The sequence below is a fragment of the Callithrix jacchus genome, chromosome 9, assembly GCF_049354715.1.
Source record: "Callithrix jacchus isolate 240 chromosome 9, calJac240_pri, whole genome shotgun sequence".
In the NCBI taxonomy this organism is placed as follows: Eukaryota; Metazoa; Chordata; class Mammalia; order Primates; family Cebidae; genus Callithrix; species Callithrix jacchus.
The window spans coordinates 28,374,288-28,518,466 of NC_133510.1; the positions used below are offsets into that span (position 1 = coordinate 28,374,288).

General features: G+C 37.7%; 1 protein-coding gene and 1 pseudogene across 8 annotated transcripts; both read left to right on the forward strand.

Annotated features, from left to right (window-relative positions):
- The first annotated feature begins 1,280 nt into the window (after positions 1-1,280).
- SLC38A4 (solute carrier family 38 member 4) lies at positions 1,281-84,260 on the forward strand. Of its 8 annotated transcripts, none has more exons than XM_009003592.5 (16): positions 1,281-1,327; positions 53,044-53,274; positions 57,552-57,642; positions 58,145-58,260; positions 61,041-61,114; positions 61,582-61,674; positions 67,574-67,655; positions 67,746-67,828; positions 67,934-67,992; positions 68,850-69,125; positions 69,259-69,338; positions 70,633-70,733; positions 72,470-72,594; positions 78,218-78,362; positions 79,235-79,332; positions 81,939-84,260. In XM_009003592.5, exons 2-16 carry the CDS (start codon positions 53,156-53,158, stop codon positions 82,038-82,040), a joined length of 1,644 nt encoding a protein of 547 aa, XP_009001840.2. In that variant the 5' UTR covers positions 1,281-1,327; positions 53,044-53,155; the 3' UTR covers positions 82,041-84,260. The 8 variants fall into 8 exon arrangements, with proteins under 8 accessions (XP_009001840.2, XP_054094115.2, XP_078194978.1 ...); XM_054238140.2 differs by having other exon boundaries at positions 53,044-53,093; XM_078338852.1 differs by lacking the exon at positions 1,281-1,327 and adding an exon at positions 1,610-1,859 and having other exon boundaries at positions 53,044-53,093.
- Positions 79,414-80,670, forward strand: LOC103795191 (RNA-binding protein 42 pseudogene; annotated as a pseudogene).
- Positions 84,261-144,179: the final 59,919 nt, after the last annotated feature.

Here is a 144,179-nt window from a genome sequence, read left to right on the forward strand (position 1 = left end):
AGAGGTTTACCATATTTGCTTGAAGGCTAAGGAGAAAATCAATTTTTATAAAACAAATATTCTTATATTCTTTTTTTTTAGATTTTAAAATGGTAGCTCCAGGGAAAATGTGTTACATCATTCTTCTATTGAATCTGTATTGTCAGACGGTCCTAGTACAGTTTGATGTGGATGTGTGTGTGCATTAATGGAGTGTTTTTAGTGTTCCTGATTATTATGTATTATCCAGGTAAGTTTCTGCTGTTATCCTATTCTTTTTTTTTAAGCACTAAGCTGTTGCTGGTGTTAACAGTTATTGAGAGCTGTAAAATGAGAAGCTTCCAGGTGCTCATGGTGTGGATGAGCAGTGAAACTTGCCATTCTGAATAACGTTAGATTGAACGTGTGATAATTCAGAATGCAAATTGTGTTGCCTGGTGACTTAGATAAACTGTGGGGAAAAGGTCTCCATAGAATAGTTTTTTTCCCTAAAGAATGACAACTCACTACTAAATAAATTGAGGAATGTGAACATATTTGTTACACGGGCCTTCTTTGAAGCAAGAGTTTTGTTTAATACTGGAAAATAGGTTTAATATAAACAGTTTTCCTTTTAATGGTTGTAACTTTAACAAACAGAATTGAAGTTGCTGTGCTCTTTATTATTATAGCCTAATTCCTTCTTCATATATACTGAGGATTATGCTTGAGCTGGAATTCTAGAAAAAAATTATCACCAAAGACCCACCCTTAAGTACTAGCAAGTTATCCTGTTTCCTTCATGCATAAAGTGATGTTTACTGTGAATGACAGGTTTTTCACTTGTACTCCTTTCCCAAATGTTTCTTTTTCCTTATGTAAAGTTCAGATTTGTCACCTCCATAACAGGAGGAAGTTTAGTGAGTCACCTACCCTGAACACTCTTACAGATTTTAAAATAAATATCTACATGTACTTCAACTTATAGGACAGATCCAATAAATGCAATCTTGGTTCATGGGAGAATCCTAATCATAAAAAAATAACTTACACCAGGATCTTCTCTGTTATCCCGGACCCAGGAAAGAGGAAGCAGGGATTGGGCTTCCAGGCTTCACTCTGGAAGGACAGCTGGACATCTCGGCCGCACCTGGGTGGATGCTTTGGTTTACTTCTCAGGTTGCCGCCTGACGATTGGTGGCTGGCCTGGAAGGGAGGGTCCGCAGGAAACGCGACACTGGAGATGCTGCCCCTATCACATGATGGAAATTTCCACTCTTTAGAAAGGCGGAAAGAAAAGAAAGAAGGGTCCATCCCTTTCTGATACTTTCTCTGAATCCCAGTCTGGAAAGGGTGGTAAAAGAGACTGGTGAGTGAATTTTTTTTTTTTTTTTAATTTCTTGTTAGACTTAGAGACTTGTCAATGTCCAAACTTGCAGCTGGATCACAGCCTGGATAGGTACTTGTGTGTACGCACGGGGGACACGCGCACGTGTGTAGCCCGGTTTCTCAATCGTCTGGGGCTTATGTCTGGGGCTTTTCATGACTTGCTTATAGTTCCTAATTCTTATTTGTTTTCCAAAGATTCACGCTCTGGGTGAGTTATTGCACGCGGATGACTGTGTTGACTAGAAATAACGTAAACTAGGGCACACGGAGGGAAGAGACTGGGCGGGCTCACGTGTGACTTCTTTTTCAAGGAGAGGTGATTGTGCCAAGGTAGCCTATTCCCAGGGGGACTGGGGCGTGGGGTACCTCCGCCCCCCGCCCAGGGATTCCCTGGGCCCTTGGATTTCGAGTTGGTTGTATTGGGACTGCGTTCCGTGGCCTCGCCGCCTGCCTGGCTGAGAGGCCCGACTCCGCCAGGGGAGCTGGCTCCGCGACCGCCCAGGATCGTGCTGGTAAGGTGTTACCAGAGTCCCTGGAGCCGCGCCTGAGTCCTCAGGGAGGGGTCACTGGGTGCCACGCTTAAAATAGACCTGTCCTCTCTGACAACTGGGTCGCCCCAGACACCAGCATATTTCCCCTGGCTGGGGGACTCTGTCCTGGAGACCTCCCAAGGAGTCTCTTTCAAGGGAGAAGGCGAGAGCGGAGCAGGATGTGGACACCTGGTTTCTGGGAGGTGGGCGGGTCTGAAAACTGCGCCCGTGGTTCTGAGGGGTGCTTCCTGCGTGGTCGGATTGCCAGGCCTGCTGCGCGCGGGAGTGAAGGGCAGGGTGGGGCGGGGCAGATATGCGAGCGGAGACGCATAGTGGGGTCGCGGGAACCGAGAGTAGAGAAGCCCAGGGAGGAGGGGCAGAAGGCAGGAACTGAATAAAGATTAGACCTGATGGGGTGAGGACGGGAAGAAAAACTGAGAGAAGAGCGAATGAAGGAAGAAATAGAGACGAGGGAGGGAGATTCCCGACGAGGAAACCCCAAGAAGCGTGAGTCGGGAGCACACTTGAGTCCAGGAGAGGTGGTGAGCGCCACTCACCAACGGTGAGCCCAGGCAGCGCGCGGAGAGGGACTCTAAGTCTAGCGGTGGCACAGGTGGGCTCTGCGCTCTGGGCCAGCGCAGGATGCCGGCTGTGAGGAAAACGGCGAATCTCCCAGCTCCTCTTTGTGATCCATCAGGGAGAGGTGGGAGATTGCCCTTCCTTTGAGCGCCAGGACTGGACCTGGAGATGCTCACCGGACTGCTGACTTGGAGGAAAAGGGGTGAACTAAGCTGGGAAACTCCGGGTTACGTAGTCGCAGGTGTGCCAGGGCGTTGGCAAAGGAGTGCAGGAGGCAATGATGCGGGGACTTGTGAAAATTGGCTAGGCCCCGGAGATTCCCAGGCCGCGGTCCTTGGTTGAGCCTTTAGATACCTGGGCCCAGATTACGCTGGAGAAGGACAGGTCGGTGCTTGTCTATTTCTCAGAGCAAAAGCTGCATTTCTACCTGTCCCAGGGAGATCTTAAATGTATGGTGTGAAGGGACTAGGAGTGGCCCAGGGGCAGTAAGCTCATCCAGGCAGGGACTTCCTGCAGACTCTCTCTAACCCAGCACCGCATCCTCCAGGTTAAAGGACCTACTGCTTGGTTATCCACTTGGTTGGGTAGGGGGAGAAATAGGGGGAGGGGGGATGGCCAGGCAGCTTCTCACCTTAAGGGAAGCGGGGAGAGGTCAGGGATTTAATGCCCTGTTCCTGATTTCTAACTATCCTCTAGCCATCTTTTTTTTGCTTCTGGGCAGCTGTAACATAATCATTAGGGCTAAACTGTCTGCGAAGAGAGCATCCTATGTTTAGACCTCAATTTCCAGGGCCTAGCAGGGGGTTGGGGAAATCAGCCCATGTTTTTTTGTTGTTTCCACTGCAAACAAGTCTCTTAAAACGTCACTGAAATTGGTGAACTCTCTCCTTGTGCAAAACAATAAATGTATGTGTGTGTGTGAGAGAGAAAGAGAGAGAGAGAGAGAGAGAGAGAGAGAGAGAGAGAGAGAGAGAGAGAGAGGAAACCTCTCAAATTCCAAGAAATGAATCTATAGAAAATCTAAGTTTTGGGTAGAAATCTGTAAAAACAGAGACATTGCAAAGAATATCTGATCTCTCCAAATTTCTGAATACCAGTGTCCAGAGACAGGAGGCTTTTGATCAGGCCGATTTTTTCACAAAGCAACAAAAGGCTGGAAGATTGGTTATGTAGAGATAAGTAACTTTCTTTGGAGGCTGCTCTCAACTAGATTAATGATAATTCTGGCTTGCACACATGTAGGAACTTTTACATTATATGTTACTAAGTGCTTCCTTTATGTTAACATTTAAACTTCATAACAGTCTTATGAGATAGATTCTATTATTATACAAATTTATAGGTCAGAAAATGGAGATACACAGTGTGAAGAACACAGAATATTTTGGAAGTTCTGCATGGGCATTAAGTATTCCTAAATGAAAATGAATTCTCTTTCACTTTGTTCTTTATCATGAGTAGAGGTGGACAGGTGACTTTAAGGGACCTGGAGCTGACTACTTGTCTATTACAGACTAATCCTATCCCAAGCAAGCTAAAGACATGATTGTGCAGCTAAAGTCTCTGAATCTTTGCAGTCTTAGGACTGGATTTTTTCTACATAAGTGACATTTGAGATATGCATAGTGTATATATGTTCCATTTCAGTTTATCAGCACAAACATGTGCTGAGGACAGTCACAGTACACGTGACAGCTTGTGGACTTTGTGCTTAATGTTTTTCTTCTTACATGGCATTGCCTTTGTTCATTTCTGCAGTGTTTTCAAGCATTTGTGTATCAGTCTTTTTTTTTTTTGGAAACTTAACCTTCTATTTTTCTTTAACTTTTTACATATCCAAAACAAAGATTTCTATAAAATCAAAGGTTCAGTTACATATTTTTATACATCAAGACAATAATGTTTCAAAATAATTATACAGTTTAAAAATATGTGCTTCCATGTATCACTTGAAATTGTCTTGCAAGCCATTACTGCCCTGAAGATGTCCTGTAGGAAGGATAAGGGGTAGAAATAGGGGAGGGGCAAAAGAAAGGAAAGGTGCTTTAAGAGCCGGACTTTGTACTAAGCCCTTTATATAGGAATCTCATTTAATCTTCACATGATACTCTATCTGGTAGGTATTTGTTATCTCTGTTTTACAGACAGGAAATTGAAGAGGTTAAGGAAGGAGCCAAGAGTCATATTGCTAATAAGTGATAATGATGGTATTAGGATCAAATTTACCCCATGCAAAAGATCCTGCTTGTTGCAATAGAGACAGAAGTAAAATAAAGACAACCAGAGGGAAGTGAACAAAAATGTAATTAAACAAGGGTGTTAGAAATGTGTTGCATGACACAATATGGTGTGAGAGATGGGAGACATGGAAAAACAGAATCAGTTTCATGTCTCTTTTAGTTCTTTCTGCCACCGTGTATGTCATGACCTCATTTCACTCATTCATTCCGTAAATAATTATCAAGTGTTACTATCTTCCAAAAATTATATTAGGGAGTTTCTTTTATTCCTATCTTCCTAGCACCTAACATAGTGCTGGGCAAATACCAGGTACTCAAGAAATGTTTGTGGAACAATGAATAAGTCTAGTGGAGGAAAGAATAGATAAGCAAATATTTGCAATACAACATGGTAAAAAAACAGGGAGGAAAAACAGATTTGAACACTCTACCTGAGAACCTGGCTTAGGAAAGGGGTCAGAGAACATTTCAAGACCAGGTGGAACCTGAGCGAGGTTTTGAAGTAAAAATAAAAGTTAGCTAGGCAAAGAATTGGAGGATGTGAGAAAAGTACTGTCAATGAAGACACCAGAATGAGAAAGGATAAGAAGGGAGTCAGTTCAGGAATTTAAGAGTTCAGTACTCTTCATCAGTAGAGAATGCTTGGGAGGAGGCTGGGAGGGGTGTGTGGTCAGGGAGGTTCTTGTACATTCTCTCTGCAAGTCCCTTCGCTCAGTTCCTTACTTGAATTTTGAGTTACCTGTGCTAACAGAACAAAGTAATTGAATACAGGAATTAGCAATACATTTTATTATTATTTTACCATTTTATTATGGTCCCATAATAGAAAGCATATAGCTTTGTTGATTGCTTTTAATGTTAGGATTTAAAACCAGTGCTCAAATGGAAAGATAAGAAAACAAAGCCTTATCTTTCTGTTTAAGGGAAAACTAAATTATTTTTCTGGTTCTCAAGGGCATATTCTATTTTTGCATAGATAAGATTTACAAAAACATACAACAAAATCCAAACAAATGTTCTTCTATGCTTTTATGATGGGAGAAGTGGAGGGGATTTCTCTTCTGATTTTAGTTTTTAATGGCTTTGTTTTTCACTTTAGTATATTAGAGCAGAGTCAGGAAGTAAATATGTATAAAAAAAGGTGAGGTAGGGAATTGAACGACAGTAACACATGCCATCCTTGTATCTTTATGGTAGATGTTTATGCTAGTCAAGATCCTGGCTTTTCATAATATACTTTGAAAACTTTTGTTCTGTAAGGATCTATTATTCCAGGTGTTCATTCCAAGCTCAGAAGTCTGCATACCTCTTTACCATATCCAGGCTTATAAAATACTCTTGGTCACAATGTTATTAGGAAGGGGATTCAGTTACTTCTACCACCGAACCCACTATTTGAAATGTTCACAAATGAAATAAAATGTTTTTATAGCACAATTTCCTCTATCATAACTAAAATAAAGGAAAAAGGAGAGAAAATGGGGCAAAAGGACTAAATAACACTCATGCCAGACAGTCTAGCCCAGAGAATGTTATTCCCTGTATGATACAATTATTTCCTGGAGGCTATTTCTCTCTATTTTTCCGGATAAATCTAATGTGTACTCATCATTAAAGTTACTATCATCTCAGTACCCTTGTTTCCTCTCAATTGGGTCTCTTTTATTCATTGCTGTCACCCTGGTGCCTCACACAGTTCCTGGTATAAACAGACACTGGTTCATGTTTGTTGAATGAATGAATGAAGGAAGGAAAACCTGTTTCTTTCTCTGTTTTTTAACAGAAAATATTCTTTAAATAAATACTTTTTTCACTGACCTATTAAATGACTTTGCAAAAATGATTTTCTGCATTGTTTATACTCAACATAAATAACTTTAAATTGTTTACTTAATTTGCATGACTGCACATGATTAAGATTATAAGCTTGGTAGGCAAGGTAATGTGGACACGAGTGCTAATGCCTTTATAAAGCTGGGCTTCCTGGGCTCACATCTTGACTCTATCGTTCCAACTTCCTGGGTTCCAATTTTGGCTCTCCCACTTTTTACCTGAGTTACCTTGAGCAAGTTGGTCCACCTTATTGCTTCCTTCATCTGTGAAATGGGGAAAATAATAGTTCCTACCTCACAGGTATTTCAGGAGGATAGATGAGTGAATATTTACAAAGCATTTAGAATCATATCTGGCACTTTAAAAAATGGCAGCTATGGTATAGAATTATTGTGATGATGATACCGCATGGCACATAAATACTCAATAAAATATGATTGCTACTATAGATACTATTGCAAATCTTCATTTCTATAATCTGCTATGAGGATTTGGGGCCCTTAACAGCCTTTCCAATTTTTTTGGTCCAGCGAAAGTCTTATTGATTCTATCTTCCCTTTTACTCATAACCATTGCTACCCATCCTGTTTGTCCTGTCATTTTGCCTTGCGTCATTTGCTTATTTTACATGGCATACACCTAAGGGTTGGGACTTTGCTGTTTGTTTTGGCATAATTTAATAACACTGGGTACACTCGTGGTACTATAAAACTGTTAAAGAAGGAAAAAGAAAAAAGATGAAATTTACCAAGAGGCAACGCTGACTTAACGGCAGAATGGGTCGCTGTTCTGTTTGCAGTGTTGGTACTCCTGCAGGCCGCCAGCCTCTAGGGGCATGGCTGGGGGCGCTCTCCAGTGACCACAAGTCCTGGGCGGCCACTGGGGTGTGCGCAGCTCTGGGAGCATGAGCCGGGTGGTGGCGTGCACGGAGGACCGCGGGAGGCTGCTGCCTCGGGACACTCCACTCGCCCAGGTTTGCTTCCTGCTTTTGCGTGGCAACTTGATTAGACGGACCAGGAGAGTGGGTGAGACGAAAGTGGAAGGGGAAACAGAAAAAGGTGTGTTGCAAAGCACTGAAAAATGAGGCAGGTAGAAGGGATTCATTAAGAAGAGAGGCTGTGGCAGTCCTTGCTTTTAAGAAGCGTTTCGTGCATGCTAGCTGGTGCTATTCAGGTTATAGTCTTGTTTCTGGAACTTTTCCAAGTGGGAAAACTGTGTTTCATGGATGCAGGATATCAAACCGTATGACTAAACTGACCTCTGTTGTTAAAGTGATCTAACTAAAAGGATTTGCGTTTCCAACTTCGCTTTGTGAATGCCTGAAAAGCAATCAAAAGGTTGAGAACACTGTGAAATATAGCAATTTTATTGCAGTCCTGAGAATACAGTCATTACTGTTTTATTACGTCTTACTTTTTGAAGCAATTCTTTAGTAGTTCTTTAGTAACAAACAGTATGCTTTAAAAAAAAGTGTCTGATACCTTTCTGGCATGTCCCATTATGCTATATTTCGTTATTCTTTCTGTACAGAGGCATCTGCACTGATGGTTGACATACATACTAAAACTTTGTATTTTAAAGTAATTACAGATTCACATCCAGTTGCAAAGGTAGCACAGAAGGCTACCTAAACCTTTCACCTAGTTTCCTTCAGTAGTTACATCTAACATACTTTAGTACAATATTAAACCCAGGAAACTGACATTGGAATAATGTGCATACAGTTTCTATGTCATTTTGCCACATGTGTAGATTTGTGCAGTCTGACCCACTGTAGGTAAGGCAAGATGTAGAACTTCCACGTGTGTTTTGCATAAGATCTCGCTTGTTCCCATGAAAGTTATTGAGTAGATGGATAATTTGGTCCTTTTTCATGCTGAGTAGTATTCCAGTTGTTTGACTCTATCTAGCACTGCACTTTTCCCTTTATTTTTTAAATCAGTGAAACAGTGGAAATTGGAACTTCAGTGGGATTAAAGAGATATTTGAGGGCGCTTGGAGAGGTGAAAAGTATGAGGCCAAAAATGTGAATATTTTTAGTTTCAAAATGACATTTGTATGTGTTAGGGAAAAAGGATGTATACACTTTGTCTTCATTTAAAAATAGAAATCACTGGAGGATTGGAAAGAAGAAAAGGAAAGGGACAGAAAAAAGTATGTACTTAGACAATAAGGAAATTTAATAACTTTCGAAGGTTTTACAGCCATACGGTAATTTATTCTGTGATTTTACTGTAGTTAAGACATTGCAGTTTTTGAAATGAATCAAAACAATGCCTCTGCAATAGGAAATTCCCTGCCAGTCTATGCTCAGACACATACCGCAAACTCAGGGACAGAGGCATGGCTGGAAATGACAGAGAGTAGCTCTCGGGTTTGACAGGGGTCACCCAGAGCCCAAAACAGCATCTTTAGCCCAAGGGCAACTATCAAGGGCAGGATGTTCAGGCTCAGAGATGTCAATTACACTATGCTGACCTTCACCTTATCTGCTGCTAGCAGGAGGTCTCCCAGAGGCCCCTTCAAGTCGGGTTTTAAAATGAAATGTTATTCTTCATCTTCATGCTCACAGGCAAGAGAAGCCTGGAAACTGGAGGCTGCAACTAGCCAGAAATGCATAGTTTCTGAATAGTACCTGGAAGACTTAGGCTCAAACCCTCCCTTCACCCAGTACCCATTGGAGAACTCCGCCCACCTCCAAACAGAGGAGAGAACAAAATATCCACTACAATCTGAAAGCATTGGTAGTAAATATCCCTTTGAGGTTTTAGAATTTCACATTCTGGAATTTCAGCGACATATTGTCAATTCACAGAATAAAACAGTCTGCTGGAGCCCTGACTAGACTTGAGTTCAACTGAATGCACTGCCCTCAGTCTCCGTTTTAATGATTTCTGTTACCAGAAGAATATTCCTTATGCTAAACCTTAGGAAAGGATGGAATATAGCTGGCATTGGTGGTTCCAAAGTCTCAACATGAAGAACCATCACAGCTAAAATAATTTATAACTCTTTTTATAGGCAGATCTGCTTTTCTGAGTCTTTTGTAATGGAATAGCATTATTTGTGCTGTCTTTATAATGTACTTTATTTTAACTAAACGTTAGATATCTCACATCACTGCAGGGTATTCTTTTGGGTCATATCTCCTGTGTGTACTCAGGGCAGATAATTTAATCCTATAATCTTGAGGGAGCCAACACTTCTCTGTAAGTCAGGAGACCAAACAAAAGACCCACTGAATTTTGTATACTACTCTTATATTGTTTACTTATTTGACTAATGACGGTCATTAGGAAGGTGTGATAAGAATTGTAAACATATTGACTGTGATTCTGAACATTGCAGGCATTGTTTTTTAAGGGGTGATGGGAGGGTTGTTTTCTAATTTTTTTAAACTTTTTCTTTGAATAGAAGTAATACAGTTTTTGAAAGAAAAATAAAATAGAAATGCCTTATGTGCATTGTATGATTATTCTTCAACTATATGTTAAACTGTATATGTTTCACAATTACTTTTAAACTACTTCATAATATTATTATGGTATCCACATTGAAGAATGAAGCCAAATATAATGCTTTTCATTATTCTTTATACCAAAATTCCTTAAAGTTCAAATTTTTTAACCCGGTAATCAAGAACAACCTCAGCCAAACACTATGCAAACATTCTATTTTAGCTGAAGTAGACCCTTGTTTGGTGTTACTGAGGTCAAACTTCTAATCCATGTCCCCTGCCCGGAATCCACTCTTCTCTCTCTTAAGTCACACCATTCTTCCTACACAAAACCTACTTTATTTGCCTCAGCTCTCCAGTTCAGTTCCTCATGTCTTGGAGACAGGGATCCTATTTTTATGAACCATATTCAACATAAAGTAGGTATCCAATGGTGATGGGCTGTCTTAGGAGCTAGGCTCAGAAGTTAGACAGTGGGTAGTGAGTTTTGGCTCAGCCATAATGTCAGGACCTTACCAACTCTAGTCTTTGGGTAAGTTGTCTCTCAATGCTAATTGTTGTCATAAGAAAGGATAGGGTCCCTTTATGACTATCAGGAAGAGAGAATATCCAGTTGCCCACCCACTGAGATTACACACAAATAGATGAAAATGAAGGAGTCTTCCCATCTTAGGTCTCATAAAAAGAGGTATGTTTTGCACAGATTTTATTTTTGGTAAGAGATTGTAACTTTATTCTATTCCTGTGATTGAACTTTAAATAATTACTCTTTGTTAAGTGATTGGAACCCAACATGTACATGTGTGTCCAAATAACACCCTCCCGAAGATGTAAAAAAAAAAAAACCCAATTAAGGGTTCGGTTGCATCAATGCATATTTGATTTCCATACACTTCATGATCTTATATGTAGAAGAATCCTAAAGACTCCACAATGAACTCTTGAGTCTAGTAAACAAATCAGTAAAGTTGCAGGATATAAAATCAACATACGAAATCAGTTACATTTCTATATGTTGATAATGAACTATTCTGAAAGGAAATTAACAAAACAATCACATTTATAGTAACATCAAAAAGAATAAAATACATAGGAATGAACATAATTAAAGAGGTAAACCTCTTATATACTGAAAACTATAAAAGGTCAATAAAAGAAAATAAAGCAGCAAATCAATGAAAACACATCTTGTGTTCATGGAATGGAAGACTTAACATCATTAAAATGCCCATACTATCCATAATAAGCTACACATTCAATGCTGTCCTCATCAAAATCCCAATGGCATTTTTTTTTTAAATTTTTTATTGGATTTTAGGTTTTGGGGTACTTGAGCAGAGCATGCAAGACAGTTGCGTAGGTACACACATGGCAGTGTGCTATGCTTTTCTTCTCCCCTTCACCCACATTTGGCATTTCTCCCCAGGCTATCCCTCCCCACCTCCCCCTCCCACTGGCCCTCCCCTTTTCCCCCCAATAGACCCCAGTGTTTAGTACTCCCCTTTCTGTGTCCATGTGTTCTCATTTTTCATCACCCACCTATGAGTGAGAATATGCAGTGTTTCATTTCCTGTTCTTGTGTAAGTTTGCTGAGGATGATGTTCTCCAGATTCATCCATGTCCCTACAAACGACACAAACTCATCATTTCTGATTGCTGCATAATATTCCATGGTGTATATGTGCCACATTTTTCCAATCCAGTCTATTATCAATGGGCATTTGGGTTGATTCCAGGTCTTTGCTATTGTAAACAGTGCTGCAATGAACATTCGTGTACATGTGTCCTTATAGTAGAACGATTTACAGACTTTTGGATATATACCCAGTAATGGGATTGCTGGGTCAAATGGATTTCTATTTCTAGGGCCTTGAGGAATCGCCACACTGTCTTCCACAATGGTTGAACTAATTTACACTCCCACCAACAGTGTAGAAGTGTTCCTTTTTCTCCACATCCTCTCCAGCATCTGTTGTCTCCAGATTTTTTAATGATCGCCATTCTAACTGGCGTGAGATGGTATCTCAATGTGGTTTTGATTTGCATCTCTCTGATGATCAGTGACGATGAGCATTTTTTCATATGATTGTTGGCCTCATATATGTCTTCTTTCGTAAAGTATCTGTTCATATCCTTTGCCCACTTTTGAATGGGCTTGTTTGTTTTTTTCCTGTAAATCTGTTTGAGTTCTTTGTAAATTCTGGATATCAGCCCTTTGTCAGATGGGTAGACTGCGAAAATTTTTTCCCATTCTGTTGGTTGCCGATCCACTCTAGTGACTGTTTCTTTTGCCGTGCAGAAGCTGTGGAGTTTCATTAGGTCCCATTTGTCTATTTTGGCTTTTGTTGCCAATGCTTTTGGTGTTTTGTTCATGAAGTCCTTGCCTACTCCTATGTCCTGGATAGTTTTGCCTAGATTTCCTTCTAGGGTTTTTATGGTGCCAGGTCTTATGTTTAAGTCTTTAATCCATCTGGAGTTAATTTTAATGTAAGGTGTCAGGAAGGGGTCCAGTTTCTGCTTTCTGCACATGACTAGCCAGTTTTCCCAACACCATTTGTTAAACATGGAATCCTTTCCCCATTGCTTGTTTTTGTCAGGTTTATCAAAGATTGTATAGTTGTATGTATGTTGTGTTGCCTCCGGTGCCTCTGTTTTGTTCAATTGGTCTATATCTCTGTTTTGGTACCAGTACCTTGCTGTTTTGATTACTGTAGCCTTGTAGTATAGTTTGAAATCCAGTAGTGTGATGCCCCCTGCTGTGTTCTTTTTGCTTAGAATTGACTTGGCTATGCGGGCTCTCTTTTGGTTCCATATGAAGTTCATGGTGGTTTTTTCCAGTTCTGTGAAGAAAGTCAATAGTAGCTTGATGGGGATAGCGTTGATTCTGTAAATAACTTTGGGCAGTATAGCCATTTTCACGATATTAATACTTCCTAACCATGAACATGGAATGTTTCTCCATCTGTTTGTGTCCTCTCTGATTTCATTGAGCAGTGGTTTGTAGTTCTCCTTGAAGAGGTCCCTTACGTTCCTTGTGAGTTGTATTCCAAGGTATTTTATTCTTTTTGTAGCAATTGTGAATGGCAGTTTGTTCTTGATTTGGCTTTCTTTAAGTCTGTTATTGGTGTAGACGAATGCTTGTGATTTTTGCACATTGATTTTATATCCTGAGACTCTGCTGAAGTTGCTTATCAGTTTCAGGAGTTCTTGGGCTGAGGTGATGGGGTCTTCTAGGTATACTATCATGTCGTCTGCAAATAGAGACAATTTGGCTTCCACCTTTCATGTTTGAATACCCTTTATTTCTATTTCTTGCCTGATTGCTCTGGCTAGAACTTCCAGTACTATATTGAATAGGAGTGGTGAAAGAGGGCATCCTTGTCTAGTGCCAGATTTCAAAGGGAATGCTTCCAGTTTTTGCCCATTCAGTATGATATTGGCTGTTGGTTTGTCATAAATAGCTTTTATTACTTTGAGATACGTTCCATCGATACCGAGTTTATTGAGGGTTTTTAGCATAAAGGCTGTTGAATTTTGTCAAATGCCTTCTCTGCGTCAATTGAGATAATCATGTGGTTTTTCTTTTTGGTTCTGTTTATGTGGTGAATTATGTTGATAGACTTGCGTATGTTGAACCAGCCTTGCATCCCCGGGATGAATCCTACTTGATCGTGATGAATAAGTTTTTTGATTTGCTGTTGCAATGGGCTTGCCAATATTTTATTGAAGATTTTTGCATTTATGTTCATCATGGATATTGGCTGGAAGTTTTCTTTTCTCGTTGGGTCTCGGCCGGGTTTTGGTATCAGAATGATGTTGGTCTCAAAAAATGATTGGGGAAGGATTCCCTCTTTTTGGATTGTTTGAAATAGTTTTAGAAGGAATGGTACCAGCTCCTCCTTGTGTGTCTGGTAGAATTCGGCTGTGAACCCGTCTGGACCTGGGCTTTTTTAGTGTGGTAGGCTCTTAATTGCTGCCTCAACTTCAGACCTTGTTATTGGTCTATTCATAGTTTCAGCTTCCTCCTGGTTTAGGCTTGGGAGGACACAGGAGTCCAGGAATTTATCCATTTCTTCCAGGTTTACTAGTTTATGCGCATAGAGTTGTTTGTAATATTCTCTAATGATGGTCTGAATTTCTGTGGAATCTGTGGTGATTTTTCCTTTATCATTTTTTATTGCATCTATTTGGTTGTTCTCTCTTTTATTTTTAATCAATCTGGCTAGTGGTCTGTCTATTTTGTTGATCTTTTCAAAAAACCAGCTCTTGGATTTATTGATTTTTTGAAGGGTTTTTCGTGTCTCAATCTCCTTCAGCTCAGCTCTGATCTTAGTTATTTCTTGTCTTCTCCTGGGTTTTGAGTTTTTTTGATCTTGCTCCTCTAGCTCTTTCAATTTTGACGATAGGGTGTCAATTTTGGATCTCTTCATTCTCCTCATATGGGCACTTATTGCTATATACTTTCCTCTAGATACTGCTTTAAATGTGTCCCAGAGGTTCTGGCACGTTGTGTCTTCATTCTCATTGGTTTCGAAGAACTTCGTTATTTCTGTCTTCATTTCATTGTTTACCCAGTCAACATTCAAGAGCCAGTTGTTCAGTTTCCATGAAGCTGTGCGGTTCTGGGTGGGTTTCTGCATTCTGAGTTCTAACTTGATTGCACTATGGTCTGAGAGGCTGTTTGTTATGATTTCAGTTGTTTTGCATTTGTTGAGCAGTGCTTTACTTCCAATTATGTGGTCAATTTTAGAGTAGGTGTGATGTGGTGCTGAGAAGAATGTGTATTCTGTGGATTTGGGGTGGAGAGTTCTGTAAATGTCTATCAGGTTTGCTTGCTCCAGGTCTGAGTTCAAGCCCTGGATATCCTTGTTGATTTTCTGTCTGGTTGATCTATCTAGTATTGACAGTAGAGTGTTAAAGTCTCCCACTATTATTGTGTGGGAGTCTAAGTCCTTTTGTAAGTCCTTAAGAACTTGCCTCATGTATCTGGGTGCTCCTGCATTGGGTCCATATATGTTTAGGATCGTTAGCTCTTCTTGTTGTATCAATTTTTTTACCATTATGTAATGGCCTTCTTTGTCTCTTTTGATCTTTGTTGCTTTAAAGTCTATTTTATCAGAGATGAGAATTGCAACTCCTGCTTTTTTTTGCTTTCCGTTTTCTTGGTAAATCTTCTTCCATCCCTTTATTTTCAGCCTTTGCGTATCCTTGCATGTGAGATGGGTTTCCTGGATACAGCACACTGATGGGTTTTGGATTTTTATCCAATTTGCCAGTCTGTGTCTTTTGATTGGTGCATTTAGTCCATTTACATTTAGGGTTAATATTGTTATGTGTGAATTTGATACTGCCATTTTAATGCTAAGTGGCTGTTTTGCCTGTTAGTTGTTGTAGATTCTTCATTATGTTGATGCTCTTTAGCATTCAGTGTGATTTTGGAATGGCTGGTACTGGTTGATCCTTTCTATCTGTAGTGCCTCTTTTAGGAGCTCTTGTAAAGTGGGCCTGGTGGTGACAAAATCTCTGAGTACTTGCTTGTTCGCAAAGGATTTTATTTTTCCTTCACTTCTGAAGCTCAGTTTGGCTGGATATGAAATTCTGGATTGAAAGTTCTTTTCTTTAAGAATGTTGAATATTGGCCCCCACTCTCTTCTGGCTTGTAGTGTTTCTGCCGAGAGATCTGCTGTGAGTCTGATGGGCTTCCCTTTGTGGGTGACCCGACCTTTCTCTCTGGCTGCCCTTAGTATTCTCTCCTTTATTTCAACCCTGTTGAATCTAACAATTATGTGCCTTGGGGTTGCTCTTCTTGTGGAATATCTTTGTAGTGTTCTCTGTATTTCCTGCAATTGAGTGTTGGCCTGTCTTGCTAGGTGGGGGAAGTTTTCCTGGATGATGTCCTGAAGAGTATTTTCCAGCTTGGATTCATTCTCTTCGTCCCCTTCTGGTACACCTATCAAACGTAGGTTAGGTCTCTTCACATAGTCCCACATTTCTTGGAGACTTTGTTCATTCCTTTTTGCGCTTTTTTCTCTAATCTTGGTTTCTCGTTTTATTTCCTTGAGTTGGTCTTCGACTTCAGATATTCTTTCTTCTGCTTGGTCGATTCGGCTATTGAAACTTGTGCATGCTTCGCGAAGTTCTCATATTGTGTTTTTCAGCTCCTTTAATTCATTCATATTCCTCTCTAAGTTATCCATTCTTGTTATCATTTCCTCGAATCTTTTTTCAAATCTTTTTTCAAGGTTCTTAGTTTCTTTGCATTGATTTAATACATGATCTTTTAGCTCACAAAAGTTTCTCATTATCCATCTTCTGAAGTCTAATTCCGTCATTTCGTCACGGTCATTCTCCATCCAGCTTTGTTCCCTTGTTGGGGAGGAGTTTTGGTCCTTTCTAGGAGGCGAGGTGTTCTGGTTTCGGTTGTTTTCCTCCTTTTTGCGCTGGTTTCTTTCCATCTTTGTGGATTTTTCCGCTGGTCGTCTGCGTAGTTGCTGACTTTTCGATTGGGTCTCTGAGTGGACACCCAGAATGTTGATGATGAAGTATTTCTTTTGCTTGGTTTTCCTTCTACCAGTCTAGCCCCTTCGCTGTAGGACTGCTGAGGTTCACTCCAGACCCTGCTTGTCTGGGGTGCACCTCTAGCTGCTGTGGCACAGTGAGGGATGCTACCAGTTTCTTTTTCTGCTATTTTTGTCCCAGGATGATGCCTGCCTAATGTCAGTCTTTTGGATATAGAGGCGTCAGGGAGCTGCTTGAGGAGACAGTTTGTACTTTATAGGGGCTTAATTGCTTAGCTGTGAGCTCTGTCGTTCATTCAGGGCTGTTAGGCTGCTATGTTTGATTCTGCTGCAACAGAGCTCATTAAGAAAAACCCTTTTTTTTCTCAAATGCTCTGTGTTGAGGGGTTTGGGCTTTATTTTTGGATGTCCGTTGAGGTCCTGCCCATCTAGGACGCAGACTAGCCACTGTTTGCCTGCCGAGGCTCCGCCCTGCTGTCCTGAGGCTCACCCTGGCTCCACTGTTCTGCTGTGTTCTCCGCCATGCCCTGCCACGGAGTCTCTCTGTTGTAGCGGGTTGCCTCGGCAATGGCAGGCTGCGTCACCAGTGGGCGTGTATCTCAGTAGGGATGGGTTGCCTCGGCAACGGCTGGCTGCGTCAGCAATGGGCGTGTATCTCAGTTGGGGCGGGTTGCCTCGGTAATGGTGGACGCCCCTCCCCCACAGAGCGTCTCGGGCCATCTGCACAGGGCTTGTTTGAAATCGCGGTTTTGTTCGTCCCACTAGGCCACCCCTAACGCTCTGTCCCTGCAATCCCCTGGGCTGGCCTACTGTCCAAGTCTAGCTCAGTCTCAAGTCCAGCCCTCTCATGTCTCCGGTTGCCGGTTCAACAGGGCACCCGGACAAGCGTGCCCTGTGGGGAGCGCTGGCCAGGGCCGGCTGCCGCCACCCCGGCTGCCGGCTTCTCCAGGCGGAGGTTCTGCCTGGTGTCCCGCGTCTCCTCTTCACTTGGGAATTTCCCTGTTCCGTGGGCAACAAAGATCAGTCTGGAAATGCAGCTCAGACTCACCTCTCCGCGGCCACAACGAGAGCTCCAATCCTGGGTTGTTCTCACAGCGCCATCTTGAGTCCCCCCCCCCAATGGCATTTTTTTAAAAACAGGAAAAATAGTCCTAAAATTTACATGAAACCATGGAGACTCAAAATAGCCAAAGTGATTTTATGAAAAAACAAAGCTGGAGGCATCATACTTCCTGATTTCAAGATATATTACAAAGCTATAGTAATTGAAAAAAAATGTGGTGCCAAAAAACAAACAAAGCAACAAAAGCATTATGGTATTGGCATAAGGAGAATGATAGATCAAATGCCATAGAAAGCCCAGAGCTAAGCCCATGCATATATGGCCAACTGATCTTGAACAAGGGTCCCAAGAACACACAATAGGAAAAAATAGCCTCTTCAACAAAAAGTGTTGGGAAAATTGTATATCCACATACAAAAAAAAAAATTGGACCTTTATCTTAAATCATAAAAAAACTAAAAATGGACAAAAAACTTGAGTGTAAGACTTGAAACTGTGAAACTCCTAGAAAAAAACATAGGGAAAAACTTTTGATATTGGTCTTAGCAGTGATTTCTTGGATATGACACCAAAAGCACAGGTGGCAAAGCAAAAGTAGACACATGGTATTACATCATACTAAAAAGCTTCTGCACAGCAAAGGAAACAACCTTTTCCTTTGAAAAGGCAACCTATGGAATGAGAGAAAGTATTTGCAACCCATGTATCTGATGAATTCAATATCCTAAATATATAAGGAACACCTACATAACAAATAACATGATTTTTTAAAAAAAAATGATGAATAGACATTTATTCAAAAAGACATACAAATGGCCAACAGGTATATGAAAAGATGCTCAACATCAGTAATCATCAGGAAATGCAAATTAAAATCACAGTGAAATATCACCACACCCACATTAGGATGGCTATTATCAAAAAATCAAAAGATAACAAAGGTTAGCAAGCATTTGGAGAAAAGGGAACTCTTGTACACTGTTGGTTTGAATATAAATTAGTACAGGTAATAGGGAAAACAGTATAGAAATTCCTAAAAAACTTAAAAATCAAACTACTATATGTCCAACAATCCCACTTTCTGGATATATATCCAAAATAATTGAAATCAAAATCTCAGAGCAATACCTGCACTCCCATGTTTATTGCTGCACTATTCACAATAGCCAAGTTATGGAAACAACCCAAATGTCCATTGACAAATGAATAGATAAAGAAAATATGGTATATACATAAAATGAAAATTACTCAGCCTTCATTAGGAAATTCTGCTATCTGTGACAACATGAATGAATCTGGAGAAAAATATGCTAAGTGAAGAAAGTCAGTCACAGAAGGATGAATCCTGCATGAATCCACATTTATGAAGTAGCTAAAGTAGTCAAACTCAGAAGCAGAGAACAGAATGGTGGTTACCAGGGGCTGGAAGAAATGGAGAATGGAGAGTTGCTGTTCAATTAGCATAAAGTTTCAGTCATGCAAGATGAGTTAGTTCTAGAGATCTATTGCATAGCATAGTGCCCATTGTTAGGCACTAAAGTGTTGTTAATAGGGTAGATTTCTTTATATATATATATAAATATATATATACACATATATATATGTATATATATATAAATATATATATAATTGCATTTTAGGTTCTGAGGTACATGTAAAGAACAGGAAGAATTGTTGCATAGGTACATACATGGCAATGTGGTTTGCTGCCTCCATCCCCCACATCACCTCCCTACCCCACATTGTCCCTCCTCAAGTCCCTCCCCCACAGACCTCAGTGTGTGATGCTCCCCTCCCTGTGTCCATGTGTTCTCATTGTTCAACACCTGCCTATGAGTGAGCACATGTGGTGCTTGATTCTGCGTTCCTGTGTCAGTTTGCTGAGAATGGTGGTTTCCAGGTTCATCCATGTCCCTACAAAGGACACGAACTCTCAACGCTTTTATGACTGCATAGTATTCCATGTTGTATATGTGCCACATTTTCCCTGTCCAGTCTATCATCCCTGGGCATTTGGGTTGGTTCCAAGTCTTTGCTATTGTAATCAGTGCTGCAATGAACATACATGTGCACATGTCCTTATAATAGAACAATTTATAATCCTTTGGATATATACCCAGTAATGGGATTGCTGGGTCAAATGGAATTTCTATTTCTAGATCCTTGAGGAATCGCCACAATGTCTCCACAATGGTTGAAATAATTTACACTCCCACCAACAATGTAAAAGTGTTCCTATTTCTCTACAACCTCTCCAGCATCTGTTGTCTCCAGATTTTTTAATGATCACCATTCTAACTGGCAAGAGATGGTATCTCAATGTAGTTTTGATTTACATTTCTCTAATGACCAGTGATGATGAGAATTTTTCATATGTTTGTTGACCTGTTATATGTCTTCTTTTGAAAAGGGTTTGTTCATATCCTTTGCCTACTTTTGAATTTGTTTGTTTGTTTTTTTCTTATAAATCAGTTTTAGTTCTTTGTAGATTTTGGATATAAGTCCTTTGTCAGATGGGTAGATTGCAAAATTTTTCCCCATTTTGTTGCTTGCTGGTTCACTCTAATGATTGTTTCTTTTGCTGTGCAACAGCTCTGGAGTTTAATTAGATCCCATTTGTCTATTATGGCTTTGTTGCCAATGCTTTTGGTGTTTTAGTCATGAAGTCCTTGCCTATGCTTATGTCCTGAATGGTTTTGCCTAGGTTTTCTTCTAAGATTTTTATGATGTTAGCTCTATGTTTGTCTTTAATCCATCTGGAGTTAATTTTAATGTAAGATGTCAGGAGGGGGTTCAGTTTCTGCTGTCCACATATGGCTAGCCAGTTTTCCCAACACCATTTATTAAACAGGGAATCCTTTCCCCATTGCTTGTTTTTGTCAGGATTGTCAAAGATCAGATGGTTGAAGATGTGTGGCATGGCCTCCAAGGCTTCTGTTCTGTTCCATTGGTCTATATTTCCGTTTTGGTACCAGTACCATGCTGTTTTGATTACTGTAGTCTTATAGTATAGTTTGAAGTCAGGCAGCCTGATGCCTCCAGCTTTGTTCTTTTTGCTTACAATTGACTTGGCTATGTGGGCTCTCTTTTGGTTCCATATGAAGTTTAAAGTAGTTTTTTCCAGTTCTGTGAAGAATGTCATTGGTAGCTTGATGGGGATAGTGTTGAATTTATAAATTACTTTGGGCAGTATGGCCATTTTCACAATATTGATTCTTCCTAACCATGAGCATGGAATGTTTCTCCATCTGTTTGTATACTCTCTTACTTTGTTGAGCAATGATATGTAGTTCTTGAAGAGGACCTTTACATTCTTTGTTAGTTTTTTTCCTAGGTATTTTATTCACTTTGTAGCAATTGTGAATGGCAGTTTGTTCTTGATTTGGCTCTCTTTAAGTCTGTTATTGGTGTATGGGAATGCTTGTGATTTCTGCACATTGATTTTGTATCCTGAGACTTTGCTGAAGTTGATTATCAGTTGAAGGAGATTTTGGGCTAAGACAATAGGGTCTTCTAAATATATGGAAATTATATTGTCTGCAAACAGAGACAATTTGACTTCCTCCTTTCCTAATTGAATACCCTTTATTTATTTATTTATTTTTGCCTGATTGTTCTGGCTAGAACTTCCAATACTATATTGAATAGGAGTGGTGAGAGAGGACATCTTGTCTAGTGCCAGATTTCAAAGGGAATGCTTCCAGTTTTTGCCCATTCAGCATGATATTGGCTGTGGGTTTGTTGTAAATGTCTTTTATTATTTTGAGATATGTTCCATTGATACCTAGTTTATTGAGAGTTTTTAGCATAAAGGACTGTTGAATTTTGTTGAAGGCCTTCTCTGTATCTATTGAGGTAATCATGTGGTTTTTTTCTTTGGTTCTGTTTATGTGGTGAATTACTTTTATAGGCCTGAGTATGTTGAACCAGCCTTGTATCCCCAGGATGAAACCTACTTGATCATGATGGATAAGCTTTTTGATGTGCTGTCGCAATCAGTTTGCCAGTATTTTATTGAAGATTTTTGCATCTATGTTCATCATGAATATTGGCCTGTAGTTTTATTTTCTTGTTGAGTCTCTGCTGGGTTTTGGTATAAGCATGATATTGGTCTCATAGAAAGATTTGGGGAGGATTCCCTCTTTTGGATTGTTTGAAATAGTTTCAAAAGGAATGGTACTAGCTCCTCTTTGTGTGTCTGGTATATTTAGGCTGTGAACCCATCTGGACCTAGGCTTTTTTTTGGTTGGTAAGCTATTAATTCCTGCCTCAACTTCAGCCCTTGTTATTGATCTATTCAGGGTTTTGACTTCTTCCTGGTTTAGGCTTGGGAGGGTGCACGTGTCCAGGAATTTATCCATTTCTTCCAGGTTTGCTAGTTTATGTGCATTGAGTTGTTTGCAGTAAGCTCTGATGGTGGTTTGTATTTCTGTTGAATCTGTGGTGATATCCCCTTTATCCTTTTTTTATTGCATCTATTTTATTCTTCTCTCTTTTCCTTTTTATTAATCTGGCTAGTGGTCTATTTTGTTGATCTTTTCAAAAAACCAGCTCATGGATTTATTGATTTTTTGAAGGGTATTTTGTGTCTCTATCTCCTTCAGTTCTGCTCTGATCTTAGTTATTTCTTATTTTCTGCTAGCTGTTGAGAATTTTTGATCTTGCTCCTCTAGCTCTTTCAATTTTGACGATTTGCTGTTGATTTTAGATCTTTCCTGGCTTCTCATGTGGTCATTTATTGCTATAAAATTTCCTCTAGACTCTGCTTTAAATGAGTCTCAGAGATTCCTATACATTGTGTCTTCGTTCTTTTTGGTTTTGAAGAACATCTTTATTTCTGCCTTCATTTCATTCTTTATCCAGTCATCATTCAAGAGCCCCTTGTTCAGTTTGTATGAAGTTTGTGGTTCTGAGTTAATTTCTGAATTCTGAGTTCTAATTTGATTGCATTGTGGTCTGAGATACTGTTTTTCATGATTTGCATTCTTTTGCATTTGCTGAGGAGTGATTTACTTCCAATTATGTGGCCAATTTTAGAGTAGATGTGATGTGGTGCTGAAAAGAATGTATATTCTTTGGATTTGGGGTGGAGAGTTCTGTAAATGTCTATTAGGTTTGCTTGATCCAAGTGTGAGTTCAAGTCCTGGATATTCTTTTTAATTTTCTGTCTCATTGATCTGTCTAATATTGACAGTGGAGTGTTAAAGTCTCCCACTATTATTGTGTGGGAGTCTAAGTCTCTTCGTAGGTCATTAAGAACTTGCTTTATGTATCTGAGTGCTCCTGTGTTTCAGATTGTTAGCTCTTCTTGTTGCATTGATCCTTTTACCGTTCTTTGTTTCTTTTGATCTTTGTTGGTATAAAACCTATTTTATCAGAGACTAGGATTGCAACTCCTGTTTTGTTTTGTTTGTTTGTTTTTTAACTCTCCATTTGCTTGGTAGATCTTCCTTTATCCCTTTATTTTGAGCCTTTGTGTATCCTCGCATGTGACATGGGTTTCCTAAATACAGCACACCAATGGGTTTTGACTTTTTATTGAATTTGCCAGTCTGTGTCTTTTGATTGGGGCATTTAGCCCATTTACATTTAAGGTTAATATTGTTATGTGTGAATTTTTTCCTGCCATTTTGATGCTACCTGGTTGTTTTGCCCATTAGTTGAGTTTGGGCAGTTTCTTCATTGTGTCAATGCTCTTTACCATTTGGTACGTTTTTGGAGTTGCTGGTACTGGTTGTTCCTTTCGATGTTTAGTGCTTCTTTCTGGAGCTCTTGTAAAGCAGGCCTGATGGTGATGAAATCTCTGAGAAATTGCTTATTCATAAAGGATTCTATTTCTCCTTCACTTATGATGCTTAGTTTGGCTGGATATGAAATTCTAAGTTGAAAGTTCTTTTCTTTAAGATGTTGAATATTGGCCGCCACTGTCTCCTGGCTTGTAAGATTTCTGCTGAAAGATCCTCTGTGAGTCTGATGGGCTTCCCTCTGTGGATAACCAGACATTTCTCTCTGGCTGCCCTTAGCATGTTTTCCTTCATTTCAACCCTGGTGAATCTGACAATTATGTGCCTTGGGGTTGCTCTTCTTGAGGAATATCTTGTGGTATTCTCTGTGCTTCTTGGACTTGAATATTGGCCTGCCTTGCTAGGTTGGGGAGGTTCTTCTGGATAACATCCTGTAGAGTGTTTTCCAGCTTGGATTCATTCTCCATGTCATATTCAGGTAGACCAATCAAACATAGATTAGGTCTTTTCACATAATTGCATAGTTCTTGGAGGCTTTGTTCATTTCATTTTACTTTTTCCTGTAATGTTGCCTTCTCATTTTAGTTCATTGAGCTGATCTTCAATCTCTGATATCCTTTCTTCTGCTTGGTCGATTTGGCTATTGAAATGTGTATGTTCATGAACTTCTTGTGTTGTGTTTTTCAGCTCCATCAATTCATTTATATTCTTCTCTAAGCTGTTTATTCTCTTTAGCATTTCTTCAAAAATTTTTTCAAGGTTCTTAGTTTCTTTGCATTGGGTTAGAACATGATCTTTTAGCTCAGAGAAGTTTGTTATTACCTACCTTCTGAAGCCTGTTTTCTGTCAGTTCGTCAGACTCATTCTCCATTGCCTTGTTCCCTTGCTGGTGAGGAGTTGTGATCCCTTGAAGGAGGAGAAGCATTCTGGTTTTGGGTATTTTCATCCTTTTTGCACTGGTTTCTTCCCATCTTTGTGGATTTTTCTACCTGTGGTCTTTGTGGTTAGTGACTTTCAGATGGGGTCTCTGAGTGGACTTTTTTTTGTTGCTGATAAAGTTATTTCTTTCTGTTTCTTAGTTTTCCTTCTAACAGTCAGGACCCCCTGCTGTAGTACTGCTGGAGGGCCACTGTAGACCATGCTTGCCTGGGGATCACATTCAGTGGCTGCAGAACAGTAAGGGTTGATGCCAGTTTCTTCTTCTGTTATCTTTGCCCCAAAAGGATACCCGCCAGATGTTAGCCTGGGCTCTCCTTTATGTGGTGTCTCTGGTTATACGGGGTCAGGAAGCTGCTTAAAGAGACAGTCTGTCCCATATAGGAGCTCAAGTGCTGACCTGTGAGCTCCATTGTTCTGTTCAGAGCTGCCAGGCAGGTATGTTTAAGTCTGCTGCAGCAGTACTCCTAACTGCATTTTATTCCCCAGGTGCTCTGTCCCAGGAAGTTGGGGCTTATTTATAAGTTCCTGTCATTCTGCTGCCTTTTTTCAGAGATGCCCTCCCCAGTGGGGAGGTAGCCTAGTCACAGTCTGCCAGCAGAGCCTGAGCTACCATGGGCTCTGCCCAGCTGCTGTGTGAACTTCCTTGCTGTTTCATTTATAGAGGTATAATTAGAACTGCCTCGGTAATGGTGGTCTGCCTCAGTAATGGCAGACTGTCTCTGTAATGGCAGACTGCCTTGGTAATGGTGGATTGCCTTGGTAATGGCAGACTGCCTCAGTAATGGCAGACTGCCTCAGTAGTGGTGGACTGCCTCGGTAATGACGGACGCCCTTCCCCCCACAGAGCTGGATCATCTGGGTTCCAGCTGTGCTTATTGTGAAACTCTCAATTGAGAGCGTTTCAGATTGCTGGTCTTTGTAGGGGTGGGACTAGCTGAGCCAGATCACCTGGCTCCCTGTTTCAGCCCCTTTTTTTCAGTTGAATGGGTGACTATGTCTCTCAGGCATTCCAGTTGCCCGTTGAAACAGCATGCAGATTTGCATGAGTTTTTGTGCAGAGACCCACTGTGCCGGCTCTTTCCAGCCATGCTGGAGCCTTGTGGAGCTTTTCCACCTGGGAATCTCCTGGTCTGTGGGCAAAAGAATTCATTTGGAAATGTGGTGATCACTCACCCTCTGCATTTTCGCTGGGAGCTGCAATCCAGAGCTGTTCCTATTTGGCCATCTTGGATCTTCAATAGGGTAGATTTCATGTTAACTGTTCTTACCACAAACAAAACTAAACAAAAGGACACAAGAAAACTTTTGAAGTTGATGGATATATTCATTGCATTAGTTTCACAGATGTATATACATGTCCAAACTCATCAGTTGAATACATTATGTATGATTTGTTACATATCAATCATACCTCAATAAAGCTGTTAAATAAACACAGTGAGGTCCACTTTAAAATCAAAATTTTATTGCATATAATTTAACATTTCAATGTTTCAGAGTGCTTCAAATTCATCATAAATTTCATCTATAATGACAAAACTCAAAAGTGCTAGTTAATTAATACTTCTGGTTGGCTGAAGGAATTTATAGTATTTTCTTTCTGATTTTAAACTTTTGGGGAGACTATCAAGAAAATTCCGTGTAGTAGTTCTCAACTAGGAAATTTAAACAAATCTTATTAATTGGGAAATTTTTCAACACTCCCAAGTACAGAGAATAGTGTAATGAATCTCCAACTTCAGCTGGTTTCAACAATAATCAACACTCGTCTGTTGTAGTTTGTCTATACTCATATCTTTTCTCCTCTGCTACCTCACCACAATCATTACTAAATTATTTCCAAGCCAATCTAAGTCATCATATAATCTGATCCATGAATGATCAGTATGTATCTTAAAAAACTAAAATATCATATATCTTAAATGTAACCAACATTTGTTTTCTTATTTTAATTTTTAATTGGTATTTAGTAATTGTCACTGAGTGATATATTGATACATAAATACAATGTGCAATGACCGTATCTGGGAAATTAGCATATTCATCAAACCAACCTTTTTAATATTATCAATTTTCATGGAGTGTTCATTTATTTCTCACATTCTCTCTCCTCTCTCTCTCTCTCTCTCTCTCTCTCTCTCTCTCTGTCTCTTTCTCTCTCTCCCTCCCCCTTAGTTTGTTTGAACCAGAATCCAAACAGGGTTCTCACTCTCATTGGTGGTATATCTTTTAAGTCTCTTTCAATCCTTAGGGTCAATCACCTCTCATGTCTTTTTTCTACCTCTTGCAATTTATTTGATAGTGAAATTTAGTTATTTCTCCTACAGGATTACCCATATTCTGAATTGTGTTGATTTACAAGACTTTTGAAATGTCATTCTCCAACCCCAAAATTCTGCCTTCTTCAATCTAACCCTCATAAAATTGATTCTCTTTCTTTTTTAATTGCAACTTGTCATTTCTTCTTCTGTTGCCTTGGGGATCCTCCAGGCTATATCTTGCCTAATTTTGATCAATTCCAATTTAACACCAGTGATTTACCTAACATTTCCTGAAATGGAGTGTCCTTTCAATCAGGTTTCAAAATGTGTACTGGTCTACTCACCCACAGCCACTTGCTCAACTTTCTGTCACATTGCAAGATATAACCGGTAAGCACTAGTTGTTGTTTTGATTGTTAAAACTGTCTCACATGGCTACATTTTAAAAGTATTTTCCTATTACTGATACATGTAGAAATATTTATTATGTGATTATATATCTGAGATTTACCTTAAAATAATGGGAAGGGGGCACCGTGGTTTAGATGCAATGATTGGCCATGGTTGATGTTGGTTAATACCAGCTGAGGGTTCCTTATATTATTCCAGCTACTTATGTTTAAATTTTAAAATTTTCATGATAAAGAAGTAAAAATTAGTCATACTATATTACAAAAGCTAAGTAATTAGACATTTCATTTTGGGGGCCTAGATTATAAAACTTTTGCCAAAGATCAAGAAAAAATCATGTTTAAAGTACAATCTACTTTCTTTTCTCATTCTGCAAATGTGATTTGCCTTAAAAAAACAGCATGTAAATAATATTTAAACAAAATGGGGAACTGGTTTGGAATAAATGAAAATATGATTCATATAGAGGTGGTTCATAGGTTTTGTCTAAGCTGCTTCTCTTAAGATTCTAGTGTGGCAGAACTCATTGACATGCCCCTGTAACCTACCAGTGGTTTACGGAATAATCCCAGAAGATGAGTGACAGCAAGACCCAACATTGGATTATCTCAAAAGAAACAATTGCTAGCATGAATTATGAAGGTCACACTTACATGCTCTCCCTACTACAATGACAGATGAACATGCAGGTCTTATTCTCCCAAGGTGAAAGTCAAAAGAAAACCTTTACAAAAACCTATCATCTTCTAACTTTACTATTATTTCTCTTTATTCAACTCTTGAAAAAAGAGGATTTAACACTATGCTTACGCTATCCATCTATACTAGAAAATATTTTTAAAGGACATATAACCTTTATTAATAATAATTTTCCATTACTTTAGTAGTATATTTAAGTAATTTTACCAATAGGAATTAATTTTAACTGTAATCAGCTATGCAAAAATCATAATATGAGTTTGCTTCAATGTATCTTTTATGAAATTGCATGAATTTAACATCACATATGCAAATCCCAGTCAGTATGATTGAGAATAATTAGGAGAAAAAGAGTAAGACACATGGGCTCACTGATAGGGAATAAAAATGGAAGCACAATGAGAAGAGATCTTTTTGTCTAAAGGCTTATAAGACATAACAGATTCCTGGGGTTTCAGGTAAGGCCTTAGAATTGGGTTTTGATTTGAGGGGAGGGAGCAACAACAAGTGCAAGAAGGGTTGCCAATTTGTGCCTTGTGATATCGTTTGCATGCACCAGATTAAAAACCTCTGCTTTGAGAGGCAGAGGAACAAGCTTGAGAAATATCTGCTCATCTAGACCTAGTAGGTCTGGTCCCATCTGCATAAACCATATCTTCCCCTTAAGCTATTAAACTACTAAACCTGAAATTTTCCTGTCATAAACTTTTCAGGAATTTGATCCTCTCAACTAGGTAAGAGGCTATTCTATGTCAAGGTTTCCCAATGTCTTTGAGCTGTTACTTCCTACATAGTTACTTTTTAAATTTTTTGATCAGAATTGAAATTAAAAGCCTATTTGGTGCTTCTTTCTAATTCTCTCAGTAAGACTAATATATATGCATATATTTCTGAGTTTCTACCATTACAAATATATATTTTTTTCTTTTTTTTATTGCATTTTTGGTTTTGGGGTACATGTGCAGAGCATGCAATACAGTTGCATAGGTACACACAGGGCAGTGTGTTTTGTTTGCTTTCTCCCCTTCACCCACATTTGGTATTTCTCCCCTGGCAATCCCTCCCCACCTCCCCCTCCCACTAGCCCTCCCCTTTTCCCCCTATAGACCCCAGTGTTTAGTACTCCCCTCTCTGTGTCCATGTGTTCTCATTTTTCATCACCCGCCTATGAGTGAGAATATGCGGTGTTTCATTTTCTGTTCTTGTGTCAGTTTGAGGTACATAATGTTTTCTGGTTGTCTGTGTTTTAAAGTTTTTTGAGGTTCACTTTTCACAAATTATACTTCAAACATACAGAAAGTGTCAGGCAAAAGAAAATGAAGACATTATATTTATGTATTCTACTTTTTCTAAAATGACAGTCATGACCCCAAATTCTTACACATATGGTTTTGTTGGCTTTATTTTTTTTGCCAGAGTCACTATTATGCATTCAAATATTGCCCTTTAAGATTCCTTTTGTGAAGTAATAATAATAAGTAACTTAGAAATTTTCTAAGTAAAGGGCTTAGAAGTATTCTATGGTCTCATACTAAAATATTGTTGCTATATATATTTCTGTTTTGCAGAATATCTCATTGTTACCTATCACTAACATGTTTTTGTATGTTTCTTTAAAAGAAAAAGTTCTCCTTATCTTAGGAACACATATACACTTTGTGCAGATGTTGCTATGGCAAGTCCATATATTTTATTAAATGTCAGATCAGAGTTAACAGATGTTGCAGCAGTGCTGGAGGCATTAAGACCATGTCAGCATTTCTCTTCAAATATATACTTTTTCAGGGTTTTCTATGTGTGAAAGATTAATTCCTTAACAAGTTAACTAACACAAGGCAAGTAATGCTAATGCCCAAGTGGCTGGATATTTTAAGGGATCCACTAAAGAAAGCCATCTCTCCTGGGGACCTGTTAATATTAATAACAAAAGTTGGGAATCATTCCTGAAATGTTTGCCAGGAGGCCTAGGAATTAAGTTTGTCCTCTGATTTTTTGCCAAGAAATACCAAATTAAATTTTTGAATTGGAGTTTAGTTATTTAATATTTTATCATTATTCCAAATCCAAAATAATCTACTACTTATGAATAGATTCCCATGAAAATATTGTGTGCCTAGGCTATTTTATGTAGTCCACTGATTTAAAAATATACAGTCAAAATAGCAACAACTAATATTTGTTTAGCTCTTACTCTATCCCAGGCCATGTCCTAAGGTTGTGAATTATATCATTGAAGAAAAGTAAATAAACAAGACACATACCTTCTTTATTAAGTTACTGCTCTGTGCAAAAATAAAAAAGAAGAAAGAGAGGGATAGAAGAGAAGGAAAAGGGAGGAGTTGAATAATAAGCAAAAAGTGGTCTTAATTTACCAGTATACTCAAGAACTAAAAGGAAGGCCATCTCAATATGACTCATATTCTGTGTGTGTGTGTGTGTGTGTGTGTGTGTGTGTGTGTATCCTTTAGCTGTTTGTAATCCTTGAAAAGTCATTTTGCCCCCAAATCTGGTTAATACAGTATACTATTTCATATATATTTTGTACTCAATTATTCTCAAATAATTTTAGCAGCCATAACATAGAATAACTGTGATTACATGAGACAATCCAAAGGTTTGAAAGAAAACCTTTGTTTCTTAAGTATTTTAGCTGAAAACTGATGTGCCACAAAGCCATGGTATGTGATCTATTTCTGCACACTGAAATGAATAAAACTCCTCATTTCTAAATCTCAAAGAATAAGTGAAATTAGACCTAATAAAGTATTTGACACCACCACAACCTTTTAGTCTTTAACTCAAATTCTAAGCAACCTTAGCTAAGTTAACCTCAAATTAATGAGAAGTAGCATGTATGCATGCTTGCAAGACTGCCTTGAATTTAAGAGATGTAAAGATGAGAAATTCCCATCTATATTGTCCCAAGACAAGGATGTGGTCTTATTTGATCAAGAAACTGCCACAAAGAGAGCCAGTCATCCATTCTTGCTGCAAGCTAATACATGCACTGATTCACAATATTAAAAGGGTATTATATTTGATTCTACTGAATGTGATTAGACCAAAACTGAGTGGCTAGCTGTTTTGGCAATTAATACTAAAATGCTCAGCAACATCAAATTGTACCGTGCAAGCAAAATATAGGTCACGTACTTTGGCATTTGGAAAATGTGTTTTGGTACATCTTTGGGTCTTTATGTTTTATGAATGTCACAAAAAAGAATAACCCAAAGCAAAGTCAACCAACCCCCCAAAATCTTTCAGTACATGTGCTTGTTTAAACACTGGCTCTGATGACAGGTTCAGAGGTCAATATGTACCATGGAGCTGTTCAGCTTCACAGGCTGGTTAATATTAAACAAACACATATTGCAAACTCTGCCTTGTTACGACGTTTTCTGAGATTCCAGGGGTCAGGGTCAAAACCTCACATTTTCCACCTTTTCCACAGTGCTAATCAATAGTATAATAAGTCAAAAAATGGTCTAATACACAGTGGCAATACAGTTTCACAGCAAAACATGTTGAAGCTAATTTTTTTAAAAATTTTTTATTGCATTTTAGGTTTTGGGGTACATGTGCAGAATGTGCAAGACAGTTGCATAGGTACACAAATGGCAGTGTGTTTTGCTTCCTTTCTCCCCTTCACCCACATTTGTCATTTTTACCCAGGCTATCCCTCCCCAGCTCACCCCCCCAATGGCCCTCCCCTTTCCCCCCCAATAGACCCCAGTGTTTACTACTCCCTCCCTGTGTCCATGTGTTCTCATTTTTCATCACCTTCCTATGAGTGAGAATATGCGGTATTTCATTTTCTGTTCTTGTGTCAGTTTGCTGAGAATGATGTTCTCCAGATTCATCCATGTCCCTACAAACGACATGAACTCATCATTTCTGATTGCTGTATATGTGCCACATTTTCCCAATCCAGTCTATCATCAATGGGCATTTGGGTTGGTTCCAGGTCTTTGCTATTGTAAACAGTGCTGCAATGAACATTCATGTGCATGTGTCCTTATAGTAGAATGATTTATAGTCCTTTGGATATATACCCAGTAATGGGATTGCTGGGTCAAATGGAATTTCTATTTCTAAGGCCTTGAGGAATCGCCACACTGTCTTCCACAATGGTTGAAGCTAATTTAATTCCATAATCAATTTTGCTAATGTCACTTCACTTTTATAAACAAAGAACAATAGATTTCTTTGTTCTATGTATGTTTACAATGCTGTACATCCAGTACCTCATTTAACCCTCAGAATAACATTGTCTAAGTTTTTATTAGACCCAGTATTAAAGATAAAGCTGAGTTCCCAAATATTTGCATCACTTTACTTATTCAAAAAAGATTTGGTAAGTAGATAACATATTAGGTATTGAAGTTGGAGACAATTCTTTAAATATGTATGTATAACAAATACTCATAAATGTTCATTATGTGCCAGATGCTCTTCTCAATTCTCTACAAATACTAACTTACTTAACCCTCAAAACAGCAGTGTGAGGTAGGCACTATTATCTCCTTTTTGTAGATGAGGAAACTGAGGCATAGGATTGTCAAATAACTTGCCCAAAGTCAGACAGGATAAACGACATAAGTTGGATTTAAGTTGGGCAGTGGAGCTCCAGAATCTGTCCTATTTGACTCTGTGCTGTGCTGAGTAAGATACAGTGTCTGTGTTTGAGGATTTCAGAGTTTAGAAGGGCAGACATGTAAACAAACATGTTACAATGCAGCCCTTAAGCTCAACAGGGAGGCTTGCAAGAGGCACAGGCAGCACGAAGGAGGAAGGGGTTAACTTGACTTATTTAAAGTCTCTCAGCTCCTAGGTGGCAGAGTAGGGATTGGATACAAATCCTTGAGTTTGGACTCCAAAGTCAATGTGTTCTCCATTTCACTGGGCAGATCTGTATTTGATAAAAAGAGTTTGGAATTACAGTGAGAAAACAAAAACGAACTTAGAGGAATATAGCATTTGAAAAAGGATGAAAGCTGAGCTCATTTGAACAGAAAATGAAGGACTGTGCTTTATTTTATAGATATAAATAAAGGCATAGATAATAGGTATGAAGAGCTCTTCCTTCATTTACATATAATTAATAAATTATATGTAAATGATATATAATTAATAACATAATTTAATGACATATAATTAATAATATATAATTTAATAACATAATTAATAAATGAGCATACATATATATATATATCAACAGAACTCTTGTGAATATCAGCTCAACTGTAAAGCTCCTGGATTATCTTAAGGCTTATGGTCAGTCAGAATAAAACAGGGCCAATGTGAGGAAGCAGAAGGAAAGTCAAAAGACATGGAGACATTGATGTCAACTATTCTGGGTGTGTAATGATTATTCAAAGTTTACTCACTGATGGAATAATTGACTAATTGATTAAAAATAGAAAGGGATTTAAAAAAATACCGAAGACAGTTCATTCCAATTCACATTTGGTGAAAATTTTGATGAGAATTAGTGAATTTGAAACATTTAGAACTAGGATTTGATGTCAACATGTCATAATTTTATATCCAACATCTCTATTGGATGACCACTTTGATATTTCTTTGACCACTTTTTAAGTGTAGTTTCTACTTATTGATATTGCTAAGGTTTTTAATCCAAGCAATGACAGAGTTCCACGGGAGAAAGGAATTTGGCTAGTTTGAACTCTGGTCATTCTTATAATTTATTTTAGGTTTGTAAAATTCCTTGTTTTAATTTACTAAAATAAAAGAATATGTACATTTTATCTGCTGCCACCAATGGTTCAGGTTTCACCCTAGGAGCTAAACACTATTTTATAAATGATAAAAAACTCATAGAGTTCACCAATTCGTTGATAGCACAGCTAGTAATTAACAGATTAAGAATTTGAACTCAGGTCTTCTGAATCAAAGTCCAGCTCTGAGGGTTAGCAAAACAGAAGAGAACATGTTCAGACATTCAGATCAATAGGATGTCAGAAGACTTCTCATACAGATAAAAAAGGAATAAATAGACACAGTTTCAAGACAAAAATAGTGAAGCTCCTCTCAGGATTCCTCAGAAAAAGCTAATGCTAAAAATCTTAAGCAAACATCAAGGGAAATGGCATCAGCCTTTCCCTAAAAAGAAAGATGAAAGCAAAACTGCTTGAGTCAATATGATTGTCTTATTCACTTGTAAAAATCAGATCACCCATCCAAATAAACACGTATCAGTCTTTCAACTATTACTTATAACACTGTACTAGACCCTATTAAGAAATAATTAAAGAATACAGATGCTTGCAAATTAAGATAATAATTAGTATTACTAGAAAATTGCTCACATATAATTAACTTAAGCATCAATCTTCACTTATGTGGATTTTTAAATAATTAAGAAAAGTTTAAATATGTTCAAATTTAGAGTCTACCTTAAAAAATTATCTTCAAATATATAGGAAGGAAGAGTCAGGATTTCTATAGTTAAATATTCAACTCCTATAAGACTTGCAATGAGCTCTTTTTTGATGTAGTTTACATCATTTGAAGCAAAATACTTCATGAACCTTTTCTGTTCTTAGCCTAATACAACAATCCTGATGGTCGAAACACAAAGCAGAGGCCCAGGTCCACATAAACACTCTCCCTAGGAATGCAATGTAGGAAGGATTGCCTCATGCTACCTAGGTGGTTTTTACTGTTTGTAGTAACATTTATTATCACAATTTCTAGCAAATCACATTTTCTTCACATGTATAAAATCTTGCACTCCGTGTTGAATTGCTGAGCTGGACTTTTTAAATGAACTCATATAAATTAAGCATAACAAAGAAAAGACATGGTATCCAAAGCCCTCTGTGAACCCTGCAGTGACCTTTCCAGTGGTGTTTTCTGTTCTGCCAGAAACACCCAGCTGCCAGGAACTGTTTCTTGCCTCCTTGCCTTTGCTGTGCTATCTGCTCTGCCTGCAATCTGCTCCCCATCCCATTTCTCCTGCCATCTCCTATTTGTTCTTTTGGCTTTAGCCTAGCTGTTGCTTCCTCCAGAAAGTCTTCTTCGCCCCTTTCAAGCTGAGTTGGGTGCCACACTTTTCCCACCCTTCAGATGCCATGGGCATTTTGTGCATCCTGCTATATCATCACGACCTAGATAAGCAATGGATTCTCTTGAAAGACCAGGTCTTGAGAGAAGAGACTGTGTTTTGTTTTGTTTTTCTTAATTGTCTCTTTGCCTCAGTCCCTAGCACAAAATCTTGCATATGTAGGTGTTCAGTAATATTTGTTGAATGATTGAGATGATTCTTTATTCTGCCATAATATAAACTGATTATCTCACACAATGGTAAAAAAATATTATATGTCCATTTTTCTCAACAATATTTTGAGATCTATTGGAATATCTCTTGCAGATGGCGAAAAAATCCATTTCTTTTTCATTCTTCCAGAACAGACTGGAGATGTATAATTTTATCTAGACTCTAAATAGCTCATAAATGCCTATTCAGAATCAAAGATTTTTTTAAGGGAATTGATTGTTTGCTGGTTAAGTACTCAAAAATAGAGATCGGTTAGTGGCTAATGCCAGGATTTGATTAACAATTGTTGAAAAACCTAAAAACCTAAGAGAGGAACTGTTTGTTTTATTGTTTTTGTTTTTAATTATGTTTATTCTTTTTTTGATAATAAAAGTAATCCATATTTTTACAGGTTAGTTGGCAAATATAGATGAAATATAATAAACATTATCTATATTTCCATATTCTAGAAATAACCACAATTAACATTTGGATATACATGATTTCCCTTGCATATATTTTTATGCATTGTGTACATAGTTTTAAAAACAACATAAGGACCATATTATTATTATATTTTCTATCTCACCAGTTATAATTTATTTTAATGATACTTTTCCTATGTCCTTATTATTCTTTGAACACAACATTCGTAATTACTGCCTAATATTCGAGTAAGGCAGCTCTCTCTATAGCAACTAATGGGTCCTTGCACATAGCGTGAACATTTACTTTACTGTTTCACAGTTGGCTCTGAGCATAAGAAGGAACTACTGCATTTTAATATATGGCAGGACCCATCAACTGAATAATTATTAGAATGTCTCTTGCTGCAAACTCATACATAAAAAAATTTTAAAGAAAGATTTTGAATGCACAAATTGAATCAGTGTCTTTGAACACATGGGCACAGGAAGGGGACCATCATACACTGGGGTCAGTTGGAGGATAGGGGGCTAGGGGAGGGATAGCAGGGGGTGGGGAGATTGGGGAGGGATAACATCAGGAGAAACACCTAATGTAGGTGACAGGGGATGGAGGCAGCAAACCACCATGGCATGTGTATATCTATGCAACAATCCTGCATGACCTGTGCATGTACCCCAGAAATTAAAGTATACTAAAAATAAATAAATATTTAAAAAATAAATATTTTCACTTATTCAGTGTTTATATACTACCTATTATAGCGAGGCACAGTCTAATATTAATCAAGGTAAACAAAAAAAAAGATTATTTATAATTACTGCAAATCGGCAATCTAAACATACTTGAATCCCTCCCCAAACCTAAATATGCCATCTGCTCAAAGTCTGCCCTCTGCTGCTGTCCCTCTGAATGAAGTCAAAACATTTACTTTTCTGAATAGAAATTGCATTCTATTCTGAATTTACTTTTTCCTATATTTAAAGAAAGACTGGTGCTACCACTTATATAAGAGCCTTCCAGGAATTATAATTCCTAACTAAGCAACTCATAAAGTACAAAAAGCTCACTTAATGTTCCCATGCTGTGGGCACTGCAAACTCTCGTGGTGAGGAATGGGTGCACGAGGCAACAAGTGGGTCTGCAAAGGGCTCTGACTACACCATGGCCCTATCCTGGAGTTGCTTGGACCCCAGCAGTAGATCTAGCTCTGCATGCAGAAGCCTGCCCTCTTCTCTATCGAGGAGACCTGACTCGGAAATCCTCCGCATTCATTGAAAAGTGAATTAGGAAATGTCAATGACACTATTATTTATCTCTCTCTGCTCAGATTCCTTTGAAAGACACTTTCTAGTGGACATGCATTTCTTATTTCAACATTCTGGGTAGGATGGAAAAAAGGCCATTCTGAACATATCTTTGGTTAGTAGGGATATTGATTCTTTAAAGCAAACGTTAGCATTATCGCCTTTTAGGAGGGCCCCTTTGTTTTTAAAGTCTAGCCACACAGTATATTGTGTCACAGCATAAACTACCAAAAGCCCAAATTTAAGCAAGATGATAACAGGTTTACAAAGTCAAATCACTAATGAAATTACAAAATCAAAATGCATCAAAATTGTTCTGGTAGGGGTGGCAGGAATATGAAAGAGAGCCATGGAAATTCATGTCTGTAATCCAAGAAGAATGTAATATTTTAAACTATCAATTGCTATGAACTAGAAAGAGAGTCAATTCAGTCCAGCATTGCTATAATATGTACTGTGAATGAAGAACTTACGTTAACAAGGTAAGTCAGTTTTCAGGAAATATTGTTATAATTATACATCTCTTAGCAGTGCTGTTTCCTCAAGCAGGCATGTTGAAGGCTAGAAATTATTCTTTAAAGCAAACTTCTGAAAGCTCTAATTTAACATTTAGAATTTCATCACATTATTTAAGTTGTAATCACCCATAAGTCTTATAGACCTTGTTACATTATGTATCTGCTTAGGCAGAAGCCTGGAATGAACTTGTGATACTTTTCCAGTAATTATAAATAATCTCCTTTTTTGTTTACTGTATCATTTCAATGTGGGATCAATAAATAAAATGAACCAGAGTGATCTTTTTCAAAGGTGAAAGGCAGAGACAAAATGTAGACATCATGGGTGTCTAACCCGACTTTTTTTAAAATTTAATTTTCTTGTTTTGTCAGCTGAGGCTAAAAGCAATTTTCTATTTGGGTCTGTGGCAACCTCAATAAATTTGTCAACCTGAACCAAATTTGTTTGCTAATTTTGCAACATAGTAGTTGACTAATCAAACATTTCAAAAATGCTCCATTATATAACTGTAAAGGTGGTTTAGGTTGGGTTGAAGAGATGGGCATGCAATCAACTGTGCAATTTCCTCCAAGCTCGTGGGTCATTGCATTTCACTTGGTGGGGTTTCTTAGAATGGAAAATCAGAGCCTATCCCAGGGGTCTGGGCTGAAAAGTCCTTTGGGGCTTCTTATCTGGGAGAGTCTCAAATACAAATTTTTTGAAGATGTCATCAAATGAGGCTAATCATATAGTCATTTGTATTGCCTATGTGTTAAGATGTTATTTTGTTAAATAGAGGTATTGAAAATGCACTACAGTTTAGCAATACCATTTTGGATTAAAACAATTTAAAGATATATATGTATATGTGATGTCTTAAAAAAATAGAAGTGGCTTAAGCTTCCATGGAAATCTGGAAGGCTTTACCAAGGTGAATTAGAAAATTATTAATCTTTACTTCTCTGTTTGCAATTAATTTGATAAGTGGCTTTTGGGATATAACGTTCAATTATCTCTTATTTCTAATTTTTTAATTTGTAAGTTGAGGTTAATAATTACAGAACCATGTAAAGAGATACCTATAGTATATCTAAGCTTTCATTACTCTACAATGATACAAAAAATAGGGCAGCTCAGCTATAGAAGTGCTTGACTCCCCTTCATCATGGCATAGAATTCTGCTATTTGAATAATTTAGGAAAGTTTCTCTAACATTTTTCTATGGATTTTCTCTATTTTTTTGAAAATATCCATATTAAAAGTGAAATAAAATGAAGAATTTGAAGCAATGACATCAAAAAAGATCACAAATTCTCTTTAACACTGTAAGTCTGAAAACCAAAAGGCAGAGGGTAAATCTGTATTAAAAAGAAGTAATCAAAATATGGTTTCTTTCTGCAGTCCTGCTGGTACCTTCCACTTTTTAGGAATGACCTGGGAGGTCAGATAGACATTTACCTATGATGTGATAAAAAAAAAAAAAAAATTCGATTTTGACTTTATGAATCTATGATAAAACGTAACTTCTTGGAGAATAAGGCATCATAGATACAATGTCATATAGAAAAGTTAACAAGAAACAGAAGCAAGAAAAAAAGGGAGATGACCTAAAGAGAAATTGAAGTGAGAGCAAAGAAGAGCAATGACTACAGAAACAAATGCATTACAAAAGTATTAAAAAATAGATAATTTTGTTCTTACTCATTACTACTGCTACATGTCTTCTTCCGATTTGGCTATAACCAAATTCTATTTCCAAATACTATTTTCTACTATCACTAAAATTAGAAATTTGGGTACAGTCATGGTGAGAACAACAGGCTATCTCTCCCAGTGTCATTGCAAAATACCATGGTGATCTGACTAAAGGATTTTTTTAAATTATTGACTAATTTTAACTTGATCCCGCTGGAACTTTCTCTTAAAGGACATCGTTGGAGGTAGAAATTTTAAACAGAATGATTAATGATTTTAAGTAAGAAAATTTCTTATTCAGTGCACAGATATAAACTGAAAAACTGCATTTTGAGCCAAGAGTTTTGTATTTTCAATAGTTAACATTACATTGGGATGTACATTCTAAGACCTCTACTATTTGAAGATGATAGTCATAGATTGATGAAAGGGGTGGTGAAATGGTTGAATTATCACCATGCATTCTCTATGTAAGGAAAATGAAGATTTTATTGCTAGGTCTTGTTTTTCATAAAATGATCACTTAAAATTTATAGCATTGTGAGCTAGTAAAGTAATAAAAAGAAATAGTAATACAAGAAAAATAGTCAAATTATCATTGGCTCCAATTTAAATCTGTCTGTCTACCTTGCTTTCTGCCATCTTTCTCAGGTAGGCAGATATCACCAAACCCAAACTATCAGTCAACCTCCTTACTGTTCTCCCTATATCTACCTCCATGTCAACCTCCTCCCCACCATCTCTCCTACATTTTAACTGTGCTGATTTTCTCACTTTCTTCAGAAGCTTTCAAAAGATCTTTATCACTAAAACTCAGAGTTCCCTCAACTTAATACCTTTTGCAGTCTGTGCTATTCCATTCTGCTCTCCTATTTTGCTCCAGAAGATCTCTATTGCAGCCAGAATGATTCTCGCTGTTGCCAAAATATACTTTTGGCATTTTAATTTTTAGCATTTAATTTTAATCCAATATGCTAATTTACTGTAACTACTAAGTATACTTGAAGATCAGAATTACAAGGGTATCTTTCATATAGGATGTCTTTCCTTTTCCTTTCCACCTGCTAGAATCTCACATGGACTTTTAAGAGCTAGATCAAGGTCAGTGGGCTTCAGTGGGCTCCCTGAAATCTTGAATGTCCTCAGCCCCTGGGGACTCCTTATTTCCTGAAGTCCTGGAGCACGCTGCACAGTTCTGCTGACATTAATTGGGTTATAGTCTGGGAGTTAGGTCTCCCTTTATGTGGATGTATCTTACCCACAGCCCCTACATCTGCAGACACACAGACCAAAACTCATATATCTATTCACAGTGGCATTCATTTGAATTTCTTATGCGAAGGCCAAGTTTAAGTGTTTGTTATCTCATTCCCAGACTTGCTTCATTATTTACTACTTACATATTTTTCATTTTATCCATTTTTAAGGTCTACTCATATTCTGATGATTAAGTTTTTCTACAATGATACATGAACCAAGCCTGAGCCTAACTGAATCTGTTACATTCGCCATGAATTAAAATTCAAAACAGCACAAGTCTATTGCCAAATTTGCATGTGATTACATTGTGACATGATTTTAATAAGTATTCAGAGCATTAAATTATAATGCTTAAGTCTGTGTTTTGCTTATGAAAGAAAAATTGTGAGTTATTGTGAGTTTTTTCAAGAGCAGATCATATATTTCTTCATTAATTTTGACCACATATGAAAATGTCAAATGATCTAGGGAAAAAAATTATCAAACAATGAACCAGATATTTCATTATTTTAATTTATTAACTTTTGCCAAATTAGTTTTTATGTGTGTATATTTGACATTTGATTTTTAAGTCAGTGTTAGAAAATTTTAGTGATAGGAATTTTGCTATGTAGAGTAGGTTCAAATAAACAAGATTAAACTCTTCAATAGAAGTCTCTTATGTGTACTTTAAATTTTTGTCCAATGCTAATTTACTATAATTATTTACTACACTTAAATACCAGAATTACAATAAAGCCAAAGCTTACCATTTTAAGGAGAGTAAAACTCTAAGAATCTATACATTTATCTCCACCTATTTTACATATTATAATTTAATATCAAATTAACATATTGGAGTACATTCATTCTTGTTTAATTGACCCACTGTTAAATGAAATTTTACCAGAATAGAAGTATTTGATTTTCTAACAATTATTGCAATTTTTTTACATGGTTAATCTTATATTTATCTGGTAACTTTGCAAACAGAAAGAAATTATAAATTGGAAAGATCACTATTAAATGATGGAAATAGTAATTTTAAAAGGAATGTTTTTTAGATTTTCCTGCAATTAAAATTAGTACATTTGTTAATCTCATTGTTCCCCTAGACCATAATACTTCTCAACTGATAAAAGACAAAACTGTGGGTAACTCTAAAAAGTAGACAATGAGCTAAGAAACAAGTACAAGTAAGTTTACCATACTAAAGTTAATAGACCAACAGGCACATTTGGAAAGGAAAAAAGAAATAGTTAACCAGACATTTTGTTTAATGTTTAATGTCTTGAATCAACTTAAAATTTCTTACTAGAGGAGCAATGTTTAGTTTTCTTTTATAGAAATAGGTATTGACACATCTGTTGTAATCTACCATTGTTTCTGATTGGTTATTCGATTGCTCATTCATGTCATAAATATTTAAAAGGTAAAGAACCCGCAATTCTGGATTGGTTTGTGATTTGTTTTTCTCACCTCACTTTTATAATAGTGTCTAGTTGATGCATTTTAATAACAGAATAAATAAATGATTTGCCAACATATTTTAACTCTGCCTCTGACATGTGGAGAGCCAAGTAGATTTTTTTTTAATGGAGAAAATATCTACTTAAAAATTCTTTTAAAATGCCAAACAGCCTTTTGCTTACTCAGCACAATGCCTTTGGTGTAGGAGCAGAGACTGATATTGGTCTGTGATTTCCAACTTCATGGCATCTTGAGTAACAATACCAATTGGAAGTGTTTGTCATTCTGTAAAATTTTCTCTGAAAAGGTCAATTCCAAAGAAAATAACTCTTTCACTATGTAATCAATATTTTCTGGACATTTTGATTATAATGTTTCATTTAACAATCTGACCCCATAACTATTGTTATTATATTGTTTTACTTTGACTTCAATTCATAAGCCTTTTGAAAAATTAATATTTTTGGATTCATCAGTTAACCAACCTAGGAGAATCTTAATAGAGTATGACACCAACCAAGGTAAAACTTTCAGCAATTATTTTATTGTATAAAAGCCAAAATTCTAAAAGCAAATAGAAATTGTTGTAACTGATGTTTAATCCAAATGTACAACAGTAAACTGACTTAGCTTCTCTTTTTTTTCAAGAGCTGACGCAAGTTGGACAGAAGGAGGTGTTGGGGTGAGGTAGTGGTGTTGATTGGCTTGTCTCGTTCACTCCCACTGGTTTTTAAATCAATGTCTAGATCTCTAAAGGTTCATATAAGTCAAAGCTGTTACAGGGGTCTGCCATTCCAAGCAAGTCAGAAAAGCCTGCAAAGGACTGGATAAATAATTAAGGTACAGCTGTTTTTACATGAATATTTGCAGTGTTAAAATAATGCTTACTTTCTTATTTTTATTGTGTTGATTGTTTATTCATTACAAATTCAAATGTTTGAAAATACTACTTGGATAACTTTTTTCTCATTTTAGAAATGATCAATTCAATATAATGTCAAACACTGAAATTATTTACCCAGGCCCTGATTGCAGTTTTCTTTTGCAGATAATTTTAGGTTTAAGCATAAAATTGGGACAGTGGGTAATAAGAAAGGGAATGTTGCAAAAACAGCAGGTAAAATGTGTTTAGCTATTTATATCTCTTGGTTGATCATGGACTGTAATGAAGAATGGACATAATTTGTCTTAGGAGAAAATATAAACGTTTAGAAGTACGTTCTCAATTGTACACTATTAAAGATTTTTTTAAATCTTGAAAACAAACAAAAAACCCACAAAACTTTTGACTAATCAAAGAAGGAACATCACTTTAGTGCAGCAGATGTGAATGACTAAGAGTTTGGGCTGCACCATTATCAAATGAAAAAGAAAAAATGTTGTATCTTACCTTTTCTTCTTAATTTGACCATTTTAGTTAAGGAGTATTTTAAGAACAAAGTTACTAAAAGAAACTAGGGAAGTGAATAGAATATAAGCATAGTTTTATATTTTGAAAGAGCAGAGTCAATTATCTAAAAGTAGAGCTGTTCTCAAATTTATTAATCAGATAGGGGAGAATTCCCAATATATTTAAGTATCCCTGTACCTTGAGTATCTTACAGAGTATATGGGGATGGTTTTAGTTAAATGCCCAGGGTATAGTAAAACTAAGAGTTTTCTGTGACTCAGTGGAAGAATATTTGAATTGAATATATATCACATTCATGAACACTGGGCTAAAAAATGTTTTAGTTTTGACAAACAGAAGAAATTTGGGTGTGTTTTTAACAAAGATTGCCATTTATTCTATAGTTCAAGATCTTCCAGTTTTGATTTATATTTAGATAGTGTTCTGGGATTTTCTTGAAAGTATTTACATTTATACTCCTAAGAAGTATATAAGCAACATTAAGATCTGAAAACTGTAGCTTTAATGACTGAACTTTTGAGTTTTCTTTAAACATGTTATACAGTGTACTTTAAGGTTATTGAAGCTATTTTTTAATTATGTGAGTTACTTTAAATAAGGTGAAAATAATTATTTTTAAGAACAAAAAAAATACTTCTGGGAGTGGTCTAGTATCTATTAAATGAATGGAACCTACTGCATCCAGAATTCATGACAGATTAAGCATCATGCATTAAAATATGAATCATAAAGAGTTCATTATGTTAATATCCTGTAGGCTACATATCCCTATATATTCTGGAAACTACTGTTTGGGAAAATAGGAACTAAAATTTATGTGGCAATTTATGTTTAAGATGACTATGTTTTTTTCTAGGAGCAGAGCTAGAAAGTCTATAAACAAAATTGCATATTTAAATTTTATGACTAGTCCTTTATACCTCTTCAAATGGCTGCTTTAATGCTTGGGAAATTAATGGGAAAAGACCTCAGTATTTGGTTATTTTAACTTTTCTAGTTCTTCCTAGCTATTACCCATAAGCTGCATCTGAGTAGAGGGGAAAAAAAAGGAAATGCTAAAATATTAGCACTAGCAATAGGAAGTAGTCAATTAAGTACAGTTCTGCTGTTATTGTCAGTTTCTTGTTTAAAAGGTACCTCAGACTGGATGCTTTTATGAAAGCTAATTTCTGTAAGAACTCATGCTATAGAACAATAAGCGTACGCACTGATGAAATGTGACTGGAATGGCCTTGTTGGGGAAATTAAGATAATTTAATATAAAGGTAATATTAGATTGATTTTAGTGTGAAAGTTATATTCATTTATCAGTGTGAAAGTTATATTCATTTATCTGTGGTACAGGGTGGATGTAGATTTAAATAAGTTCCTTGGAGACAAGATGATTTGGCTTTTAGAAGTTGCATGACCCTTGCTCAACCAAAGGGTGAATACAGATAAAGCTATCTGCTACGTAAATCTAAATGTCCAGTGGATTTGTCAGTACTGGGTAGGCATGAAAGATGAGACAGATAGCAATGCTGGGAAATCTGTTCTGGCAATATTAACTGCCTTTTCACTTTCACTTATCAGGTAAAATAAATGTTTACAGTAACTAGGAAAGGTCAGAACTTTGCTTCTCGACTTAAGGACTGTTTTGCTTTCTAGGTGCAATGTCTTTCTTTGAAGTTGAACCATATAGGTAAAATATAAGAAATTTACTGTTTTGACACCCTTACACCCCAAGCTTCCTAGGCATCCATCCAAAGAACAGGACATTACAATGTTTAATAATTAGAATTTGGATATAAAGAATTAACTATTCAGAACACTTAGATATCTTTTAATAAATATGATGAAAATGAACTTATGCTAATATCATGGTATTCTAAATACTTGGTTTCAAGTTTTGACTTTGTATTTTCATGAAGAGTGAATTGAATTAAGAATGCAGTTGACCACTGCGCTAGAAAATCCAGTCTGTTTCTGCAAGACCTCTTTGTATCACAGAGAAACTTAACTTTAATGGGGAGAAAGGCTAGACTATAGAAAATTCTATTGAACTAAATTTGATTTTTTAAGAAGCATTTTGAACATTCTTTGTGCAACAAAGCTATTCTTTCTCCTGGCAATCAGAAGAGAACATTTTCATTTCATATTGAAGCATTATGCTATAAAACTGTAATCAAAATCATACCTTTATCTATTAATATAACATAGATCATGTCAAATTGCATTTATCTTAGTGGACTATATCACTAGGCACTGTGCTAGATGCTGGGAATATGTATAATCCACAAACCCAGCACTGTTCCTATTCTCATGAAGCTTCCTGCCTGAGACAGTTTAGTTGCCTATTGAATAGGCAACTAAAAGAATAAGTTAAAAGTGTGATAAATACTAAAAGAGAGAAGAGAGCATATAGTGTAATGTGGGGTCAGAGAAGGCCAGTCTGACCAATTGGCCTTTAAAGATTTTCAGTTTGTTTTAGTTAACACTGGGAGACACCTGGGCTAAGAATGTGGAGAGGAGCAGTCCAAACACAGAGAGTAGCACGTTAAGAGGTCCCGCAGTGACAGCAGGGAAATGAAAGAAGTCCAGCGTATTCAGTTAGTGTGACATGGTGGGATTCAGTATGAGAATAAAGAGCTTTATCTGGGTCAAAGTATATAGAGATTCCAGTGTATTAGGAAATTTGACTTTAGTCTAAAAGTGATGACAAAATCACAGTAGGGTCTTCAGCAGGGCAGTCATTTGGAATAACATAGTGGTGATGGAGATAGAAATGGATGAATTTTAAATAAATGTTGAAAGAAGGACTGATAGGACTTGGTGATATGTTGGACATGAGTAGGGGGTGAAGAATAGAGAACAGGACAGCCAAGTTCGCCCAGTGAGCGGTTGGGTGAATAAAGGTACCACATTCTGAGATGGCTAACAGCAGAATACTCTATGCCTATGATAATTTTTCATTTCAATTATAGTGTTTGCCAGCAATATTCTTTTCTATCCTCCCCATGCAATAATTCTTTGATTAATTCACTGTATATTTATTCCAAGTAAAGGGTAAAAATGTTAACTATATCATGCTATAAGAGTTTGCTCAAAATCTGTTTGTTTTAGTGGGCTGACTTCCTCAGGTGCAAGGAATCTGTTTTATTTATCTTCTGTGTCTTCCATAGTTTCTGATTAAATTTTAGCAATTATGATATAGTCTAAAGACTTTAAGGTATATACTTTTGCTGTAGACAGATGATTCAGAATATAGTTTCTCATAATGTGCTAATTCTTTTTGAATTGTGTATTTAACCATTGTTCCCTTAAAATAGATCAATAATATAATCTTCAGAGTTAAGATATAAGCTATGAAAGCATATCCCAACTTTTGTGAAAGCTCCCTTGGCCAAGGCAAAAATTGAATAAATTTTTTTTTTGAGATGGCATCTTCCTTTGTTGCCCAGGCTGGAATGCAGTGGTGCAGTCTCGACTCACTGCAACCTCTGCGCCCCTGGTTCAAGCCATTCTCCTGCCTCAGCCTCCCAAGTAGCTGGGAGTATAAGCATGAGCCACTATGCCCATCTAATTTTTCTATTTTCAGTAGAGACAAAGTTTTGCCATGTTGGCCAGGCTTGTCTCAAACTCCTGACCTCAAGAGATTGACCTTCCTCGGCCTCCCAAAGTGCTGGGATTACAGGTGTGAGCCACTGTGACCATCCCAATAAATATTGTATATATGCCCAAAATAGCATAAAATTAGGTCTTAATTTATTCATTTATGAAGGGGCACCTACCTTGCTCATAATGTTTATGAGAGTTTTGAGAACTTGTAAAGCCCTCTTTTGTATCTATGCATATGAAATACTATGTACATTTGCATGTAGATAAAGATATCAATTAGATTCTAATTACTGGAAGAAGGAAAAAGAATTTAAAATTTATTGAGGGCAAACTATATGCCAAACTTTGGCACCCATTATCCCATTTAAACTCTCACAACATTGCTTTGTGGCAAATAATATTACCTTCATTTCACAGAAGATGGAAAAGTCAGAAGATAGTTAATGTGGCCGGAATTTATACCCAGTTTTGCTTACTGCCAAAGCCATAGTTCTTGTTCCCTGATTAGGCTTTGTTTCTCTGCAGTAGAGATAGCAATACAAAGGTGGCATAGCATGGAGGCCACTCAACTTGGTGCCTCCATTACCTCATCTGTACAATGGGGAATAAGAAAAAAAATTGTACTCACCTCAGAGGGCCACTCTGAAGAATTGATAGATGTAAGGCCTTAAAACAGTAGCTGGCATGTGGTAAGTGCCATAGAGTGTTTGATGTATCCTTTATAAAACATTCCAGGATTAGCATGGCTTAATGCAAATGAAGTCAATGAGGTTTCTATTAATATACAAAGTAAAACAGACCTTAACTGAAGCTTCTGGACTGCAGGCATGTATACGTACAGCAGCAAAGATCTCAGCCCCACTTTTGCTTCCTCAGAGAAGCCTCCCTTGATCCCCCGGACTAAGTTGGATGCTATGAAAGACACTGCTATGGCCCTCTAGAGGGACTGGATAGATGAAGGATGGAGTGGAGGAGAGAGGGAAGCATGCCAGTCACTGGGACTCACATGTGCAAATGACCTGAGGTATAGAGAACATGGTGAATTTCTGGAATGGAAAGACTAGTGTAGCTAGAACACTAAGGTGAGGAGAGTGTGGAAGGAGATGAGACCAGAGAGGTGAATGGCCAAGGCAGAATCTTATCAGGCATGTTGAGAATTTTGGACTTTATCCTCAGAATAAAGGGAAGACATTAAAGGGTTTGAAGCAAATAAATGAAATGATCTGTGTCATTGCTGTTATGTCTCAAAGATCACTCTGACTATTGTGTAAATAATGAATGGTGGGGGCGGTTAGGGAAGGCAAGAGAGAATTCAAGATCAATTAGGAGATTTTTACAATAGACATGATGGTAGCTTGGACAAGAGTGAAGGTGAAAAGAAAAAGACTAACTTGAGAAATACTTCCGTTCATTGTAAAAGTAAACCAGCCTTACTAAAAAACTGGATGTGGAGGGTAAGAAAGAGACATTTGTAATAGAAGTGTCTTATGCTTTCGACTTAAATAACTGGACAAATGGTGACAACATTCTTTGGAAAGGAAACATTGGAAGAAGAGGGGCCTATCACGAGTTAGATTTTGGACACATTGAATTTAAACTGCCTTTGAGATATGTAGATGACATATAGGCCCCTGGACACATGGAACTCGAGTTCCCAGGAGAAGCCTAGACTATGTAACTTGAGGAGTCTTTGGTCCATGCATTCATCAGAGTTCTCCGGAGAAACAGAACCAACTGGAGATAAACGGATAGGCATATATAGATGTATGTAGATATAAGATGACATTTATTATGGGAATTGGCTTTCATGATTATGGAGCAAAGAGGTCTCAAAATACAGCATCTGAAAGCTGGAGAACCAGGAAAGCTGGTGGTGTAATTTAATCTGAGGCCGAAGGCTAAGAAACAGGATGCTGCTGGTATAAGTGTCAGAACTGCAAGGTCTGAGAACCAGGAGCTCCAGGGTCCAAAGGCAGGAGAAGGCAGGAGAAAATGGATGTCGTAGCTCAAGTAGAGAGAGTAAATTTGCCCATCTTCTGCCTTTTTGTTCTATTTGGAACCTGGAGTGATTGGAGGATGCTCACCTTCAGTGGTGAGAGTGGAACTTTTTTACTCAGTCTATTGATTCAAGTGGTAATCTTTTCCAGAAACGCCCTCACAGACACACTCCAAAATTAGGTTTTACTTGCTATCTTCCCATCCTTTACCCCAGCCACAATGACACATAGAATTACCTATCATGGCCAGGTGCTGTAGCTCACACCTGTAATCCCAGCACTTTGGGAGGCCAAGGCAGGTGGATCACAAGATCAGGAGATCGAGACCATTCTGGCCAACATGGTAAACCCCGTCTCTACTAAAAATACAAAAATTAGCCAGGCGTAGTGGTGAGCACCTATAGTCTCGGCTACTCGGGAGGCTAAGGCAGGAGAATTGCTTGAACCTGGGAGGCAGAGGTTGCAGTGAGTTGAGATCCTGCCACTGCACTCCAGCCTGGCGATAGATAGACTCTATCTCAAAAAAAAAAAAAAAATTAACCATCACATTATATGAAGTCTTAGAAGTGGATTGGAAGAAGGGGGCTTAGGATCTAGCTTTAGGGTAATCAAACAATAAAACTTCACACAAAATCATATTTTTAAAAGGACAAATCACAAAACTGTGAAAAGCAATAGTTGTGTCATCAACAAACAGAAAGTTTTGAAAATTCCTAGAAGGCAGAAAGATGAAAAATCTGAGAAAGAGAAAAGGAACCATGGTAAGTGTGCTTTTTCCATGGGGAGCCCTGCAGCAGCTTCAACTTAAGTCAACAGAGACAAAGAGGAGGCATAAATCATGGGCAACCAGTGATCAGGTATCCAGCGAGGAACCTCAGTTTAGACCTGGTGGTCTGTTTGGGATACCATTTTTGACTATAGGATAAAGCTGTGATCCAATCTTTAAGAAAAGTTTGAGGAAGGAGGCTTGGATAAGTATTAGGGCCTCTACTACAGACAAAGTGGTATCACAAGCAGGAATGAAAGCTCTACCAAAAAGAAGATACATTGAAATGCTTCACCCCCAGAGTAACCACTCCTGGAGTGGCAGCTCTGTCTGGAAGTTGGATGCTGGTCCCACAGACAAGCCACAGAAGAACCACTTGCACAGAACCTACAAGAGAGCAGCCCATCGGTGAAACGGGCCCACACAATTTCAGAGAAGCTCCGAGTACCAGCTGTCTAAGCTAATCAATGCACTCCATCATTCACAAATATGAACCGAAAACCTAGGATCACTTGAAACTAAGGAAAACAAGCAGCATGGAAGAGAAGGACCAAACAGAATAACTAACTTCAGAAGAAACATATAATTTAGGGAACAAAAGGAACTTCTGAAAACCTCACATCAATATTCCTTAGAAAGATCTGAGAAAATATTGTTCCCATAAAACAAAAAAAAAGTGATATGAAAAAAGAGAAAGAGGATAAGAGCAAATTATTAGAAATTAAGAGCAGGATTGAGAAAAATAGCTGACAAGTTGAAAAATAAAACAGATACAGCTGAAGATGAAATTTGTTATTTTGGATGTGACATTGAGGAAATGTTCCTAAACATTGAGCAATAAGTTGAACAGATCAAACATAAACAGAAAAGCTAAGCAATATGGATCAAGAGGTCTAATACCTGATTAACAAAAGTTTTAGAAGTAAACGAAGGGGAAGAAATAGCTTTTTAAAATAGAACATTTTTCTACTATTTTTAGAAGGAAGTGTGTCTTCTATTGAAGAAAGACACAAGCCTTTTGATTAAATGGGCCCTCTGCATGCTGAGTACGATGGATTTTAAAAGCGACTCACATCTAGATACATCATGATGAAATTTCAGATAAGGATAAGAATTCTAAAATCCTCAGAAAAACATCAATAAGTTATTTGCACAAAGAAATAAGAACCATACTCATCAATAGAAGCTAGAAGAGAGAAGTTTTTTCAATATTCTGAAGGAAAATGCTTCTGAATCTAGAATTCAAACAATCAACAAAGTTTGAAGGCAAAATAAAGACATTTTCCAACATGAAACAACTCAGAAATTCTGTTTACAGACATAGGCTCTCTGTGTGAAAAAGTCATTCAAGGCATTATTTTAGCATAATGCAAAATAAACTGAAGAAAGGTATAATGGTGTTCAAGAAACTAGCAGCTGGGCGAGACCCAGAGGTTGGAAGAGGAAGCCATTCAGAATGAAAAGAGCATAGAAAATTTGCTTTCAAAGTTTTGGTAATATAGAATTGTATTTCATTTATTATGTAGTCAAATATACCACTTTGTCTTTAGGGAATACTGTTTATACAATGATAATACTGTAATTGCTGCTTATTAGTTTTCCATGTTTAGAAACAAGCAAATTATGGCACATTTGTTTCACAGAACAATATGAAAATACTATGATTCTCAAATTGTGCAAGTATTTTATTAACTAAAATAATTAGGAGTGTAGAGGAAGGAAGGATAGAAAAAGTATGCTAACATCCTTATATTTTAATGGGTGACCAGTCTAAAATCAGTAAACCAAGTCAAAAAAGTGTTAGTGAATTATTTAGATCTAGAATGGCTAACTTTAAATGATGAGCTAAAAACAGAAACTGTCAATAGTGGTTGCTGCTGGGAAGTGAAACTGGTACTGTGTGAAGAGTGAGGAAACCTTTGTACTCATTTAGTGAGTTTCTATTCTCTTAACCATATGCATGTCTTACCTCTGTTCTCTCTTAGTTTTTAACTTCTCTTGATCTTTTATGTTATACACTTAGACTGCCTTATAGCAATAAGAGATTCATTTTTATTCCTCCTGCTTGAAACACTGTGTGCTATTTTTTTTTTTAATTCTGAGAACTGCTTTCTTTATTTCTGGACAATTATCTGCCATTGTCTCTTTATGTTTTGTCTCACCCTAGTCTCACATCTCTCTATATTGGAATGACAATTAGTGTGTATGTGTATTTGAACTTGTAATTCTTATTTTTCCCCATTCCTCTTAACTTCTTCTTTGTATTTTCCTTTCTTTTAATCTCTTTGTGCTGTAATCGGAGTGATTTCCACAGATCTGTCTTTCAATTTTATAACCCTTCCTTCAGCTGAGTTTTTTGTTTTTAATTTCAATGATTCTGTATTTTTCTTTTTTAAAGAATTCCTGTTTTTGGCTCTTTTTGCAATTAGCCTGTTATATTCTTTTATAATTTTTTATTCTATGAAAGTTATATTATTTTGAATGTTTTCTTTTACCGTTTATTATAGCAATGTAAAAGTCCCTTTTAAATTGCTTTGCTATTTGTAGTTCCTTAGATGTGGATTTTATCATTTCTTGTGCCTACTGGCACTCTTACTAGTGAGTTTCCATGTGTGTTTTATGTTTTACAATTTGAGGATGTGAATGTTTCTCAAGTGTGAGTTGCCTTCGAGAGCAGTACTGCCATGGCAATGGGTTGTAGAGGTATTCCCATGTAGTAGTTTCTGTTTGTCAGAGAAATTGCAGATTTTGTGACTTCTGGAGCAATTTTTATGTTAGTTTCTCTACTCAGGATTTCCTTATCAAATGGGTATTTCACATTTCAGGACCACACTTTTCAAGAGTGATAGTGTTTTTCCTAATATAATGGTTCAACAATAACTGAATGAATCTAATGGTAAGAATTTCTGAGGAAATTATATCAACAACATATAGTAGATTCAGGACATTTTTCAAAAACACAATGCCAGTCCACCCCTTTCCATTTTATAGTTGAGGAAAATGAGGTCCCCAAATGTTAAATGACTTATGCTAAGATCCAATGAATTAAAGGCAGAGCAGAGTCTAAAATCTAGATTTCTTTGTTATTAAAATACATTTTAATTTGACATAGATGTTGACTGATGCTGACCCAGAGGTAAATCTGAACTTTCTTTTGTTACTATTCTTAACTTTGGCTTCAGGATCCAAGTGCCTAGAAAGCGACTTCCTAAACTTGATCCTCACCTATGCTGCATATTATCAAGCATTTTGGTGCCGTTAATTCTTTCATGTCCAATTAAATTAAAGCAGCAATTTTCTTTCTAGTTATTGCCAGTAAAGACACTGGTAGATTCTGCCTTGGCAGACCTTCCTTTGTCAACAATTTACTTTTGTCTTCCTTTCTTTTAAAACATGCATTCCACTCACAAATACCAAAATTTTCTTGAAGACTGCTGCCATGTCTTAAGATTTCTTTTTTTTTTTCATAGTGACTAGTAAAACCTGCCATTTGCATTATACATAGGCACCCCATTACTATCTGCTGGTTTAGCAATTATTAGTAATTTCTTTCTTCTCTTCCATTTTTTTCTTTCTTGTATTGGGTAAAGGAACGTTTTGGGATTTGTTTATGTAAAGTTTTCAAGAGATTCTTCCCTTCTTTTCTTTTACAGTGAACATACAAAATGTAGATAATTCATGTTCACTTATTTTATTTAAATAAAATTATAATGATGTATGTTGTGTTCTGTTTGCAGAACAGAGTGTTCTGAACATCAACACAAAGTGGAAGAGCCTTAAGCTGAAGGTACAGTATATTATTTACACTGAAGGGGCTTGTGTGTGGACAAGAAAGTGCTGACAGCTCAAATGGATCCCATGGAACTGAGAAATGTCAACATCGAACCAGATGATGAGAGCAGCAGCGGAGAGAGTGTTCCAGATAGCTACATCGGGATAGGAAATTCAGAAAAGGCAGCAATGAGCAGGTATGGGGTTAAAGTTACCAGGTTCCATGGAAAAATAAGACATAATGTGGATGTGGAAAACAAGGATCTTGATGGGAAGAATTGGATATATTACAGGTAAATTTGAGATAACAATGACATTGATGTTAGCACATTAATTCCTTGGTCCTGAAATACAGTGATAATGTCAATCCATTTTGTAACTGTTTTAGAATTGAGGCTACAATGTCCTTGTCCCCATTAATAATGTGTAATAATTTTAATTATATTAGCCTGTTGCTCCTTTTACCTTTCTCAAATTCCTATTTCAATATTGCTACATCTCCTGGTTTCTGCAGGGATTCTTTTCTCTCTAAAAGTATCCTTTGAGCTACTCACTCACAACTATTATGGCTTCACTCAGTGAATATATGCTATATCCCCAGCCTGTTAAGTTTCTCTGCTGAATTTTAGATTATTATGTCCAACTGTCTACTACTCATCTCTGCTGGACCACTACTGTGTCTGAATTGCCTCATTTATAAAGTTAAACCTGTGATGTCTAATATTGAACTCCTGTCTTCCCCTTCAGAACCTGCTTCTCCTCTAGTAATCCCCTTCCTAGTGAAAATCACTGCTATCCTCCAGCAACTCACTCAAAAGCCCCTAGGTGTAAACTTTGACCCACATAGCCAATGGCCAGTTAATATCCAGTTGGTTTGACTTTATTAATGCTTCAAATCCACTACTTTTTTATATCCATTCTACTGCAGTCTTATCTTAGGCCTGCATTACATGTGAGACAGGGTGACAGCTCTGATTTGTCTTGCTGTCTTACAGTTTGCTTTCCTCTGTCTAGTCTTCTACACTCCCGCAAGAGTAATCTTACAACTGAAAATGGAATCAATTTCTGTCCTCAGATAAAGCCTTTCTGCACCTCTCCATTAGCCATAAGAGAAAGTAGATTACACATTGCTGGGCACGTAAGGTCATTTGTGATCTGTTCTTGACCTGCCTCTCCTGTACTGTCTTTTGCCCCCTCCCTATTTGTTACTTGTTGCCTTCACTCATTCTTCTCCAACTGCCTGGAATCAGTCACCTCCTCCCACTTTTCCCATGTTGACACCTTTCATCCTTCAAGAATTAGCTCAACTTCAGGTCTCCTATGCAGTTTTTTCCAAATTCCTCTACTCCCCCAGGTAGAAGTGACCATCCCTCCTTTATGCACCCTTTCCCTATGCAGATGTTAATTACACCACTACTACAGGTTAATGGTCTCTGTGGTCTTACCACCTACCACGTTGCCCTGTGCATAGTGCACAGTAGTTATTTGATAAGTCAATTGATTTTCCACAAAATGTTATATCAAACTGTACATGATTTAAGATGCTGAGAAAGGAATTTTTGACCAAATCTAGGCTTGAAATAGAGAATATTATGCTCGAACAAAGACTTCTCATTTTATTCACAACACCCAGGAAAGGCCATCAGGAGGAAGCACTGTTCTTCTTTCAAGTAGCTCAGTGCAATGAATGTTAGGGTTATTGGACTAGAGAGGCCACTGAGATGTCAATTATGGCATTTTCTAAATTAGGTAACCCATGAGGAAACACTAGGATTGTAGAAGACAGGACTTTGGAGTCTGCAGAGTAGTTGTCTGCCTTTAGAAAAGCTGCTTGTCCTCTTCGAGCTTCAGTGGAAAATGTAAAATGGCAAACCAACAGCTGCTTTTCAAGGATGAGATGAGTGCCCAGTATTTAGATGACATTCAATAATTTTTGTTACTTCTCCTTCACTGCATTACCCTTAGAAAATTGATTTGAACCTGAAGATGCTTGTTTCTGAGAGGAATGCAAACAAATATGAGCTCCGCAGAGGTTGACCAACTAAAGGGGACACCCACCCAAGAACTGTCATAGTGTCATTCCACTTGGTCCTCAAAAGCCAGAATGGAAAGAGCATCAATGCTTTCGTTAAACTTCATGCAATGTGTTCTGAACCACTCATAGTGACTTACCCTTTATCTCCTGGCTTAAACATAGGTCATCATTTTGCAGTTTTTAAAATCAGTTTAAAGAGATGGGTTTTATCTATGTGTGGTTTGGATGGAACCCTTAAATGTAAATTTTTCAGAAATTCAACATAATGTATTTATTTGTGATCATTACACTTGTGATTTTAATACATGCTGTGTTTGGTATCAAAATATTTAGCAGACTGGGGACATTTCTCATATATTTATACAGTCTTGGCATGTTTAATGACTACAACTCATCTCATGCCAAAATAAGAACATGCAAATGCCTCAAAGAAAGAAAATCTGTTTACTTTCAAATTCTAAATTTTAAAAACTATTCATGGAATACAGATTTTAAGTTTATTGATTAAAATAAATAATAGAGTGTTGGACATTCCAGATTTTAAATTCTAGGTGGCACTTTTGTGTTTATAGTTCTCAGGACCATTCTAAGCTTCATTTTATCTGTCATCTCAGTCTCCCACTGTAAACACTATGTACCAGTCTTCACATTAACTACAGACCATTAAGGGGTATATGGAAATGGAAGGAGGCAACAACTGTGGGCATTATGCTCTCCATGCGAAATGTGGCAGAAGGCTAGGAAATGTTCTTAACTTGTTTACACAGAGCTATTTATGCCTTGAGTTCTAGAAAAGCACATAAAACTTTGTGGTTTTGTCTGCTGTTTCTATCTATATCTTGTACTGTTTTCTATTCTCAAAAATTAACCCTGCCATCCTCTTTCCTTTCCAGATTATTTTCAGGATTCACCTGTTATTAAGAGCAGTTTGTACAGATCTCCTAGAATAAAATTCTTTTCTATCTTATTTCTAAGGATCACTTTATTTATTTATTATTGAGGCAGAATTTCACCCTTGTGGCCCATGCTGAAGTGCAATGGTGCAATCTCGGCTCACTGAAACCTCTGCCTCCCAGGTTCAAGTGATTCCCCTGCCTCAGCCTCATGAATAGCTGGGATTACAGGTGCCTGCCACCATGTCCAGCTAATTTTTTGTGTTTCTAGTAGAGACAGGTTTCATGATGCTGGCTGGTCTCAAACTCCTGACCTCAGGTGACCACCTGCCTTGGCCTCCCAAAGTGCTGGGATTACAGGCATGAGCCACTGTGCCCGCCCCCTAAGATTATATTAATAGAACACTCTTCAATTATTTTATCTTACTTTTTATGTAGGAAATACCCTAAAATTTTCAAACTGTCAATTTGAAAGCACCTTTAAGAAATATACATAGTTGATCATTTTATATAAAAACAACTAAAAAGTCTGTGACATTTTGCAGCATGCAAATGCAATGGCAGCAGCAGGCCTTATTAATTGAGCCTCTTGGAAATGTGGCTGGTCCTAGGTCTGTAGCCTCAAAGCCCCTGGCATATAACTGCATGAGCTGACCAGCACAGCTCTATGACCAAGTTGTGCAGGTTCCAGCCTGTGCCCAAGAAAACCACAATCACAATGCTCTATGGATAGTGCATCTTAAAATTTTCTTCCAACTCTTCTGACAGTTCATTAAATTGCTTTAATATTGTTCTTAGTTTCATTCGTTTCGTGTTAGTAATCCATGTACATTTTGACAGTAATTAAAACACACACACACATACAAAAACAACCAACACAACGCAGAGCTACCATTGAATTACTTTCCAATAGGAGATATATGTATAAACGATTGTGCCCGCCCCCCCAAAAAAAGAGAGAGGAAATACAAGCTACAGGGTCCTGCCTGGGACTGCTTGATGCCAGGGAGAATGGGGTCTGATGGATATGGGCCTGCTGCTTCACCTTTCTGAGTCACAGTTGCCTCATCATAGGGATATTTTGAGTATCACATGAGATTAGAAACACAGTACCTAGGCATTTAATCAGTACTTGTTGAATTAATACAATCATCTGAGTATGGTATGGTAGTAGATCAGAAAACTCTATCATCACCCTGTACTCTTTCTTTGAAAGGGCTCTAAATGGGAACACAGTTAGTTCTAGTTAGCCTCTTTGCTGCATAGCTAATGTGAGAAAGAAGAAATGTCCCATTAACAATTTTTAACTAAAAATAATATTTCCTTTCCTCATAACATCCTTCTTCCATCCCAAAGTATATTTGTAAATGGAGCTCAATTGTTGATCTGGAATGACCAGTAATGTGAAGGAAGAAAAGAAAAAAAATGGGGTATCTTATTTCCCCTCCTCTGGTTCAGTTACTTAGATCACCTGAAATGTACATATGATTCAGAGCATATATTTAGATGTTTTTACTTTCTTATTTGTGTGTGTGTGTGTGTTCAGTCAATTCGCTAATGAAGACGCTGAAAGTCAGAAATTCCTGACAAACGGATTTTTGGCGAAAAAGAAGCTGGCAGATTATGGTGATGAACATGTAAGTGAATCTATGTTTTCAGGCAATAAACGGGACTGAATGTGTCTGATCTACCTAGGTGTCTGTGGGAAAACAATGTGACTGAAATTTTCCAAGCCTTGATCAGCACATTCTCTGTTTATTCAGGCCCTTACTGGAATAAGGGCTTGTTTTTTCCTGTTCGCCATATGGCTGCATAAATCATTTATTAAATCTATGTGTTTTGGGGGGAAATCATTCTAACCCAAAGGTAATCTGCAATCATACATGTTTTTCCTTCTTTATGTGACTCCCCTTGTAATTTTTATTTTTACTGAGGCCTCTGCTGAAACCAAGCACTGCATTCCATTGAAGATTACATGCTTTTATTGATGTTGAGTAACGTCTTTACTCACTGTAATTTTATCTTAGTCTTCAATTTTGGACTGTAATCTGCAGAAAAGATAATGTGAGAATAAGGATAACCCCCAAAGGTTTGCCCTTTGGCAAATGCTTGCTTATAATACATCCCTTCTTCTTCAAGCATCCCGGAACCACTTCCTTTGGAATGTCTTCATTCAACCTGAGTAATGCCATCATGGGCAGTGGGATCCTGGGCTTGTCCTATGCCATGGCCAACACAGGGATCATACTTTTTATGTAAGTGAATGTGTATATCAACATTTGGTGAGGAAGTCTATGCCTACCTGGTGGCTCTTTCAATTGACAATCTGAGTTTGATCTTTGTAAACATAAACAATCTGAGAGAGTATTTGTGAATTCCTCTGGCTTTTAGATAGAATAGCAACCTGAGGAAAAAGTCAGAGGAGGCTAATCATGGTACTTGGTCACCCAACCATCCCTAATACAATGGCAGAAAGTTTATGTGCTCAACCAATCAAAGTGCTGGAGCAGCCTCACCAGAATTTCATTGTTCAGTAGATAGTTGAAATAATTTGGTGTTTAGCAGTCAAAAGGATCTTTCCCAGAAGCAATTTTGTCTCATTCTTAGGAAAGAAACAACCAAGCCTAAGAGCCCCGCATGCCCTGGCCCCACTTATGTCCCGTTCCCTGTGCCCCTGTGTGAAAGATACACTGGGCACAGTAAGTCTTGTCTCCATCCCATGAAGACGCCACATTCCCTCTCACCACCAGGCCTTTGTGCATTTTCTTGGAACCCTCTTCTCTGTCTTCTTCCCTAGTTCACTCCTTAAATGTCAGTTCAGCCTCGCCTGAGTGCTGCCTGCTCTGATCTCCATGACTGGGGCAAATCACCTTATCATACAGTCACCACAGTTTTAATGTTTTAATGTGATTTGTCTGATTCATTTGGTTAATTATCTGTCTCCCTTGCCAGACATAAGCTCTAGAAAGTTGAGTTCATGTCTGTTTTCACTTACCAATGTCTCTATCCCAAAACCTAGTGCAGTGCCTGGTACAGGAAATATTTGTTGAGTGACCAAACCCTATTCCTAAACCTATGCACTTTCACCAAACTTATACAAATGCTGCCTAAAACCGGCATCTGGTAGTTGACCTGTAGGGTGGATACAGCACTGTCTATGACAGACAACAATAGACATTTATGTGCATCATGTACAGCCTGGTATTTTCCAACATATACTTGGCAGCAGTGGAATTCTTCACAAGAATAAAGTCTGATGTTAGGCACCACTGTGGACGCAGATCCTAATCCCAAATGCAGTGCTAGAGAGTGAAATAACTGTCTAAGAATGCAACATTTATATCATAAATATGTACTATTTATGTTCTGAATATCACATGTGATTAGTAATTACACAGCTATTTGAGGGCTAAGGATCAGGACTATAAATCTTTATATTGTGTTAGTGCTTTGATTAAACTGTTTTATGTATAATATTCTTTAGCTGAATGGGTTTTATATCAACTTTACTTTTATATAAGCCATGTTTGAGATAAAGTAGGTTTTATAATAATCTGAATTTTAATAGCCATATATAGTCATATATTATATGTTTTTGTAATGTGCATTATCTCTAAGACAAAAAAGCTGCCTTCCTTTATCAATTATACATGCCATTAAAATTAGTTAGGAAGTTACAGATCACTGATGAATAGGCAACACTTACCCCAATCTTAGAGTCATAGATTATCTTCATGAGAAGAATATTCCATTTTTTCTAAAAAATGAGGGCCTCATTTCAGGCCTCTAAACATTTATCAGATTAATTTGGTCAGAACAATTAAATCACTAAACATCATGAAGTGCGTTTTGTGTGTCTAAATAGCACAGACTGGATTAAGCTTTCTCTCTTAATTTATAGCAAGTGACACAGTATTTCATTGGTTTTACTGTTAGTATTTTCTGCCAGAGAAAGTGCATGTTTAGAATATAGGGAATGCTCATTATTTTTCCAGGGAACAAAATTATATAATCTGAATTACATTATTCCTTAAAAACAGTTAAGTTCATAAGGCGTATGGAAAAACACGGTAATAAGTCATGGGTTAGACAGTTCTGGCAGACATACTTCATGGAAAATAAGAGCAAAATATAGTTACGGGGTCATAAAATTTATAATTCATGGTCTAAATGTATATTTGTAATATTGATTTCATTGGGAATTCCAAAAGAGTAGATCAATTGTGGGGAAAGTGTGTTTTTTTTTAAAAAAAATAAACAAGGATAAAGCTTTTTTTAATTTTTTAGTTACAGGTAAAAGTATTGTTCCTCCATTTATTATGTAGATACTTCCATCAACATTCTTATTTTTGTGCTCCAAGTCTTAGATTTGGAAAAATACCATTCAGCATAAACATAAAGAAACCATAAATGCATGCGGACATGGAGAGGATCCTAACAGCAGAAATGACTCTGAAAACAAAAACAAAGGAACTTTCCTGCCCCATCATTAGCTTTCTCTGCTTTCTCTATTATATATGCAACTGCTTGCCCCTCTAGCTTACATTTGTTATCTAATGCACAGGATCAGCAGTAAGGCAGCTCAGATTGCATGCTTTGGCTTTTGGATTCCTAGATTTCAGATTAAGGTTTAGTCAGGCTAATGAATAGCCCTTCAATTCTAAGTGCTGATGTGAATATCATGCAAATATGATGTGCATATTCCCATGTGCTAAGTAGATGTTGCATTTTCTAATTTTGCTGTACACTTAGCATCTAAGCTGTGAACCAAATTCTACAACTGGGTAACATTAAAAAAAAGTTAGGAACTTCAGGTAGTAGATTTGGGCATGTAAAACATAGCAAATTCTATTTCTATGACTTTAAAGGTTATGTGTAGAGTTCTGAAAAGAATTTCTCAACTTCCCCCAAACCAGCATACTTTTGGAAATTTGATGATTAAAAAGATTAAGGTGATCTTGTATTGTAACATCTAATATAATTACATCTTATTTATTATAGAAACTTTATTATCTACTCTTTCTTCCCTTTACAGAATCATGCTTCTTGCTGTGGCAATATTATCACTGTACTCAGTTCATCTTTTATTAAAAACAGCCAAGGAAGGAGGTATGCTACTGCTTGAGTCCAACACATTCTATTTTAATTCTCATAAAAGAGTATTTCAGTCTGTTGCTTCATAACCTTAGGATGATTGTTGTCAGTTTCACATTTCATTTTCTTCTGAGCCCAGTGACATGATCTCTCAATGTTTTTAGTTGTTTGGGCAAATGAGAGGCAGGAGTGAAAATCAACTGGCTCAGGTTCAAGACAAATAGGAAAAAAAGACATTTCTGATATATGATAGAAAGAACTGTTTTGACTTGCTACATGCAGCTAAAATAAAGCCATTGCTTTTTATTTGGAGAACATTTTAATATATTGCTTACTGGTTTTTGAGGTTGCATCATTTGCGCTTGTAATTTCTATATAAAGTTTATTTACATGTTTGAGACTTCAGTGTGGAGTTATATAATAAAAATATTTTAGTCACTAAAACAATATTTTTGGCAAAGCTGTTTTATCTTTTATTATAGGGTCTTTGATTTATGAAAACTTAGGAGAAAAGGCATTTGGATGGCCGGGAAAAATTGGAGCTTTTATTTCCATTACAATGCAGAATATTGGAGGTAAGGGGATATACTTATTAAAAACAGCCATAAGAAAACTTATGGCAATGAACAAGCACTTTAAATACAGATAAATTGCGCTTATAGTTCTTAAATTTTAAAACTATAGTTTCTTAAATAGATTTGTGTCCCTCTTTAATTAAAAACAGCAATATCTAAGAATGAAATAATATATAAAACCCTGCCAATTGAATTCTAGAATTAAAATATAAAATAAAAACTTTCTTGATTTTTAATGTTGTTATGGCATGAATTATTACTCTTAAAAATGGAAGAATTTGTGCTTATTTCTGTCATTGCCAAAACAGTTGATTGATGTTTTGTATGTGTGACTGAGTTTGTTTTGCAAAACTGAGAAGTGGGTTTCTGGGGGAACATAGCCAAATACTGTGTTCCTTGCACTGAGCCAGGGCAGTGTCTCTAGAAGTTTGCTAAGGCAAATATCTGGCTAGACATCAAATGCACTATACACCCAGGTTTGTTGATTCTACGGATTCTTATAATTCCCACTGAATTGTCATTTCCAGTGTAGGGCCTCAAAATATACATATTTTTAACAGTGTTCTTGGTGTGTTTGCCCACCAGCTTCATACTGGTTCTGTTGTGTCTTTGGCCCTCAGAAGGCCTCAAACCCATATATATTTCAGATGTCCCACTGGCTGCTTCCTGACACATGATCCCAACTGTCTCCCCACGTAGTGACACTTACTCCCTCACCTCCTACCCAGTCCCTAAACCTGCTACTCTATTTCTCTGATCTTTCGTTTCTCAGCGAATACCACCAGCAATAATCCAGTTTCTGAGGGTAGAAATCTGGATGTCGGTGTAAACATTTCCTTCTCCCCAACTCTGCATGTCCAGTTAAATGCCACATCCTCTTCATTTGATCTTTTGCTTATCTCTTGAATCTCTCCTCACCTTCCACCCTCATGACCACAGGCAATCACCATTTTTAGCTCAGACTATTGCAGCGGTCTTCTAACTGGTCTTCCTGCCTTGAGTTTCCCCTGCTCCCAGATACACTCTAATTTATTCTCCAGATAAACTCTCTCAAATTTAAGTCTGTTTCTGCTTTTGCCATGCATAAAATTCTTCAGTATGCCCTTATTATTTTCAAGGTAAAACGTAAACTCATTGGACTGACACAGAATCTTCATCTAATTCTTTTGCTTATCTTTCTTTTTTTTTTTTTTTTTAAATTTTTTATTGGATTATAGGTTTTGGGGTACATGAGCAGAGCATGCAAGACAGTTGCGTAGGTACACACATGGCAGTGTGCTTTGCTTTTCTTCTCCCCTTCACCCACATTTGGCATTTCTCCCCAGGCTATCCCTCCCCACCTCCCCCTCCCACTGGCCCTCCCCTTTTCCCCCCAATAGACCCCAGTGTTTAGTACTCCCCTTTCTGTGTCCATGTGTTCTCATTTTTCATCACCCACCTATGAGTGAGAATATGCGGTGTTTCATTTTCTGTTCTTGTGTCAGTTTGCTGAGGATGATGTTTTCCAGATTCATCCATGTCCCTACAAACGACACGAACTCATCATTTCTGATTGCTGCATAATATTCCATGGTGTATATGTGCCACATTTTTCCAATCCAGTCTATTATCAATGGGCATTTGGGTTGATTCCAGGTCTTTGCTATTGTAAACAGTGCTGCAATGAACATTCGTGTACATGTGTCCTTATAGTAGAACGATTTATAGTCTTTTGGATATATACCCAGTAATGGGATTGCTGGGTCAAATGGAATTTCTATTTCTAAGGCCTTGAGGAATCGCCACACTGTCTTCCACAATGGTTGAACTAATTTAAACTCCCACCAACAGTGTAAAAGTGTTCCTTTTTTTCCACATCCTCTCCAGCATCTGTTGTCTCCAGATTTTTTAATGATCGCCATTCTAACTGGCGTGAGATGGTATCTCAATGTGGTTTTGATTTGCATCTCTCTGATGACCAGTGACGATGAGCATTTTTTCATATGATTGTTGGCCTCATATATGTCTTCTTTCGTAAAGTATCTGTTCATATCCTTTGCCCACTTTTGAATGGGCTTGTTTGTTCATATGGAACCAAAAGAGAGCCCGCATAGCCAAGTCAATTCTAAGAAAAAAGAACACAGCGGGGGGTATCACACTACCGGATTTCAAACTATACTACAAGGCTACAGTAATCAAAACAGCATGGTACTGGTACCAAAACAGAGATATAGACCAATGGAACAAAACAGAGGCACCGGAGGCAACACAACATACGTACAACTATACAATCTTTGATAAACCTGACAAAAACAAGCAATGGGGCAAGGATTCCATGTTTAACAAATGGTGTTGGGAAAACTGGCTAGCCATGTGCAGAAAGCAGAAACTGGACCCCTTCCTGACACCTTACACTAAAATTTGCTTATCTTTCTAAGCCTTTCCTAGCAATTCCCATGTCTGTCTGTCTGTCTCTCTCTCTCTCTCTCTCTCTCTCTCTCTCTATCAATCTATCATCCTCAGCAAACTGACACAAGAACAGAAAATGAAACACCGCATATTCTCACTCATAGGTGGGTGATGAAAAATGAGAACACATGGACACAGAAAGGGGAGTACTAAACACTGGGGTCTATTGGGGGGAAAAGGGGAGGGCCAGTGGGAGGGGGAGGTGGGGAGGGATAGCCTGGGGAGAAATGCCAAGTGTGGGTGAAGGGGAGAAGGAAAGAAAAGCACACTGCCATGTGTGTTCCTACGCAACTGTCTTACACGCTCTGCTCATGTACCCCAAAACCTAAAATCCAATAAAAAATAAAAAAAAAAAATCTATCACCTATCTATCTATCAATCTATTTATCCATGATCTATACCCTACCTGTCCTGTGTCAAACCATAACAAACTATATTTAGTCCCCCAATAGTATTATTTTAATAGGTTTAAAAATCCTCCATGCCTTCTTTGCACATTTGCACAGGTTATTTTCTCTGTTTGAATGTCTCTCAAAGTCTTCAAACCCTAACACACAAACACACACACACACACACACATACACACACATATTTTCTATCTCTCTGCTCACCTGGTATATTGCTTCTCTAGACTGTTAAATACTAAAATAGTAGTTTCTCTGGGCTCTCATGGTCCTGTTGGTATGTGTCTGATATGTTACAGTTTCTAAAGGATATTTTACAACACTTGAGTAGAAATAAGCTTTTGGAGAGTGATGACCCTTAATTTGAGTCTGTTTCTGTCACTGTCTGTGACCTTGGGAAGATAACTTTACTCCTTTGTCTAATGTTTTCATGTATAAAAATGACCTTAGAAAGGCCATCATAAAAAGACCATTTATACATTTTTCAGGTCTAAAGATAACCTTACAAAGGCACTAAAAAAATTATAAAATAAATATATGCTGATTGTGAAAAACTAAAACACTGCAGAAATATATAAATTACCAAGAAAAGTTTGCATCAGTCACCCTCAGAAATAACTACTCATAGGTTTCCCCATGCCTAATTCAAAAATGCATTGAGTATTATTAATATTGGATCATCTTATGATACTGATTTTCAGCTTTCTTTTTAAATTTAATGCTTTGAAAATATTTGCATTTTTTAAATGATTTTTGAGTTTTCCATTATACAAATGTGGCATAATTGGTTTATAGTATCCTTATTGGATTGTTTCTAATTTTTCACTGCTATAAAAATGCTACAGTGAATAAATTTGTACAGAGATTTTGCAAACAGGCAACCCACTTTAGTAAATAAATTCACCAGAATTATTGAGGATTTTTGACTGCCCTGATAATGGATAGTTGGTAAGCAGATAAATAAAATTCAACTGAATCTTAATGATTTGTGTTTTTTTTTAATTTTTTACATGTTGACACTATAATCTTGGGTAGAATTTGGCGGTAATATCAGAATTATCTCATTCATTTTACTGGTTTAGTGCCACATGCATATAAGCCCCCAAAACCCAACAAATAGAACACTTTACATTTGTTTCAAACTCTCAACCTTACTAAGGTTTAAAGTATCAAGCATTTCATAGGATCACCTTATAATTGGTCTAATTAAACAACTGAAATAACCAGGCATAAGCATAGTTAGCCCTAAACTCAACAAGCTGAGTGGCAGCAACATCATCTGTGGTTCAGAGTACGGTCACTACTATGCTTCTAAATAATGGAATAAACCATAAAGTGGTCTCTCAGTCAAGCCACACACAAGTAAGAGGTGTGACCTTAAGCGAGTAAGATGAAATTTTATACCATCATCCCAGAAAAGTGCTCTTGTTTTGGTTACTTTATATAATTAGTTGATATCTGGCATAAGGGAAATGACTTGTGTTTCTGTATTTAACATCTCTACATTTAGAACATCTAATTTTCTCAATCCCCCAAAATTAACATTTATTACAGATATTTTCCCATTGACAGAGTAATGTCAGAATCATTCTGAGTTTTTGAAGACCAAACATGGTAACATCACTGACATCACTGAAAGTCAGCAATTAATAGCTCTAACATTGAATGGTACCTCACCAAGCTAATTAATCAGAAATATCTCCGGTGTTCATGCTATGTAAGATTTAGCTTTAGCCAAGGTCTATGCAAAGATTAACCAAGTAATGTGTACAGAAGATACATCCGGTATTGTAAAAATCCTTTCACTTTGATAGTATAGAAGAGGTGCCAGCCCTTCTGTTTTACATGTAGTCAGTCTGTCCTTTTCAAGTTGTGTGATCATGAATGTGTCAACTTAACATCTCAGAATTTTTGTATCTTCTTCTGTGGAATGAAAATAACAGCATATATCTTGTCATCTCACAGGATTTGTCAGATGATCAAATGAAGTAATGTGCAGAACTAAACAATGGGGGAATTATTATCACCATTGTTACTTTCATTTGAAGTAAAGAAAATATTTTTAAACTCAGTAGTTTAATTTACAATTTAAGTATGTGTTTTGAAGTGCCTGTTAGCAAAAATTCACTAGAAGCATGTGGCACACTTAGTTTTTATGTAAAATTTGTGAGTTTTATCTTTAACTGAATCTTTTGGCCATGTGTCAACAAACTAGTGTTATTCTTCACCAAAGGGATGAACTTGAAAAAGGTGTGATGTATGAATTTTTACAATTGTAGGCAAAATTGTAATGTTATGCATATGAATACATATTCATTTTTTCAGGGAGAGGGCTTGTAGATTTCATCAAGAAATCTTTCACAAGAGTAGATGATCACTCATATATCACTTACCTAGAGGCTCATGAAATTTTGCCACTTTCTATAGTTCCTTATTTGGCCAAAAGGAGAGTAAGATGCAGAGGGGGAAAAACAAAAAACTTCTCTGACAAAGAGGGGGAGAAGCTGTCATCTCTTGTATTCTTTTATCAATCCCTGAAGACTTTGCTTTCAACAATAAGTGATCTGAGACTATGTGCTTCTCAGCAGATCCCAGAGGACTAGATTGGTGCTCACTTGCAGAACGCCAGAGGGGAAGGATTGACTGCAGATCTGCCTTTTGATTCTGCTGGCTCTCAGCTGACCCATACCTTTTGTTGCAAGACCACCGCCCAAGTTACAGACACTAACACAGGCACACTGAGTATGGGCTATGATGATTTATAACTAATGAGGGCAGAACCTTAGAACTGCAGCTTCCCTGTAAACTTTGGGGCTGAATTCAACACAGAATCAGCCCTCATACTGTTAACAAAAGTCCACCTGCCAGAGCTAGAGGGTCAAATGTTTATCTTGGAAGATAACTTGAAAGCGGTGCCAAATACACAATGGCTTTTTTTTCCACTTGGGGGATTAGATGTTCATCTTACTTATCCCAAATGTCATGACTTACTTGCATGTGACTTCAGTGCTATGCACTTCATTAAGCTGTCACATTTTCCATTTTAGCAATGTCAAGCTACCTCTTTATCATTAAATATGAACTACCTGAAGTAATCAGAGCATTCATGGGACTTGAAGAAAATACTGGGTATGTCTTACGTTCCCTCTGTGACATCAAGTGACCCATTCTACTTGTTCTTTTCTGATTCTAATATCCTTGTCTCTCCTTCTCTTCTAGAGAATGGTACCTCAATGGCAACTACCTCGTCATATTTGTGTCTGTTGGAATTATTCTTCCACTTTCGCTCCTTAAAAATTTAGGTAAAGATATTTTCTAACTAAAAATATTTTTATTTCACATTTAAATAGGTAAGCTGATTGTAGATTCCAATATTCAGCTTCCAAAATTTTTCTTCTACTGTCTAGGTTATCTTGGCTATACCAGCGGATTTTCTCTTACCTGCATGGTGTTTTTTGTTAGTGTGGTAAGTGATATGATGACATGATCCTTGTAAGTTGGTTAGCATGAGCTTATTTTTGTGCCTAAATTAGTGTCCTCATTTTGTTCAAGCACTTCACTGATATGAAATAGTTCTTGTATCACAGGTGATTTTATTGTAGACTAATTTAGAACAGAAAAGGAGCAGCTATGATTTAAAGATAGATTTAAAGTATGATTTAAAGATAGCCACTACTAATGGTATGGTCTAGGCACACTGGGTATATATTGAGAAAAAAGGAACACTTCAAGCAGGAACATGACAATAATCCAGTACTTAGAATAATAGAGAAGAGTCCCAGAAAAGAAACAAGAAGGCTATAGCCGTATTCACATGAATCAGCCATTCTCTCCTACACATTCCACCCATTAAGAGAGGACAGGCACAGTGGAATTAAAGAAGAAAACCTCCTTTTCCAGGCCACTGACAGAAGAGGGAATTTCTTGCACTATCATGAATGCCAAAATTTATAAAGCATTTCCCCAAAGAGGTAAAGGAGAAGGAAAAAAGTTTTGATGGCCCATGTTACTATTAGTTTGAAGAAATAAAAGATATGAAATATAGCAAGGAAATGATCATCTTTCTCATGGAAAGGCATGAAAGAGGGTGGGAATGATTCATGCAAAATATTGTCCTGTTAACTCTAAGAGGCAGGGCTGCCAACCACAGTTCCAACTCTTCCCTTAGAACAGAGGCTAGAGGGAGTTTACTTTGTCCAGTCTAAAAGGAACCCAACGGAGTTCCCTCACCACCCACCCCATAAGCCACACATATGCATTCTTATTTCATTGTGTTTTCTCAAAAGGCTGATTTTTTTTTTCTTTTTTAATGACTGAGTCTAGGTGATTTACAAGAAATTCCAAATACCCTGCCCTCTGCCTGTTTTGGATCACAGTGTTGGAAATCTATCATTCAACAACACACTTCCAATGCATGTAGTAATGTTACCCAACAACTCTGAGAGTTCTGATGTGAACTTCATGATGGATTACACTCACCGCAATCCTTCAGGGCTGGATGAGAACCAGGCCAAGGGCTCTCTTCATGACAGTGGCGTAGAGTATGAAGCCCATAGTGATGACAAGTGTCAACCCAAATATTTTGTATTCAACTCCCGGGTAAGTGAGAGGTCCAGGCTTCTAATGAGCCCAGTTATGTGTTTTTCTGAGTTTTTATTCAAGTAACTGAGATAGTCTGAGATCACTATCTATATTGAAATGCTAAATACGTGGTGTTGTCTTTGTTTTTCAGACGGCCTATGCAATTCCTATCCTAGCATTTGCATTTGTATGCCACCCTGAGGTCCTTCCCATCTACAGTGAACTTAAAGAGTAAGGCAGCCATCATTTTAGCATTCTAATTTGCTTTGAAAATCTCCTCATATGTTCAAAGGTTCTTTAAGAGAAAACAGTTTATAGCTTCCTCTTCAGAGGAAGTATGTACTCCATCCACTCCTCAGTAACATGCTATAATCAGAAAGGTGGGAATCAGCCCACCACAGCACTATCTTATCTGCTTCTTTCTCTCCTTTCGCTCCACCTTAATGGTTCAGGGGAGGGATTCATCGCAGATAGACAAGGAGCCAATGGTTGTAATCACTGTGGCAGATGTTGGAAATTTAAATTTGAATTTTGTTGGGAAGAAGTGATGTCAACTGGACTAGAAATGGTAACACCCGTGAAGACCAAAACTTACCGTTCAGGCAGCCTTGATAGCCACTGATGTCATTTCCAGTCAGCATCTAACCCTCGTCTAGAACACATTCACCACAAGAGATGTACGAATATCTGTCCTTCGTTCTTTTATTTTTACAATGGAGTCACTGGCTAGAAAATCTTGTTTCTTCCAGCTGACAATGTATGATTCATTTGTATTCTTTTTTCTTTGAAGTTGCTGGGGAACAAAAGATATGAACTCATTATAGCTGTTTTCCTCTTTCCCTTAAGGGAGGGTATCATATAGTAATTCTCAACTTTTTAACCCAAACATCAGTAATCTCAGTCTTCATTCTAAGTAGCAAAACTTTCCTCATAAATTTTGATTTACCTCATAAAAAATTTCAGAACACTTTCAAGTATTTTGGTGTCTTTGATGTACTTTGAAAATCACGTGTAGCAGTTACTCCAGAAGCCTGACTATTGACCTTTGGTAGCCAGGTTCCTTTTAGAATGGTTTCCAGAAGCTTTTCAGGGAACAATGTCAGGCTTCCCAGTAGTCTGGACTCTTGGCATTAGTACTTTGCTGACTCTAGTAGGTTCTTTTCCTCAACTAAAGTCATCTCATTATGAAATGCAAAAGCTTTCTATGTTAGGAGCCTGTTTGAGCTTTATGTTAATTACATTCTTATTAAATGGGCAGGCTTACTGACCAACATGAAATACACTGTTCCTCTTCTAGGGAAATGGTTGTTTTTAAGACTGAAGGAGTAGTGTTTAAGAAAAATGGAAACAAATCCTCATTAGCACTCTAAGATAAATTTAAATCAGCTATAAGTTTATGTACTAGAAATGTGTCTTCACAATGAGCAATACATATATATATTTTATTATTCATTATTTTAATTTTAAAAGGTGATTAAAAATAAATAAGTTTAAAAACAAAGCTTGGTGTTCTTTCTTGTTCCAGTCGGTCCCAGAGAAAAATGCAAACAGTGTCAAATATTTCCATCACGGGGATGCTCGTCATGTACCTGCTTGCTGCCCTTTTTGGTTACCTAACCTTCTATGGTAGGTCACTCTGTGAAAGTCATTCTCTATATGCAAATCCTGGTTAGGCTGATCCTTGACCTGGGTAGGTATGATTTTTTTTTTTAATTGCCTTCTATAAGCATGATCTATAGATGAAACATATTCAATTAATATATTTTAGCTTTGTCACTTGACCTGAGGAAATGGGGCCTGAATCAGACTGGTTAACAAGTTACAACAATTTGTGAATTAACACATATTTTATAAAAAAATATCCCTTAAACGAAATTATTTTCCTTCAAGGATAGATGATATTTCTTTGGCTAGACTCATAGTCCAGCTCAAGCTAGAAGTGATGAGAATGCATCCACTTGCATGTAATAAAGCTCCTTTGATGGAATTATTAACTGCCAAGTAAATGGCAGTGAAACTGCAAAGTCCTCAAGTTTGAACTTGCCTCCTGTTTACCAGTCAAGTAAAATCTGGGAGCTTGGGACTTTAGGTAAAAGTTCTGACATATCCCATTTTATTATGTTATACCAAATTATTTCCTAAGAAAGAGGACATGACAGAATTTCCTTCAATCTGAGAAGACACTACCAAAAAAAGAGTGACTATGGCCACATTAGATTATGCCTGCAACATTTCCTATCTGGCATCTTAACAGTTCACAAAGGGAGTAGGATTGTACTCCTTCCATGAAGTACAGCCCCACAAACAGATTTCATGGAATCACATACTGACCTTGTAGCATATGTTTACATGAATCAGTATATCAATATAAATATATTTTTTGTATAAACCTCTTTTTAAAGTTTTTAACTTAAATTATTTTTTCTTACTGACTTGGTAAATTGAATTGAATGTATGACAGATTATGGATAAAAAGATTCAGGAGCAGGCCACCATTTGCTTAGGTTTTCTTTCTCTTTGACTAATATTTAACTATTAACCAAACACGTGCTTTAGATTGGGTCTTAACATTTTGCTGGTTGTGAAATAATGAATGTCAAGGTCAATGCTGCTTAGGTATTTTCACCCCTTTTTTTCTGATCTTGAGGCAAAAATCCAACTACATTCGATTCCATAAATATTTCCTTGTTATTTGTGTTGGAATCCTGAATAATAACTGTGTTTTCAAGTAGGGCAGCTTCTTCATCTTAGAGTAGTATCCCTTGGGAGACACTTTCAAATTTATACTAATTTGTCCTTGCATGTTACTTATACTTAGTTTAATGAGTTTCATAAGACAAGCAAAACTTGGAAAAGCTCAATAATATGTGTTTTAGTGTGGTGATGGAGTCATAGTGTTGAGCTTGAAAAAACTGTAGCAATCATTCATCCTAGAGTTTACACACTGGGTTTGTAACCTGCATCAGGAGTGACTGGACAGGTAGGGGAAAGGGAGGTGGTAGCCTGGGAAAGACAAGATCTGGGGCTTGGGCCTCCCATCCTCTTTAACAAGAGCACCTTGTTCTCCGTCTGATTTATAATTGCTTCTACACAGCAGAGATAGATTTATCGCAATGCAAATGAGCTTGAGAGCCTCCTTATTTTGTATTATAGTTCTTGCAACCTTATAAGCTTCAGGACCTCTTTGTTCTTTTGAATGAAGATTGCATAGCTAATGAGCTCAGAGGTAAGACCAGAGGTGCCTGGATTCCCAGACCTGGGTCTTTTCCACTGTTCTGTGTTCTCTCTATAAAATGTTGTCATAAGTGACAAGTGCTGATTTGACAACACCAAGTAGACTCATTCTCTTTCTCTTATTGTAGGAGAAGTTGAAGATGAATTACTTCATGCCTACAGCAAAGTGTATACATTTGACATCCCCCTTCTCATGGTTCGCCTGGCAGTCCTTGTGGCAGTAACTTTAACTGTGCCCATTGTCCTTTTTCCAGTAAGTGCATAAGGCTTTGATGAAAGAAACCTATTTGCCCCCATAAATTAGTATATGTGTTCTACCTTGATTTTGATTTAATTATAGTGTGACTTTGCAATTGCAATGCCTGAGGTTATTATTACTTTCCTATAGCATTTTGGAGCCACTTAAAATTGGCTATTTAATGTGTAGGTAGAGCAAGGAGTTTTAGGTGGTATTTTTATAGTGTAGAAAAAAAATCATGAAACATTTTAAAACTGAAATTTGGAAAATGGAGCTTGAGCTTCTGACTTGTGAAAAGTCAGAATATAAAAATATATAAAACTGAGTAGAGTTCATATAACTTCAGAATCTTGAAAGCCAAAACCATATTAACTTTCAAATCATACTGAATTTCATCACAGTTTTGAAGATATTTCATTTCTTTTTTGAGTTTGTTATGCTCATAATATCCAAAAGTTGCCTTATTTAACCTGATGCCTTGAAGGCTAATGAGAAGGGGATTCATCTTAAGTAAATTACATACCAGAAAAAAAGTTTTTCAAAAAAGTTATTCTATCTATCACATATTTCTCTGACACATGCCCTCTGCCAGACTCACATCAGGTCACCCCTCCTTGGCATTTGTTATTGGCATCAGTTTGTTCTGAGATCCCAGAGCAGAGCTTGTAGTGAAGATTTGGGCTGCATGAGTTAAAAACCACCACCTAAGGATAAACACAGGTCTTCACCCTCCTGCCAACTCTTCTTTCATAAACACTGAATTTACTCATTCATTTGAGGAGGCAAAAATAAGTGACATAGTAACCAGCACTGTCCTGGACATAATGTTCCATACAGGGCTGGCATATGAGAACTATTTCTATAATGGCACTGTGGTCACTTTAAATGCAACTTGTGTGCTGAAATATATTTTGGCACATTCCTTTTTCATGAGTGCATGAAATCAGATCTGTATTACTATGGTGGCTAATACTTTACTCTTAAATCATGTCTTGCTTCTAATATAACTGGAAGTATTTCAGATGACATACACATAGCTTTTGCCTAAAATCAGTTCCATCTTGGGTATAAGACAGAAGACAACTATAAACAGAAGGTATATGATAGGGGAAAATTGCCAGGCAAACAACTTCACTGAGAAAAGAATGTAAGGAGCCCTTGTTTTTATGTGTAGAAAAATTAGTCACTAAATTTTGGCACAGAGTAGGCATTCACATCATTGTAGAACTAAAGCATAAGAAATCTGTGATGTGCTTTTGTATTGCTTTATTCATACTCATATAGTGTTTTCAAGCTATGGTCTTAAGGGATTGCCAGACTTGGCCATCATTGCACAGACAGCTGGTAACAGTTCAACTAGTGCAGCTCATAGCCTAACACTGATGGCTGCAATTATTGTCATGGGACTTAAAAGTCATTTACTGATGAACATTTCACTTCAGCACTGAAAATCCAAATCTCCCCTTAGAAATTCTTACTCTATGTGAGAAATAAAGCACTGGTATAAATATGACCATCAGGAATAGCAATGGTGTGTAAACATTAGGTGCCATTAGAACCAAAGTTGACCATGAGAACCAGAGTTCAGAAAAATGACTAACTGCTACCCTTCATTATGTATTTCCACTCAACATTAGCATTTATAAAACATTTTTCACATTATCCTGTCCTCACTCTTGAAATGTTACGTTTAAGTAATCTGTGTAAGTGCTCCCCTGCCCCAAAGTTATAAATCCCTGGGGATTGGGGATGTGCACAGTGACTGGCACAGAGGGTAAGCCCAGTTGTGCTTGGGAAGAACAATGGTCTTCAAATGAATCTTGTCTTGTTTTGAAATGTATAGACTGCTGTTTCTTACAAAAGCATAGACACTCCTTCCCTTGGTGACATACATGTGCCATGAATTTAGTTATGTTGAGGATCTGGGCTAAATGAACCAAACCTCTTTATAGATGATGGATACATAGAGATGGTGACAGAGAGTGGTCTAATGTCCTTGAATGGATGTCAGTCAAGCTCTCTGAGGCTAAATTCATTTCTTTTTCTTTACCCAAATGCTAAAAGTTGTTATTGGTGCTTTTGCTTGTTTATTTCATATAACTTAGGGCTCAGATTTTCAATGCGTCAAATGCTGAGTCACAGCATGGATTTCCTGACAGTTTATTTCATCTAAGGAACTCGTGAACAATAAGAAGTTGATTTACTTGCCTTGATATCTCCACATATAAATAATAAAACAAAAAAACTAATCTGGATTAAAATCTATCAGCTTTAGATATAATTTTGTGTTCTCCTTCTTTCAGTGTGACAGCTGGGCTCTCTTTCTTAGGAGCCTGAGAAGATATGACTGGGGTTTGTTTTTCCTTTACTTCATTATTATCTTTCTTTTCTCCAATCAGTTTAGTTTTTTCCTTTTTAGTAAAAGGTGCATAATAACTGCTTGCAGTATTTGTTGAACAAATGAATAAATGAAACGAATGAAAGTAGTGTTTTCACTAGCAGCCCAATATTTCTTTCTCTCTTAGTAGTGGGTGGGGTATCTATTATGGAATGGCAGCTCCTTCCGGAGTACTGATCATACCATTTTCAGCTTGTGCTTCCCTTTATGCAGTAAAGTTCCCATATTTCCATAAAGAACAGGAAACCAAATAATCCTAATGGATATATTATGAACACACAGACTCAAATTTCACCTGCCATGCTTTTGAAAAATGATCCCTAGCTACTTGTATTCCATCTTATAGTTAAAATTATTCTTTTCACTTACGTTGCCTTCAGATCTTCTGTTTTGAAGTGTATGCAGATGTCAGCATAGAAATGCAGCATATATTGCTATGAACTGCAGTGGAGTAGTGATTGGTAGGTACTTCCAACATCCTTGCCCTAAGCCAACCGGAAAAGTGAAAGTGTAAGCTACATCTAAACAATCTGAGAATTAAAAAAAAAAAAAAAGAGTTAGAGCTATGACTCTCACTGTCTCCTGTGCCTTCACGTTTTTGACCTTCACATTGGGTCGCTGCATCAGAATACAGCATCCCCTCACAGGCTCCTGTTCAGGACTCTCCCTCTGGAAATAACAGATGTTGTCTCTAGAGCTCCCTAGAACCTAAACTGAATCATTCTGGGTCAGAGGCCCTGGTTGGTGCTGCAGACCTCCCTGACCCACAGCATCTGACCCACATTTCCAGGTTCCTAGCGGCTTGTGTCAATAAAGCAAAGGGCACATAGTTAAGTGGAAGAGCAGATGAGGCTCAGTGGGAATAAGCCAGTGGACTGTCCTGGCAAAGGTAAACAGAACTGCTGAGGGGCCTTTTGGTCCTAGGTTCCCTCCTCAGGGAAGCACTTTAACATGGAATGACAAGCAAGTTTGCTTCTGGATCTTTTCCACCACCACCACTAGCCTAGTACCTCCCTCCCTCATTGCTCTGTTGCCCTCTTCAGGAATGTATTGGAAACTGCCTTCAGTTCTGTTTGGGATTTTCTTATTCCCTGTTCACAAAGAGGCAGTAGCTTTCACGTTTACTCCAATCATTCTATCTATTATTCTCATAAACTTTCTGTGCTCTCATATCATTAGGCCAAATGTTAGTCTTTCTGAGAGCCAAGAGATCACTTTCATATTCAGAGGCCCTTGACATATAGGACTGCCTCTAACTCACTCTAACTCAGCTTATTGACTTGAATGCACCATTTTAACAAATGACTGAAAAACAAACTCTGAGTATTCTCTGAAAATGAACCTGTATTTCACACTTGTTTATTCTATCAGTTTAACACTGTGAAACAAATTAAGTTCTCAGCACTATGTATATAACATAAAAACTTTATTTTACGCCTACTAATTGGACCAGTTTGGACAATATTGAATAAACACTAATTGCAGATCATAACATAGAATTATAGGCTGATGAGGAAAACAGTATCACACCATTTGCTTTCCTCAGTTTACTTTGCAGAATGAGTTTCATAATGTTCACTAATCCAATATTTAAAATCCTTTACACAGTTATTCTTAAACTATTTCCAGAGACCATCTGGTTTGTCATTCTAGAAATGAAATTGCCATTTCAGCCTAAACAGATGGCTTTAATTTTTGGTGTAGTGGTATGAAAGGAATGTCACATGAGAAACTGCAAGCTATTTGGTTTGAATTTTTGTCATTCATACATGTTTCAAAATATATTTTACATTTTCTCTCTTTAAATGAGTTCCCATCTCTGCACCATTAAGTGACTTCAGAACTAAAATTTTAAAGAGAAAAATGAATCACAGCATTTCCAAAACTGTGAACTCATAGCTCAACTGAAGTATTTACTTATTGAAAAGCTGATAGAGTAATTCCACTAAGTCAAAAAAGTGTCCTCTAAAAGATTCGAAAGATAAGAGTGTTTTCAGCTTTGTTAAGGTGTACAAACACAAATGTCACTCCCTCCCTCTGCCCGCAGGGCACTTTATCCAGTTACAGCAGAGTAACTTGAGCAGCTGAGCCTCTCTTGACCCTTCCCCTACTTATTTCAACTGCTAAAATAGGGCTGAAATCTGTCAAGAACGCTGAAGGGAAGGAAAAGATTTCTACTATTCAATTTAATTTAAGCTTTTATTGAGTAACCGCTACTGTGTGCACAACACTAAGCTAGAAAGTCTGAGGAGTGTTAAGATTATTAGGTCCTGCTCCTTGCTGTTTGTAGACTTACAATCTATCAATGGGGAGAGGTAAAAAGGAGAGAAAGAGAAAGGAGCAAACACAAAAACATCAAAATTTTTAAATGCCGGATGGCAAAATGTTAAATAAAATGCAAACTTAAGGAAGACCTAGATTTATAAAAATTCCTTTCACAGTCTTGTGTAAATCAGTTCAGTGCTTGCCCTTAATGTCGAATCCAGTCTGATGAGACATGAATAGTGATCAACAAGGGTTTTACTGTGTTTCTGAATTATGTGTCTTACCTGTTATCTCTTTCTGATTGGGATTATTTTTAACAATAAATTCTGAAAACTAAGAAAGTGAACACATAAAATATTGTATTATAAAACACACCAAGAAAAAATGATACTTCAACTCAAATATCAAAAGTTAGCATCAAAACTGCACAGCAAGATGAATGTATAGTCATGTGTTGCTTAAAAATGTGGACATATCCTGAGAAATGCATCGTTAGGCAATTTTGTCATTGTGCAAACATCATAGAGTGTACTTGCAGTCTAAATGGTGGAGTCTACTATACACCAAGGCTATAGGGCATAGTCTATTACTCTTAGGCTCCAAACCTGTACAATATGTTACTGTACTGAATACTGTAGTTACCTATAACATAAATGCTAAGTATTTGTGTATCCAAACATAGAAGAGGTACTGTAAAAATACAGTATTACAACCTTAGGGTATCATTGTCTTATATGTGGTTTGTTGTTGACTAAAATGACTATACTTAATACCACTGAACTGTACACTTAAAACTGGTTAAGATGGTAAATTCTATGTTATGTATGTTTTTTCATAATAAAAAATTGAAAAAAAGCATCAAGATCTTTTGTGGGAAAAAAAAAAGAAAATGTTTTAGAGTGATGAGAATATTTGAAATAGTAGATAAAGTCAAAAAGAAAGAAATGATCTCACCTTTGAACTTTCTTGTTCCAGATTCGTACATCAGTGACTACACTGTTATTTCCCAAAAGACCCTTCAGCTGGATAAGACATTTCCTGATTGCAGCCATGCTTATTGCACTTAATAATGTTCTGGTCATCCTTGTGCCAACTATAAAATATATCTTTGGATTCATAGGTGAGTTTCAGAAAGGCTTTAATTTGGTCACCTCAAACTTATGCCTCCTTAAATGGTGGGCAGGGAACTAGTGCTGGGTCATCCAGATCCCCGTCTTTCTCAGGTTCACAGATTCCCTTTATCTCTTTGAGGCTCTGGTGGTTGAGCTGGTCACTTTCTCTTCCTCCTAAGTGACACTGGCAGCCACCTTATAGATTACTTACTCCAGCTGCTTTTTCTGACAGATGAGAAAACTGAGCCCCATAGAAGTCAAGTCATATCCCTTGGTGTGGACCCAGGATTTTGACATAGGTATTAGCTGTGTCATCAGGAAAAGAGAAAGATAGATTTTACCTACCAGAAGCTCTCTGAGGTCTATGAGTATCAGCTAAACATTAAAAGACATCTTCAGAGGAATAGAAGGTTGATTTTGTAAAGCGTATTATTAATATTTCCCATAACTGCATGATCTGTTTTCAATCTCATTGAGGGGTTACTTAAATTTTAAACACAGTCTAAAACTTTGTAAGAATCATGTATAGGCAACTTGAAAAGTAAGAGATGGATAGGGTGCATCATGAGTTCATCCACCTTATTATGTATTTATATTACTAATCTCCTGTAAATTTGTCTTAAATTCAGCCTTTTGCTGCTTATTATATGTTACATATACTTATGCAGCTTTGATGTTAGGTATATTTTAATTATCTCTATAAACATATCTTCTATGAATAAGCAACCAAGATGAGCTTATGTGACTTAAGTATGTGTTTTTAGTGCTAAGTATAGGATAGCTTTATATTTGGTTTATTTAAAGTGTGTGCTGACATATCCTTTGCTGGCTAAGACCTGCTGGGTGAGACATTGACCTTGCCCTGTGTTTGTCTTCTCAGGGGCTTCTTCTGCCACTATGCTGATTTTTATTCTTCCAGCAGTTTTTTATCTTAAACTTGTCAAGAAAGAACCTCTTAGGTCACCCCAAAAAATCGGGGTAAGTAAACCTTGCAATTCCCCCCATTATTAGTTGTTCTTCAACTACTTAGAATAAACCGGAAAATACACATAGTTTAGAAAAATGAATCAATGTATAAGAATCAAAAATCAAAAATGGGCTAGAACTCTCTGGTAGCAGAGAAAGGAGGTATATTTCTGAAACTGAAATGATTCTACTGAGATTCCTTCTCTTCAAATATCAAATATCCTGTGTTGAGTCTGTCATACATGTCAAATAGCTTTGGCCCTGGACATCAGAGTCACCTGGTCCAGAGGCTCGAGAAGCCACATTCCTGCCGCGAGCAGCAGCCAGCCCCAGCCCTATGGCCCTGCGGCCCCCTCACCAGGCCCTCGTGGGCCCCCCTCTGCCTGGGTCCCCTAGAGCTACCCATGATGCTGCCACCAATGGCTCGGGCTCCAGGGCCCCCAATGGGCTCCCTGGCTGTGCTGAGGCCCCCTCTGAAAGAGCCATCGGTACCCCAAGAGCTGGGCCTAAGTCTTGGGCTAGGCCTGAAAGAAAAGGAAGAGGCAGTGGTGGCAGTGGTGGCTGGACTGGAGAAGGCTAGTGCGGCTGTAGCCGTGGGGGCAGGAGGTGCCCCAGCTGGCCCCGCAGTCTTTGCGCCCAGCCTGCCGCTGGCCCTGCCCATGCCCATCTCGTTGAGGTCGTCCCAGGCCTCCTGTCCCCGCTGCGCATTCCTGAATTCCTGTCCCTGCGTCCACGGCCCAGGGCCCCTCGGCCAGAGCCACCCCCTGGGCTCATGGCTCTCGAGGTCCCAGAGCCCCTGGGTGAAGACATGAAGAAGGGGAAGCCAGAGAAACTGAATCGCTACATTCGCACAGCAGCCGGGAGCAGCTGGGAGGACTCCAGCCTGCTGGAGTGGGACGCAGATGACTTCCGGATCTTCTGTGGGGATCTGGGCAATTAGGTGAATGATGACATCTTGGCACGCGCCTTCAGCTGCTTCACATCCTTCCTTAAGGCCAAGGTGATCCGTGACAAGTGCACAGGCAAGACCAAGGGCTACGGCTTCGTGAGCTTCAAGGACCCCAGTGACTTACGTGCGCGCCAGGCGTGAGATGAATGGGAAGTATGTGGGTTCGCGCCCCATCAAGCTTCGCAAGAGCATGTGGAAGGACTGGAACCTGGACGTGGTCCTCAAGAAGCAGAAGGAAAAGAAGACGCTGGGCCTGAGATAGGGTTTGTGGTCAGGCACCTGCTCCCATCTAGCCTTCCTCAGTTCTCTTTGGAAAATCCCCAGCTAGCCACCCACCTCCCACCCCAAAACCAGTTTCAATAAATTTACGTTCATTTCCAAAAAAAAAAAAAAAAAAAAAGCTGATGTGTCTTTCCCACAGGCACATAAGCTTCATGTGCAAAGCAGTGCCCAACACCAAGCTGCTGTTGCACTATCCGTGGAAAATCATGCAGGGAGGAATTAGGCTCCCTAGAGGTGTTATGAAATAATTTTAATATTTCGATCATATTTCTTAGGTTTGCAAAGCTAAAGGAAAGATGTTGCTTTTGCTTTCCCCTCCATACTCTGTTGGGCCTGGTGTGGACTAAAATCCAGAACAGAACCATTCATTTTTCTGTTAACCTCTTTAAATATAAAATACAGTCTTATTAAATTAGGGAGTATGTATTTCTTTTCCATAAGACTGCTATAGAAACAAATGCTAGAAATAATTGTTTTTCTAATAAGAAAATGTTATTTACTGCTTAATAAAGTCATATTAAGGCTAGAAAAGAATATTGCTTACTGAATTACTCTGAGTTTTTACCTTGTAGTCATTTACCTTCGGGATATTTCAGGGACTTCAGGATAGTTTGGTATCAAAAGCTCCACCCATCAACTTTCCCCCAGATATTAACTCTGTGTATTCTATCTTGCCTAGACTTTTACAGCAATGTGAATTTGGCAAATTACGTGTCCTGTTTGTAATCTATTTTAAGTTTGACCAATTGTAAAATGAGTACAATTATCTCCTAGACCCTTTCTAGTGAAAAATTTTTAGTTGCTGCTTTCTTATACATAGAATTAGGAGGTTTAAGTATGTGATAAAATGTAAGGCCTCTTCTAGTGTTAAAATGCTGAAGTATTTTATATGTAGGTATGTACATATATCCTTATGTGTGTGTGCGTATATTATGTGTATGCACACACACATATATATACTTTTTGTTGCAACATCTATTAAGCTTTCAGTTTTGTTTGCTTTGTAAAATTAGAATCATATCATACATGTTATTCTTGTATGACCTTCTCTTTTTCAACTAAAAGATTGTAAGAATTCTCTAGGTTATTGAATCATTTTTTGTCCCTTGATTTTTAATAATCACAGGGTATTCCACCATCTTGATGTACCAAATCAATTAAGTATTACTGCATTGTTAAACCTTTAAGTTGTGTCTCTCCACTGTATTCCTCTTTTTTCTCCAACTAGGATTCTAAATTGACTGACTGGTTAGGCCTGGGCATCTGAGCTATTAACAATAATATGACTCAATATATAGATCAGATTGCCACATTATATAAACAACTAAAAAACAAATTGTACTAAGTATAGTTTCTGTGTTTCTAATAAAGTCTTTCTGAATTACAGGCTTTAACTTTCCTTGGGGTTGGAATCATCTTCATGATTGGAAGCATGGCGCTCATTATAATTGACTGGATTTATGATCCTCCAAATTCCAAGCATCACTAATCCAAGGAAAAATACTTTCTTTTTCTATTGGAAATGGTTGCACGTTATACTTCAAAAGACATTCAAATTATCTTCATTGGAATGTCATTCATAGGAAATAACAGTAAAATTCCAAAAACGTTTACCAGTAATATCATCAGGCACCTGCAGAAGAGAATAATCACTGTTTTTTTTTTTTCAAGGATGGCTGTGTATGAGTTTAAAATAAAATCTGTGGTGCACATTTCTACCCAGGTTTTACTAGAGCAGTGTGAGAGGATGAAGGTGTATTTTTGATGCTTTACAAGCAGAATCAGGGTAGCTGCATGTAACAGTCATCAGATAGTACTCTTTCCCCTGCTGTCTCCTTACCCTGCACCCCCTAAAAAAGTACCAAACATTTGTATTCTCAGAACATCAAACAAAAATGCCCTGGTGGCAAAACTATCACCATTTAATGCCTTCTCGCAGTCTTGCACCAGACACTCTGGTCTGTTTACTAACAGAGGCAAAACACGTCTTAGGAACTGTTCCTGTAAGGTACATGAATGGTCAGACTAGAGCATTTTATTGTCAACAGCGAAATAATATTTTGCCCATTCTGTTTGTGACATTGAGTCAGTGACTTCTTCCATGGATTTTTGGTAAATGCTAAAACATTTATATTTAAATGTTAAAACACTAAATATAGAGAGGGGCTTTATTTAAATCAAAGAGCAACAACAAAAATAACGCTTATAGCTAAACTGCCTGTTCTAGAAAGCATCCACTTTTTCATGTTATTCCGAAATCCTCTTGTCATACTTTTGTCATTGAACAATGCTCTCCCTCTCGTCTTCCATCTTCATTCAGAATTTTTAGAAGACCACAGTTCATGTGGAGATACACTACCCAGTATTGTTTGATACATTTTTATTTGATAAACATTCAGTGCAGGAAACTGTGATTTGCTATATGTTTATGTATATAATCTTATTCCGTAGTCATCAGAATGTTAATGTATGGTACATTTGATTTTTATTTTTTACATATGTAGTTTTCTTTCTTCACAGTCAAAGCATTTATATTATTGGTGGGGCAGGGAATCAAGCTGGTGGGCTCAAAAATCTATTCATATGTATCTGTCTACAAATGTCTGGGGATAATTTAAATTTGAAACCTAAGTTATAGACAGTTTGGTAATGCTCTTCTTCAATGTTTACAATAATAGGATAATCTACAAGAAAATAAGTTCCTTTTTGTAAATTATTATCAATACTAAAGTTGTTATTTTCATTTGGCATGTCTAAAATAGGATTTAGCTCAGTTTAGCTCACATAGGTGTTTGCTGACATTCATTGACCATTTAATACAATGTTGAGTGGTTCTCTGTAAAAGTATAAGTGCTAACACTACAAAGGAATGCATATGATCATTCTCACTCCCTTCTATAACAAACCTACAAAAAATGGATTTAAAAATTCCTACTCACAGCCTAAAATTTCTGGAGTTTGTTGCTGTTTTTTCAAATTATAGTAAGAACATTTGTTGTGTATTTTATATTTTAGTAAAGCCAATTATGAAATACAAGTATCATACATGCATGACACTACTAAATCACATTTCAATAGTTTTTCCGGACTGTGCCTAAGAAAATATATTGGTTTTATGCATTATTTTCTAGAGGCATAATGTTAAATGGTGCACTTTTTTATGGAAATTGAGCATTACTAGAAAATAACATAACTTTTGAGCTACCATTATTTGAAAAAAATCTGCCAAATAACATTTTTAATATATATTTACGTGTTCACTCATGTAAAGAGTATATAAAAATAGAAAGTGGAGAAAGGTATCTTCTGAATGTTAAAAATGTTTATTCTGAACATATTTACATGTAAATAGCAAAGATTAACACAAAATATTAGAAAACTATAAATGCAGTATATATTTTGAATGATTTACATTTAAAATTACTAATTTGAAAATATCAATGTGTGTAATTATACAAATATTCAAGAGCAATACTATAGTGCCAAATAATAAAGCACCATTTTTTCCTCATAACCAGAATTAAAATTTACATATGCTACAGAGCAGACATACATATGGTAGCTTGTGCCGATTAATTTAACCCCTTTGTAAACAGATGAAAATTCTATTTTCTTATTTCATTTATAAGATGACTCGATGTATTGGGAGGCTTCTTTTTTATTACAGAAAGTGTATATTGGTATATAATAAATGAAGTTTTCAAATGACTATGATGTTGTTTTTGTTCTATTGTTAAAGAATGTGTTATTGGTACATGAGACAAGATTTAAAATCCAAATATTGTCTTTCTTATATTGGTATATATTCTATTTTCATTGTTACCTAACATCTATAGCCATTATCATGAAAATAATTGCAATCTTATTTTGGCTATATATATATATATATAATCCTAAATTATTATGATGATTATAATTTTGGCATCACATGTATACCACCTAGAATGAATGTAGAAGAAATGAGTCTCTTTATGGTTAGTTAGAAAGAACCCATTGGAGATGGAAAATGAGAGAATAGAAAAAACATAAGAATAGTAAAATAAAGAGCAGGAAAAATATGGGGGCAGAGAAAACAAAATATGAATGCCAAGGATTGGTTATGAATGAACAATTAGGGGGATTGATGGGTCATAGGGTAAGAATATGCTTAACTTTATATGAAACTTTCACACAGTTTTTCACAGTGTTTCTACCATTTTCATTTCCATCAGTATTACATACAACTTCCATTGCCTCCACAGCCTTGTCAACATTTGGTGTTGTCTTTTGTACTTTAGCCTTTCTAGTGTGTCTGAAATGGTAACTCATTGTGATTTTCATTTCTGCTTCTCTGATAACTAATGTTGAAAACTTTTTATGTGTTTAATGGTCACTCATATATCTTCTTTTGTGAAGTGTGTATTCAAATATTTTGCCCATTTTTAAAATTTGGGTTTTGTTTTCATTGTGTATTTGTAGATGCTCTTTAAATATGGATCCATGTCCTTTGTCAGATTGCCAACATATTTTCACAGTCTATAATATGCTTACTCATATTCCTAAAGCTGTCTTAATTACATCTTTCTGGGGTCAGGTTCATATAGCTCAGAGTTTTACAATTAATATCTTAATGAGATAAGATTAATCAGAGTGTAGTCATAATTAAATGTTCTGATTTCATGGGCCTATATAGGTAGGACTGGGTCATCTAACCAAAATGCAAAAAAAAAGTACTTAGAAAATTTTATTTTAAATTAAACATTTTTATAAAAGTAGAACTAGATCAGCATACATTACAGCTAGCCACAAGGCAAAAACTATACCAAGAAAAAAATAAAAGAAATTTTAAAAAGAAGTATCAGAAGCCACTCGATATGGTTTGGATCTGTGTCCCCACTAAATAGCCTGTAAATTGTAATCTCTAATGCTGGAAGTGGGGCCTAGTGGGAGGTGATTGGATCATGGGGATGGTTTTGGTTTAACACCATTTTCCCTTGGTACTGTAATAGTAAAAGAAAGTGATCTCAAAATCTTGTTGTTTAAAAGTGTGTGGCACCTCACCCATTCTCTATTTTCCTCCTGCTCTGGCCTTGTGAAGTGCCAGCTCCCTATTCACCTTCCACCATGATTTTAAGTTTCCTGAGGCCTCCCCAGAAGCCAAGCAGATGCCAACATCATGCTTCCTGTATAGCCTGCAGAACTATGAACCAATTAAACCTAATGTCTTTATAAATTATCCAGCCTCTGGTATTTCTTTACAGGAGTACAATGACAAACTAATACACTTCCAATCCTCCAAACTTAAATTCTAAACCTTCAATTTGTTGCACACTTACTCTTAAAGATTGACTAAAGGAAGTTATTTAAACACAAAGTAAGTGATAAAAGAAAAAATGTTGGCATATCAGGAAAGAAAAAACAAAGGAAAGACAAAATATGGGCACATACATAAGACTATTCTGTTCTTCATGAGTTTTGTAAATACATTTTTGATTAAAAAAATACTGATACTCAAGACAAAGATTTTTTTGGGAAGGTAAGGGACCTAAATACAAGTAATGTGAAAGAAGATGGCACAGTAGGAACAACTCAGGATTGCAGCTCTCAGTGAATGCGCAGAGGGTGAGTCCAAGTTGCACTTCCAGACAGATCTTTGTTGCCCATAGAACGGGAAAATTCCTAGGTGTGGGAGAGACACAGGATGCCAGCGCAGCCCTTTTGGCTGGCACTGCAGTGCAGCAGGACTCCGCACAAAGCACACTGGTCAGGGTGCCCTGTTAAACCAGCAATCTGAGATTTGGGAGGGCAGATTAGCATATCCATCTGATTAAACAGGACTTGGACAGTGAGCCAGACCGGGAGATTCCCAGGAAGCGACATCTGAGCCGGTGCAGTGGGTTGCTACAAGGGAAATCACACAGATCCCAGTGCCCTATCAGCAGGCGACTGAAACACCTGGGAGAGAGTGAACCATTCAACTTAAAAAAAAAGAGAGAAAAAGGGCTCTGAGGCAGGGAGCCAGGTGATCAGGCTTGGTGGGTCCCACCACAAAGGGACAAACAAAATGGCGATTCAAAACACTTGGGGTTGAGAGTTTCACTGCGGGCACAGCTGAACCCAGGACAGTGCAGCTCGGTGGGGGAGGGGCGTTCGCCATTACCGAGGCATTCTGCCCCTACTGAGGTACACTCCCATTGCTGATGCAGACTGCCATTGCTGAGGCAATGCACCATAACAGAGAGACTCCGCCAACAGGGCAGAGCCCATGACAGCAGGGCGGAGCCCATGGCAACAGGATGGAGCCCATGGCAACAGGGCAGAGCCTACAACAGTAGGGCGGAGCCTCAAGGCAGCAGGGCAGAGCCCACAGCAGCAGGGCAGAGCCCACAGCAACAGGGCGGACCCAGTGGTAGCAGGGCAGAGCCTTGGCAGTAAAATAGTGACTAGACTGCCTCCTAGCTGGGCAGGACAGTGCAACGAATACTCATAAAGAAAGCCCTAATTACTCAAGACAGAGCATCTGAGAAAAAAAGGGGTTTTATAAGTTCTGATGCAACAGACTTAAACACACTTGCCTCACAGCCCTGAATGAACAATGAAGCTCACAGCTCAGCACTTGAGCTCCTACAAACTACAGACCATCTCCTCAAGTAGCTCCCTGACCCCTTTATATCCAGAGTCACCTCAAAAAAGACTGATCAGACTGATATTTGGCAGGCATCATTCTCTGACAAAGATAGCAGAAGAAGAAACTGGGAGCATCCCTCACTGTTCCGTAGCTGCTACAGGTGTACCCCAGACAATCAGGGCCTGGAGTGGACCGCAGCAGTTGTACAGGAGAGGGGCTAACTGGTAGAAGAAAAACCAAGTAACAGAAATACCTCATCATCAACAATCCTGGCGTCCACTCAGAGACCCAGTCGAAAAGTCAGCAACTACTCAGATGACAGGTGGATAAATCAACAAAGATGCGAAAAAACCAGTGCAAAAAGGAGGAAAACAGCTGAAACCAAAACACCTTGCCTCCTACAAAGGACCAAAACTCTTCACCAGCAAGGGAACAAAGCTGGACAGAGAACGAGCATGATGAAAGGACGGAATCAGACTTCAGAAGGTGGGTAATGAGAAACTTCGTGAGCTAAAAGAACATGTTCTAAATCAATTCAAAGAAACTAAGAACATTGAAAAAAGATTTGAAAAAAGATTCAAGGAAATGATAACAAGAATGGACAACTTAGAGAGTAGTATGAATGAATTGAAGGAGCTGAAAAACACAACATGAGAACTTCGTGAAGCATGCACAAGTTTCAACAGCCGAATTGACCAAGCAGAAGAAAGAATATCAGAGGTCGAAGATCAACTCAATAAAATAAAATGAGAAACCAAGATGAGAGAAAAAAGTGCAAAATCGAATGAACAAAGTCTCCAAGAAATGTGGGACTATGTGAAGAGACCTAACCTACGTTTGATAGCTTTACCAGAACGTGACGAAGAGAATGAATCCAAGCTGGAAAATACTCTTCAGGATATTATCCAGGAAAATTTCCCCAACCTTGCAAGGCAGGCCAATATTCAAGTCCAGGAAATACAGAGAACACCACAAAGATATTCCACAAGAAGAGCAAACCCAAGGAAAATAATCGTCAGATTCATCAGGGTTGAAATGAAAAAGAAAATACTAAGGGCAGCCAGAGAGAAAGGTCAGGTAACCCACAAAGGGAAGCCCATCAGACTCACAGCAGATCTCTCGGCAGAAACACTACAAGCCAGAAGAGAGTGGGGGCCGCTATTCAACATCCTTAAAGAAAAGAACTATCAACCTAGAATTTCATATTCAGCCAAACTGAGCTTCATAAGTGAAGGAAAAATAAAATCCTTTGCAAACAAGCAAGTACCCAGAGAATTTGTCACAACCAGCCCTGCTCTACAAGAGCTCCTGAAAGAGGCACTACACATAGAAAGGAAAAACCAGTACCAGCCATTCCAAAAACATACCAAATGCTAAAGAGCATCAACAAAATGGAGAATCTGCATCAACTAACAGGCAAAACAGCCATCTAGCATCAAAATGGCAGTATCAAATTCACACATAACAATATTAACCCTAAATGTAAATGGGCTAAATGCACCAATCAAAAGACACAGACCAGCAAATTGGATAAAAAACCAAAACCCATCAGTGTGCTGTATCCAGGAAACCCATCGCACTTGCAAGGATACACAAAGGATAAAAAAATAAAAAGATGGAGGAAGATTTACCAAGCAAATGGAGAGCAAAAGAAAGCAAGAGTTGCAATTCTCGTCTCTGATAAAATAGACTTTAAAGTAACAAAGATAAAAAAAGACAAAGAAGGTCATTACATAATGGTAAAAGGATTGATACAACAAGAAGAGCTAATGAACCTAAATATATATGGACCCAATACAGGAGCACCCAGATATATAAGGCAAGTTCTTAATGACTTACAAAGAGACTTAGACTCCCACACAATAATAATGGGAGACTTTAACACTCCACTGTCAATATTAGACAGATCAACCAGACAGAAAATTAACAAGGATATCCAGGACTTGAACTCAGACCTGGAACAAGCAAACCTCATAGACATTTATGAAACTTTCCACCCCAAATCCACAGAATATACATTCTTCCCAGCACCACATCACACCTACTCAAAAATTGACCACATAATTGGAAGCAAAGCACTGCTCAACAAATGCAAAACAACTGAAATCATAACAAACAGCCTCTCAGACCATAGTGCAATCAAGTTAGAACTCAGAATTCAAAACATAACTCAGAACTACACAGCTTCAGAGAAACTGAACAACTGGATCTTGAATGTTGACTGGATAAACAATGAAATGAAGGCAGAAATTAAGAAGTTCTTTGAAACCAACGAGAATGAAGACACAACAAACCAGAATCTCTGAGACACACTTAAAGCACTGTCCAGAGGAAAATATATAGCAATAAGTGCCCACATGAGAAGAGTGGAGAGATCCAAAATAGACATCCTATCATCAAAATTGAAAGAGCTAGAGGAGCAAGATCAAAAAAACTCAAAACCTAGCAGAAGACAAGAAATAACTAACATGAGAGCAGAACTGAAGGAGACAGAGACACGAAAAACCCTTCAAAAAATCAATAAAATCAAGAGCTGGTTTTTTGAAAAGATGAACAAAATAGTCCACTAGCCAGACTGATAAAAAAGAAAAGAGAGAACAACCAAATAGATGCAATAAAAAACGATAAAGGGAGATTACCACAGATACCACAGAAATTCAAACCATCATCAGAGAATATTACAAACAACTCTATGGACATAAACTAGTAAACCTGGAAGAAATGGATAAATTCCTGGACACCTGTGTCCTCCCAAGCCTAAACCAGGAGGAAGCTGAAACTATGAATAGACCAACAACAAGGTCTGAAGTCGAGGCAGCAATTAAGAGCCTACCACACAAAAAAAATCCAGGTCCAGATGGGTTCACAGCCGAATTCTACCAGACACACAAAGAGGAGCTGGTACCATTCCTTCTGAGACTATTCCAAATAATCCAAAAAGAGGGGATCATTCCCAAATCATTTTATGAGACCAACATCATTTTGATACCAAAACCTGGCAGAGTCTCAACAAGAAAAGGAAACTTCAGGCCAATATCCATGATGAACATAGATGCAAAAATCTTCAATAGAATACTGGCAAACTGATTGCAACAGCACATCAAAAAACTTATCCATCATGATCAAGTAGAATTTATTCCAGGGATGCAAGGCTGGTTCAACATATGCAAGTCTATAAACGTAATTCACCACATAAACAGAACCAAAAACAAAAACCACATGATTATCTCAATTGATGCAGAGAAGGCATTTGACAAAATTCAACGGCCCTTTATGCTAAAAACCCTCAATAAACTCGGTATCGATGGAACGTATCTCAAAGTAATAAAAGCTATTTATGACAAACCAACAGCCAATATCATACTGAATGGGCAAAAACTGGAAGCATTCCCTTTGAAATCCGGCACTAGACAAGGATGCCCTCTCTCGCCACTCCTATTCAATATAGTACCGGAAGTTCTAGCCAGAGTAATCAGGCAAGAAAAAGAAATAAAGAGTATTCAAATAGGAAAGGTCAAATTGTCTCTATTTGCAGATGACATGATAGTATACCTAGAAGACCCCATCGCCTCAGCCCAAAAACTCCTGAAACTCATAAGAAACTTCAGCAAAGTCTCAGGATATAAGATCAATGTGCAAAAATCACAAGCATTCCTCTACACCAATAACAGACTTAAAGAGAGCCAAATCAAGAACGACTGCCTTTCAAAATTGCTACAAAGAGAATAAAATATCTAGGAACACAACTTACAAAGAACATAACGGACCTCTTCAAGGAGAACTACAAACCACTGCTCAATGAAATAAGAGAGGACACAAACAGATGGAGAAACATTCCATGTTCATGGTTAGGAAGAATCAATATCATGAAAATGGCTATACTGCCCAAAGTAATTTACAGAATCAACGCTATCCCCATCAAGCTACCATTGACTTTCTTCACAGAACTGGAAAAAACCACCATGAACTTCATATGGAACCAAAAGAGAGCCCGCATAGCCAAGTCAATTCTAAGCAAAAAGAACACAGCGGGGGGCATCACACTGCCGGATTTCAGGCTATACTACAAGGCTACAGTAATCAAAACAGCATGGTACTGGTACCAAAACAGAGATATAGACCAATGGAACAGAACGGAGGCATCGGAGGCAACACAACATATCTACAACCATACAATCTTTGATAAACCTGACAAAAACAAGCAATGGGGAAAGGATTCCCTGTTTAATAAATGGTGTTGGGAAAACTGGCTAGCCATGTGAAGAAAGCAGAGACTGGACCCCTTCCTGACACCTTATACTAAAATTAACTCCCAATGAATTAAAGACTTAAACAGAAGACCTGGCACCATAAAAACCCTAGAAGAAAATCTAGGAAAAACCATTCAGGACGTAGGAGTAGGCAAGGACTTCATGACCAAAACACCAAAAGCATTGGCAACAAAAGCCAAAATAGACAAATGGGACCTAATGAAACTCCACAGCTTCTGCACGGCAAAAGAAACAGTCAATAGAGTGAATCGGCAACCAACAGAATGGGAGAAAATTTTTTCAGTTTACCCATCTGACAAAGGGCTGATATCCAGAATTTAGAAAGAACTAAAACAGATTTACAGGAGAAAAACCAAACAAGCCCATTCGAAAATGGGCAAAGGATATGAACAAACACTTTACAAAAGAAGACATACATGAGGCCAACAAACATATGAAAAAATGCTCATCATCACTGGTCATTAGAGAGATGCAAATCAAAACCACATTGAGATACCATCTCACACCAGTTAGAATGGCGATCATTAAAAAATCTGGAGACAACAGATGCTGGAGAGGATGTGGAGAAAAAGGAACACTTCTACACTGTTGGTGGGAGTGTAAATTAGTTCAACCATTGTGGAAGACAGTGTGGCGATTCCTCAAGGCCTTAGAAATAGAAATTCCATTTGACCCAGCAATCCCATTACTGGGTATATATCCAAAAGACTATAAATCGTTCTACTACAAGGACACATGTACACAAATGTTCATTGCAGCACTGTTTACAATAGCAAAGACGTGGAATCAACCCAAATGCCCATTGATAATAGACTGGATTGGAAAAATGTGGCACATATATACCATGGAATATTATGCAGCAATCAGAAATGATGAGTTTGTGTCGTTTGTAGGGACATGGATGAATCTGGAGAACGTCATCCTCAGCAAACTGACACAAGAACAGAAAATGAAACACCGCATATTCTCACTCATAGGCAGGTGATGAAAAATGAGAACACATGGACACAGAAAGGGGAGTACTAAACACTGGGGTCTATTGGGGGGAAAAGGGGAGGGCCAGTGGGAGGGGGAGGTGGGGAGGGATAGCCTGGGGAGAAATGCCAAATATGGGTGAAGGGGAGAAGGAAAGAAAAGCACACTGCCATGTGTGTTCCTATGCAACTCTCTTGCATGCTCTGCTCATGTACTGCAAAACCTAAAATCCAATAAAAAATTAAAAAAAAAATCTGGAGACAACAGATGCTGGAGAGGATGTGGAGAAATAGGAACACTTTTACACTGTTGGTGGGAATGTAAATTAGTTCAACCATTGTGGACGACAGTGTGGTGATTCCTCAAGGCCTTAGAAATAGAAATTCCATTTGACCCAGCAATCCCATTACTGGGTATATATCCAAAGGACTATAAATCGTTCTACTATAAGGACACATGTACACGAATGTTCATTGCAGCACTGTTTACAATAGCAAAGACCTGGAAGCAACCCAAATGCCCATCGATGATAGACTGGACTGGGAAAATGTGGCACATATACACCATGGAATATTATGCAGCAATGAAAAACGATGAGTTCGTGTCCTTTGTAGGGACATGGATGAATCTGGAGAACATCATTCTCAGCAAACTGACACGAAAACAGAAAATGAAATACCACATATTCTCATTCATAGGCGGGTGTAGAAAGATGAGAACACATGGACACAGGGAAGGGAGTACTACACACTGGGGTCTATTGGGGGGAATAGGGGAGGGACAGTGGTGGAAGGAGCTGGGGAGGGATAGCCTGGAGAGAAATGCCAAATGTGGGTGAAGGGGAGGAAGGCAGCAAAACACACTGCCATGTGTGTACCTATGCAACTATTTTTCATGTTCTGCACATGTATCCCCAAACCTAAAATGCAATTAAATGAAAAGTAATGTGTCTACACTTCATTCAAGGTGGTTAAATGTTGATACCAATAGACTACAGTAAGTCACATATGTCTAATGTAGTACACAAAACAGCCACTATAAAAACTATACACAGATGTGCATTCAACAACTCTATAAATCAATTAAGATGAATTTATTAAAAATGTTTAAATAACCCACTGGAACCCAAGAAAAGCAAAGCAGGAACAATAACCAAAGAAAACAAATAATAAAATGGTCGGCCTAAGCACTAATAATTATAAGTCAGTAGTCTGAATATACCAATCAACAGAGATTGGAGAGTGAATAAAAACCATGGCCCAACTATATGCCATTTATAAGAAATTTACTTCTAATTCAATAACATGGTTGAAAGTAAAAGAATGGAAAAGGATATGCATACGAAAATTAATAATAATAGAAAGGAGTGTCTTTTATGCTGTTTCCCTTTTAAAACTGAATGCCTTTAACAGCACCCAAGTCACATCATGAATGTTTTGCTGCTTAGAAATTTCTTCCACCAGAAACCCTAAATCATCCATCTCAAGTTCAAAATTCCTCAAATCTCTAGGGCAGGAGCAAAATGCCACCAGTCTCTGCTAAAACATAACAAAGTCGCTTTTGCTCTAGTTCCCAACAATTTTCTCATCTTCATCTGAAACTACCTCAACCTGGATTTCATTGTCCGTATCATTATCAGTATTTTGCTCAAAGCCATTTAACAAGTCTCTAGGAAGTTCCAAAGTTTTTCACATTTTCTGTCTTCTTCTGAGCCTTCTAAACAGTTCCAACCTCTGTTTGTCACCCAGTTCCAAAGTTGCTTCCATATTTTCTGCTATATTTCAGCAGTGCCCCACTCTACTGGTACGAGTTTACTGTATTAGTCCATTTTCAAGCTGCTAATAAATACATGCCCAAGACTGGGCATTTTGCAAAAGAAAGAGGTTTAATCAACTCACCATTCCATATGGCTGCAGAGGCCTCACAATCATGGTGGAAGGTGAAAGCCATGTCTCACATTGTGGCACACAAGAGAAGAATAAAAACCAAGTGAAAGGGGTTTTTCCTCATAAAACCATAAAATCTCATCAGACGTATTCACTACCATGAGAAAAGTATAGAGGAAACTGCCCCATGATTCAATTATCTCTAATTGGCTCCCTCCCACAACATGAGGAAATTATGGGAGCTACAATTTAAGGTGAGATTTGGATGGGGAGACAGCCAAACCATAACAGTGATGGTATTTGAAAGCAGGGCTTTTGGAAGATAATTAGGTTTAGAGGAGGTCATGACAGTAGGGCTCCTATAATGAGCATAGTGTCCTTATAAGAAGAGAAAGAGACCCTAGCTCTCTCTCTCTGCCATGTGAAGACAGTGAAAAGGTAGCGAACTGCACCCCAGGAAGAGGCTCTCACCAGACACCAAATCCACTGCCCCCTTGGTCTCAGACTTCTCACCCTCTAGAACTGTGAAAAATAAATGTTGTTTGTTCAATACACCCAGTGTATATTTTGTTATGACAGTTGGAGTTGAATAAGACACCAGCATGCATGCACACACATACACACACTAATTGTACTACATGCACAGATAATACACAGATAACATACTATATACATGTACACAATTTCATGCATATATACACACCTCACTGCATACAAAGCTCATGTACACAAGCCCCTTCCCATCTACCTTTACACACATATCACTCAGCACCACGCCCTTGATCCACATTGATTGGTTATTCTCCAGGTATGTGAGGTCCTTTCTCACCTTTCAGGCCTTGACACATGCTGTCATCTACATGTGGAATATTTGCCTTTGACCCTCTTTATTTGACTAATTTTTCTTCATCTTTCAGTTCTTATCTTAGATAGCCCTTTATACAGAAAGCTTTCCTGACATCACCATTCTCCTACCCTAACTGGCTTAGATCCAGGCAAGGCCCTTTTGTTGGCTTGTGCAATAGTTCCTGCTGATGTATGGTTCCACTTTCCATAGTTTCAGTTACCTACAGTCAATCACTGTCTGAAAATATTACAATAATATATTTTGAGAGTCCACATTTATATAACTTTATTACAGTATATTGTTGTAATTGTTCTAGTTTATTATTAGCTGTTAACCACTTACTGGGCCTAATTTATAAATTAAACTTTACCATAGGTATGTATGTATAGAAAAAAAAACCCATAGTATTCATGGGGTTTAGTACTAGCCATGGTTTCAGGCATCCATTGGGGGTCTTTGTATATAGCCTCTATGGATAAGGAAAAAGTACTATAGATTTTTTGTAACTCCATTCAGTGACATCATGTTGCTTCTTGAAATTGGTGGAAATATTTACACCATGTAAATTGGCAAACACTATTAATCAGGAGCTTTTTTCTTTTTTCCTTTAAAATTTTTTTTTGTAGAGTGAGTAATTAGACTCAGCATACCACTGATTAGACTTTGCATCGTCTTCCCATAGCACCTCATAATTTCTTTCTATTTATACCTAACACTTATTACCCATATTTGCTCCTTGTCTATATAGCCCAGCAGACCATAAGCTCTGTGAGGGCAGATGCTGCCTATCTTGTTTTCTAATGGTACACCCAGCACCTTGGATAGCTCCCAGCTACATGGACCTCAACAAATATATTTGGATAGATGACTAGATGAATTCTTGCTGTCTCTCTTTTTCTGTTTGGTATCTGACATGGTCAGTCTACTAATTGTGGATCATGAAGGCATGGAAATGTGGTTACAGGACATTTCTGTTCCAGGTGGAGCAGCATCTGTGAATGAGGAGCTTAGTCCTTACAGGGTGACATTACCATTTTATCTCCAGCCAACTTTTAAGGAGATGAAGGATGTGAAGAACTTAGAAAACCATGAGATGAGACTCAAAAGCAAGACTCTAAGAAGCTCTTCCCCCACTTGCTGATGCCTGAACTTACCTTAAAGAGAGATAGATCACTTCTTTCCATGATCAGAGAGAGACATCATATATAAATGTCCTGTTAGGAGTGATATGTCTTGTTTAAATCCACAATCCAAGTAAAACATTCCTACAAAATATTTATTTAAAGCAAACTTTGGTGGGAGATATAGGGGGAAGCAAAGGAGCCAAGGTCTGAAGGATGCCAGTTTCCTAAAATGGGGGAAGGAAAATACAGTAGACAATTTCCAAAAATGGTCACCATCAATTCTACCACCACCCATCAGGTGAATGCCACTCCTTTTGCTCTTCCCATGAAGTGGGGAAGTGCCTTGGAGCTGGACTGGCATTTACTTGCTTTGACCAATAGAATGTATTCAAAGTGACTCTGTGTCAATTCTGGGCATTTAAGAGGCCTGGAGGCCCTTTCACACTTTCTGGGGAAGCCACTACTAAGAATTTGCTGTGCATCCTTCCAGACCTCTTTTCATTCAATATCACAGATTAAAAGCACAATTGTTTTATGTCATTTTTACTTTAAATTTTTATTTGTACATATTTAGGAGGTCCAAGTGCAGATTTCTGACACGCATATATCGTATCATTACGAACTCTGGGCTTTTAGTGTACCCATCACCTGAAGAGGAAACATTTTACCCAATAGGTAAAAAGAGGTAAAATGTTTCGGTCCTCACTCTCCTCCCACCCTTCCACCTTTTGTAATCTTCAGTGTGTTATTCCACTCTGTATGTCCACGTGTACTTATTATCTCCCACTTATAAGTGAGAACACATGGTATTTGACCTTGTTTCTGAGTTATTTCACGGAGGATAATGAGCACCAGTTCCATCTACATTGCTGCAAAAGACTGGTTTCAGTTTTATGTCATTTTATAACATAAATTTATATACTGCATTTTATAACTTTCTTTTTCTTATTTAGTAATTATTTTGGAGATTTAATTCTGTAGATAAAACACAGGTGTAATTTATTGCTTTAACTACTGTAATTCTAGTGTATAAATATATCACATTTTATTTAACGATTCCTCCAGTAATGATCATTTATTATTCTTAATTTTTCATTATTACAGAAATGCTACAGGGAATTATGCAGATCATGACACATCTCCACATACACATATGCAAATGTTTCTCCAGCTGGATCATACAGCATGCACATCTTTAATTTAATAGAAACTGTCAAATTACTCTAAAAAATGAATGCATCCATTTATTCTTTTACCAGCAGTATATAACAGTTGTTATTTCCACACAGATTTATAATGCCTCAATATTATTATTATTTAATATTTGCCTTTGTGATGGCTAAATACAGTATCTCATTTTAATTTGCATAAAGCTGACTACATATTTAGCAATATATTTACAGCCACTGTTTCATCACTGAAAGCGCTTATTTATGTTCGTTGACCATTGTTTTGTTAGAATGTTTATTTTCCTCTTTTTTTATATAAATCTCCATTATCAATTTGTTATAGACACTGTGCTAATATAAATTTTAAATAACCTAAACACTAAGTCTTCTAAGTAAAGAGAGAGCAGTTTAGTCACAGGGAGTAACTGAGATTTTATATATATATACATACATATACACATACACAGCAAATGTTCACAATAATGAGAAGATGGTAGAATAGAAAACCACTTAAGCAAGACTATCCTGATATAAATTTTTTTAAAAAAAATAATTTGTCCTAAGATGTTTAAAATGATAGCTTAATTTAAGGAAAATTCTCTTGCACAAATAAAGTTATAGTTTAAGAAAATTTGATTTGAGTATTCTGTCTTTGTTTTCATGTTCTTCCATCAAAAGATAACATTAGTATTCCATAATTTTCATACTTTCTTAGTTCATTTGAAATTTTGATATTTTATAACTTCCTTCATACTAAGTATGATGATACTGCTCTGCCATGGGAAACGTACACATAGCACAGAAGTATGAAGTGTTATCCTGCAACGTGGAGGTTTTTAAAATTTAGCTTTTAGTCATTTTGGGTGACTAAAAATATTAAAAAATAAAAATAAAAAGCAGGGCAAGCCAGGCATGGTGGCTTAAGCCTGTAATCCCAGCACTTTGAAAGGTGAGGTGGGCAGATCACTTAAGCTCGGAGTTTGAGATCAGCCTGGACAACATAGCAAGACTTCATCTCTACTAAAAATAAAAAAAAAAAATTAAAAAAATTATCCAGGCATTGTGGTGTATGCCAATAGTCCCAGCTACTCAGGAGGCTGAGTGAGGCTGGAGGATTGCTTGAACCCAGGAATTGGAGGCTGCAGTGCGCTGTGATCATGCACTGCACTCCAACCTGGGTGACAGAGAAAGACCCTATCTAAAAAATAATAATAAATAAATAAATAAATTTCCAAACATTCCTTGACTCCTTGAAAAATTTTGTAGGAACATAATCTACCAATCAAACATATTGGTGAATGCCTAATGTGCCCGCTCACCATTACAGACATTACTGGCCTACTGCATTGGCAGTGGCCTCTGCTTACCCATTCGGAACACTGTTGCACTCATCTGTCCCTTCAGAAGCCCCAAAGTTTCAAGCTCTCAGCCATCCTTCCTGCTATGAAAACCTGCTGATAGAGTAAGTTCTTACATCACGCATTTGTATCTCTGGCTGAATATAAGCCAAATGTTTCCTTCTTCCTGGAGTATTTATATAAAAAGCTTCTCTTAAACTGAGATTTAAAGCTCTGATTATTAATTGTGGAACGAAACCCACATAACATAAAGTTTACCATCTCACGATTTTTATGTGTACTGTAGTGTTAACTATAAGCACTTGATTGCACAACAAATCTCCAGAACTTTTTCATCTTGCAAAACTGAAACTCTATATCCATTGAACAATTTCCCCTTTTCTTCCTTCTATCCCCGGACCCTGGCAACCACCATTCTACTGTTTGCTTCTATGAATTTGATTACTTTTCATACCTCATATAAATAGAATCATGCAGTGTGTCTTTTTGTGATTGGCTTATTTCAGTTTGCATAATATCCTCAAGGTTTATCCATGTTGTAGCATATGACGAGATGTCCTTGTTTAAGGCTGAATAACATTCCATTATATGTATGTATATACCGCATTGTCTTTATCCATTAACTCATCCTTGCACATTTAGGTTACTTCTACCTCTTGGCTATTGTGAATAATATTACAATGAACATGGATGTGCAAATATGTCTCTGAGATTCTATTTTCAATACTTTGGATGTATATGCAGAAGTGGGATTGCCAAGTCATATGGTAATTCTATTTTTTATTTTTTCAGGAAACTTCACACTGTTTTTCATAGTGGCTACACCATTCTACATTCTGACCAACTAGAATGTTTCTTACCTATTCATACTTTTATATATCCTGGATAATAATTGCCTGTCGTATATTACAAATATTTTCTTAAAGCCTGTCTCTGGATTTTTAGCATCTTTTAAAATGTCTTTTTTCATACAGTAGCTTTTTATTTTGATGTAGTCTTATTTATAATTTTTCTACTTTAATTTTTCTTCCAAGCCCACAGAAATAAATATGTTGTTTTAATCTTAAAAAAAAATAGGGCTTTGTCTTTAATTTATTTTTGAATATGGTATCAAGAGAGAACATACCTTTTTCAGTTGTCCTTTCTCTGACTTGAAAATACCATTTCTGTCATGCAGAATTCTTACATGGAGCAAATTCTTCTTCTACCATAATACCATGGCTTTTACCTCACAAATCTAAGAGGAAATAACCACAAGATTTTCCCCTATTATTCAGCAAGCAAGTAATTGAATATTTTGAGTGGACAAAGTTAATTATGGTCACAATGGTGTTGGAGAAATAGTGGAATAAATGGAGAGCACAGAGCTTTACTTTGAAGAGATTGCCATCTACTCATGGAATACAAAGAACACACAGATCATTACTTAATAGCACTGAAGAGTAACAAGGTCAGCAACGTGAAGTCTATATAAACACAGAAGTGCTATGGGAGCCACTCTAAACCAGAGGTGACTTCCTGGGAAAGTAAACCAATCCCTCCCTCCTTCCCTCCCTCCCTTCCTCTCTTTCTTCCTTCCTCCCTTCCTCCCTCCCTCCCTTCCTTCCTTTCTTGTTTTCATTTGGTTTTTGAACAGTAACCATTTATACCATTAGTAACAGGAATTGAATATACCATTTTCCCTCTGGCTTGTCAGCACTACATCAATATATTTATGTACATAATATGCATATACACACAAATACACACATGTACACATATATACATACATATGTACACATGTATACATTACACATATATAGGCTTATTTATATATATACATATTTGTTGTTACATATTTATTGTTCTTATTTTAATAAGTAGCAAATAATAATTTAACATCATTTGGTTTCTTATTTCTTGAACCACTAGAGAGGCTGAACATTTTAAAGCTATATTTGTTTGCTGTTTGTGTTTTCTTTCTGTAAATTAATATGACTGCTGTGTCTTTATTTATTGAGACTCAGATTTCAATTCTTCACCAGATAAGTTTTGCACAGTTCCCAAACTGATTTCATTATCTCCCCAATTCCCAATTTATTCCAGTGAGATTATTTATATCTAATTTTACTCTATCAGCTAAATGTTGGTCTTCACCCAAATCTCTCCCTACCACATGGATTTTGCCAGAATTGTTTTTGACAGTTTCAGGCAATTTTGACACTTGTTACTCATGCTTTCCTGTATATATTCTTTTTCAAAATTGTTTCAATTTTTATTTTAGATTCAGAGTATACACACACAGGTTTGTTACATGGGTATTTTGTATGACACAGTCTGTGGCACAAATGATCCCATCACCCAGATAGTCAGTACAGTACCTGATAGGTAGTTTTTCAGCCTTTCTCCTTGTCCTTCTCTCCCTTCTAGTAGTCCCCAGTGTCTATTGTTCCCATCTTTATGTCAATGAATAATCAATATTTAGCTCCCACTTGTGAGAATGCAATGTATTTGGTTTTCTGTTCCTGGGTTAATTTGCCTAGAATTATAGCCTTCAGTTATATCCATATTGCTTGGAGAGGACATGATTTTGTTCCTTCTTGTGGCTATGTAGTATTCCATGGTGCATGTGTACCACATTTTTTAAGGCCATTTGACTTTTATTTTTATTTTTAGAAGAATGGAAACAAAACAGCCTATTATTGTGGATTACCTTAAGAGTATTCTCATAGGTAGATAAAATAATTGGCCTACCAGATAGGGTTAATTATATTCACCCAATAAATGTTGGACAAACTCTACCAAATACAATTTTAGTTGCAGTATAGTTTATGCCAGCTTGTTCTTTTTTAATACTTTTATTTTAGGTTCAGGGGTACATGAGCAGGTTTGTTATATAGGTAAACTCCTGTGATGTGCAGGAGAGGTTGTTGTACAGATTATTTCATCACCCAGTTACTAAGTTCAGTACCCAATAGTTATCTTTTCTGCTCCTCTCCCACCTTTCACCCTTCACCCTCAAATACACCCCAGTGTCTGTTGTTTCCTTCTTTGTATTCACAAATTCTTACATAGTTCCCACTTTTAAGTGAGAACATGTGGTATTTGGTGTTCTGTTTCTTTATTAGTTTGTTAAGGATAGTAGGCTCCAGATCCATCAATGTTCCCACAAAATACATGATCTCATTCTTTTTTCATGACTGCATAGTATTCCATGGTGTATGTGTACCACATTTTCATTGTGCAGTCTCTCATTGATTAGCATTTAGGCTGATTCCATGTCTTTGCTATTGTGACTAGTGCTACAGTGAATATTTGCATCTATTTGTTTTTATGGTAGAATGATTTCTGTTACTTTGGGTATATGTCCAATAATGGAATTGCTGGGTCAAATGGTGGTTCTTCTTTTAGCTCTTTGAGGAATTGCCACACTCTTTCCACAACGGTTGAACTAATTTACGCTCCCCAAAACAGTGTATAAGTGTTCCCTTTTCCTCACAACCTCACCAGTATCTGCTTTTTTTTGACTTTTTAATAGTAACCATTCTGGCTGTTGCGAGATGACTTTGATATGCATTTCTGTAATGATCAATGATATTGAGCTTTTTCATATACTTGGCCACATATATGTCTTCTTTTGAGAAGTGTCTGTTCATATCCTTTGCCAACTTTTGAATGGGTTGTTTTTCTCTTGTACATTTGTTTAAGTTCCTTATAGATGCTGTATATTAGACTTTTGTTAGATGCGTTGTTAGTATATTCTCCTATTTTTAGGTTGTCTGTTTACCTGGTTGATAGTTTATTTTGCTGTACTGATGTTCAAATTTAACTAGAGCCCCTCTGTTCATTTTTGCTCTTGTTGCTATATCTTTTGGCATCTTTGTCATGAAATCATTGCCCATTCCTACTTCCAGAATGGTATTGCCTAGGTTGTCTTACAAGGTTTTTATACTTTTGGGCTGTGCATTTAAGTCTTTAATCCATTTTGAGTTTTTTTTTCTATATGATGTAAAGGAAGGGTCTGGTTTCAATCTTCTGCACATGGCTAGCTAGTTATCCCAGCACCATTTATTGAACAGGAAATATTTTCCCCATTTCTTGTTTTTGTCAGCATTGTTGAAGATCAGATGGTTGTAGAGATGCAGCCTTATTTCTGGGTTCTCTATTCTATTCCATTGGTCTATGTACCTGCTTTTGTAGCAGTACCATGCTATTTTACTTACTATAGCCCTGTGGTATAGTTTGAAGTTGAATAACATGATGACTCCAGCTTCGTTCTTTTTGATTTGGATTGCCTTGGCTATTCAGACTCTTTTTTGGTTCTATATGAATTTTAGAATAGTTTTTTCTAGTTATGTGAAGAATGTCATTGGTAGTTTGATAGGAATACCATTGAATATGAAAATTGCTTTGGTCACTATAGCCATTCTCATGATATTGATTCTTCCTATCCATAAGCATGGAATGTTTTTCCATTTGTATGTGTCATCTCTAATTTTTTGAGCAGTGTTTTGCAGTTTTCATTGTATAGATCATCCCTGGTTAGCTATATTCCTAGGTATTTTATTCTTGTTGTGATTGTGAATGGGATCACCTTCCTGATTTGGCTCTTACCTTGGTTATTGTTGGTGTACAGAAACACCAGTTATTTTTATACATTGATTTTGTATTCTGAGACTTTGCTGAAGTTGTTTATCAGCTGAAGGAGCTTTTGGGCTGAGACTGTGGGGCTTTCTAATATAGAATCATGTCATCTACAAACAGGAATGGTTTGACTTCCTATTTGGATGCCCCTTATTTTTCTCTTGTCTGAATTCTCTGGCAAGGACTTCCAACACTAATTTGAATAGGAGTAGTGAGAGAAGGCAAACTTGTCTTTTGCTGGTTTTCAAGGGGAATGCTTTCAGCTTTTGTTCATTCAGTATGATGTTGGCTGTGGATTTGTTTTGAGGTATGTTCCTTCAATACTTAGTTTATTGAAAGTTTTTAACATGAAGGGATGTTGAATTTTATCAGAAGCCTTTTCTGCATCTATTGAGAAAATCATGTGGTTTTTGTCTTTAGTTCTGTTTATGTGATGAATGACTTTTATTGATTTGCATATGTTGAACCAACCTTGCATTCTGGGAATGAAGCCTACTTGACTGTGATATTTTGATTCAGGTATTTTGTTGAGGATTTTTGCATCAAAGTTAATCTGAGATATTGGCCTAAAGTTTTCTTTTTTATTGTCTGTGCCAAGTTTTGGTATCATGTTAATGCTGTCCTTATGGAATGAGTTGTGGGGGAATGCCTCCCCCTCAATTTTTTGGGAATAGTTTCAATAGGAATGGTACCAGCTCTTCTTTGAACATCCGGTGGAATTTGGCTGTGAATCTATCTGGTCCTGGGCACTTATTTTGGTTGGTAGGCTATTTATTACTGATTCAGTTTCAGAGTTCATTATTGGTCTGTTCAGGAAATGAATTTCTTCCTTGTTCATTTGGGAGGGTATATGTGTCCAGGAATTTATCCATCTCTTCTAGGTTTTCTAGTTTGTGTGCATAGGTACATTTTCTTTATCCAATCCACTGTTGATGAGCACCTAGGCTGACTCCATATCTTTACTACTGTAAATATTACTGCAAAGAACATATAAGTGTGTCTTTTTGGTAGAATTATTTCTTTTTCTTTGGGTATATACCCAGTAATGGAATTACTGGGTCAAATGGTAGTTCTGTTTTAAGTTCGTTGAGAAATCTCCAAACTACTTTTCACAGTGGCCGAACTAATTTACATTCATGCCAACAGTGTATAAGCATTCCCTTTTCTCTGCAGCCTCACCAGCATCTTTTATTTTTTTGAATTTTTAAAAATGGCCATTCTGACTGATGGCCATTAAAATAACATGTCATTGTGGTGTTCATTTGCATTCCTCTGATGATTAGTGATGTTCATATTTTTATATGTTTGTTGTGCACATGCATGTCTTCTTTCGAGAAGTATCTAATCATTCCTTTTGTACATTTTTTAAAATTGGGATTATTTGGTTTTTTCTTGTTGAATTGTCGAAGTTTCGTACATATTCTGGATATTAGATCTTTGTCAGATACATATTTTGTGACTATTTTATCCCTGTCTCTAAGTTGGCTCTTTACTGTGTTGATGTTTCTTTTGATGTGCAGAAACTCTCTAGTTTAATTAGGTCTTACTTGTCAATTTTTGGTTTTGTTGCAATTGCTTTTGGGTACTTAGTTATAAATTCTTTCATAAGGCTGATATGCATAATGGTACTTCCTAGGTTTTCTTTTAGCATTCTAATAGTTTGAGGTCTTATGTTTAAATATTTAATCCTTCTTGAATTAATTTCTACATATGGTGAAAGGTAGTTTTCAACTTTTTTTTTTTTTTTTTTTTAATTTTTTATTGGATTATAGGTTTTGGGGTACATGAGCAGAGCATGCAAGACAGTTGCGTAGGTACACACATGGCAGTGTGCTTTGCTTTTCTTCTCCCCTTCACCCACATTTGGCATTTCTCCCCAGGCTATCCCTCCCCACCTCCCCCTCCCACTGGCCCTCCCCTTTTCCCCCCAATAGACCCCAGTGTTTAGTACTCCCCTTTCTGTGTCCATGTGTTCTCATTTTTCATCACCCACCTATGAGTGAGAATATGCGGTGTTTCATTTTCTGTTCTTGTGTCAGTTTGCTGAGGATGATGTTTTCCAGATTCATCCATGTCCCTACAAACGACACGAACTCGTCATTTCTGATTGCTGCATAATATTCCATGGTGTATATGTGCCACATTTTTCCAATCCAGTCTATTATCAATGGGCATTTGGGTTGATTCCAGGTCTTTGCTATTGTAAACAGTGCTGCAATGAACATTCGTGTACATGTGTCCTTATAGTAGAACGATTTATAGTCTTTTGGATATATACCCAGTAATGGGATTGCTGGGTCAAATGGAATTTCTATTTCTAAGGCCTTGAGGAATCGCCACACTGTCTTCCACAATGGTTGAACTAATTTACACTCCCACCAACAGTGTAAAAGTGTTCCTTTTTCTCCACATCCTCTCCAGCATCTGTTGTCTCCAGATTTTTTAATGATCGCCATTCTAACTGGCGTGAGATGGTATCTCAATGTGGTTTTGATTTGCATCTCTCTGATGACCAGTGACGATGAGCATTTTTTCATATGATTGTTGGCCTCATATATGTCTTCTTTCGTAAAGTGTCTGTTCATATCCTTTGCCCACTTTTGAATGGGCTTGTTTGTTTTTTTCCTGTAAATCTGCTTGAGTTGTTTGTAAATTCTGGATATCAGCCCTTTGTCAGATGGGTAGACTGCAAAAATTTTTTCCCATTCTGTTGGTTGCCGATCCACTCTAGTGACTGTTTCTTTTGCCGTGCAGAAGCTGTGGAGTTTCATTAGGTCCCATTTGTCTATTTTGGCTTTTGTTGCCAATGCTCTTGGTGTTTTGTTCATGAAGTCCTTGCCTACTCCTATGTCCTGGATAGTTTTGCCTAGATTTCCTTCTAGGGTTTTTATGGTGCCAGGTCTTATGTTTAAGTCTTTAATCCATCTGGAGTTAATTTTAGTGTAAGGTGTCAGGAAGGGGTCCAGTTTCTGCTTTCTGCACATGGCTAGCCAGTTTTCCCAACACCATTTGTTAAACATGGAGTCCTTGCCCCATTGCTTGTTTTTGTCAGGTTTGTCAAAGATTGTATAGTTGTATGTATGTTGTGTTGCCTCTGGTGCCTCTGTTTTGTTCCATTGGTCTATATCTCTGTTTTGGTACCAGTACCATGCTGTTTTGATTACTGTAGCCTTGTAGTATAGTTTGAAATCCGGTAGTGTGATGCCCCCCGCTGTGTTCTTTTTGCTTAGAATTGACTTGGCTATGCGGGCTCTCTTTTGGTTCCATATGAAGTTCATGGTGGTTTTTTCCAGTTCTGTGAAGAAAGTCAATGGTAGCTTGATGGGGATAGCGTTGATTCTGTAAATTACTTTGGGCAGTATAGCCATTTTCACGATATTAATTCTTCCTAACCATGAACATGGAATGTTTCTCCATCTGTGTCCTCTCTGATTTCGTTGAGCAGTGGTTTGTAGTTCTCCTTGAAGAGGTCCCTTACGTTCCTTGTGAGTTGTATTCCAAGGTATTTTATTCTTTTTGTAGCAATTGCGAATGGCAGTTCGTTCTTGATTTGGCTTTCTTTAAGTCTGTTATTGGTGTAGACGAATGCTTGTGATTTTTGCACATTGATTTTATATCCTGAGACTTTGCTGAAGTTGTTTATCAGTTTCAGGAGTTTTTGGGCTGAGGCGATGGGGTCTTCTAGGTATAATATCATGTCGTCTGCAAATAGAGACAATTTGGCTTCCACCTTTCCTATTTGAATACCCTTTATTTCTTTTTCTTGCCTGATTGCTCTGGCTAGAACTTCCAGTACTATATTGAATAGGAGTGGTGAGAGAGGGCATCCTTGTCTAGTACCAGATTTCAAAGGGAATGCTTCCAGTTTTTGCCCATTCAGTATGATATTGGCTGTTGGTTTGTCATAAATAGCTTTTATTACTTTGAGATACGTTCCATCGATACCGAGTTTATTGAGGGTTTTTAGCATAAAGGGCTGTTGAATTTTGTCAAATGCCTTCTCTGCGTCAATTGAGATAATCATGTGGTTTTTGTTTTTGGTTCTGTTTATGTGGTGAATTACGTTGATAGACTTGCATATGTTGAACCAGCCTTGCATCCCTGGGATGAATCCTACTTGATCATGATGAATAAGTTTTTTGATTTGCTGTTGCAATCGGCTTGCCAATATTTTATTGAAGATTTTTGCATCTATGTTCATCATGGATATTGGCCTGAAGTTTTCTTTTCTCGTTGGGTCTCTGCCGGGTTTTGGTATCAGGATGATGTTGGTCTCATAAAATGATTTGGGAAGGATTCCCTCTTTTTGGATTGTTTGAAATAGTTTTAGAAGGAATGGTACCAGCTCCTCCTTGTGTGTCTGGTAGAATTCGGCTGTGAACCCATCTGGACCTGGGCTTTTTTTGTGAGGTAGGCTCTTAATTGCTGCCTCAACTTCAGACCTTGTTATTGGTCTATTCATAGTTTCAGCTTCCTCCTGGTTTAGGCTTGGGAGGACACAGGAGTCCAGGAATTTATCCATTTCTTCCAGGTTTACTAGTTTATGTGCATAGAGTTGTTTGTAATATTCTCTGATGATGGTTTGAATTTCTGTGGAATCTGTGGTGATTTCCCCTTTATCATTTTTTATTGCATCTATTTGGTTGTTCTCTCTTTTCTTTTTAATCAGTCTGGCTAGTGGTCTGTCTATTTTGTTGATCTTTTCAAAAAACCAGCTCTTGGATTTATTGATTTTTTGAAGGGTTTTTCGTGTCTCAATCTCCTTCAGCTCAGCTCTGATCTTAGTAATTTCTTGTCTTCTGCTGGGTTTTGAGTTTTGTTGATCTTGCTCCTCTAGCTCTTTCAATTTTGACGATAGGGTGTCAATTTTGGATCTCTCCATTCTCCTCATATGGGCACTTATTGCTATATACTTTCCTCTAGAGACTGCTTTAAATGTGTCCCAGAGGTTCTGGCATGTTGTGTCTTCATTCTCATTGGTTTCGAAGAACTTCTTTATTTCTGCCTTCATTTCGTTGTTTACCCAGTCAACATTCAAGAGCCAGTTGTTCAGTTTCCATGAAGCTGTGCGGTTCTGGGTGGGTTTCTGAATTCTGAGTTCTAACTTGATTGCACTATGGTCTGAGAGGCTGTTTGTTATGATTTCAGTTGTTTTGCATTTGTTGAGCAGTGCTTTACTTCCAATTATGTGGTCAATTTTAGAGTAGGTGTGATGTGGTGCTGAGAAGAATGTGTATTCTGTGGATTTGGGGTGGAGAGTTCTGTAAATGTCCACCAGGTTTACTTGCTCCAGGTCTGAGTTCAAGCCCTGGGTATCCTTGTTGATTTTCTGTCTGGTTGATCTGTCTAGTATTGACAGTGGAGTGTTAAAGTCTCCCACTATTATTGTGTGGGAGTCTAAGTCCTTCTGTAAGTCATTAAGAACTTGCCTTATGTATCTGGGTGCTCCTGTGTTGGGTCCATATACGTTTAGGATCGTTAGCTCTTCTTGTTGTATCGATCCTTTTACCATTATGTAATGGCCTTCTTTGTCTCTTTTGATCTTTGTTGCTTTAAAGTCTATTTTATCAGAGATGAGAATTGCAACTCCTGCTTTTTTTTGCTTTCCATTAGCATGGTAAATCTTCCTCCATCCCTTTATTTTGAGCCTTTGTGTATCCTTGCATGTGAGATGGGTTTCCTGGATACAGCACACTGATGGGTTTTGGATTTTTATCCAATTTGCCAGTCTGTGTCTTTTGATTGGTGCATTTAGTCCATTTACATTTAGGGTTAATATTGTTATGTGTGAATTTGATACTGCCATTTTGATTCTAAGTGGCTGTTTTGCCTGTTAGTTGTTGTAGATTCTTCATTATGTTGAAGCTCTTTAGCATTCAGTGTGATTTTGGAATGGCTGGTACTGATTGATGCTTTCTATGTGTAGTGCCTCTTTTAGGAGCTCTTGTAAAGCGGGCCTGGTGGTGACAAAATCTCTGAGTACTTGCTTGTTCGCAAAGGATTTTATTCTTCCTTCACTTCTGAAGCTCAGTTTGGCTGGATATGAAATTCTGGGTTGAAAGTTCTTTTCTTTAAGAATGTTGAATATTGGCCCCCACTCTCTTCTGGCTTGTAGTGTTTCTGCCGAGAGATCTGCTGTGAGTCTGATGGGCTTCCCTTTGTGGGTGACACGACCTTTCTCTCTGGCTGCCCTTAGTATTCTCTCCTTTATTTCAACCCTGTTGAATCTAACAATTATGTGCCTTGGGGTTGCTCTTCTTGCGGAATATCTTTGTGGTGTTCTCTGTATTTCCTGCAATTGAGTGTTGGCTTGTCTTGCTAGGTGGGGGAAATTTTCCTGGATGATGTCCTGAAGAGTATTTTCCAGCTTGGATTCATTCTCTTCATCCCCTTCTGGTACACCTATCAAACGTAGGTTAGGTCTTTTCACATAGTCCCACATTTCTTGGAGACTTTGTTCATTCCTTTTTGCGCTTTTTTCTCTGATCTTGGTTTCTCGTTTTATTTCATTGAGTTGGTCTTCGACTTCAGATATTCTTTCTTCTGCTTGGTCAATTCGGCTATTGAAACTTGCATTTGCTTCGCGAAGTTCTCGTATTGTGTTTTTCAGCTCCTTTAATTCATTCATATTCCTCTCTAAGGTATCCATTCTTGTTATCATTTCCTCGAATCTTTTTTCAAATCTTTTTTCAAGGTTCTTAGTTTCTTTGCATTGATTTAATACATGATCTTTTAGCTCACAAAAGTTTCTCATTATCCGTCTTCTGAAGTCTAATTCCGTCATTTCATCACAGTCATTCTCTGTCCAGCTTTGTTCCCTTGCTGGTGAGGAGTTTTGGTCCTTTCTAGGAGGCGATGTGTTCTGGTTTCGGGTGTTTTCCTCCTTTTTGCACTGGTTTCTTCCCATCTTTGTGGATTTGTCCGCTGGTCGTCTGCGTAGTTGCTGACTTTTCGTTTGGGTCTCTGAGTGGACACCCAGAATGTTGATGATGAAGTATTTCTGTTGCTTGGTTTTCCTTCTACCAGTCTAGCCCCTTCGCTGTACGACTGTTGAGGTCCGCTCCAGACCCTGCTTGTCTGGGGTGCACCTCTAGTAGCCGTGGCACAGCGAGGGATGCTACCAGTTTCTTTTTCTGCTCTCTTTGTCCCAGGATGATGCCTGCCTAATGACAGTCTTTTGGATATATAGGGGTCAGGGAGCTGCTTGAGGAGACAGTTTGTACTTTATAGGAGTTTAATTGCTGAGCTGTGCACTCTGTTGTTCATTCAGGGCTGTTAGGCTGCTATGTTTGATTCTGCTGCAACACAGCTCATTAAACAACCCTTTTTTTTTCCTCAAATGCTCTGTGTTGAGGGGTTTGGGCTTTATTTTTGGATGTCCGATCAGGTGTCCTGCCCAGCTCAAAGGCAGACTGGCCACTGTTTGGCTGCCGAGGCTCCGCCCAGCTGTTGTGTGATTCGCGCTGTTCCTGCCCGCTCTGCTGTGGTCTCCGCCACGCCCTGCGGCGGAGTCTCTTCGTTGTAGCGTGTTGCCTCAGCAACGGCAGGCTGCGTCAGCAGTGGGCGTGTATCTCAGTAGGGACGGGTTGCCTCGGCAACGGCCTGCTGCGTCAGCAGTGGGCGTGTATCTCAGTTGGGGCGGGTTGCCTCGGCAACGGCTGGCTGCCTCAGCAGTGGGCGTTTATATCAGTTGTGGTAGGTTGCCTCCGTAGTGGTGGACGCCCCTCCCCCACAGAGCGTCTCGGACCGTCTGCCCGGGATAGTTTGAAATCGCGGTTTTGTTCGTCCCACTGGGTATCCCAACCGATCTGTCCCTGCAATCCCCTGGGCTGGGCTACCGTGCAAGTCTCGTTCAGTCTCAAGTCCAGCCCTCTCAAGTCTCAGGTTGCCGGTTCAACAAGGCACCCGGACAAGCGCGCCCTGTGGGGATTGCTGGGTAGGGCCGGCCGCCGCCGCCCCGGCTGCCGGCTTCGCCAGGCAGACCTACTGCCTGGCGTCCCGTGTCTTTTTATACTTGGGAGTTTCCCCGTTCTGTGGGCAACAAAGATCAGTCTGGAAATGCAGCACTGACTCACCGTTTGCGAATTCAACGTGGGCTCCAATCCTGGGTTGTTCTCACAGCGCCATCTTGAGTCCCCTCCTCGCCAGTCTCAACTTTTATTGTTTTGCATATGCCTAGCCTCCTGTCTCAGCACCATTTATCAAACAGGGAGTCCCTTATTCACTGCTCATCTTTGTCAACTTGTCAAAGGTCAGATAGTTATAGGCATATAGTTTACTTCTGGATTCTCTATTCTGTCTATTTGTCTATGTTTCTGTGTTTGAACCAGTACCTCTATTTTGGTTACTGCAGCCTTATAGTATAGTTTGAAACCAGGTAATATGATGACTTTAGCTTTGTTCTTTTTACTTAGGATTGCTTTGGTAAATTAGGCTATTCTTTTTTTTTTTTTTTTTTTTTTTTTGAGATGGAGTTTCACTCTTGTTACCCAGGCTGGAGTGCAATGGCACGATCTTGGCTCACCGCAACCTCCGCCTTCTGGGTTCAGGCAATTCTCCTGACTCAGCCTCCTGAGTAGCTGGGGTTACAGGCACATGCCACCATGCCCAGCCAATTTTTTGTATTTTTAGTAGAGACAGGGTTTCACCATGTTGACCAGGATGGTCTCAATCTCTTGACCTCGTGATCCACCCGCCTCGGCCTCCCAAAGTGCTGGGATTACAGGCGAGAGCCACCACGCCCGGCCTAGGCTATTCTTTAGTTTCATATGACTTCAATCTTTTCTTATTCTGTGAAAAATGATGTTGATAATTTAATAGAAATCATGTTGAATCATAGATTTCTCTGGGCATATGGTCATTTTATAATTCTTCTGATCCATGAGCATGAAATGTTTTTTCTATTTGTATGTGACCGTCATTCTTTCTTTCAGCAGTGTTTCATATGTAGTTCTCACAGATCTTTCACCTCCTTGGTTAGATGTATTTCAAGATATTTTATTTTTGTGTGTGTATGTCTAGGTATTTTATTTTGTTGTCAATGGGATTGTATTTATTGATTTGGCTCTCAGCTTGAATGTTATTGGTGTATAGAAATGCTATTGATTTTTGTACATTTATGTTGTATCCTAAAACTTCACTGAAGTCATTTATCAGTTTGGGTTTTCCAGTTATAGAATCATAGCATCAGTGAAGAGATAATTTGACTTTTTCTTTTCCTATTTGGATGTCTTTTATTTTTTTCTCTTGCCTGATTACTCTGGCTGGGACTTCTAATATTATGTTGAGTAAGAGTGGTAAGAGTGTCCACCCTTATTCTCAGGGGTATGCTTCCAGTTTTTACCTGTTTAGCATGATTTTGGCTTTGGGTTTGTGATAGGTAGCTCTTATTATTTTTAAGTATGTATCTTTGATGCCTAGTTTTTTGAGGTTTTTATCATGAAGGGATGTTGAATTTTATCAAAAGCCTTTTCCATATAAATTGAAACAATCATATGGTTTTTGTTTTTAATTCTGTTTATATGGTGGATCACATTTATTGATATGTGTATGTTAAACCAACCTTACATCCCAGGAATGAAGCCTTCTTGATTATGGTCAATTACCTTTTTGACATACTGCCAGATTCAGTTTGTTGGTATTTTGTTGAGGAGTTTTGCATTTATGTTCATAAATTAATCTGAAATTAGAAAAATTAGAGATACAATTAAAATATGACAAATGGAAGCACATTGCAACAGCTGTCATCTGATACTTGGGCAAACTACTTGGGATTAGCATAGTTGTTGAGTTGCTATGTCTTAAAGTTCAAAATGGATAAACTTGTTGCTTTCTCTAAATGTCATAGAATAAGAAAAAGAACAAACTTTAGAAGCACTGGAAAAACCAGAAAGTTGTGCTATTAGGAGACAGAATATTAAGGCATTCCTCTAAGATATAAAACAGATGGTCTTGGGTAAAAGAATGGGGAAATCCATTTTCTAAGCAGTTATGTATAGCATTTACTCCCAGTCTAAGGTCTGAGAATACCTCTGCAAATAATAGAGTTTAGTTCTAGGAATGCCCAGCATAAGCCCTGGGGCTGAAGGAAGGAAGAAGTAAGGTAAAGCTCCAAGTCACTCCTGGCTTCATTGTGGACAGGGAACCCCTAACTCAGAAGATGGACTTCTCTGGCCTTCAGAGGAAGCCGACCAGTGACACAGACCCACTCACTTACAAGAGATCCTGGCTCTGACATTTGAAAAAAAATGAAAGCAAGCCAATAAATCATATAAATAGAGGAATTATCCTCATGGAAAGCACAGTTAATACAAGAAACTAAATAAATCCTAACAATTAACCACATACATGTTTTCTGAGAATTCAATATAATTGCAATTATTAAATGAGAAAGAAATAGTATGAAATTTAAGCCTGAGAACTCTAAATAATTCTTGGAAGTTAAAAATCTGGTTGCTAAGATAAAATCTCAGTACAGGACTGAACTGAAAAACAGTGAGGGCTAAAGGCATATTTAGCCACCTGAAAGCTTATTTTAAGGACTATTCCAAGAACATCGTCAAAAAAAAAAAAAGAAAAAATGAAAGCTATGAGAGAAAAGTCAAGAAAAATGAAACTTTACCCAGAGATCCAATATTTACCTAGTAAAATGAGAGTGTGGAAGGGAAAATAAGATCAAAGAAATAATGGAAGAGCTTTCCATTTGCTAAAGAAAAAGTGTGTTTTCAGATCAAAAGGGCCCACCATGTGCTTCATGGTTCATGCAAATATGAAGAAACACACTTTGGTGATTTTTATGAATTCTAAGTATAAAAATAAGATGATATAACCTTTCAAGGAGGGGAAGGGGTAAGAGGAACATTACAAAGGACTTAGAATAAATCTGGCACCAGACTGCTGCTCAGCAAGAAGAGAAGCTAGAAAACTCCGAAGAAACAGCCAAGATAATCTGAAGGAAAGGGATTTGGAAACTCTGCAAGCTGAAGCAAGTCTGAAGGCAAAATGCAGATCATTCCAACATGCAAGCAATGTAGAAGTTTTGCCACCCACATATCTTCCTTCTGAAAATATTAATCAAATAAAAGTGTAACCCAAGAAAAAGTGGGACATGGGATACAAAAAATAGAGAATAAGTAATTAGTAAAGTATATAATTAAGATAAATAACTCCTCACGGTACAGCTGTAACATGTATTGTAATCATTGAGCAAAGATTCCTAAAATAGAAAATATAATTTTAAAACAATTTTGAACAATAAATTTTCAAGGAGGAAGAGGAGCAGCAGCAGCAGCAACAGCATCTAGAAGACAAAGCAGAGGGAGATGGGAGATGGGAAAGGAGTAAAATGGTCTGGTCTTGTATAGTTTAGGGGAAAGCTGCAGGGAAAGTGCAGTGCTCAGGATGGTACAGATTAGTGAGAAGAGACTCCCTTTCCCCTCTCCCTCCACCCTTGTCACTAAGATTCAATTAAGTCCCCAATTCAATTAGCAGAAATCACAACCATTTCTCAGAACTCAGAACTACTGGAACTCTATCGGGTAAGAGCAGGTGTTCCATATCCTAGTTGACATTTTCCTGACTCTTATTTGTTTATGAATAAGTTATCCATAAGATGACTCATCCAAAACATTCTTGAGAGTGAGTGGGGCTATTAACTGCATGGATGCAGAGACAATATGCACAAACCAGGACTGTCCCAGAAAATGGGGCTAAACGGTCATCCTATTAGGCAGTCATCTGCCAGTCATGCTGACTGCACTCGATGGAGCCCTGCCAGGTCTAAGAAAACAGTTGAACCCTTGCATGGCCACAAATTATTTGTAGGTTTTCATCACCATCGCTGCAGGACTTACTTTACAATATATGCACATTTGTGTAAGGCATGGTTTGCAAACATTAGGATTTGTTGGTTTTTAAATCAAGTTTCTGCTAATAGTCATTCATACCAATTTTCCATCCTGCTTACTCCTGAAGTGGTTAAATAAAACAAACAAGGTGCCAAGTCTGAGGTCTATTGCGATCTTTGTTTAAAATGGTCACTTCCTCACATTCAAAAGCTGAGAGGCAGAGATTGTAAAACCTTCCTTTGAAGGTACCAAAGAGATAAAATGGCCATCTCAGAACCTGAGAGCTCTGCACACCTTGTCCACATCAGCCAGTCATAACTGAAGAAAATATAAGGAAGCATAAGCAGACAAAAAGACCATAAAATAGCCTTATTAAACCCAACTGTGCTTGAAGTTCAGTAAGAGAAAGCAACTAATAGCTGTGAAGACCACAGGGAGTCAGACTCAGGGTTTTCCACCCATAAACCCTGTCCCTGCCCACTACCAGTCTTAAATGAAAGCACAACCAACAAGGCTTTCCAATCTATGGGCTTCGCAGAACGTTCCTTGAACACCGCCTCTGGCATGTCCTCTCAGACTTGCAAGTGCCTGTTTTCTGCCAGTGTGCCTCTGCGCTCTTGCTGCCCTCAAGGTCTTCTTAAAAAACCACATTTAGGTAATGATTAAAATTGTCCCAAATACAAATATATATGTAATAAATAGATGTGCAGTTTTCTTTCAATTATTCTTTGTTTTTTCTGGGAAACCACTATCCAATCTTGTTAAGTAGAAGTACAGGTAAGTGTGAAACCAGGTGTTATAGAAAATGAAAAACTGAGCTTCTAAAATGGAGTTATGTTTATTCATAATGTTGAGGTCTAATTATATAATATTAGATCTAACGTGAAGGATCAAATTATTCTTCTATAATATATTAGCTGCAGCATTAATGAGGTTTAGTATCTCAGTCTTGGTAACTCTGAAATCAGCCTCTCATGCTTTTCACTAAAAAGCAACATTTAGTATAAAATAGGTCTATCTTGGATGCCATCCAAAATGGTTTAATTCCTAACATTCTAAAAGAAAAACACTATAAGGTAAGACAAGCCCCAGAGTATGCCTAAAGTACGTCCATTTAAAATAAATAAATAAATAAAGTGAATATCTGAACACTGCTTACTATGTGCCTGGTTGTATTTTAAGTGCTTTACAAATATTAGATGTTTATAGTGAAGTCAAAAGGCTTTACTCTAGGATAATAATAATATCAGATGTGGGCTTCTGTTTTTGTTTTGTTTTGAGATGGAGTCTTGCTCTGTCACTCAGGCTGGAGTGCAGTGGTGCAATCTTGGCTCGCTGCAACCTCTTCTTCCTGGGTTCAAGTGATTCTCTTGCCTCAGCCTCTTAAGTAGCTGGGATTACAAATGTCCACCACCATGCCCAGCTAATCTGTATTTTTAGTAAAGATGGGGCTTCACTATGTTGTCCAGGCTGGCCTCAAGCTCCTGACCTCAAGTGAGCCACCTGTCTCCGCCGCCCATAGAGTCGGGATTACAGGCATGAGCCACTGTACTGGGGCTCAAATCTTTTAAAAATTCTATTCTTAAGGCATGAAAAAGGGACAAAGAGGAGAAGAAGAATAAAGAGGGGAGAGAGACCAGGGAGCTGAGAGACAGAGAGATTTTTTTTTCTTTCCAATGAGAGATATAATTGATGAAGAGAGTTAATGATGAGAGGGGAACAGTACGAAAAGCTACTCACCAAAAATTAACCCCCTTCCAGTATTGACATTTTTGAAGTCTTTTATAAACAAGGCACTGATAGCAAAATGAGAAAAAAAAATAGGAAAGGTGTTTTTCCATTCTGGCCTGAAGAAACTCCAGGCTCTCCTTAACTTGGTGTCTGTTTTTTCCCACTGATAAGCAACGCCAGGCAATAACAACAGAAATCATGACAGTGAATATGAATTGAGAGGAAGCTATCTTACTGCCACTATGCAAGGCATATCACATGCATTTTAATCTTTGTGTCCCATTCTGCAGAATACTTGCTGATCTCTTTTCCCTTATAGATGATGCCAATGCCACTGAACCACATATATACTTTGTGTAGTAAGAAAATAGAGGGTAAACAGTGTAAGACTATGTTTTGCTAATTCTTTTTTTTAAATTGTAGTATAAGTACTGGGGTACGTGTGCAGATCATGAAGGATTGTTGCATAGGTACACACATGCCATGGTGGTTTGTTGCCTCCATCCCCCTGTCATCTACATCAGGCATTTCCCCCAAAGGTATCCCTCCTTTACCTCCCCACCCCCTGCTGTCCCTCCCCTAGCCCCCAACAGACCCCAGTGTGTGATGTTCCCCTCCCTGTGCCCATGTGTCCTCATTGTTCAACATCTGCCTATGAGTGAGAACATGCAGTGTTTGGTTCTCTGTTCTCGTGTCAGTTTGCTGAGAATGATGGTTTCCATATTCATCCATGTCCCTACAAAGGACATGAACTCATCCTTTTTTATGGCTACCTAGTATTCCATGGTGTATATGTGCCACATTTTCTTTATCTAGTCTATCATTGATGGGCTTTGGGTTGGTTCCAGGTCATTGCTATTGCAAAAAGTGTCACAATGAACATACATGTGCATGTGTCTTTATAAGAGGATGATTTGTAATCTTTTGGGTAGATACCCAGTAATGGGATTGCTGGGTCAAATGGTATTTCTATTTCTAGGCCCTTGAGGAATCACCACACTGCCTTCCACAATGGTTGAACTAATTTACACTCCCACCAACAGTGAAAAGTGTTCCTATTTCTCCATATCCTCTCCAGCATCTGTTGTCTCCAGATTTTTTAATAATCGCCATTCTTATAGGAGTGAGATGGTATCTCAATGTGGTTTTGATTCACATTTCTCTAATAACCAGTGGTGATGAGCATTTTTTCATGTTTGTTGGCTGCATAAATGCTTTCTTTTGAAAAGTGTTCATATCGTTTGCCCACTTTTGAATGGGTTTGTTTTTCTTGTAAATATACTTTAGTTCTTTGTAGATTCCGGATATTAGCCCTTTCTCAGATGGGTAGATTGCAAAAATTTTTCCCATTCTTTTGATTGCTGGTTCACTCTAATGATTCTTTATTTTGCTGTACAGAAACTCTTAAGTTTAATTAGATCCCATTTGTCTATTTTGGCTTTTGGTGCCATTGCTTTTGGTGTTTTAGTCATGAAGTCCTTCCCTATGCCTATGTCCTGAATGGCATTCCCCAGGTTTTATTCTAGAGTTTTTATGGTGTTAGGTCTTTTGTTTAAATCTTTAATGCATCTGGAGTTAATTCTAGTGTAAGGTGTAAGGAAGGGGTCCAGTTTCTGTTTTCTGCATATGCCTAGCCAGTTATCCCACCATCATTTGTTAAATAGGGAATCCTTTCCCCATTGCTTGTTTTTGTCAGGCTTGTCAAATATCTGATGGTTGTAGATGTGTGGCATTACTTCCAAGGCCTCTGTTCTATTCCATTGATCTATATCTCTGTTTCAGGAGCAGTATCCAGCTGTTTTGATTATTGTAGCCTTGTAGTATAATGTGAAGTTAGGTAGTGTGATGCCTCCAGTTTTGTTTTTTTTGCTTAGGATTGTCTGGAACTGGGCTTTTTTTGGTTGGTGGGCTATTAATTGCTGCCTTAACTTCAGACCTTGTTATTGGTCTTTTTGAGGATTCAACTTCTTCCTTGTTTAGTCTTGGGAGGGTGTAAGTGTCCAGTAATTTATCCATTTCTTCCAGGTCACCGGTTTATGTACATAGAGTTGTTTGTAGTAATCTCTAATGGTAGTTTATGGAATCGGTGGTGACATCCCATTTATCATTTTACATTGCATCTATTCAATTATTCTCTTTTTTCTTTTTTATTAGCCTGGGGAGTGGTCTATTTATTTTGTTGATCTTTTCCAAAAACCAACTCCTGAATTTATTGATTTTTTGAAGGGTTTTTTGTGTCTCTATTTCCTTCAGTTCTGCTCTGATCTTAGTTATTTCTTGTCTTCTGCTAGCTTTTGAATTTTTTGGATCTTGCTCCTCTAGCTCTTTTAATTTTGATGATAGGGTGTCAATTTTAGATCTTTCCTTGCTTCTCAAGTGGGCATTTATTGCTATAAATTTCCCTCTAGACACTGCTTTAGATGTGTCCCAGAGATTCTGGTATGTTGTATCTCCATTCTCATTGGTTTTGAAGAACATCTTTATTTCTGCCTTCACTTCATTATTTATCCAGTCATCACTCAGGAGCAAGTTGTTCGGTTTCCATGTAGTTGTGCAGTTTTGATTAGTTTTGTAATCCTGAGTTCTAATTTGACTGCACTGTGGTCTGAGAGACTGCTTGTTATGATTTCCATTCTTTTGCATTTGCCGAGGAGTGATTTACTTCCAATTATGCGGTCAATTTTAGAGTAAGTGCAATGTGGTGCTGAGAAGAATGTATATTCTGGTGATCTGGGGTGGAGAATTCTGTAGATGTCTATTAGGTTTGCTTGGTCAAGAGCTGCATTCAAGTCCTGGATATCCTTGTAAATTTTCTGTCTTGTTGATCTAATATGGACAGTGGAATGTTAAAGTCTCCCACTATTATGTGGCTTTCCAGTCTGTGTCTTTTGTTTGGGACATTTAAGGTTAATATTGTTATGTGTGAATTTGATCCTGCATTTTGTTTTACTGGCTGGTTGTTTTGCCTGTTACTTGATGCAGTTCCTTCATTGTGTCATTGGTCTGAAGCCTGCTTCTGGCAATTCACTAAACTCATTCTCCATCAAGTATTGTTCCCTTGCTGGTGAGGAGTTGTGATCCCTTGGAGGAGGAGAGGTATTCTGGTCTTTGACGATTTAATACTTTTTGGGCTGGTTTCTTCCCATCTTCATGGATTTATCTGCCTTTGATCTTTGAAGTTGGTGATTTCAGATGGGGTCTCTGAGTAGACATCCTTTCTGTTGATGTTGAAGCTATTTCCTTTTGTTTTTTAGTTTTCCTCTGCTGGAGTCAGGCCCCTTTGCTGTAGGACTGCTGGAGGTCCACTCCAGATCTTGCTTCCTTGTGAGTCACCCACGGGGGCTGCAGAACAGCAAGGATTGTTGCCTATCTTTCCTCTGGCAGCTTCACCCCAGAAGGGTACCTGCTAGGTGTCGGCCACATCTTTCAAGTATGAGGCATGTTTTTGGTTATATAGGGGTCAGGGAGCCACTTGAGGAGGCCATCTGTCTTTTGTCTGTCTGCAGAGGTGCTGCTGGGCTGCCATGGGCTCAGTGCAACTGCTGTATAAGCTTCCTCTGGCTTTTGTTTACATAGGTGAGATTAGAACCACCTCAGCAATGGCGGACACCCTTCCCCTCACTGAGCTTGATCGTCTAGGTCAAACTCAAACTGATGTGCTGGCTGCAAAACTCTCAAGGAAGATGGCTTTTGTTTGCTGGTCTTTGTTGGGGTGGGACCTGCCAAGCTATATCACCTGTCTCCTTGCTTTCAGCTACCCCTCTTTCTGGGGAGTGGGAAGCTCCTTCCCACTGGTACTCTATTTGCTAGTAAAAACATCTGCCCAGATCTGTGCTGACAAACCACAGTGCTGACCAGAGCTGCTGCTCAGATCTGTGCTGGTAACTCTGGGTGCTATTCAGCCCAGTGGGGATCTCCTGCTCTGTGGGTTGCAAAGGCCATGAGTGACATGCAGTATCTAAACCGGAGTGCCTAGGGGAGAAGTTCCTGATCCTCCTACCAGTTGTACTTCCCAGGTGAGGCAGTGCCCGACTCTGCCTCAATTTGCCCTCCTTGGGCTACACCCATTGTCCAGTCAGTCCCATTGAAATAAACCTGGTACCTTGGTAGGAATGCAGAGATCACTTGCTGTATGCATTGCTCTTGCTGGGAACTGCGCTCTGGAGCTGTTCCTATTCGGTGGCAGAATCCACATTATTTTCTTTAATCTCTGAAAGATTAGGGAGACCTCAGGAAACCTACAATCATGGCAGAAGGCAAAGGGGAAAGAGGCACTTTCTTCTCAAGGCAACAGGAGAGAGGGCTGCGAATTCTATTATATTATAGCTAGTTCTAAAGCTTGGACCAAACAGACTTACCTGTACAAGATTTGGGAGATTCAAGGATACCAAGGGAGGTCAAAGCTACGCTTCTGTTACTTCTTCTGTAAAACAGTACCTTGGAGGTGTTGATGTACCAGCTATAGAAGCCAGTCACTTATGACCACACCTAGTTTTATGGCTGTTGAAAGGCAAGGAGAAGGGCATTCATCACTTTGGTCCACATCATGGAAGAGGTTTGGAGGGACAAGCAAACATGATGGCAGCTTCTTGTTTCCCCAGCTTCCTGATCGTGGTAGAGACAAAAGTTCACTTAGTGGGAAAGTTCTGCAGTATCATTTTAGGGGTCATTTCTGGAAGCTAAGCCTGCAGTCTACTTCCTCAGCTTTCAAAATTTTAAAAGCACCTCATCCCCTGTGCTAAATCTCTTTCTGCTTAAACTGGCTTAAATAGATTCTGTTACTTGCTACTCTGGCCATAGTAACTTGACTGAGTAGGATAGTTATCTGATCTGGTTGGGTTGAAGAATAGTGAAGATTCAGTTGCCACTGAAGAATGAAATACTTATCATTCACGATATGTAGCAGCAAAATAACTCCTGAAACTATCACCTATAGCCATACAGAAATAGTGACTGTTGAGGAAATGATTTTGGCAGCTAGAGGTTATTTCTGTAGCACAGTATGAGAAGCACAAGAAATATGAGACCTATACCAAGGGTTGGATGCTCCTAACTACATTTCAGAACTTAAAGAAAGAAAGTTCAAGTCTCAGCGTTATCAATTTTTGGGTCAAGACATGGTCAAAGAATCAGGAATTTTCTTAGGTTACCCTAAAATAATTTCTTATATCATCTCAAGAATAAGATAGATAAAAGACATGGACTCAACCTAGGTACTCATCAATAGTGGATTGCATAAAGAAAATGTGGTGCATATACACCATGGAATACTATACAGATGTGAAAAAGAACAAAAGCATGTCCTTGACAGCAACATGGATGCACAGAGGCCATTATCTTAGACAAATTAACAGAGGAACAGAAAACCAAATGCCATATGTATGGCAAGTAGGAGCTACAAAGTGGGTATTCATGGACATAAAGTTAGCAACAATAGATACTAGTGGGATGGGGAGGAGGCATGAAAGGGTTGAAAACCATTGGATACTATGCTGACTACCTGGGTGATGGGATCAGTTGTATCCCAAGTCTCAGTGTCATGCAATATACCTATGTAACAAATCTGCACACATGTCCCTGGATATAAAATATTAATAAAGTTTAAATTATAAAAAATAAAAATAAAATAGTGATACAGCTAAAACTTAGACACAGAGTATCATCATGTGGGTTGGAGAATTCAGTCTTACAATGTCTCTTATGTGAAAGCAGAGCATTGACTAAGAAAGACAGAAACCATGAGAATTACAATGGTGACATTTGAGAAGGACGAGTTTTCCTAAACGCTGCTGAACACCCTTTAACTGCAAAATATTCACTGTGTCATTCCCTTCCTGAAATTCTTCTTTTCTTTCTTGAAGGAAGACCTATTTTTCTCAAGTTCCACCTGCATCACCTTGCATTGCCTTTAGACTTTTAACTACATCAGTATATGATTGGTCTCCAGAATGCCCCAGGAGACCGATCACAAAGTCAAATCCAAGAGGAGAACACTTACATACTAAAAAAATTATAGAACTTTGCTAATTTATCTATTGCTATATAACATACCACCCCAAAATTTATTGGCTTAAATAAAATAAATAAAAATTTATCTAGCTCATGAGTTCATGCTATTAATTTGGGCTGAGAAGAGCTGGGTGATGTTTCTGGTCTGGGCCAGGGTCAGCTACTCATGTTGCAGGTGCTATCATTCTGGGTCAATAGCTGGCATGGCTGGGATGGCAATGGATTTGTATGCTTTCTTTTTCCAAAAGGCTAGCTTGGGTATGTTCACACAGTAGTGGAATGTTTCCCAGTGAGAGCAGAAGCTGTAATGCTTCTTGAAGCCTAGATACTTGCATAGTATCACTTTCCCCATATCCTATTCCTTAAAGCTAGTTGGAAGCTTGCTCATTTTCAAAAAGGTGGGATAATATGCTCCATCTCCTAATAGAGATGGTACAAAGAAATTGTAGCCATTTCATTAACCTATCATATATAAGGATAAATAACAATAACAAAACTAAGCTAGTGAAAATATGAGGAAATTAATTCCAATGGTGCTAGAGTAGACTGAGACAGAGAAATATAGTTTATCTTGGCTGAATTTAATGATATGAGTGCACTCAGATATTTTGGATTTAATATGCTAGAGCAGCCAGGAGTGATTCTAATTTTTTCCTGGGTTGATCATCTTAAAATATGAGGTAGTGGCTATAGTTTAATTGAGGTGCAAAAATTAATTTGTGTAACATAAAAGGAATCTATAGGCTAATGAGAAAAGTGCTGATAACCAGAATAATAGCCACATACCAGGGACCAGGAATAGTCATTGCAATTAGAAACAGCACATTATTAAGCTCATGATACTTCACAGTCACACAGGGGAGTTAAATGGGATGCAATATTGCTTAATGTTTCCTATTTGTTACAGAAGAAGAGCTCCAGGAAACGCCATTCGGATTTTACATGATAAGCTAAGAAGCATATTTATAGCACGTACTTGTGACATTACAGCAAGGACCTTCCTCAAGTGACTGTGGGTCAGTGAACTGGCATAAGAGGCTGTGACTCTCTATTAAAGTGATTCAAATCAGGCATCCATTTTTAAGATTTTACAATTATTTTTGTTATGAAATGCTGTATTCCCAACTGAGGACAATTTGAAAGAGAAGGGGACACTGGAAATCATGAACATTTTTACATTTTTCTGATAAATTGGCTTATTACATTGGTAGATATATCTAATAGTTCTATTAGAAAACTATTTTTTAAGAGATGGGATCTCACTATACTGCCTATGCTGGCCTCAAACTCCTGGGCTCAAGCAATTATCCCACCTCAGTGGCTTGAATAGGTGGGACTATAGGCACAAACTACCATGACCCACTTATTAAAAAGCTATTTTTAAAAAGGAAACTGTTTCTAAAAAATAAGTAGCATTTATTTGTAACTTAAAACAACATTTAAAGAAATTTATTTATTTTTATTATTCAATTTAAAACTAATATAAAAGTTGTTGAAGACCAACCATCTCACAAAGAAAGACAAGCAAAGCAGGATTAAATTTTGAAAATGTATTTTGTAAACTGTAGAATTATCCAGAAGTCCAAGATTTGAAGATCAAAATCCCAGAGAGAAAACAATGTCATTGAGATGAGCCCAATAGTCTATCCTACTTATTCCTTTGAGGCATTTGTTTTGCATAAGCAGCATTAGCTAAGCAGAAATAATTGGTTAACAATCTTAGAAGATAAATGCTTTCATAAACCTCGCCTCCTGGAGAAACAAAAAGTACAGTTACAGTCCCACAAAGTGAGAGGAGCCTGTTATAAACCTCACATTTTTAGGTAGGACCCCTGATCGGTTGGTTATGCACAGCAGTAACAGAGTAATCCAGAAATAAACAGGTTTCTACAAATGCTTAAACCTACTTTCAAATCAGATCTATTCTTTGACTGCACGGAGATTAATCAACCCTACTCTGTCTTACAAAAAAGAAAATTAAGCTCTCTTATAGGGAAGTGACATCATTCTAGATCTCTATGATTTTTAATATATATTGTTCAACATTCAATTTTTTAAAATTATAAAGCAGGCCAGCAGAAAGGATCAAGATGAAAACTGACAATAGAAATAGACCCATAGGTGATCCAGATATTAGGGTTATCAGATTGGAATTTAGCAAGATGAAGAGTTTTATCAGAGAATTTAAATCCGTAAAAATGCATACATGTAAAAGCATAAAACTATAAACAAAATATCTAAACTTTAAAAATCAAGTAGTTAGCTACAGTTTTTCACAGAAACAGGATTAATGAACCATATGACAGATTAGTAGAAAAACTGCAAACTAAAGCATGGTATTGCAGGTCAAATTTCCTAAGATGCAGACTCTTACACTAGCATGCAGAAAGTTTTGTGGAGTAGGATCTTACGATTAAACACCTGGAGGGAAGTAAAGAAAGTGAGAGAAGTAGAACTGGGCAGAGAGGAGAATTAGGTCTCAATAGGGCTAGCTAACTCCATGCGAAACTCTTGAACTGGTATAGACCTTAAGAGTTTTACTAAGTGGACGAAGGGGCTCATCTTTTATACTTTTCCACTAATCACCCATTTGATGCAGATTGCTTCCTGGAAGAAGGCATGACTTAGGGGGAAACAGCTTTCTTCAGCTGAGCTCAATTCCTAGGAAAAAAAAGAGTGTCTGAGAGATCTGTCATCTCTAGTATTCCCAGCAGCTGGGAAAGTCAACTTCTCGATCCTGACCGGCAGATGTTGGTGGCACAGCACAGCATCCACAAAACAAGGAGAAAAAAAAAAGTTTAAATGATACAGAAAAATAAAGAGAAAGAATTATAATAAAAGGGCCTAACATACATATATTTAGAACCCAGAAGAGGAATGGGGCTGTGTTAGTTCATTCTTGCATTGATATAAATAAATATTTCAGCTAATTCATTTGTAAAGAAAGCAGATATATTTTGGCTCATGGTTCTGCATGTTGTATGAAAAGCATGGTGCCAGCATCTGCTCCTGGTGAGGGCCTCAGGAAGCTTACAATCATTGTGGAAGGTAATGGGAAACTGTCATGTCATATGGCAAGATTAGGCCCAAGACACTGCATGTGTATGTTCATTGCAGCACCATTCAGAATAACAACACCACAGAAGCAACCTAAGTGTACATCATTGGTAGAATGGACAAAGAAAATGTGATACATAAATACCATCAAATACTATGAAGTCACAAATAAGAATAAAATCATGTTTTTGTGGTAACATTGAACTCAGCAATCTCATTACTGGTTATATACCCAAAGGAGAATAAATTATTCTACCAAAAAGACACTGGCAGTCATATGTTTATCACAACACTATTTACAATAGCAAAGACATGGGACCCAGGCACAAGTGAATTGTGGATTAGATAAAGAAAATGTGGTACACATATACCATAGAATACTACACAACAATGAAAAAGAGCAAAATCATGTCCTTTGAAGCAACATGGATGCAGTTGGAGGCCATTATCCTAGGTGAAATAATACAGAATCAGGAAGCCAAATACTGCATGTTCTCATTTATAAGAGGGAGCTAAACATTTGGTATACATGGTCACAAATATGGAAACAATAAACACTGGGACTCCAAAAGGTAGGATGGCAGGAATAAGGGTAAGGCTTGAAAAACTACCAGGTACTATGTTCACTACTTGGGCAGCAGGACCTCTAGAAGCCCAAACCTCAGCATCACACAACATACCCGTGTGACAAAACTGCACATGCATCTCTTGAATCACAAGAAAATATAATATTTTTTAAAGTAAACAATAACATAAAAATGTTTTTGAGACAGCATCTCACTATGTTCCCTGGCTGCTCTTGAACTCCTAGGCTCAGGTGATCCTCCTGCTTCAGCCTCCCAAGCTGGGATTACAGGTATGTGCCACTGTGCCCAGGTAGAAAAAAAAAGAAAATGAAATAAAGGCAGTTTTTAGACAAAAATGGAGAGAACTCATGCCAGTAAACCATTACTGAAAAAAAAACCCCACAAAGATATTTTTTCAAGCAGAAGAAAAATGATTCAGGTTGGAAACATAGAAGTAAAGAATAAAGGGTATTGGAAGGAGGACATTTAAGTGAAAATTATTTCTTCAAAGGATTTATAATAACATCTTGTGGGAGTTGCTATATGTATAGAATTAAATCCTAGACAAAGATAATATAAAGGATAGGAAGGATGTTGCAATAAACATACAAGTGCAGTTTTTTTTTTTTTTAAATAAACTTAGTTCTTTTTCTTGGGTAGTAAGATTGCTGAATCAAACGTTAGTTCTATTTTTAGTTCTTTGAAAAATATCCATACTGTTTTCCACAGTGGTTGTACTAATTTACATTCCCACCAACAATTTACAAGCATTCACTTTCTCTGCATCCTGGCCAACATCTCCTTTTTGGCTTTTGTTTTTTTATTTTTCACAATAGCCATTCTAGCTGGTGTAAGATGATATCTTATTGTGGTTTTAATTTGCATTTCTCTAATGATAAGTGATGTTGAGCATTTTACATATGCTTTTTGTGACTTCTTTCAAAAAATGTCTGCTCATGTGTTTTTGCCCATTTTTTAATGGAGTTATTTGGTATCTGTTGTTCTTGTTGAGTTGTTTGAGTTTCTCATAAATTCTGAATATCAGTCCTCTATTGGTTGCACAGTTTACAAATATTTTCTCTTATTTTCCATGTTGTCTGTTCAATCTGTTAATTATTTCCTTTACTGTGAAGACCTTTTAGTTTAATTAAGTCTGATTTGTCTATTTTTGGTTTTAATGCTTGTGCTTTTGAGCTCTTAGTCATGAATTCTTTGTCTACATCAATGTCCAGAAAAGTTATCCCTAGGTTTTCTCCTAGTATTTTTTATAGTTTCAAGTCTTACATTTAAGTCTTTAATACATCTTGTGTTGTCTTTTGTATATGATGAGAGATAGGTGTTCAGTTTCATTTTTTCTGTAAATGCTATTCAAATTTTCCCAGCACAATTTATTGAAAAGGATATCCCTTCCCCAGTGTATGTGTTTGTTGACCTTGTCAAAGATCAGTTGGCTGTAGATATGTGGCTTTATTTCAGGTTCTCTATTCTGTTCCATTGAGGTACCAGTACCATTCTGTTTTAGTTACTATAGTCTCGTAGTATAACTTAAAGTTGGGTAATATGATGCCGTCAGCTTGTTATTTTTGCTTAGAATTGCTTTGGTTGTTCAGGCTCTTTATTGGTTCCATATGAATTTCAGTTTTTTTCTAATTCTGTGAAAAACAGTGAAGATATAAAATCAACCTAAGTGTTCATCAACCAATGATTAAAGAAAATATAATGTATATACAAATGCAATACGATTCAACCATAGAAAAAATGAATTTATGTCTTTTGCAGCAATATGAATGGAGCTAAATTGACTGATGTTTTCTAAGTTGCCTGGAGACTAAACTTAATGATCTAGTTTGCATTGTATTATAACTAATGAAGAAGAAAGATGGAGCTGAATAGGAATAAAAATATTACATGAACTCAAACTATCTAGATTTCAAGGCAATTTCTTTACTAGATACTGATTGAAAAAAATTCACAGGACTAAGAAGAACAAGAAAAGGCCATCTTGCCATATATGAGGTTCACATATTCCCTGGCATAAAATGATAGCTCAGTTGCTAAAAATTTTACTGTTGTGACTTTGGAGGAAAGCTTTCATGAGTGCAATGATCCAAGCATTTGATTCATTTGAAAAGTAAGTAGAAAATAATATATACAAGGCAATAAAATTGTATAGTTATACTAGGGTACATTGATACCCTAGAAAAGAATTATGAGAAAGTTAGGAATAAATGTCAATGTGAAAAACAGAATATTTAGAAATCATTTTATTAAATGCCTTCTGTATGCCAGGATTTGTAAGAGATGCACACAAAAAAAATACTTTGGCTATGGTCCTAAATTTCAAGGAGCCCATGTGACATTACACCATCTTAAATTCTCTCATATAACAAAAGACATGCATGCTCTTTCCACTGATTGCTTGAGGAAATAAGGCACAGAGAAATGAAAGGGCATTTAGACCCATTTTTTTAAACAAATTGCTTTATCCTTTGTATTTCCAACTTGCAAGGAAAAGTTTTGCACCCCTTTAGGGAAGACCCTTCCCAAACCCTTAGCTTCCTTTTTTTTTTTTTCTTACAGGAAATACCTTTAACTACAGAGAATGTGGGATGTCTATTATTCCTGTGACAATCTCTCTATCCTGAATGGTGGCTATTTTTCCAGTTGTTCCGGTTGTTAATGGATCATCCTGCAGGTTTGACTGCTTTCCTCCTTTAAATATCCAGATCTCTTGTGAATGTTTCTTCAATAATCTCACCCACAGGACCAAAAGGACTTCAAAATTATGAGTGGGGTGGGGAGGAAAAGAGAGTGCCAGCAAATATAATACACTTAAAAAATCATTGGCAACTACTTAGTTGGCAAAAGCGAATTCCTTCTCTCAGTGCCAAATAAAGACATTGTGATAAGCACTGCTGCTGTCACTTAAATCATCATTTTGCAAATTATTTTCCACCATGCAGAAGGGTCACCTTAGAGAATGACAGCTCCAGACATTATTTCTGTTGCTCTAATTCCTCCTCTGAGGCTCCCACAGCCCCATTCCTTGGCACACATGTTGCTTTGGGAGTAGTTACTGTTGCCACAGAGAGGTCTTTAGATTGTTCTTCAATGTTAGTCAATACAAAAGTGAAATGACCTAGGATTTTGATTCAGTAGGCAAAATACTATGTGTATAAAATATATCTAAAGAGGAAAATGAACAAATTTTCCATCTTTGGATTTTACTTCCTACAGCTAAAAGTTATCTGGCTTCTTTTAACCCTTTTCATTCTCTTTAATTTCAAGATATTTCTTGTACACCATCTTGTGCATGTGTGTACATGTGTGTGTACACCTGGCCCATGCCTACTCATTATTTTTATATTAGTATAAGAAATGATGAGTTTGTGTCGTTTGTAGGGACATGGATGAATCTGGAGAACGTCATCGTCAGCAACCTGACACAAGAACAGAAAATGAAACACCGCATATTCTCACTCATAGGTGGGTGATGAAAAATGAGAACACATGGACACAGAAAGGGGAGTACTAAACACTGGGGTCTATTGGGGGGAAAAGGGGAGGGCCAGTGGGAGGGGGAGGTGGGGAGGGATAGCGTGGGGAGAAATGCCAAATGTGGGTGAAGGGGAGAAGGAAAGAAAAGCACACTGCCATGAGTGTTCCTACGCAACTGTCTTGCATGCTCTGCTCATGTACCCCAAAACCTATAATCCAATAAAAAATTAAAAAAAAAGAACATCAGTATATCACTCATCAACCCGAACTGAATATATCAGCAATTAAAAATATTGACCATTCTCATATTTCACAATTTTATTATTCTTTTAACAGATACTTAGATGTCTAAATCCAAATAGTCAAACAATAATAACAAGATTGTTTTCACAAGACACTGATATTTGATATAACACACTTGAAGGAATTCTGATTGTTTAACTAAATTGATACTCTTGGAACAAGAAATCGACACAACCACTTGGAAAACTGTTGGCCTTGTTAATCACTTTGGAAAACTGTTGGCATTATTTACTAAAGCTGAAAATACACAGGATTTCCATTCCTGAATAATACCTATATATGTGTGCACAAAGAGATGTGCAAAAGATTGTTTCATGTGGAATTATTTGTAATGAAACAAAACGGAAACAACTCAATTGTCCACCACCTGGAAAATGGAGAAATAAAATGATGTCTATTCATATAGTAAAGTCTTATATAGCAATAAGAATGAATGAACCAAGCTACACACAACAACAAGAATATATATCTCATAACCTAATGTTGAGCAAAAACAAAATGTGAGACACAAAGCAATGCATATTGAGTGATTCCATTTACATAAACACCACGAAGAAGCAATCTACTCAATATATTAATCTATGATGGCAAACTAATAGTAGTGGCAGTAGACACAAGGGTAATGCCTGAGAGGAAGCACAGGGGCTCCTTGGATGTTTCATGATGTTCTCTTTCTTGACTGGGTTGTGGTTTAATGGATGTTTGCATTGAGATAATTGATTCAGCTGTGCATTCATGTAATATGCATTATTTCTTCAATAAAAAGTTTTAAAAGAAGTAATGATTCATCACCAATATTTCTGATGCACGGAGGAGGCATCATGTGGAAAAGCACCAACAACTCTTGGTTAAAAAGTGACTTGGAAGAGTTAGACTCTGAATGTGAAGTTTTAGGAATATCTTAAGCAATTTAGTCTGGTTATATGTTTCTTTTTATTATGCACAAGGAGGATATATGATACAATTTTCTGTACAAGTAAGCCTTAGAGATCTCCTTTGGTAAGTATCAATTTAAAATTCTAAGCGATGTGAAAGTATAGTGACAGGTTTTTTCTTAGTGATACATAAAATAATGGTACATTTTATTATCAATTGTTTCTTAGATTTGATGGTATATAATATAAAAGTTATTGTTCATAAATTTAATTTATTCAACAGGAGGCAGTGAAATTAGGAAGTTGGCATACTCATAAAGAAATGTTGAAGCACTGGCCATGTAAATGTGGTCAATGTAAGCAATAGTAGCACTAAGCTCAGCAAGTTTTAACTTGTGTGGCAATTACTCAGAGTAAAAGTTAACCATAAAATTCAAGCAAAGAAAAAAGGAATTTAGAAGATGGATTAAATGAAAGCTGCATATCTACTGTGGTTTTAAAAATTTCTTGTTAGCCTAGGGGAATTATTCAACTCAGGTCCACCAACTTGGGCTAATTGCAAGTACAGTTATGAGAATCAACCAAATATCTGCATCTTCCTAACTCCCACTTTTACTTTGTTTCTAAGTTGTCTATGTACTTGTGTTATCTCCCCCACAAGACCATGACACCCTGAGAGCAGGAATAGTCATATTTCTCTTGCATCCTCTATAGAATCCAGGTAGTGCTGAAAATATAATAGACAATTCATAATCCCCTCCAAAAAAGCCCTCTGTGTTATAACGTCTAAATTAAAGTGTGATCCAAGCAGTTTTTGCCAAAGACATCAAGAGGAACCTCAAGCACTCCAAATGCTAATTCACCTTCACTGACCCTAAGCACCAGAATTACTTCCTTATAATACCTAGCTGAAACCTATCTTCCCAGTTTATACATGTTTGGGATTAAGATGCAGTTGTAACTCATGTTTTATAGACTCAACTGCTAATGTAGAACTTCCAGGCTCCTAAAAATTTCCCAAAACCACACAAATATTTCTGGGCATCTCCAGTAGATGGCTGACCTATGCTTAGTAACAAATCCATTCCTGGTGTCTGCTACTGCCCCTCTCCTGTCTTTTCTACCAGTGCATCTTCCAGACAACACCATGCTCAGTGGGGACTTCTCTCCTACTAGAGAGGAGATAGCTGCATTTTACAGTGTTCTCTTGGAAAGGAGGTAGGTAATCTCATTGCCTCCTTTGTGGTCATAATCTGTTAAAGGACTATTCAGGCCAAGCTGCTGGTGCACTAATGTCTTAAATTTAGAGAAATAGCCCTTACAGTATTTACTTTGTTCTCTCATCACAACAGCATTAAATTATCCATGCTGTTGGTGCTGGGCTTGGAAATAAATCACAACAATACACTCAGTGAGATCACAAGAACTGCCTCTCCCTTTGGTCCCAATAGAATCTCTAGAAAAAAAGCCCCTTTGAAATGTGGTAACAAAACTTTATTTTGGTCACCAAAACTGTCACCTAAATTTGTTGTACCAATATCCTTAAATATACAGCTGATTGAGACACTTGATTTTAAACCAGTAATTATTGATTTGGATGTTTTGTTTATGTATAAAAACAACTGCCATCTGTTTTTATAGATTTCAAGTCCTGGCAGGTTCCTTGGGCCAGGGTGGCCTAGCCTGCAAATGCCTGGCTCCTGAGTAGAGAGGACCCAATGGCCATTTTTCAGGACAGATGGAAGCATCAGGACTGGCAGCTCCTGTTGCTCTTGCTGAGTCACTAGAGAGGTGATATTATCCAATTTGCTTGGTTTTTGCTTGTACCCTCTCACTCAATGCCTTCTGTGTAAAAGCCCACTCATTGCACCTTCTTCTAGTTTCTCGTCTTAAATCAAAAAATTAGTCTTTATTCAGAACAATCTACCATTTGTGACTGGATCTATCTTCTTTGCCTCTCTTCCAGGAACCTCCTCAGCCCCCTAGAAACAGCCTTCTGCAAGCCATTACAAAGCTTGGCAGGTATGCCCAACCATGACTAGAGTTTAGGAGTAGGCAGAGTTCATACTACAGCTATTAGCGATCCCATCCCCAGTTAGTTAGGACATAGCAGAAGAGCTTCCACTGGTTATTTCAACTAGTTGGCTCCTATCAACAACTAAATTTCAGAAATACCCTTGTAAGACATCATTTTGTATTAGAAATGCCTTACAAAGTCAAAGGTGTCACAAGTGTCATAAGTATTATGAAGAAGGAAGTTTATCTGATACTCTAAGGATTATCCTATCATAAGAGAGGTTTTTATCTCATTTTTGGCAATGCCAAAACAATTTCTTTACCAGATTCCTTTTCAGGTAAAGAAATTTATTTCTGCTGTGGACAATATTTCATGATGAAGAATTGTAATGAATAAAACAGTAGCATTTGTGTGGTTTTGAAACTGCTCATACTTATACAGATATTTACTTTGTGAGCTAAATATGGATTTTGAATAGAGGCATGTAGCAACTTAAATGAATATAGACTCCAGTTGACATAATGAAAGGCTTGGAGGAATGATTGAATCAGTGTTCACTGAGTTGTGCATGTGAAGTTACATGCACCATCTTTATATTTAACATTGTTGAGTGTTCTGGAATGATAGTTGATCACAATGTATTTCAATGGGTTAGAGTATTGATTATACAAACATGTCTACCAAAGCCGTTAAGTCAAGAAATTAGGCAAGAACTAGATATGGCATATATACAAAGAAGGGCTGTTCTGAAATACTGCCCTGAGAGACTAATATTTCGTTCTTTCTTATTTTATTTAATTATTTTTTGAGATAGGGTCACACTCTGTGCCTGGGCTGGAGTACAGTGGTGCCATCTCAACTCACTGCAGCCTTGACTTACCGGCCTTATGCGATCCTCCCACCTCAGCCCCTGGAGTTGCAGAGACCACAGGCGTCCGCCACCATGCCTGCCAATTTTTTTTGTATTTTTGTAGAGATGGAGTCATGCCATGTTGCCCAGGCTGGTCTGGAACTCCTGGGCTCAAGCGATCCACCCACCTCAGCCTCCCAAAGTGTTGGGATTACAGGCATGAGCCACGGCGCCAGACTGGTTTAACTTTTTTTTTTTTTTTTTTGAGACAGAGTTTCGCTCTTGTTACCCAGGCTGGAGTGCAATGGGCTGGAGTGCAATGGCGCGATCTCGGCTCACCGCAACCTCTGCCTCCTGGGTTCAGGCAATTCTCCTGCCTCAGCCTCCTGAGTAGCTGGGAACAGGCACGTGCCACCATGCCCAGCTAATTTTTTTGTATTTTTAGTAGAGACCGGGTTTCACCATGTTGGCCAGGATGGTCTCAATCTCTTGACCTCGTGATCCACCCGCCTCAGCCTCCGAAAGTGCTGGGATTACAGGCGTGAGCTACCGCACCGGCCTTGGTTTAACTTTTTTTTTTTTTTTTAATTTTTTATTGCATTTTAGGTTTGGGGGTACATGTGCAGAACATGCAAGACAGTTGCATAGGTACACACATGGCAGTGTGTTTTGCTTTCTTTCTCCCCTTCACCCACATTTGGCATTTCTCCCCAGGCTATCCCTCCCCACCTCCCCCTCCCACTGGCCCTCCCCATTTCCCCCCAATAGACCCCAGTGTTTAGTACTCTTCTCTCTGTGTCCATGCATTCTCATTTTTCATCACCCACCTATGAGTGAGAATATGTGGTGTTTCTTTTTCTGTTCTTGTGTCAGTTTGCTGAGGATAATGTTCTCCAGATTCATCCATGTCCCTACAAATGACACAAACTCATCATTTCTGATTGCTGCATAATATTCCATGGTGTATATGTGCCACATTTTTCCAATCCAGTCTATCATCAATGGGCATTTGGGTTGATTCCAAGTCTTTGCTATTGTAAACAGTGCTGCAACGAACATTCGTGTACATGTGTCCTTATAGTAGAACGACTTATAGCCTTTTGGATATATACCCAGACAGAATGGGAAAAAATTTTTGCAGTTTACCCATCTGACAAAGGGCTGATATCCAGAATTTACAAAGAACTCAAACAGATTTACAGGAAAAAAACAAACAAGCCCATTCAAAAGTGGGCAAAGGATATGAATAGACACTTTACAAAAGAAGACACATATGAGGCCAACAATCATATGAAAAAATGCTCATCGTCACTGGTCATTAGAGAGATGCGAATCAAAACCACATTGAGATACCATCTCACGCCAGTTAGAATGGCGATCATTAAAAAATCTGGAGACAACAGATGCTGGAGAGGATGTGGAGAAAAAGGTTTAACTTTTAAAACTGGATTTTCTAGCAGAGCCTCAAAGCAGTTGACTCTCTCCCTCCCTCTACTGGAAGCTATTGGTACTTAGTGGTTTAAAAAATAAATTAGAAACCCTTTGCTGGATTTTTTTGTTGAGAATTCAAATCTTCACCTTTTGCTTTCAACTATAACTTGCCAATGCTTTTATCTTGATTCTCAAATTTCTTAATGCTTTATAAAGAATTCATCTCGGATATAATTCTTATTAAGACTACATATTGAAAAGTAAAATAAGAATTTTAAACTGATTACATAGGAGTAGACTCATACTTCATTTACTTTTCTCAGTTACCATTTAACGATTTATTTGTTTAGATAAATGTCATCTAAGGCATGCAAAAAACTTTAGATGTGTTTAATTCCACATGCAATTCTCCTCCCATCTTTCCCTCCACTTCCCATATCCCCAATCTGCCCCAATCATCCCTCACCTTTCACTTCCCCAGAGAGATATCTTTGTGCCTGCCCAGCAAGGGACTATCATTCTCTTCTAAATCAAGGAGAGGAAACAATTTAACAGCATCTTTACTAACCTTAGAGAGTGAGCAGAGAAAAGCCTCAACAGCAAACCATAAATGGGTTGCTGAGGTTGATTAATTGTAACCTTTTTAGGGCATTGTGGTCAATTCTCTGAAAATGCTATTTTCAAAATGGAGATCCAGGATTAAGACCTCTTTTTTTAAATTTCATTTCAAACAAGACCGTTTTAATAGTCCATGGCCTGCAGTTGCCATGTCAGACCGGTGGTAGTTACTGACTCAGAGCTTTGCTGAATCACCAAATCCTCTTTTATGGCACTTCTGGTATTTTCTTTACCTGTGCCAGCCTCCTTTCCTTCATGGGTCATGGTATAAGGACAAACATGTAGAACGTGCAGTTCAGAAACCCAAATACCACATTGTTCCTTAAGCAAGCATATTCAGCAGGAGGTACCTCTCACATTCCCTCTGAAATCACTGTCAAATGCTCCAGCTTCAATTAGTCATGTGATGGTGTCTTTATTTCCAAATTTTTTAAATATTAAGTTAAATGACAGAACATTATACTAATAAGATTAATCATCCTAGGTGGCTCATTAGAATTAACTCTGCTACTTCATACTCACTTTTTGTTAACTAGACTCTAAGTATCTAGCTGAAACTTAATGTTTGGATGAACAGGCTGGCTCAAAAACTTTTTTTACTTCCTATAAAATATAATTTGAATTCTGGAAAGTGTTATGAATGCTACATTAGTATTTAAAAAGTCACAGAAAAAGAAATAGATTAATGCTAAGATTTCATTTAAAACAGCTCTAGAAATTTCGAGACTTTATCACTTGCCTATAGTTAGAGAAATATTAATTTCTAATGATTCCTATTTGACAGTAGGATAAAAAACTTTTAAAAAGAAACAATTGCAGACTTTATCTTCTTTAAGGGTATAGTTTCTTATTCTTGTATCCCAAAGAAAACGGATCTGGTGCATCATGAAGACTTCATATGATAAAAAAGGTTCCCTCCTAAGCACCACTGCCACATCTCACCAGCTTCTCATGAATAGTGAGCACCTGAAGGTCATCTCTTCTTCTGAAGAGCTGCTCCTAAATTCTAATTTGCTTAATTACAATTTGTTCTCCATATTGCAGTCAAAATTGTCTTTCTTTTTTTTTTTAATTGCATTTTAGGTTTTGGGGTACCTGTGCAGAACATGCAAGACATTTGCATAGGTACACACATGGCAGTGTGTTTTGCTGCCTTCCTCCCCTTCACCCACATTTGGCATTTCTCCCCAGGCTATCCCTCCCCAGCACCCCCCGTCCCTCCCCTCTTCACCCCAATAGACTCCAGTGTTTGGTACTCCCTTCCCTGTGTCCATGTGTCCTCATTTATCATCACCCACCTATGAGTGAGAACATGTGGTATTTCATTTTCTGTTCTTGTGTCAGTTTGCTGAGAATAATGTTCTCCAGATTCATCCATGTCCCTACAAAGGACACGAACTCATCATTTTTGATTGCTGCATAATATTCCATGGTGTATATGTGCCACAATTTCCCAATCTATCATCGATGGGCATTTGGGTTGGTTCCAGGTCTTTGCTATTGTAAACAGTGCTGCAATGAACATTCGTGTGCATGTGTCCTTATAGTAGAATGATTTATAGTCCTTTGGATATATACCCAGTAATGGGATTGCTGGGTCAATTGAAATTTCTAATTCTAAGGCCTTGAGGAATCGCCACACTGTCTTCCACAATGATAGAACTAGTTTACACTCCCACCAACAGTGTAAATGTGTTCCTATTTCTCCACATCCTCTCCTGCATCTGTTGTCTTCATATTTTTTAATGATTGCCATTCTAACTGGCATGAGATGGTATCTCAATGTGATTTTGATTTGTATCTCTCTAATGACCAGTGATGATGAGCATTTTTTCATATGTTTGTTGGCCTCGTGTATGTCTTCTTTCATAAAGTGTCTGTTTACATCCTTTGCCCATTTTTGAATGGGCTTGTTTGTTTTTTTTCTTCTGTAAATCTGTTTGAGTTCTTTGTAAATTCTGGATATCAGCCTTTTGTCAGTTGGGTAGACTGCAAAAAATTTTTCCCATTCTGTTGGTTGCCGATTCACTCTAGTGACTGTTTCTTTTGCCATGCAGAAGCTGTGGAGTTTCATTAGGTCCCATTTGTCTATTTTGGCTTTTGTTGCCAATGCTTTTGGTGTTTTGGTCATGAAGTCCTTGCCTACTCCTATGTCCTGATTGGTTTTGCCTAGATTTTCTTCTAGGGTTTTTATGGTGCCAGGTCTTCTGTTTAAGTCATTAATCCACCTGGAGTTAATTTTAGTGTAAGGTGTCAGGAAGGGGTCCAGTTTCTGCTTTCTGCACATGGCTAGCCAGTTTTCCCAACACCATTTATTAAACAGGGAATCCTTTCCCCATTGCTTGTTTTTGTCAGGTTTATCAAAGATTGTATGGTTGTAGATATGTTGTGTTGCCTCTGATGCCTCTGTTCGGTTCCATTGTTCTATATCTCTGTTTTGGTACCAGTACCATGCTGTTTTGATTACTGTAGCCTTGTAGTATAGTTTGAAATCCAGTAGTGTGATGTCCCCCACTGTGTTCTTTTTGATTAGAATTGACTTGGCTATGTGGGCTCTCTTTTGGTTCCATATGAAGTTCATGGTGGTTTTTTCCAGTTCTGTGAAGAAAGTCAATGGTAGCTTGATGGGGATAGCGTTGATTCTGTAAATTACTTTGGGCAGTATAGCCATTTTCATGATATTAATTCTTCCTAACCATGAACATGGAATGTTTCTCCATCTGTTTGTGTCCTCTCTTATTTCATTGAGCAGTGGGGTTTGTAGTTTTTCCTTGAAGAGGTCCCTTACATTTCCTGTAAGTTGTATTCCTAGGTATTTTATTCTTTTTGTAGCAATTGTGAATGGCAGTTTGTTCTTGATTTGGCTCTCTTTAAGTCTGTTATTAGTGTATAGGAATGCTTGTGATTTTTGCACATTGATTTTATATCCTGAAACTTTGCTGAAGTTGCTTATCAGTTTCAGGAGTTTTTGGGCTGAGGCGATGGGGTCCTCTAGGTATACTGTCATGTCATCTGCAAATAGTGACAGTTTGGCTTCCACCTTTCCTATCTGAATACCCTTTATTTCCTTTTCTTGCCTGATTTCTCTGGCTAGAACTTCCAGTACTATATTGAATAGGAGTGGTGAAATAGGGCATCCTTGTCTAGTGGCAGATTTCAAAGGGAATGCTTCCAGTTTTTGCCCATTCAGTATGATATTGGCTGTTGGTTTGTCATAAATAGCTTTTATTATTTTGAGATACGTTCCATCAATACCGAGTTTATTGATGGAAGGGCTGTTGAATATTGTCAAATGCCTTCTCTGCATCAATAGAGATAATCATGTGGTTTTTGTTTTTGGTTCTGTTTATGTGGTGAATTACGTTTGTAGACTTGTGTATGTTGAACCAGCCTTGCATCCCCAGGATGAACCCTACTTGATCATTATGGATAAGTTTTTTGATGTGCTGTTGCAATTGGCTTGCCAGTATTTTACTGAAGATTTTTGCATCTATGTTCATCATGGATATTGGCCTGAAGTTTTCTTTTCTCGTTGGGTCTCTGCCGGCTTTTGGTATCAGGATGATGTTGGTCTCCTAAAATGATTTGGGAAAGATTTCCTCTTTTTGGATTATTTGGAATAGTTTCATAAGGAATGGTACCAGCTCCTCTTTGTGTGTCTGGTAGAATTCGGCTGTGAACCCATCTGGACCTGGACTTTTTTTGTGTGGTAGTGTCTTAATTGCTGCCTCGACTTCAGACCTTGTTGTTGGTCTATTCATAGTTTTGGCTTCCTCCTGGTTTAGACCTGGGAGGACACAGGTGTCCAGGAATTTATTCATTTCTTCCAGGTTTACTAGTTTATGTGCGTAGAGGTGTTTGTAATATTCTCTGATGATGGTTTGAATTTCTGTGGGATCTGTGGTGAAAAATTGTCTTTCTAAAATGCAAATTAATACTGTCAGTCCCTGTTTAATTGCAGCTCCCTCTTGTCCTTAAGAAAACCTTTCTATCTGTTCACTTAACTTTTTCTAGCATCTCACGGATTATCTCACATATAACAATTATGGATGCATAGGTAGATGGATGGATGCATGGGAGTATGAATACAATTAGCAGATTTTCCATAGTACAGAATTCTAGCTTTGTACACAATTTGATTGACAGCAACTATGGAACCTAGCAGAACTTCCCACTAAAATAAGTACAAAGAAAAAACAAAAATTCACAACACCATAATCTAACATTTAAAAGCAATTTAATTGTGTTCAGAAAAATACACCCAAGTTTTGCCTTCTAACACATTTAGACTTCATCTCATAAAAAAAATCTCATCTCATGGAAAATCTGGGACAAGCAAACACATCTTCACCAAATTAAGCTAAATAAACTTAAATTTAGGGAAAAAATTGCCAGGAAGATGGACAAATGAATTAATAAAGATGAAAGCAGATCTTAATTAGCTAGCATAAAGCCAGTAGTATATTAACAAATCCAAAAGTTGGTTCCCAAAAAAGACCGATAATGTGATTATACTTTTGATGATGTATCATGAAATTGGAAACAAACCACCAACATTAGCATGAATAAGCATGAATAAACAAATAGTGTTCTAGTCACACAACTGAATACTATACATTAACATGAAAAAGCTACAGCTACATGCACTGTATTAGTTCATTTTCACACTGCTTTAAGGAAATACCTGAAACTGGGAAATTTATAAAGGAAAGAGGTTTAATTCACTCACTGATTCACATGGCTCGGGAGGCCCCAGGAAACTTATGATCATGGTAGAAGGTGAAGGGGAAGCAGGCACCTTCTTCACAAGGCATCAGGAGAGACAAAAAAGTGAAGGAAAATCTTCCAAACACTTATAAAACCTCAGATCTTGTGAGAACTTATTCACTATCATGAGAACAGAATGAGGAAAACCACACACATGATCCAATCACCTCACTGCCTTGACATGTTGGAATTAGAAGTCCCTCCCTCAACACCTGAGTATCACAGTGCAAGATGAGATTTGGGTGGGTACACAGAGCCAAACTGTATTACACCAACACACTTAAATCTTAAAAATATAATTTTAAGCAATGGATTCCAGACCAAAAAATAATATGTATTATATATTGTATATTTCTAATTATAAAAATTTCAAAAACAGAAAAATAATCTATGGTGTTAAAAATCATTTCCCCTTTGGGGAAAATGATTACTCTTTATTGGTAGGGTGTATGGGTCTGATGGGAGATTATTGAGATGCTGGTAATATTCTCTTTCTTGACCTAGGTTATTACATGGATGTGTTCTATTTGTTTTAATTCATTAAGTAATACACTTTGGTTTGTGCAGTTTTAAATATATATGTTATACTTCAATTCAAACCTTTTAAAAATTGATTCAAGAACAGAAAACTTTTTAAGAAAAAATATTAAGAGAAAAATATCAAAATACTAGTAATGTAAATAGCTAATATATGTTGAGTACTATGTTAGTTTGTTTTCTTGCTGCTGAAAAAGACACCCAAGCCTGGGAAGGAAAAGAGGTTTAACTGGACGTACAGTTCCACATGGCTGGGGAGGCCTCAGAATCATGGTGGGAGGTGAAAAGCACTTCTCATATGGCAGCAGCAAAAGAAAATGAGGAAGATGCAAAAGTGGAAACTCCTCATAAACCCATCAGATCTCGTGAGACTTATTCACCATTGCGAGAATAGCATGGGAAGGACTGGACCCCATGATTCAATTACCTCCCCCTAGGAACCTCCCACAACACATGGGAATCCTGGGAGATACAATTAAAGTTGAGATTTGGGTGGGGACACAGCCAAATCGTATCAAATATTTATTATATGCACAATATTATGCTAAGCCTCTTACTACATATGACTTTATAATAGACCTAAGAGGTACCTATTTATTAGCCCTGTTCTGCAAGGGAGTAAAATAATTCTTGGAATGGTTAAGGGACTGCTAAAAGTCACATGGTTCAAAGTATATATTCTCTACTAATCTTTCATACTACCTCAGAATAACTTCAATTCTCAAGGCACAAATGATTTTATATTTATCACATGTTCTTTAAATTTTTCTAGACCAATGGTTTCAAACTTTTGGATTTCAGAAACTATGAGAGACAAAGGGAAAAGTTGGAGAGACCAAGATGGGATTGCCAAGTTTTAATTTTTGTAGTAGAAACATTCTTTTTTCATTTATCAGCAGAATCATTTTACAAAAGAATAAATCATCTAACATTGAGAACATGGGATGGGCATAAGCTCAGAATTAAGGACTATTCTTTAAATTAAATCAAATTATATTATCGAACCCATTGCACCTTCCTTATCCTTTTTTCCCATTTTACCAGGGATTCAAAAGAAATTTTCTGTGGATCAGCTTTTGGGATACATTGTTGTATGTTGGGGTTGAAGTTAGGGAAATGTCCAAGTACATTTTATGATGATACCATAACTTTAATACCCTAACCTGAGAAAGATAAAATAGACTAAGATGACCAATGAATGCAGACAGAAAGTTCTAAATGAACAATTAAGCAGACTGAATTCAGTCCTATGTTAAAATAATAATAAATATTTATTATTTTAGAAACTTCAGTTTTATTCCAGGAATGTAATATAGTTTAATACCAGAAATTCAATAGATATAATCAGCTAATAATGTGTTTGCATCAGCCAACTAATGCTACAGAGCTGTATAACAGGCAATTATAAAATCTCAGCAGCATGCACCAGGAAGCATTTGTTCAAGTGTCAGAGTATTGGCTGGAGTTTCATTGACCTAGGCTGGCCTCATCTGGGGATGCTCTGCTTCACATAGCTCTCATCTTCTTTGGAGCAGAAGAATGTTTATCCAACATTTGGCGCTAGCAAAGGCATATTCTTCTCATGATGATGACAGAGGTGTGACAGACAATAAAACATACAAAGGCTCTGCAGGCACAGTTTCAGAACTGGTACACTATCACTTCTGCCTCATTCTATTGGCCAAATGGAGTTACATAACTGAATCTAGCCAAGGGATAGAGAAATAATACTCTTCCCTTTTAGTGAGAGGAACAGTAAAGTCATACGAGAGGGGCGAATAATTAGGACCTGATGTGGTAAGGATGTGTGTTCTTTCCAAATCTCATTTTTTTTTTTTTTTTTGGAGACTGAGTTTCACTCTTGTTACCCAGGCTGGAGTGCAATGGCGCGATCTCGGCTCACTGCAATCTCCGCCTCCTGGGTTCAGGCAATTCTCCTGCCTCAGCCTCCCGAGTAGCTGGGATTACAGGCACGCGCCACCATGCCCAGCTACTTTTTGTATTTTTAGTACAGACGGGGTTTCACCATGTTGATCAGGATGGTCTCCATCTCTTGACCTTGTGATCCACCCACCTCGGCCTCCCAAAGTGCTGGGATTACAGGCTTGAGCCACCGCATCCGGTCCCAAATCTCATTTTGAAACGTTACCTCAATGTTGTAGAGAGGCCAAGTGGGAGGCGTTTGGATCATGGGAGCCAATCCCTCATGAATGTCTTAGGCCTGTTCTCATGGTAATGAGTTAGTTCTCATTCAATTAGTTCACATAAGATCTGGTTGTTTAAGAGAGCCTGGCACTGCCCCCTGCCACCTTGCTCCCACTCTTGCCATGTGATATGCCTTCTCTCAATTCACCTTAAGCCATCATTGTAAGCTTCCTGAGGCCTCACCAAAAGGAGATGCTGGCACCACAGTTCATGTACAGCCTGTGGAACCGTAAGCCAAAATCACTTTTCATTATAAATTGCCCAGTCTCAGATATGCAAAGAAAGACATAAACGTAACACCTAACACCATAAAAACCCTAGAGGAAAATAGGCAAAACCATTCAGGACATAGGCATAGGCAAGGACTTCATGACTAAAACACCAAAAGCACTGACAACAAAAGCCAAAATAGACAAATGGTATTTAATTAAAGTCCAGAGCTTCTGCACAGCAAAAGA

Coding starts and splice junctions, on each gene's coding strand:
- SLC38A4 (XM_009003592.5), top strand. CDS start 53,156: ATGGATCCCATGGAACTGAGAAATGTCAACATCGAACCAGATGATGAG. Junction 67,656..67,745: donor GGACTTGAAGAAAATACTGG/GTATGTCTTACG, acceptor CTTCTCTTCTAG/AGAATGGTACCTCAATGGCA. Junction 78,363..79,234: donor ATATATCTTTGGATTCATAG/GTGAGTTTCAGA, acceptor TTGTCTTCTCAG/GGGCTTCTTCTGCCACTATG.